We start from the raw sequence: 144179 nt of genomic DNA on the forward strand, positions 1-144179 counted from the left end.
TTTCAAATTAGACAACTGGCCAAATTTCCGGAACTCTTCCAACACGTTGGGGAGAGCCACTCTTGGGTTTGAGAGATATATTAAGAGATCATCGGCGTAGAGTGCAACCTTCTGTTCATTTTTGGCTATCTGTACCCTTCTGATGCTGGGATTCGCTCTAAGAGCGTTTTCCAATGTCTCCATCACTAAAATATATAGAAAAGGAGACAACGGACAACCCTGCCTTATTCCATTCCCTATTTGTACCTGCTGTGAGAGTCTGCCGTTTACCCGAATTCTCGCCGATGGATTGTTGTATAGTGCCATTATCCATCCCAAGAATCTCGGTCCTAGTCCAATTTGTTTTAACACTGCTTCTAAGAAGCTCCACTCTACTCTGTCGAACGCTTTTTCGGCGTCGACCGACAGCAGGCACAGGGGGTCCCCTGACCTAGTGGCCCCCGAGACCAACGCTATAGATCTTATGGTGTTATCTCCTGCCTCCCTTCCCGGTACAAAGCCCACCTGATCTTCGTGAATCAGAGTTGGGATGTAGTTTTGCAGATGTCCTGCTATTAATTTGGAGAATAGTTTGGTATCGATATTCAGTAGTGAAATCGGTCTATAATTTCCGCAACTCTTTGGGTCTTTGTCAGGTTTAGGAAGGACCGTGATGATCGCTTGTAGCGCCTGTGCCGGGAAGGGACACGTCCTAGAGATTGTGTTAAATGTCTCCAGCATCAGAGGGGCCAGACGATCCATGCAAGTTTTATAAAAACGGGGTGAAAAACCGTCAGGGCCTGGACTTTTCCCTACTTTTAGTGATGTTATTGCTTCCTTCAGCTCCTGTAGAGTGAAGTCCTCGTCTAATACGTGTGCCTCATCTCTTGAGATGTGCGTGGGTGCATGTTCGGTTCCGTATATGTTTCTTTCCATCTCTAAGTTTCCTGTGGGGTCCTCGGGGTGTTTCCTAAGGTTGTATAATTCCTGGTAGTACATATGGAAGCTTTCGAGGATCTCCGTGTTGCTGTGGACTCTTTCCCCGGTTTGTGTACCTCAAAGACATATATTTGGGGTGACCGCGGGTTAAGTGCCCTGGCAAAGCCTTTGCCACTTTTGTCCCCATATTCGTAGTGCCTTTTGTTTTATCTCTTTGGCACAATGATGCCTGGTCTAATATGTGCAAGATGTTAATTCTGGTTGTTGAGATTTCTGCTGCGATGTTGTCCGCGGGTGTATTTTTGTTAGTAGCCTCCAGACTATTTAAAGGGGTTGTCCCGCGAAAGCAAGTGGGGTTCAGCACTTCTGTATGGCCATATTAATGCACTTTGTAATGTACATCGTGCATTAATTATGAGCCATACAGAAGTTATTCACTTACCTGTTCCGTTGCTAGCGTCCCCGTCGCCATGGTGCCGTCTAATTTCAGCGTCTAATCGCCCGATTAGACGCGCTTGCGCAGTCCGGTCTTCTCCCTGGTGAATGGGGCCGCTCGTGCCGGAGAGCTGGTCCTCGTAGCTCCGCCCCGTCACGTGTGCCGATTCCAGCCAATCAGGAGGCTGGAATCGGCAATGGACCGCACAGAGCCCACGGTGCACCATGGGAGAAGACCCGCGGTGCATCGTGGGTGAAGATACCGGCGGCCATCTTAGTAAGGTAAGGAAGAAGTCGCCGCAGCGCGGGGATTCGGGTAAGTACTAAACGTTTGTTTTTTTTAACACATGCATTGGGTTTGTCTCGCGCCAAACGGGGGGCCTATTGAAAAAAAAAAACCCCGTTTCAGCGCGGGACAACCCCTTTAATTGTGCAATTAGTCCCTCTAGCTTGGCCGTCCTCATTTTTTTAAGACGCGTCCCGTGGGAAATGAAAATTCCCCTGAGGATGCATTTCAGAGCTTCCCATTTCAGTGGAGCTGATGTGGTGTCTGATTTATGGACGTCTACGAATGTGTCTATGGCTTGCTGTATATCATGCAGGCACGCCCCATCCTCCAGCAAATTGTCATTAAGTCGCCATGAGGGGTTTGTGTCACCCGTTTGTCTCCTAACCAGTGATCCCCAGACCGGAGCATGGTCAGACCATATGAAGGAGCCCATAGTTGACGTTGGTGTTCTATCTAATAATTTGTGCAAAATGAATAAATAGTCTAACCTGTGATAGCTATTATGGGCCAGGGAATGAAAGCTGAAGTCCTTCTCCCCTGGATGTAAGACCCTCCATAAATCTATCAGTTTGAGGTTGGCTAATTCTGATCTGATTCTGTGTAGTGCTGTGGGGGGGATCCCCGACTTACCCCTGGAGGTGTCCCTCATCGGGTCCATAGCCAAATTAACGTCTCCGCCGAGAATGATGGAAGATCCACCCACAAAAATCGCCAGGGCCCCCAGCACTCGGACTCCAAAACGCTTCTGTTCCTGTTTTGGAAAGTAAACATTTGCCATCGTTAGAATTTCATTATCTACTTGAATTTTTAAAAATATGAATCTTCCTTTTTTATCTATCTCCGTGTCTAGTAGTTTGTGAGGTAGCCGTTTGTGGATCGCTATGGATGTGCCGCCCGCCTTCTTATCTGGGTGTGGGCTGTGGTACCATGTCGTATAGTGTCGATACTTGCAGTTAGGTATTTTCGATTCCTGAAAATGCGTCTCCTGTAGGAAGACGATCATAGTCTGCTTACGATGTAGGTGATCCATAATCTGTCCTCTCTTGGCAGGCCCATTCAGACCCCTAGCGTTAAAGGTACAAAAGGTAATATTAGCCATCATCCTATGTCATATGAAAGGTGGGACTCTGAGGCAGGGAAGTTTAGGGTAGACAGGTCAGTGTGGAAAGGTGAAGGGGGTGCATAGATTGTAGACATGAGAGGGTTATAGCCTTGGGGAGAAAGAAAAGTTCGAAGGTAAGAGCCGTAAAGATGTGCCCTTGCGCAGAGTATAGCTGCTGTGTCTGCAGTCAGGGAGAGCTACTGGTCAGCAAGTACCAGTATTCGCTCACGAAGCAATTGGTCGCCCTGTGTGTGGAACGCGGCGGCATCGGTCAGGACAGACTTGGGCCCCCTACATCCCCCCCACAACACAACCTTTATCGGTTTGATACTGGCCCTTTTCTAGGGCCTTGGGTTAAAGCATTAGAGGCACCAAAAAGTAGAACGTAAACATTAATGAAATAACCATATGAACTAGTCTCTGTCCTTGTAGAAATTGAGGCGATCCCTCGCCCACCCATGTCGCTAAGTATCCGCTCTATGGCAAGCAGGTTGGGCTCCTACAAATTCCTGGGGGCCAAGCAGAAACAACCGTTGGTCAGTCCCTTGTGATGACTCTCCGCATACTTTTTATGCGGTTGCGGGGCTCTAACCAGTTGGTTCCATTTCTATCATCGGGTAGGCATGTGCTTGGTCTTGCGGAGGCAGTAATCTTTTTTGCGGTGGTCTGCGGGGTGCTCAGGTGTTCTTGGGAGATGGTTTCTCTCGTCGGGCTTTGGCGCGTTCGGTCTGCCATTGTTCTTGCGCTGTGGGGGCCAGAACTGTAGGTACCATGGGCCAGTCCGGTATTGCCACCATGGGTAGTTGGAAGGTACCCAGAAAGTTGGGGACGTCGCCTGCGGACCGACACACCGCCGTCTTCCCGTCTTTGTTGGCTGTTAATGAGAAAGGGAATCCCCATCTGTACGGGATCCCTTTAGCTTTCAGGGCTGTCAGCAGGGGTCTGAGGGCTCCTCTCATTCTTAATGTGTGGCGTGCGAGATCCTGTAGTAGGATTATTGGTCTTCCTTCGTATTGTAAGTCCCCTTTCTCTCTGGCCTTACCTAAGATCGCATCTTTGTCTCTATAGAAAGGGACAGATAATGTCCCTTGGCCTGTTTGGGTCAGTGGCCCTGGGGCCAAGCACCCTATGGATTCGGTCAATTTCAATGCGGTCCTCTGCTTTACGATTAAGTAGCTGTTGAAAAAAGGACTGCGCCCATGAGTCAAGGTGTTGCCCCTCCACTTCCTCCAGCAGACCCCTGATCCTCAGATTATTTCGCCTGTTTCTGTTTTCTAAGTCATCTAAATGCATAATGATGCTGGAGATTTGGTCAGCTTGTGCCTGAATTGCCTTCCTATGTGTTTCCAAAATGGCTGCCGTGTTCTCTTGCGTCTCCTCAACTTGTAGTATGCGATGACCTAAATGTTGCATATCCTGGTGGATGCTTTCTAGGGTTTTTTTGTTGGATGCTTCTAGTCTCAGGAAAAATTGATCAAGATCTTTTTTTTGTGGGGATGTCCATGATCCGGCTCTTCCATGTCTCCTCATTTATTTTGTCAATGGGGCCCCTTCCTTCCATATGTACTGGGCTGCTGGCTGTGCTTGATGCTTGTGAGGGGGGCCAGTGGGGACTACTACTCCCATCAGCTGTGGGTGACTGTAGTGTGTGCAGTGGTGAGCTCTGCTGCATGCAGGGGCTGCTGCCAGGGTTACTCACTGTGCCCTCTGGATCTCTGCCTGTCTCCTGCTGGTCGTTCCTTCTCTCTCTGTGGGGCTGTGGGCTTTCTCTCTGTGCTGGAGAGCCTGTGCATGACTTGTTCCGGCCCCCCTGCTTCTCCTCCCGAGCTCCGGGGTAGTTAGCCGGCTCAGTGCTGTCTTGGGACTCACTCCATCTTGTCTCCACCGGCGGTCTCACCCCCGCTGCTCAGAAGTCGCTCCAGGGCGCCTCCGCGTCTCATCGGAGTCCAGGACTGCGAGCGCGGGAGCCTCCTCTTGCCCATGGGGTGTCGGGCGGTCGCCTTTCACTGCTCAGTGGTGCCTCCGAGTGCAGTTTAAGGTGAGGGACGCGGGAGCTCGTCTGAGGAGCGTCTTATCCCGCCATCTGCAAGCCACGCCTCTCCACATCACATCCTATGAACTTGCGATTTTAACATTAGAAAGTCCTATTGGCTTCCGCGCTAAAAGAACGACAGCAAAATTGCGCAATAAAAATTGGCAAGCAGCAATTTTTTGCAAGAAAAAGCAGTGCTGACACTTAAAAATCACTGGTAAGGAACGCAATTGTGCAGCGACAAAATCGCAATTCCCCATGTGGAGCTAGCCTTAATGTCCAATTGAACGAGCACAATTGCCTTATCCGTAATTGTATAACACGTGCTGCACTTTCTGTCTAGGAAATGGCGCGTACATCTTGGGGTTCCTACAATAAGGAACAGTATATTGTTCCACTACTGCGGTAATGCCTCCGTGTGACAGCCACCATTAGTATGGAGTCTTCTCTGCTCATCACTTAGACTGTACAAGTAATAACAGTTCTGTCCTCCTTCTCAGTTCTATACAATTATTCCGATGGACAAGTCTCATTTATAGAACATCATGGATTTATCTGACAGGTTTCTGCATCATCTTATTCTGTCTATGAAGATCCATCCAACCAAAGACTCCAGACCAGAGCTTAATCACTTGGTGGCATCATTGGATTTTCTCCTAGTTGCACCCATAGAGGGCAGTGTTCTGGGAAATGTTTCACTATTTTATTTCAGTCCAACTATGATCAAAATAAACCTGTTTTTAGACAATCTGTATTAGACGGACAACATGTAAAACACTCATTGAGGTGTTAGTATCCCAGTCTGCCTTCTTTGTCAGTATATCCATGGGTGAGCTTCGTTATCTATTTAATTCTAGGGGATGTGGCGGTAGTCGTGGTAGTGGTGGGGGTAAAGGACGGACCAAGTTAGCTCTTCAAGTGGCTCCCGCTACAGTAATGGCTCCACATTCTGCACATGGTGAGGCAAGCCTGACGCCATTTCTTAGGAGTGGTTCTGCCCGTGCGTTAGAATCATAGAGTTAGAAGGGGCTTCCAGGGTCATGGGGTCCAACCCCTTGCTCAGTGCAGGATCACTAAATCATCGCAGACAGAGTCTGTCCAGCCTCTGTTTGAAGACTTCTCGTTTTATCTTCAGCATAAAGAAGAACAAGGAGTCCTGGAAGTGCTGATACAGCGCTGATATCAACATTATACAGTCTGTCTGAAATAAAGAAACAGAAGGATTTGAGCAAGCCAACATCTATAGAAGATCTGTGCTTAGTTCTCCAAGATGTTTGGAACAAACTTCCTGCCGAGCACCTTCAAAAAAGGTGTGCAAGTGTACCTAGAGGAACTGATGCTGTTTTGAAGATAAAGGGTGATCACACCAAATATTAATGCGATGCACCAGCCTAAAACTTTTGCACTGTATATATATATACATTTATGTAAGCATTCTGATAATCCAAAATATCTAATTATCTGGCACCTCAGTTGCCCTGAGAATGCTGGATTATTGGAATGACACCCCTCTCTTCCCCATCTGTCTCTTATCTGTATACTGTATAATTGTAACTTCCATTTGCCGGCCTGCAGCGCTTCTAAATAACACGCTTTATGATTATTTATGCGTTTAAGGTTATATCAGGATTCGCCAGATGAAATCTATAGCTTTTTATTGTTTTCTCATTATAGCTGGGAGAATTCCGGTCACACTAATCATGAAAGATTGCCTTTGCCAGTTGCCTCGATTGGCCGGCTTACACCGCATGTTGATTTCCATTATATCATGTTTGGTGCATAGGTCCGAAAATAATTCCTAGCGCTGAGATCTCCACTTGTCAAGAGGCAGAAATAATACAGCCGCATCTTACAACACGGAGCATTGTGGCAGCGCTAATGCCGCGGAACTTAGCAGTTATTATCTTTACTTTCATCTGCAGTCTACTCTCTTATGATACGGGATTATGGGAAATTACCCAGAACTGCATTTGTGTACATTTATTAGAAGAAATAAATCATCCAAATTTTTCTGCTTAGACTTTTTCTGTTCTTTTTTTTTACCTATTTTTTTAATTAAAAATACAAAAATAGTGAATTTCAAAAAGTTAATAGAATCAAAACACATTGCAGATGCTTTTATGAGCATTCCGAGGCTGAAAGTTTGCAAAGCATTTCCATTGACATTGGGCAAGATGTACTGGAGATTAACCCTTTGACGACACGGCCTATTTCTGGACCTAAGGACTCAATAATTTTTTGTGATTTTCATCTCCACATTTAAAAGCCATATATTTGGTGTGCTGCAATACCAAGCATGGCTTTTTTTAATTATTATTTTTTTAAACAAAAAGAGAAAAGTGCACGAAAAAAGATTATTTTGAACTTTTTTTTACGCCTGCTAGGGGACTTGAACCTGCGATCTTCCTATCGTTGAGATGACACACTGCAGTATTTATAGGCACGCAATGGTTTAGTGGGAGGCACTGTGGTTGGTGCTGTAATGAGATACTTTAGTTGCTTCTGTTATGAAAGGCACTTTGTTATTAGAAAATATGGCAAGAAAAAACATTTAGTGGGGTCCCCTGGTATCCCCCCTGAGCGGAGTAGTGTTGGGGGTTACTAGAAATGCAACACTTTGTTTTAGTTGAAGTGTGTGCCTAGGATCCAGTGGCCAAGTGGAGAAATTACACTTCTGCTGTATTATTTTTATATTTAGTTTCTCTAATTGTTAATTGGTTGCTGGAAGTCTGGGCGTGACATATAAAAACACCTAACTTTTGCCAGAGTCTATTGTGTGTGGGTGGAAGTCCTGTATCTAGCTGCTTCACACAGGTCTGAGCCATCACACAGCTACTGGTGGTGACGTCTTGATGGGTTCCATGATCACATCCGGAAATGCCTTCGAGTCAAGCATCTTCGAGAAAAAGACCTTGTGGAGTCCTCTCAAGTCTAACCTACATGAGCTTCGCTGGCTGGTTAGTAGGCCAACCCCTACTGTAAAAGCAGCCGTAGAGGTGAGGACAAATTAGTAACTACCTTTGATGATGGAAGGAAATAGAGAAAACTAGGAGAAGAAAAAGACCTTGTGGAGTCCTCTCAAGTCTAACCTACATGAGTTTCCCCTGCTCCCCTTCTTGCTAATACAGAGGCTCAGAAAGGCAGTTAATAAAGTTTGCTGCCAATACGGGAGATGGAACAATACCTCTGTAGCGCCACCTATTAGAAGGCAGCATTTCTGCAAGTCAATGCTAGACTCTTTATACAAGCCTTGTAACAATGACTGGGAATTGAAAGCCAATCTTGGAATCTGTTGCCAAGCATGGAAGAAGCCTGGACTGTCACTGTTTTCACTGGTCGATGGCCTCCTATTGGTGAGCTGCTGCACCCTTGCAAAAGGGCCCACTTCACCCAGTTGCTGATGACCCTGGGACTTATGCAGATGGCCATTGGAATCCAGCAGGCCCTCATCAAACGACCTGCTTGAGGTCCCTACACCTCAGGGCCCTCACAAAAATGTACTATGTATTCCGCATATACCTGACCCACCACCAGGCAGCACAGCACAGCACCTATCCGGTTTGGGAAGAGGTGGTAGGTCAATCATATGGTAAGTATATGACCCTCCTCTGCCCCATCACATTCTGTTTTGGTAGAATGCAGCTACTGGTGGTAAGATATAACCTTACAATGCCTCCTGTTCTGTTCCCTGCTGTGGGTGCGCCCGGTGGGCTTTGGGCACGACATTGCACACACTGGCTGCACACTCAATCAGCCGTAGGCGCCACTATGAGTCAGTGGGTGGCACTAGGCCCCCCAAAACCACCTGGGCCCCTGTGCAAACAGTTCTGCCACTGCCTATCCCACGACCTAAGCTCCAAAATGTGGAATGTACTGTATGCAGAACTCTACAAGAGTTGACCCTGCGGTACTGCATTCCTATTACTTCCATAGAAGCTCTTGAGAGTTCCCGCTACTATTGCAGCCTGCTCTACCCTGAATGAGTCCTTGTTTTACACGATTTCCCATTTATCCGGTGATGAAATTGAAGACTGGTTAACACCCATATCTCCTGTTAATGAAGGAAATAATATGCAGTTTATGAAAGTGTCTCCCGCCCACTCACTTATCCAAGCGCCAGGCTAATTTCTGTGTAACAAAGCCTGGTTATTACCACATTGTTCATGCCAATCACTTATTGTTTGCTTGATAAAGTGCCTGTTCTTACTTTGATAGCTTTTTTCACTAACCATCTAACGTACACTTGATAAGGCAAGAGTGTGAATACTAAATACGATGAGAGCAATCCCCAGGCACATTGGTCTCCAAGCAAAATTAAGCTGACAAGAAAGTATGTACTTTAGAGTCTAATTTCTCTCCATCAGTTTGGCAGGCGCCGCTTACTGTAGCAATGTGACTCGCGGAAAAAAAAAACTTGCCTGTCTCTTACAACTCCAGGAAAATACAGATGCTTAGTGCGTCTGTCTAAATATTGGAGAGCACCGTATGTACCATTTCTGAACATCAAATATGCAGATGTTAAACAGCCTCACAGGGGAATAGTCTGACATCAACTCTTAAAGAAAATTAAAGGGGTAGTCTGGGCTTTTTTCACTGATTACCTGGAAAGGCCATCAGTAGTTAATAGATGGCGGTCCACCACTTTGGACTCATCATATAAAAAGGGTGCTTGATTTTTTGTTCTGTAGTTACAGTGTTTATATATCTATATATATATGTTCCTGTCTCTTGCGTGAGGCTTAGGGAGTGGCTGGCTCTGGCGGGATACCACGGACCGATACCAGAAGTAGGCAGAGTGAGCTGGAACTCAGTAAGATAGGGTGTGTGCGGAGGATCTCCACTGAAGAGAAGAGTAGTGAGAGTCCTTTTTCCTACAGGTGTTGGTGAGGCACCTAATGGCACTAAGTGCCCTTTGGGCTGATAAAGATTGTCCTCCTCGCTCCCTGTTCTGTCTGCTGTTGGAAGACCACTTCTCGTGGTAGGTCTGGTAGGCCTAGAGTATGCTAACACAGAACCCAGGCGGCTATCAGAACATTCACACTTCATAAGAACTTAAAGGACTACTTATTTTGACTGTAGAGGATCCCCAGTACATGGGAAATTAGTTTTTGAACATGCTGTGTAAAAGAAATGAATCTTGGGCTATAGATCCTGTTGCTCAATTCCATGCACACTCCTATTTGTTGTTCTACAGTTATTCTGCATTAAAGTTTATTCACCATCGCAATGTTTTATTACTTTCCTGAGGAGACTACAGTGCTCTTCAGAACCCAGGAGTTTTTACTATGAGAGCTAGTCCAAGCCGAACATCGATCTGCAGTGACAAGGACCCTCACATGAGGGCCTTTGATGTCAATGTCAACATAAGGCCTCCAAGACTCCCATAATATGGCTCAGATAGAGGTAAGTCTCCTACTCCCAGACAAGACTGTCTCCCCAGCCTTCTCTGGAGGAGAAGTGGACACCCCAACCTGTACCATTCGATATCCCTACAATCATGACCACTCCTGTAGCAGGCATAACAATGTTATGGGGCCAAGAAGCTCATGGGGCCAGCCACTACTGTAAAAGCAGCCTTAGAGGTGAGGACAAATTAGTAACTACCTTTGATGATGGAAGGAAATAGAGAAAACTAGGAGAAGGAAAGGAGAGGCAGTAATATGTTTAGAGGCCATAAAAAAAGAGGAAAATACATAAGTGACAGTCAAAAGGCCATAGTAATCAAACACTCTCCAAAAAGAAATTTTTGAACTCAATGCTGGTCAAGGTAGGGTGGGATCCCTAGTATACATATTATGTTACTAGTGGCAACCTACATGGTTCTCTGCCATTGTGGGAATTGTAATGTATATTATGCGTGTAGTATGACCTGGGGCGATATAGTAGTTTATTAAAGTAGTAGTAGTTGACATATAGATGGTAGTGGCTGGTAATGAAGAGAGAGACCCCTTCATCATTGTGACTGGAGAGCTGAGATTACGCTAGTAGCCCAGTCATGCTTTGGGTGCAATAGACAAGTATGTGTTAATGAGGCATTGTGAAAGACTCCTGAGACGGAGAGGAATCCTTGGGAGCGAATCTGGGAGAAACTTAGGTCAGTGAATGGAGGGCAAAGACTCCCCATAAGAAATAAGGGATTTCTATATATAGAAATACATATGTTTGTGCCTTAAGGGATTTGTTTGAGGACTATTCGTTATGACTCTGTAACATGGAGTATTCCCCCTCTTGTTAAATGCTTTATCTGCTATATATTTTACGCTGGTTTATATATTGGTTTAGGTATTGTTGCTTTAAGAGTTGGAGAGATCCTTGGGTTATCGGAAGCAGAAACGGCAACAGCGCCATTTTGGAGTGGCACCGTCAGAATGAAGCAGTGGTGTACAGCAGCTGTATTCGCAGGTTGCACCTTGTTGTGTCGAAGAAGTCTGAGCCTGACGCCTCTTGAGCTGCAAAGCGACCATGGAGTATTGGTCCATCAAAGTGAATTGGAGAGGTGTACCCAGGTATGATGAAGCTGCCAAGGCTCTTGTACTTCAGGTAGCTAACTTCTGCTATTGACCCTGCTCAGGTACTGGGAAGAAGGGTCCCGAGCACCAAGCTGCATATTTACAGAGATGTTCCCATTCTGTTTTATAAGAGCAGCACACTAACATAGATTGTTCCTGTTCTGTTAAATAAAACATGTTTCTTGTTGAGCATCATGTTGAGCCGATGTACATTCCTAGCCACCTCAACCCAGGCCAAGCACATCCGGTGTGAAAGGTGGTTCTTAGATAGTCTGCCAGCTGCTGACTGGACCAGGGCCCATGTAAAGTGGAGATGTGCTGCTCTCGTTCCAAAATCAGAGGTAAGACCACAGCCTGTAGAGCCCCAGTGGCTTATGCCCCAAGAGGGAAGGGTAAGTGACCTGCTATAACTAGCTCCTACCGGACTAAAAAGGGGAAATTATCACCATTGCTACAGTGTATGTTAAAGCCTTGTTCAAGGTTCATCATACCACCCTCACTCAGATGAAAATTCTTAAATTAGCGCATATTCAGGTGTAGTTGAAAAGACTGGTCCAGTGCTATAGGAGGTGTAAAACCCAATTGCAAAGTTGAAGAGTATCATGTGAGAAGTAGAAATCCACTTACCCCATTTCTCCAAGTGCTGTAGGACCACTGCTATGACTGAAGTAAGAAAAGGTAAATTCTGGTAGTACGGCCTATGCGAAAGGAGACCCAATGTGGATCAGTACCTGCATGTCTTGCAAATAACTTTGGATGACTTCCTGGGTGACCTACTTCTATTGTAGCCGGAGGAGTCAATTTTGAGTGTGCTTTCCTTACTTCAGCCATAGCAGCGGTCCAACGGCACTTAAAAAGACTCAGAAAGCTACTCATGCTAGTCTTCAACTTCGCAATTGCATTTTACTGTCTCTCTTTTGCAGGGGCCACAACACAAAAATTGCAATCCATGTTCTGGGGCCCATGCACCATACCAACATATAGCACATCCATGCCTTCCTAGTCAAATATTCAACCTACAGTATACCCACACCAAATATTAGCACTACCCAAATTGAAGAATGTGTAAGTTACCAATATTCAACTAATCGGCTCTTTTTTTCCTGAGGCTACATAAAATGGACTGTCTGCGGCGGCGAACAGGCAAAAAGGATTTATTCTCAGTTCCTTCGAACAAATTACTCCTGGTCCCTAATGAAGGTGTCTTGTATCCTGCACAGAATAATATTTCCAAATTGACAGATTTTAACCTAATTTCGAAGCTACTAAAATAAAGTTCTCTGTTAAAAAAATAATTATTTAAATGTCTTCTAGCAAAAATATATGGAGACAGAGAGAAGTATAATGATTCTGCTAAATTACTTCCAACTTGCATAGAAGATCTGGATAGATATCCCCTTTAGCTAAACAGCTCCTAATATGTCACATAAGAGAGTTGTCACATAATGTGAACTTCAGGCAAACAGCCTAATAGGAAGAAAGAAAAGTCGCACTAATTTCACACAGATGAGTGCGCTTTTGGGCCTTGAAACTCGGCCCAATATTGCGCTCATGTGATTCCCCCATGGAGGTGAGACGTCTGTGTCAAAAACGCCTTGTATCACTTCAGGGAAGTAGCGATCCTAATGGAAACCTGACAAAGCATTCCGAGGTAACGCCAAAAAATAGGACATTCCGTGATTTTTTTGGCTGTGTGAAACCGGGCTATATTCCTATAAGGGGAATTTGATGACTGCTCACTGGAGGACACATTAATTCTTTGAAGACCCAAAATTTTGTTTTTGATTTTTCATCCACACTTTCCGAGAACCATAAACTTTTTAATATTTTCATTGACATATCTGTGATTGGATCGAGCGCCAGCCAATCACAGCTGGCGCTCGATCCAATCACAGCACTTACTTACACAGCGCTGATGGTGGGGGATTTGAAAGCCGAGCAGGGAGATGACAGCGGGGAAAATTCTAAAGCACCCGGCGCTCGATTGTTCACTGATTGGCTATGAATGATCGAGCGTCGGGTGCAACTAATCAAGGGCTTTATTATTTACACCAGGTGTGCTGGAGATTAAACACATCAAATATATGGACTGATTTGGGCTTCATTGACTGTCATGTTTGATTGCATGTTAGAAATATGGCTGTAATAAGTCAATAGAGTGGCCGACTGTTGAAACACATTGGTATTATACCAGACAGGATCTATTAATCATCTACTCCATCCCTAATAATAAAACTTCTTCAATAGGTCGCCTTGGAGGTTTTTTTTGCCTCATCCTGATCCTTCAGGTTACTTGGTTGTCGCATCTCATATTCTATTTAATCCACCAGGAGATAATATATGACATCCTGCTTCCAATCATGAAGCTTTATCTCCTGCTAGTCACTGCTGCCTGTACAGTAGCGACACATTGTTACACTAACTGACAGTAAATTAAAATAGACTTTACCCTCCAGGAAAGCAGTTCTGCACATGATGCAATTTCCTCCGTAAGAGTGGGCACAATTTTTTTTTTTTTTTGCTGCTAATTTGTCACAACGAACTGTACGGGAAATTTTGATCATCTTATTTGTTGCATTTGACTTAAGCCCAGAGGTTAGAAGCACCTGCGAGGCGCAGAACTGGTGCGCCTGATAATTTTATCTACCTGTCACAATACAGCTCTTCTCTGCTAATTAGTTACACCTGCCAATACTAATTGCTTCAAGAACAGGAAAGGACATTTTTAGCATTTTCGTAAAATTAGCGGAAGGCGATAATTCTCTGCGGCTGCACACACAAACGCACAAACACGTGTTTGTTATAAGGGTTTACAAGCAACAGAAGGCTTTTATGGAAATATCAAAATAGCAGACGCCTAAAAGTATCACAGCAAGGCCCCCTTCACACGGACATATTTGCGCACACAAAGAACAGAGCCCTTTGATTTCAATGGGCTCATGCACATGCTTGTATTTTTCCTTCGGTCACGGAAAAAAAAAACAAGCAACATGCTCCATTTTCCTCCAAAGTCCCCATAGAAGTCAATAGGGATGCGCAGAATACTCTAAGAGATACGTGATACGCTGCATAGTTGCACATGAAAAAACATCTGGAACTCAGAATAATTAGACGTTTCAAATGTGCAGTAACATACGCCAATGCCTAGTGGCAAATACAGCCCTGGACCTAGACTTATTTCTACTACCCCGCCAGATGTTGTATCTGCTGGATTGTCTGACGTTCTCACCAGCTATCTTTGCAAGAATTTTTTGGCTTGTCAAGAACACTATGCCTCCAGCCTCTGAAATGAAGACCCAACTGACTAAGCTGTTAGTACTTTCCATTCCAGTTGGTTGATTCTGAGATGGCAAGTTTATGAAAACAAATTAAGATGTGTTTGTGACTTTTTCAATTGATGAACTATCCTCAGGACTGCTCAATTATAGTTGATTGTCAGGATGTGAAGGAGTGGATTTCCAGCACTGCTGTCAGTTTTGGACAGCACTAGAAGCAGATGGCGCTGTCCGTATTGCAGTGGTCCGGTTTGGTACTGCAGGCACACTTCCCATTTAGTTCAATGGCAGCTGTACCGTAGCACCAAAGTGGGTTGCTGCGAAGCTGACAGCACTATCTGCTTCCAGTGTTGTCCACGCTGGCAGTAGGCACGGGAATCAGCTGGTTGGTGGGGACCATTGACAAGTACTGGTATGCATTATGTATGACATCATAGCATAAACCTTCATTAACAGCTGGCACAGCTTTAGAATTGCCAAAAAGAGAAAACAGGGGACTTTTTTTTTAATTCTTTATTCTTACAGTTTTATTAGCAAAGAGAAAGTTGTACAAACAAATCACCAAAACAATGAGATTTGATGCAGATTTGTGTAATGTGTAAATAAATGTCCTTAAAATTGTACTTTAGGTATATTAGAATAAGTCATTAAAAATATTCTGCTATAAAGAATATACTTTGCTAGGATTCTTTACATCTGAACACGTAAGACATCAATGGTGAATGTTTATTGTATAGCCTCAGTAGGCACCTCTCCGCTTTCGGTTTACTTTTTACAACTTTTTTACTGTGTTCTGCACTCTCTTGCCTTGTCTAGGTCTTCTCCATCCGTGGGGATACGTTTTCTATCGATCTCCACCTGTACGAACAAGGAAAACAAAGTAAACAACAATCTCTGTGACACAATCTAATTTTATCATAAGGCCCAATGAGAAGATCAAGGATTATCCAGTGTCCTCCAATCAAAGGGAGACGGAACAATTTGAAAATCTACTCAAAGATCAAAAATAAATACAAATCAACACAGGCTTGGCCCAGTGCCCAGGATTATGTAGGCACAGCGCCAATTGCAAAAAAGTTGGGACACTGTAGAATCCAAATAAATGTTAAGGGAAAAAATACAATGGCTTTCTAAGGCCGCCTGCACACGGGCGGGTCGGATCCGGCAGCGAGAATTCTCGCCGCGGGACCCGACCCGAGAGCCTGCAGAGACGAGCGCGTACTCTCCCGCGCCTGGCGGCCCCAGCTCTTTCATGTGCCCGCAGCCGGCGCCTATGCGCAGACCGGAGCCGGCGGCCGGGTGAGTGCGTGCCCCGCACAAAAATAGGACATGTCGCGGTTTGTTTGCCGCGCGAGATTTCTCGTGGCCAAACTGCGGCCGTCTGCATAGGAGTGCGTATTGTAATGCACTCCTATGCAAACTTTCAGTGGCGGAAATCCCGCGGGAAATCCCGCCGTGGGATTTCCGCCCGTGTGCAGGCGGCCTAAGTCTCATAAAACCATATTTTATTCATAATAGAGCATCGAACACATATCAGAAGGTGAAAAGGGAGACATTTTTTCCCATTTAATTTTAAAAAATGAACTCCTTTAGAAATTCATGGCAGCAACATACATCAAAAAAGTCGTGAGAGGGGTAACGAAAGGCTGAAAAATAGAGATGAGCGAGTATACTTGATAAGGCACATTACTCGAGCGAGTATCTCCCCGCTCGTCTCTAAAGATTCGGGGGCCGCTGCGGGTGACAGGTGAGTTGCCGGGGGGGGGGGGGGGGGGAGGGAGAGAGAGATCTCCCCTCCGTTCCTCCCCGCCGCCGGACCCCGAATCTTTAGAGATGAGCGGGGAGATACTCGGCTAAGGCACTACTCACTTGAGTAATGTGCCTTAGCGAGTATACTCGCTCATCTCTACTGAAAAAGTAAAAGGTACTAATAAAAAATAGCTGGAGTGTCAATTTTCTACAAAGTCAATTGACTACTTAAAAAGAACATGTTAGAGAGGCAGAGTCTCTCAGAAGCAAAGATGTGAGAGATTCACCAATCTGTGAAAAACCATGACTAAAAATTGAGGAACAATTTCAAAAAAATGTTCAACGTAAAATTGCAAAGACCTTGAATTTCCCACCATCTACAGTACGTCATATCAAAAGATTCAGAGAATCTGGAGATATGCATGTGCATAAGGGACAAGGCAGACAGTCACTATTGAATGCTCAAGATCTACGGGTCATCAGGCATTACTGCATTAAAAACAGGCGTGATTCTGTAATGCAAATTACTACATGGGCTCTGGAATACTTCCCGAAATCATTGACTGTGAACACACTTCCATGTACAATCCACAAATGGAGGTTAAAGCTGTATCATGCAAAGAAGCAGCCATATATCAGCACAATCTGGAAACGCTGGTATCTTCTTTGGGCCAAAGCCAATTTTAAAATGGATTGAGGCAAACTGGAAAACTGTTCTGTGGTAAGATGAATCAAAATTTGAAATTCCTTTTGGAAATCATGGACCCCATGTCCTGCGGACTCAAGAGGAGAGGGACCATCCAGCTTATCAGCGCACAGTTCAAAAGCCAGCATCTCTAGTATGGGTTGCATTAGTGCCTATGGCATGTGCAGCTTACAGATCTTGAAAGGCACCATCAATGCTGAATAGTATATAGAGGTTTTAGAACAACATATGCTCCCATGCAGACATCTCTTTCAGGGAAGGCCATACATCTATCAACAAGACAATGCTAAACCACATACTTCATTCATCAAGGCAGCATGACTTCACAGAAGAGGAGTCCGGGTGCTGAACTGGCAATCTGCAGTCCAGACCTTTTACCAATAAAAAAACACTTGGCGCATTGTGAAACAAAAAATCAGGCAATGGAGACCTGGAACTGTTGAGCAGCTAGAACCCTACATCAGACAAGAATGGGACAACATTCATCTCCCAAAACTCCAACAATTGGTCTCTTCTAGAGATGAGCGAACGTACTCTTTTCGGGTGTTTTTGCACTCGAGCACCGCTTTTTCCGAGTAACTGACTACTTGGCCGAAAAGATTTGGGGGGCGCCGGGGGTGAGCGGGGGGTTGCAGAGGGGAGTGTGGGGAGGGGGGGGGGGGGAAGAGAGAGAGCTATTGTTCACATCAATATTCAGAGCCTCCGTAGCAGATTTCCGCAAAAATTCCAAATAAAATCCCAAAGGGGACTTGAACTAGGGATTATTTTATAGCTTGCACAATATACTACAATACATCAATATTGCAGTATATTGAATTTTGACAGGTATTCTATTAAGCCATGCCACAGGCACAGCTTCTTAGGAAAACATTCATGGCGCCCTTAGGGCCCAAATGGCTACCCGCGATATAATTTCAAGTGAGCCATTTGGGACCCTCAAACACTTATTTAAATAGTCAACAGTTGCAATCAGCCTTCTCTTTTCACGGCTGCCGTGGCCAGGTGTCAGCTGTCAAAGACTGTCAACACCTGCTCTGTAGGTAGCATGCTCGGCTCCTGATCCTGCCCCATAGAAGGACAAACAACGTGTGTCATACATGTACAAGTACTTTACTAACAACCATAGCAGTAGCCGCAGGCAGTTTCTTACTGGCAGAGAGCAGCGTATGGCAATGGTGCTTAGTGGGCTTGGACCAACGTTGCATGTTAAAAAAAAATAAAATATGGCAGCATATTCTATTTTGGTTTACAGATCAAAATCATCAATTAAAGTTCATGGGTGCGTTAAGAAAAATGCCAGAAAGCGTTATCCATTTTCACACCCCCAGTTGGGTTGTGATAAAAAGTGACATTAATTGGGCCATTATGTAAGTGGATTGGCACATAAAAACAAAAAATTCTGCAGCCCTTCAAATGGATAAATTGAAACGGTGAAAACTTAAATCACTCTTATGGGCAACATTTCGGCCGTGCTCCACGGGGCCTTCTGGTTGGTCCATTTATTCATCCATAGCACTATGCTACTAGGGTTTCAAGCTCTCTTACAACCTGACTCAGACTGTCCTCTTAATATCCAATGTTCATATATTTCATAGCATGAAGTACATTATTCTTCTATACATGTTCCCGTCTATTGCCAGGCAAATTATAAATGGTGGTTCCCTAAAAATACTGATAAAGCAATGTGCAGATACGACACCTCTACTGTATATTCCATAAAGTAAAGTTAAAAGTTTCCTTAGAGTAAAAAACCTTTTGGGAAGCTACTAAAGGGTTAAGCATTAATATTTCATCCCATTTTAGGTCATCATTAAGCAGCTTAGACTGAATACTCTCAACGCCAGCAGTTTTGCCGAATGATATCATCTTTCAAAAAGTGATGATTCAAGCAAGTTTCTCGTGACTGTTTCATTAGGTGAGCCGTGTTTTCCGTACGCTCCCACTGTTACATTTTGTCAGGCCGGTCGTTCACTTCGCTACCAGCCAGGAGAACTTCTAGTAATGTAATGTTTTACCTTAAATGACTCCTATTACATAACTACTAGTGAGTATTCCCCAGAACAATATAATGAGATCAATAGAGCCTCGTGTGACAAAGAGTGCCAAGGCAGCAGAAATGCAGTCCTAAGCTCTCGCTAACAACCTGAAGGTTGTAGGTTCAATCCCCGCCAGGTTCAGGTAGCAACCAGTCACAGGTGGATGATCCCCAACCACAAATGACGGACTGATATACTCCGTGTCACCGCTATCGGCTGCATGCTCTTCACCAGACTATAGCATAGAACTGGTTTACTCATACTGTAAAGCGCTGCCCAAGACTAGATGACCCTGGCATTTTCCAAATTTTGTTCGGTGCTGATGCCAACCCTGCCAGTAGAAAAAAAAAATGGCTGCAACATGGTAAATCATTTTCTTATATATATTTTTACATTACTGAATTTGGTAAATGAGATGAAAAAAAGGACTATAGACTTTCAGAGCCAGTTAGATCTCTACAAGGGCAAATTTACCTGGTTTAGTGGCAGTGGAACTTCATAAATGTATTGGAAAATCTAAAATAAGGAGCCACTAGTTTTTGTCTGACCATGCCATGTGACACCACCTTACAGATGTGCTAAAAATGGTGAGCTATGGAGTGCGTAATCTTAAAGGGGTTCTTCAGAACTTTTACCCATTGAGGACCTATCCTCAGGGTAGTTCATTAATAGTTTATCAGTGGGAGTCCGCCACTCAGTATGCCTGACGATCAGCTGATTCCTATTGCCACTATCATTATGGACAGCACTGGGAACAGATAGCACTGTCTGTATTGCAGCAACCCACTTTGGTACGGAAGGCAAAACTCCCATTGGATTCAGTAGTACCAAAGCAGGTTGCAGTGTTGACAAAGCAGTCTGCTTTCAGCGCTGTCCATACTGACAGCGGGCCTGGTGATCAGCTGATCAGTGGGGATCCCAAGTGTCAGAGAACAGGTCATCAATAGTAAAAGTACTGAAGAAGCCCTTTAACAGCCTGCCTAAGTGCTAATCAAGGCACTAGAAGAGAACTCACCAAGTATACCCGTGGAGCCCTATGCGACTATATAATAGCACAAATATACATGCACCTTTTTCAGTAAGGTTTATTCCCAAATACTGCCATACTGTGAAAAGTACTACTTCTATACGATGCTCACAATACTGCTGTGAAAGAGTTAAAGATAAAGCTCCTGGTGGTCCAAGAATAGTGAAAGATTACATGCGCTATTCCTACCCTTCTTCTTGGGCCCCTCCCAAGGACACAGGGGTCCTGTGCAATGGCCCAGTTTGCTACACCCTAAAACTATCACCGTCCACTAGTTCACGTTTCTGATAGAATAGTATGTACTGTATATACTCGAGTATAAGCAGAGCTTTTCAGCTCATTTTTTGCACTGAAAAAGCCCCCTCTCAGCCTATACTTGAGTGAGGTAACTAAGCGCTGTGATTGGATCGAGCACCAGCCAATCACAGCCAGCAATCAATCATTCACAGCCAGCGAATGACATCACTGAATGGCTGTGATTGGTTTATCGAGCGCAGCTGTGATTTGCTGGCGCTCGATCCAATCACAGCACTTAGTTACACAGCACTAACGGCAGGGGAATTCAAAACTGAGCCAGGGAAATGACAGCGGGGAGAAGTCTGAAGCAGCTTGCTGCACCACCGGGGAGAGCATCGCACCAGGGACACATTTACGCCAGCTGGGAGGTGAGTATTGCAGATTTTTTTTTTACCTAGTATATACTCGAGTCAATGACTTCTGCCGTTTTTTTGTGGCAAAACTTGTTGTCTCTGCTTATACTCGGGTTGGCTAAAACGCGAGAACCTACAGTAAATACTCTAATTTAAAGGGCCACTCCTGTGAATTGTTTCCCCATTCATTATGAAGCTATCCGCCAGTATTTATAAGTTGACTAGTATTACCTTGGTTAGTTATTCCTATTCTACCTGAAACTGATGGCCTCCTTCTCAAATAATCATGTGATCTCAATTCCGACGAGCTCAGATTTACTTGGATTTATGTATTCTTAAACTAGTCCGTTTTGCAGTCAATATAATCCTTATGATGGACCATACCACAAAAACCTCTTTAGGAGAGGACACAGACACTCCTGTCACAGTTACTGATGATGATCCCACAGGTATATTAGAGGAAATTACAGCTCATCCTCCAGGCTGTAAATTTATGATCTGTAGCTCATTTAAAAGAATGTAGAAGGTAATGATAAACCGTCCTCTCTGCAAAATGGTATAGCCTTTAGCTAATCGTGTAGGGATTATTTACTCTAGAAAAAAGAAGGTTAAGGGGCGACCAAATAACTATGTATAAATACATGAGGGGACAATACAAGGATCTCTCCCATGATCTGTTTATACCCAGGACTACAACGGTAGCAAGAGGGTATCCGCTACGTTTAGAGGAAAGCAGGTTTCATCACCAACATAGAAAAGGGTTTTTTACGGTAAGAGCAGTTAGACTGTGGAACTCTCTGCCTGAGGAAGTAGTGATGGCAAAATCCATAGAGGAGTTTAAAAGGGGACTTGATGTCTTTCTGGAGAGGAAGGATATTATAGGTTATAAATCTTAGGTTAATTGTTAATCCGGGTATACAGGCAGGTAGGAAATATTAGGGGTTGATCCAGGGAACAGTCTGATTGCCATTAGGGAGACAGGAGGGAATTTTTTCCCCAAAAGGGCTAATTAGCTTCTGCTCTTGGGGTTTTTTGCCTTCCTCTGGATCAACAACACAGGAGGCTAGACAGGCTGGACTAGATGGACATTGTCTTCATTCGGCCTTACAAACTATGTTACTATGTGTAATGCTGCATTTATTGCATCATGGAAATGATAGCATAGAATAGTGAAAGCAACATCAATATGGTGCTTGATAAGCATCAGACAGGAGGCTGCACTGCATGGAAGTGACTGCGATATACCACAGAGAGCTATAGCATGTGACAGGCAATTAGGTGGGGGGTGCAGGAATTGAGCTGTGTTTTTGCTGGAGTGGCCCAAGCTAAATATTTTTTTTACAATTACAGAAGCCAGAAAGTTTGTTACATTGTACATTTAAGGCATATTCACACAGGTGTGGGCATTTTGCACCTAACAAGCCGAGACACAACATACACCAAACAGCATATGGACACCCATTCACGTGCTGTCAAATGCACACGGACCATGCGCATTGCAAGCCCTTATCTGCAAAGAAGGACAAGAATAAGGCCAAATTCACGCGACCGGGTCGGGTTCCACATGTGGGATCCCGCAGTAGAGTCCAATCCTGTGCCCGGCCAGGGACCCCTGCGGACCTGTCCAGATCTGTACTGCGGATGTGCCTGACGGCGCATGTGCAGTACAGATAATGTTGCTAGACGATGATGTGGTTTCTACGGCCCGTCCACAGTGTCAATGAAAACCATCCACACGAAATCTGTGCTGAAATAGAACATGCAGCGATTTTCCCTCCGCGAGCGGAAAATTGCTATGGATTTCCGCTTGTAGACATGGAAAGCGATTTTCAATAGCATGTTAGTGCGCGGTATTTGCTGTGAAATCTGGAGGCGGACACTCGCTCCAGATTCCGCAATGCAAATATGTCTGTGTACATTGGGCCAAGACCCTCCCCACCCACCCCCCCACCCCAAAAAAAAAGACTGAGCTTTGTGTGTCGCAGCAATGCAATCTTAAATGGTTACTCATGAGCTGAAAGTTGCGGGTTCAATCCCCGCATGGTTCAGGTAGCAGGCTCAAGGTTGACTCAGTCTTCCATCCTTCCCAGGCCGGTAAAAAGAAAAGAGGACTGCTGGGGGTAAAAAAGATGACTAGCAATGGTAAACCACACCCGAGGAGTTCACCTTTACCTACACACCAAGATAGCGTATGGGAATTGTTCTCACGCAGCAAGTACACGTCGCTACGTACTTGTGTGCAGCAACTAACTCCCGCGTGAGAGAGGCCTTACTGTATTCGCTTACTCAACGACATAAACGCCGCGATAAAACAAATGGCCGCGCTGGATGTTTTGTAAGATTGACTGCCCCAGTTGATGTTAAACAAGGTTTTCGTGACGGAGTAGCAGTCTGGAGAACGGTGGTTCGAGTATTCTTCCATACATTAAAATTATGAGCGCATTACAGATGACAGCCTTGTGAGGCTTGTACGCATTTGCTGAACTATAGGTTTTCCTCTTGTTTTGAGCTCGAAAACAGCTGACACAGCCGTTCCGTGGGGATGATAAAATGCATATATTTATGCACGGCATAAAGTAGATGGTTCATGTTTGAGCAGGATATATAGCAATATCTTCTCCGGATACACTCGTTCACATTCTGCTGTCACCGAATCCCAGATTGATCTGAAAGCCCTACAAGCAATCAAGTCCTTCCTGTCCGAATCTAATCAGAATGTATAAAACGTTCCATCAGGTCTTCTTATGTCCTCCAATAACACTTTATATGTAATGTAAACCATTCAAACCAAAATGTGGGAATCAATAATACCTGGATGTTGTAGCAGGCCTTTTGGGTGATGTGTTTATGAGGCTGGAGATCATTTTCGACACCCATTGATTTCACCTCTGCCCCAGAGACGCATGTAAACGGCATAATAAACTGCACATTCGCCATCGGATTCCAGTTGTGCGGTATCTCCTGGTCGGAGCCCAGCTCAAGCTTACAGGATAAACTGTGCGGCTGATCGGGACCTTAAAAAAAGAGCGATGGAGAGAACGTTAGAACATAATGGCCATCGGGGGGGTGGAGGGGAGATCTGGAACGGGTCCTTGGTGCACAGGCTTCAGTTGGAGCGTGCCCACTAAGACCTGAAGAAGAAATTAAATCTTGTCTCTACGATGCACGGTGTAATCTTCACATTCATAAATACATAGATGCATATGTAATTATTAACGACCTTGTGGATGGGATTGAAAGTAGAGGCAATTTTTGCTGAGGATACAAGAAAAACTTCGTTGGATACTTAAAATTCAGTTTGAATGTAAACTATTACAGAAAGATCCGGATAAACTGCCAGCATGGGCAGAACATGGCAGATGAATTTTAATGTTGATGAATAGAATATAATGCACCGCAATAGTTGTATTACTGCACGTCGGTGGAATGGAAAGTAACGGGAGAGACAGAAGAAGAGAAGGACTTAGGTATTATAAACAGCAGTAGTTTTCCCTTGGAGCCACATAGGGTTGCCACCTTCGTTGTCAAAAAATAATGGCCGACGGAAAAGGAAAAGTGATTTTTGGGGCGTGGCTTATCACGGATTACGTTTTTAACTCTATTATTATAGAAGTCTTAACTAGGATTTGTGACACTTCTAGTGATCCAAAAAATAACAGCACCACCAGTAGCAACCCCAATAGTAAGTATCCCCTTTAGTGGCCCCGGTCCGAACAGGCCACCCCTCAGCGGCCCCCGGTCCGAACAGGCCACCCCTCAGCGGCCCCCGGTCCGAACAGGCCACCCCTCAGCGGCCCCCGGTCCGAACAGGCCACCCCTCAGCGGCCCCCGGTCCGAACAGGCCACCCCTCAGCGGCCCCCGGTCCGAACAGGCCACCCCTCAGCGGCCCCCGGTCCGAACAGGCCACCCCTCAGCGGCCCCCGGTTCGAACAGGCCACCCCTCAGCGGCCCCCGGTTCGAACAGGCCACCCCTCAGCGGCCCCCGGTTCGAACAGGCCACCCCTCAGCGGCCCCCGGTTCGAACAGGCCACCCCTCAGCGGCCCCCGGTTCGAACAGGCCACCCCTCAGCGGCCCCCGGTTCGAACAGGCCACCCCTCAGCGGCCCCCGGTTTGAACAGGCCACCCCTCAGCGGCCCCCGGTTTGAACAGGCCACCCCTCAGCGGCCCCGGTTTGAACAGGCCACCCCTCAGCGGCCCCGGTTTGAACAGGCCACCCCTCAGCGGCCCCGGTTTGAACAGGCCACCCCTCAGCGGCCCCGGTAGTAATAGTGCACCAGTTATCAACCCAGTAATAATAATGACACCATTAGGGGCCCTAGTAGTAATAGTGACCCCCACAGTAGCCTCCCCTTAGATGTTGTTTGTCCTTCTGTGCCCCCTCCAAATATGCATGCAGAATTTGCGTGCGTAATATGCAGTGAATAGAACCCAATGATTTCAATGGGTCCAATTGCACATGTGCTTTTTTTGATGCATGGATTTAGTTGCGGAGAAAAAAAAAAAACAACATGTTATTTTTGCCCGTTTGTGTACACTGTAAAAACAAAAACAAAAAAAACAACCCTCCCAGTGATGGCCATTTATTTATTTTCATTTCACCACACTTAAAAAAAAAAAAAAAAAAGTTACAAAAACTTCTCCAGTACTTTAAGAATAGTACCATTAAAAATACAAAACAAAAAACAAAGCCCTCAGACATCCACATTAACAGAAAAAAGTTAGAATTTTTTGAAAGTGGGGAGGAAAAAAAAACAAAAATGGCGGCAGGGGTGGGGGGAAGCAGCGTCATTAAGTGAGTATATAATGTTAAGCAGCAGCTGCAAAAGCAAACAGTGGGGGGGAAAATACAGAACCTGCGACCCCAACGTAATACTACCTCTCTAGAGGTCCCTTGGAAGAACACGTAAGGTTCAGGATTCAGTTTTGGGCTCATATTTCAAGGGCCCGTTCACACTACATACCTTCATCCGCGAAACATACTTTTTTCTTTTTGTCCAAAAAAACGAACGAAACTGTAGAGTTTCATGAATCCATATGATATAATGTGTTAAACTACGCATACTATGACTACGTTTAGCCTGGCATACATTTCCATACGTTTTTTCAGTGGGATTGAAAATATACAATTTTTGTGATCCGGGGGGGAAAAAAACAAAACGGGCTGAACTTCAAAACTTTTTGAAAAAAAAAATAAGTTTACTGTGAAAAAAGTATATAGGTTTTTCATATAAAAAAAACAAACAGATCAAAACGTATACCACGTATCGGATTTTACAAATGTGTAAAAATGCCTGCCTAGGCCAACAATGAGAGACTGGATCATAAAGGGGGATCTCATTTAGGCTGCATTTACACAGGCAAGTGGGATATTGGCCTGATAAATTGACCGTTATCATGCTTGCAAGCATGCGCGTTTGCCTACGAATACAATGCGTTTTGCGAGAAAGATACATTGCAGAACATGTGATTTTCATGTGCGTGAAAATCCCGTTATTTCTATGGGAGGGGGAAATGCATTTGCATTAACCTTTTCCAATCCACTGTCTGACGTCTAAAGACATTCTGATTGAAGGCTGTACAGCTCCGATGTCAGAAGACGTCTGGCAGGGTATTATTACTGTATATTACTGGCCGCTCTGTTGTAGGGGGCCTCTCCAGCATGTCACATACTGCAGTACTGGCTCTAGCCAGCAGATGGCGCTATTGTATAATGACAGAAAGAGAAAGCCCCCTAGGAAACCCTGAATCCAAAATTGGATTGCAAAGGGTTAAATATCACACGTGCATGCAATGTGATTTTTTTTTTATTCGTATAGGAAATTATCGGCGATATCCCAAAAAATAAATAGAAAACACACCCACTCCTGTATATAGACCCATTTTATAGAACGTTTTCTATTCTCATGCAATGCACAAAAACTTCTGCGGTAAAGTTAGCCATGTAAATACAGCCTTACGTGTATAGTGTGTGGTCAGTACAAAGACAGGCACAGGATTCCGTTCCAAGGAACACCCAGGGACATTCATTACATGTGGAGGAAAAGCTATTTAGACCTCAATATACAAAAGCGGTTTTTGCAGTTAAAGCTCATTCACACGGGCGCATTGCTCATCTGTGCGCTGCCCGTGGATTTCACAGACAGCATCCAGACCATTTACAGCAGATTAGACTAAACAGAAAAACTGCAGCATGTCTTATTCTAGTCCAAGTGGCCAAAATCTGATATGTGAGAGCCATGTATGGCTTTACATGGGTGACTGTAGTGATGAGCCAGAAGTGCAATAGGAGATATCATTTGCGCGGATTTCAAATATAGCCATCTACTATATTTCCAGCTGTGACCATCAGTGGCAGTGTCCAGCCCTACTGGGCTGCATAGTTGATCGCTAGGGTCCTACGACTTGGGATCCCCAGCGATCAGCTGATCATCCGACCTACTGTCAATGCATCGGGGCTGAGCGTGGTCATCGAGGTCAGAAGCAGAAGCGTCCGAAGACTTCACTCCCATTGAAATCAGTGGGAGGACTGACTTCTAAAACACTTCCGTGTCCAATCCAGTGTCAGGGCCAGAAGTGTCAAAAGTATAGTAGAAGGCTTCAGCTGCCATTGATTTCAGTAGGAGGGAAGCCCTCTATAATGCTTCTGCATCTGACCCAGCTGCTATTAATTGACATGGAGAAGGGTTCTCTACAGCCTACACAGCTAAAGATCTGGTTATACAAGTGTAGTGGCCCAGTACATCATCCTGGTCCCCTCCATAAATGTCATACATGTTTGTCTTATGTGGCGGCACTGTGCAGGCCTGTCTTGTCATTTCCAGTATGTGTGTTGCACAGCTGCAGCGCTGGAAGGGTTAAGTGTTCAATAAAATCCAAAGTGTGCATGTAAATGAGTCAATTTTGTCATGTCATGTGGTATGAGAGAAGGTATAAATAGGAGTGATAGAAAAACTGGCTCCTTTCCTGTTCTCAATCTTCTAGGGTAGCAAGAGTTCCATTTCGTCTACCTCCCGAGTTCCACCTAACACAGAGCCACACGGAGGCATCTTTAGTCTCCTTGTGGTGAAGATGGAAGCGGAGGAGAGATTTCCAGTGCTGCCTGTGTTCTGATTGTGAGTGAAGTGAGCTTACCCCCTAAAAAAAGGTTAGAGAGCACTTGTAAGTAACTAGTTCTTCTTAAGACCAGTGCAGAGGTACTATCTGATTGTTTAAGTTTGCTATGTGGCCATCCAGAGCCAGGATCACCGCATAGAGGTACACCCTTTAATTGGCACACCCATCGTCTTCAAGTTGGGGTGGAGGTATTGAGCGAAAACTAGTCTTTGGTCACACATGGCTCCCATAGACTCGAAGATGCATGTGTGGAGGTACTAGGTTGTGAAATCATTTGCCTGCACTGTAATGTCTTTAACTGAACTGCCTTGTAATTTTCAATTTTATCAAGTAAAATTTGCCAGGCTCTAACTGTTCCTAGGGACCTGTGGTACTAAGAATGTCTAAGACTGCATATATTCTTCGCCGAGGGTCATACCAGTGTGTGAAGGAATAGTGGCGTCACCCCTGACAACTACAACCCCCATTATTCTGTGTGATTGGTATTCCCTATCCTAGGAAGGTCTTTGGTGGCCTGCAGTTACACTCTGGCCTTGGCTGCATGTCATCCCTCAGGGAAAGGAGTCTGGTAAGTATCGCCGTGACAAGTCCTCACTTAACCCTCCGAACTCCCCAGGTATGTCAGGTGTCCGGGGTTTTCCAATGGGACGTTGCGCAAGAGTGCTTCCAGCACTGGTACAGCTGCACTAACTTGGGGAATTATCAGTATGCTCCCCAAGGCAGATGCACTTGCGTGTAGGCATGTCTTTGGAGGACTTCATAGTCTACATTTAGTCATGTAGGGGACCACGCTCTGCCTTGTTGATTTTTAGGGACCACTAGTCTTTTGGTCGTAGTTCATCACTAAAGAATTATAGATTACCCACTTCATTTTTCAGTATTATATAGCTAAAAACAGCATATTACAAGAGGAGCCCCTCAAGAATCAGTCAACCCCACTATATACCATACATTCAACAAATGTAAAAATATATTTACCAGAGTTTTTATCGGGTAGTCGATCAATCTTCCACACAACCGCTTTATATGCATTCTCATATTTTGCTGTCCCGATTGTTACTTGTATTACCGGCTCAGATTCGATTTCATATCCAGTACTAAGACAAGCTCTTCTATTCATCTTAGTCTTCAAAGACCTCTGCCTCTGTAGACTAACAGTCCAAAGTGCTTTGACCCATTGTGCAGGCACCGGGAAGTGGATGGTAATATTTTCACAATATTTCACCTGTGAAGGTCCCACCATACTATTGGACATGTTTAAGAAAGCTTGGAGTTCCACGTAGGCTCCTTGTATCACGGCCAAGCTCCTTAGTGAAAACGGAAGTTCTTTCACATCACAAGGAACCTTAAAGCGCATAAGCTCAAATCGGCATGCATCCACCGGTGTAAATTTAACTATCCGGGACTTTTCAAATTCATGTTGCTTAACGCATTTGTGAAAATGATATTCGGAAATATCGATGAAGTTTTTCTCACTACTCTTCTCAAAATAGTTCAGCTTTTGTAGTTCAACGTCATTTAAGGTTAAAAAACACTCAATGCCACTATTAATGAAACTAAGACAATGTAACTGGCAGACCACCAACTGGTCTTTTAGCTTCCCTTCCCTAGAGACTTGGCCCCAAAAATTGTCTACCATCTCCACCAACATTTCAGGCTCTTCATAAGTTTTCTTCTGCTTCGAAACCGGGGAGAGCATCAAGAGCTCTTCCTCCGTGGTCGTAATAAAATCCATTAGATCAGAATACTCAGTGGTTCCCAATTTTAACATCTGCTCAACTTCTGCCTCATGCACCACTTCAGGTTTTGGATGGTATTTCCTTTTCTCTATATAAGTTACATTTTCTATCTTAACAGTGTGTATTTTATCTGAAACTCCTAAGTTTTCGAGCTTGGGTTCTGAAAGTCTGCAGAATTGATGAAGCTGAAATTCTTTGAACGGTTTTTCAAGGCCCTTTTCATAATACATTTGCAGAATTCCACCAGATACAATTTTCAGGTAAATAGGTCCCCACTGCCTGGAAGACATCATGTTCTTTTTTTCCGGTATCCTCAACATGAAAGGCCACCCATCTTTCCTCTGACTTCTAAAGAGACTTTGTGGAATAAATGATGGGCTTTTACTTTCAGCACAGACAGGCTGATGCTTCAAATTGTCAGGCGGGTCAATCTTTAAATGCTGGAGCCTTTCGCACACATAACTGAAGGAGCACTGGTTAAGACTTTTCTGGTTATGAGAGGTTTCCTTTTCCGATATGTTATATTCCTGGTTTGCAGGTTTTTTTTCTTTCATATGAGATTCGGCTGTAGTGCACAGATCCTTTGAAGAACTTGCGGCATCATTGTTCCAAAATGGGCTTGAGAAGGCACAATCATTTTGAAAGTGATCTAAACAGAGAACTGAAAAATGTCCGAAACTATTATCACTTGTGTACGGTGAAGGATTCGGACTTGTGCAATTTGTATCCGTAGGTGATGAGATAGTTGGTGTTAGACTTGTTGTCAACTGAGTTGAGCCTTCAGACAAGGTATAATGGTGGTTCTGAGGACTTTCAGTTATGGGGTACAAGTTAAAAGCCCCTTGTTTAGGAGTGCACGGTGTGGGCGGGCTGTCTTTAATAGGGGTACAAAGAGGGGAATTGCTCGGAGGGCCAGGACTAATGAAGAAATCAAATATTGGAGATGTGTGAGGGGTAGTTGAGTTGGAGGAAGAAGCGTTTGTCATCCGTTCATGTGACAAGCTTAATTGAAGTTCACTTGGTTTAGGGCCGTGTGCACTGTCATGAGGGTATCTTAAGGATTTTTGAGGAGATTGAAATGGATTTTCATCATCAAAAGTTACCCACTTATCAGGATTTGCTGAACACATTCTTCTCGATTTGGAGTGGTCTGAAAAATAAAGAAAATAGAATTGGTTTAGTCTACAGTATTACTTATCCTTATCAGTGATCAGCAAAAGCTTTTAAGAGTTGATTTGAGTTTAGAAGATGAGAGAAAGGAGGAGGAGAAAATGAGGAGGAGAGGGAGGTGGGGAGAGGAAGAGGAAGGAGGAGGACAGGGAGGGGGGGAGAGGAAGGAGAGAGGAAATTTTAGCAGGTTTGATCAAAACAAACCACGCTGAGACTTGGTTTTTTCACCAAACCAAACTTTTTGCCAAAAGGCCAACCTAAAACAGGATTAAACTGTTTCAGTTCACTCAACATTAATCCTCATAACTTGTTAACCTACAGAATAATTAAACATTATTACAAAAACCTTTAAATTAATGCTTTGATTTAGGTGTTCTTATAAATAGAAAGACAATCTGACATCACTCTCTGGCAGAGCTATATTTACCACATAGACGAAGGAGGCACATATAAAATTAACCCCTTCCCACCATGTGCCGAAATAGCACAGCTCTATAACTTGGTACACACCCCCACGCCAGTCAGCGTTGTACATTTACTGCACCGCGATCATACAGGCACAACTGCTGTGTGAATGACATTACTACCCCACAACAATGGTCAGTAGAAAGGAGGTGATCCCTTTGCCCCAGCCATAGAGATCATGGCAGTTGACAATTTTTAGGCATAATCCTGGGCTTAAAGAAATTCATTTTATTTTGATATTCAATATTTTAATAACTGATATTTTCTCAGAATAGTCTTGAAGATGACACCCAAGAAGGTCAACAATAAGATCCTTGTCCACTAGGTAACTTTAGGAGCTTATTGCGTACTGATTTACGACACGGTGCAAGTGCAGCTATACAAATCAGTCTGTTATATAAGCATCACACTTTGAGCAAACCTGTGTTTACAGTATGTCAAAGCCAATGTGATAACTAGCAAAAGCGTAAATCCCTTTATTTACCTAAAATAAGGTTTTCGTGCCGAAAAAAAATCACTCAATACTGGCCAATAGACACCAAGACAGATAAAAGGAAAAAGGTATGGGGGGCAGGGTGGTCCTTGGCTTGCTGCGATCTCTATGGAGAGGAGTAAGCTGCTGTTGCAGGTGGAGGTACGATGCTGGTTGAGGATGGCGGAGCAGCTGACAGACTTATATGTAGTGCAATTTAAAAAAAACACGCTACTAAACTACATTGTATTTGGTTACTCCATGCAAGGGTAATTGTACTTTAAATGTTTCTTAAGTCGATGGAACACCCCCCCCTCAACGAATGGGTACGCCGTGTTTGAACACTGGCCGCAGTAAACTGCCTATACACTGATAAAGACCGTTGCCCTCTATCGACTCGATTTCATGCAACACAGAAGCCTTACCACCCCGCCTCCGCACTGCGATGACAGACGTTGTAAATGTCACAATCTACAAATGTAACTAAAAAGGGTCTGTTCTGTTCCGACTGCTTTGTTTTCTCGCGCTAGGTGGCAGGCTGCACCATTACTCAATATTCACATATTATGCACAACTGAACATAGCCAACACCATCTCAACAATGCAGTCTTTGAGAAATCCTTGAGCCCAACGCAGACAGTTCGTATGTTACGTAAACTCTACACTCCTACAGACTTCCATGGGCTTTCAAACTGTTGCTCCTTTAATCCCAACTAATAAGAGTCCCAGGCAGAGGCGCAACTTGAAGCTCCTGGGCCCCAATGCAAAACCTGGAACGGGGACCCCAACTATGCTTTATGCATAGTACTGGGCTCCCTATATGGAGAAGAGAGGCCTTATGGGCCCCCCAAAGCTCCTGGGCCCGGGTGCAACGCATCCCCTGCATCCTCTAAGGTTACGTCCCTGGTCCCAGGTCTTCACTTGATTCTAGATTCTGTTCCCAACTAAAAAAACACACGCATTATTGACTGCTACTCTCGCTGTGATCTCTCTCCTTTGGAGCTGTGATGTAGCGCCTTTTCTATCTATCCCCAAGATGGCCACCACTGGCCGCCTCATCAGTCAGGGAAAGGGCTCAGACAGGGCCTCAGCCTTATTATACATTTCTCTAGCAGTGGGCAGTCTGAGCGGAAACCTGCTGCTCGCATCATTGCCGGCACAGGGGAGGGAATGGAACCCAACTTAGTCTCCTAGAAGGCTACTACAGAATAGCACTTGCTACGCCTATCACAACTGTTTATTCTCTCCTCTCTTCGGCCATGACTCGGGCCGGTGGAGGGGACCTCTGGCAAACAGCATTGACATGTTTGGTGCCTCAGCACGCCTACCCATCACCAGTGCTTGGTCAATCCTTTATCTCCCCCAGTCCTGGCCAGGCATTAGACCATAGCAGACAGAGCTTCACATGCGGCTCCCATGTCCAGGGCAGAGCAGCTGTATGCTACCTCCTTACACTGATGCAGAGGGAGATGAAGTAGAGAAACACACAGATGCTGCTGCAACTAGTACTAAATGAGTTACTATTTAACAGCTAGTAGAATCACATCTACACTGCTCAGTACTGCTGTATTCACACAACACTGTTCACAGTGCAGTGGCCCGGTCTGAATTAAATGGGTGCTGTGTCTGTAGCACCAGTCCACTGCAATGTTGACAGCAAGTCCAGCGATCAGCTGATCAATAGGCGTTCCAAGCAGAGGACCCCTGCAGATCAACTAATCGATGGCTCATCTTGTGAGGATAGGTCATCAATAATAACGTTTAAGCTCCATATGAAGAAAAACAGAAGTGGAGAGGAGCGGCTACCGTTAAAAAAATGTCATTCTTTATTAAACAAAAAAGCATACAGCTCACAGGTCCGCGTTGAACGCGTTTCGGCTACAATAGCCTTTGTCAACGCCCTTTAAGCTCCCTCTAGTGGTGGCTGCAAGAAACCAAAAAGTAATCATTTTAAAAGGGTTATCTGGGACTTTAATATTCATGAACTATCCTTGGGTTAGGCAATCAATATTACTGTAGATTGGTGGGCCTGACTATCGGCACCCCTGCAATTCAGCTATTTGTAGGCGCTGCTGCTGATCTGATAAGGAAGTTGCAACAGCAGCCATATTGGTTACCACCAAGTTTTCCCAAAAACAGAGTTAATGAAGAAATAGCCTAATAATATTTTTAACAGCTCAGCAAAAGGTGACACCTCAGACTTATGTTTACCGGTGATGTATTTATTTTGGGAGAAATTCTCTTTAACGCTGCATTTTTCCAATCTTCCATTACTTGCAGCCCTGAATTCTACCGCCGCAGGCCGTTTCTTCAGTCTGTCTTATTACAAGCTTGCTGCTCAGGCAAAATGACTAGAGCTGCTAATTTCATGCCATACAATTTAGGGCAAAGTAAATCTTTGATTTTTATTGTTAATGAACAATACATTCGTACAGGAAGCCAACACAAATTCTATATATAGAGAGAACCGGCGTATACGGGAAAACTTTGCCGATGAGGAGCCCACATCGAATTCTCATAAATTATACGCGGTGCCTATCGTATTTAAAGGGATATCATATTTTCTCACCAAGATTGCTATGTAGAAAACCAAATCTATTTCAGATACTGAAATCCAAGCGAACAAATTTCTAGCCCTGCTGGAGAGCGTATTTATGTGTAAACAGGAAAATGAAAGTGAGGGGGGTGGGGGGAGGGGAATCCATTTACAAAAACCCGTTTATCAGTTCTTTATAATGGAAAAGGAATAGACACGATAATGAAATGCCCCAGACATAGCAATATCAGAAACAGCCATATGCATAAATATTAACGCAGCTAATGCCGCACCATTAATAGCCTGAAAGCTGATTTTCCTCACAGCCATAATATATAATACCAAAGGGCGTCATTACTTTCACATACATAAAGTCATGATGCATGAGCAGAAAAGCCAGACTGGGTGATAGATTTTTTACTGTCGCAAAGTACAGCTTTCTTCTTAGGATTCCTGCATCCACTTTTATATATGAACCGTCAATTATTTAGATGGAAGAGTTTAGTAAATTAAAACGGTGACAGCAGAAGTGAAGAGATGGCGTCGGGTCCTGCCGCTCGGGAAAACTTAGTTAGAAAGTGTAAAAAGTTAGGGGGAAAAAGTTGGTTTCCTTTCTTCTACTGGAATACATTCATTATTATGGCTATTTTTCCCAATACATACAGTATTATAGTACTGTGAATGGGAACTTAATTAGAGACACCCACCCTGGTGTCCTGAAAATAAGCCCTACCCTGATTTTTCAGGATTTTTGGTGTTGCTTAAATTAAAAGCCCAAAAGTAAGCCCTAGCTTCATTACATAAAAAAAAAAGGAATACATTACCTAGCAGGCTCAGTCCAGGTCCCTCCCGCAGCTCTCCGAAGCTCCAACGCGCTTCTAGCAGTCCTCAGTGGCCAATCAATGCTGTGGCTTGGACGATTAATACATCCCGCCTCCACATTGCAATGGCTGTTATTGGTACTTTGACCGCTGCTTCGCCAATCAATGCAGAGCTCGATGAACCAATCACTGCCATCATATTGGTTCTTGAGGACTGGGCAGCCAATCAATGCAGCGCTCGATGAACCAATCACAGCCATCACATTGGCTGCGCAGTCCTCAAGAACCAATCAATGCAGCGCTCGATGAACCAATCACTGCCATCACATTGGCTGAGCAGTCCTCAAGAACCAATCAATGCAGCGCTCGATGAACCAATCACAGCCATTGCATTGGTTCATCCAGTGCTGCATTGATTGGCTGCGTAGTGCTCAAGAACCAATCAGAGCCATCGCTTCCTGGAGAGGGGGGGGGAATTAAGAATCCCGTAACCAGGAAGTGATCTTCTGGGACTGCAAGAAGCATGTCAAAGCTCTGGAGAGTAGTGGAAGGGACCTGGACCAAGCCTGCTCGGTAAGTATAAGACATCCAAAGAAAATTTGACTTAGCGCCTCTTTTGGGGCAAAAATTAATATAAGACAGGGTCTTATATCTAGTAGCATGTTAGACTCCCTTTGGCTTTCAGAACTGCAGCAATTCATCATGGCGTCCATATCCAGGTATTGGAGGACCCAGAGTGCGCCAAGAAAACATTCCTCACACCGCTAAGGGAGAGCAAAGATAAAAATGAGCTAAAAACAATAATGACATTTCGTAGGGCGTTTTTTCATTATAGAAACCTCAATGACTCTCATAATACACTTTAGTTGGGGACAAAATAGGGAGGGGGCGTCACGCACATACAAATCCCTTACAAATGGATGAGGCGTAATTGTTGTTAATGACGGCACGATACTAGAATGTAGAAATCAGATACATTTATGGCTCGGAATGTTCTACATCAACCACCACATCCTGAAAACACACAAGTGCCAATCAGCCATCCTGAGGACAGTATACAGCCTTATCCATTAAGATCCAGATAAAAGGCGAGGCGTATCCTTCAACCTGGATGTCATCTGCATGACAAGAGGAGAAAGGAGCCGAGGTGCGGATGATGGATGATGGACGCCGTGAATGAAGAATGCTGCACTGCGCTCTATACTGGTATTACAGCTCCATGTGAATATACGTGACACCTTCATTCAAAGTATAGAGCGTGCTAAGGAAACGACGGGTTACCCCGGCAACAGCCATATGAAGTACAGAAGCCGAAATCTCCTTGCTACATTATAGAGCGTTACATTAAGCGCTACACATGCTACAATCAAATGCATTGTTAGTCCAACAGCAAGGAGATACAGAACAGATCATCAGACCCCAAAACACAAAGTTATACCGTGTATGGCTAGAATGTCAAGTCAATACATTGTCTGAGCTGCAGGGGAGATATAGGCCTTATGTCCACGGCAAAATAACATTTAAAATCCAGAGCGTATCTCCCGCACGCGGATCCGCGCCCCATAGGGATGCATTGGACACCCGCAGGTAGTTAAATACCTGCGGATGTCATTTTTCCCTGAGGCACGGATTGAGTGTGCAGGAAAACACCCGCAGCATGCTCCATTTTAGTGCGGGACTACCACAGGCTTCTATTGGAGCCTATGGAAGCTGTCCGGATCCGCGGCACACCCGCAGCTGAATTCCTTCTCTCCGACGCGGGAGAGCAGGAGTTAAAAAAAAAAAAAAAATAGAGTACACGGAGCATGCGCGCGGCACACTGCCGGTGTGCCGAGCACATCTGCCGGGCCGAAGAAAGAAGATCTGGCCGTGACGGAGGGCAGATCCGCAGCGTCCAGACAGGTGAGTAATTCCTCTTTTTAGGCCTCATGTCTGTGGGAAAGGAGGGACCCGCTGCGGGATTCTGCATGGAGAATCTGCGGTGGGCCTGATTTTCCCTGTGGACATGAGGCCATACACTCATTGTCACAAACCAATCCCTCCCCTGGAAGGAGCCGCTGGAACGGAATGAAACTTTCTTAGTGTGATTGTAACGTGGATAAAAGTGATTACAATATCAGAGCAAAAGGATAGCTTATTGCAGAAAACTGACCCCTTAAAGGGAGGCTCTAGTACCCTGTTGTACCACCTCTGGCTTGTATACTAGATGCGATACGGGTGGGCATGGAGGCTCTAGTACCCTGTTGTACCGCCTCTAGCTTGGATACAAGATATGATACAGGCAGGCATGGAGGCTCTAGTACCCTGTTGGTCCGCCTATAGCTTGGATACAAGATGTTATACCAGGGGCATGGAGGCTCTAGTACCCTGTTGTGCTGCCTCTAGCTTGGATACAAGATGTGATACGGGCGGGCATGGAGGCTCTAGTAACCCATTGTACCGCCTCTAGCTTCTATACAAGATGTGATACAGGCAGGTATGGAGGCTTTAGTACCCTGTTGGGTGCGTCTGGCTTGCATACAAGAAGTGATACAGGTGGCATGGAGGCTCTAGTACCCTGTTGTACTGCCTCTAGCTTGGATACAAGATGTGATACAGGCGGGCATGGAGGCTCTAGTACCCTGTTGTACCACCTCTAGCTTGGATACAAGATGTGATACAGATGGCATGGAGGCTCTAGTACCCTGTTGTACCGCCTCTAGCTTGGACACAAGATGTGATAGGGGCAGGCATGGAGGCTCTAGTAGCCTGTTGTACCGCCTCTAGCTTGGACACAAGACGTGATAAGGCAGGCATGGAGGCTCTAGTACCCTGTTGTACCGCCTCTAGCTTGGATACAAGATGTGATATGGGCAGGCATGGAGGCTCTAGTACCCTGTTGTACCGCCTCTAGCTTGGACACAAGATGTGATACAGGCAGGCATGGAGGCTCTAGTACCCTGTTGTACCACCTCTAGCTTGGATACAAGATGTGATACAGCTGGGCATGGAGGCTCTAGTACCCTGTTGTACCACCTCTAGCTTGGATACAAGATGCGATACGGGCGGGCATGGAGGCTCTAGTACCCTGTTGTACCGCCTCTAGCTTGGATACAAGATGTGATACGGGCAGGTATGGAGGCTCTAGTACCCTGTTGTACTGCCTCTAGCTTGGACACAAGATGTGATACAGGCAGGCATGGAGGCTCTAGTACCCTGTTGTACCGCCTCTAGCTTGGATACAAGATGCGATACGGGCGGGCATGGAGGCTCTAGTACCCTGTTGTACCGCCTCTAGCTTAGATACAAGATGTGATACGGGCAGGCATGGAGGCTCTAGTACCCTGTTGTACCGCCTCTAGCTTGGATACAAGATATAATATGAGCAGGCATGGAGGCTCTAGTACCTGCTGTACCGCCTCTAGCTTGGCTACCAGATGTGATACAGGCGGGCATGGAGGCTCTAGTACCCTGTTGTACCACCTCTAGCTTGTATACAGGATGTGATACGGGTGGTCATGGAGCTGTAGTACCTTGTTGGGTCTCCTCTAGCTCTGATACAAGATGTGATACAGGCAGGCATGGAGGCTCTAGTACCCTGTTGGGCCACCTCTAGCTTGGATGCAAGATGTAATACGGCGAACATGGACGCATACAGGCTCCGTATGGTATCCTGCAGCATATCGGTCCAAATTTGCTGTAACTGAGCCTACAGATCCATGGTGGCGAAGAGGGCATGAAGAGCCCTCTCTGTTGGCATGTGCTCTGATAGCTGCTCACCACGACCATGATTACCAGCCAGGGTGCCGGCATTGACCCTGGGTGCACACACCGACGGCAGTTCCTTGATTCTGCAGGAGAGGAGAAGGGAGGAGGAGTAAGGCTGGGTTCACACAGGGCAGATTTGCCGCGGCAAATCCGCCCGGAATGTCGCCGCGGCAAATATGCCTGGAATTTCGCCGCGGCAAATACGCCTGCAGCTGCTATTCCCGGGATTAGCCAGCCATGTGAATGAGATTTCTCAGAAATCTCGACCACACGGGACGGAGAATCCATCATGGCAAAGCCGGCGCAGATTCGCCGGCCACAGCATGTCCTTTTTTTCTTTTCCGTTGCTGCTGCGCTCTCCTCTATGGGTGCGGATTTTCACTGCAAATCAGCTGAGTATCAGCAGCTGATTTCCTACTATGCGCCGCTCCCGTCACATCCTCTGAAAGCTTCCTGCTGTCAGCACTCCCCGACTTACGGTTCCCAGCAGCCTGGTCAGGTGCGGTGTCGCTGGTCAGGTGAGGCAACTACAGCCTGCTGGAAACTGGAAGCCGGGGAGCGCTGATAGCAGGAATCCTACGGAGGAGGGGAGCACCGCATAGTATAAAAAAAAAGGCTGCGGCTACGCGGCTGATTTCCAGCCAAAATCTGCACCAAATAGGGCGTTCCTAGCTGTCCATTTTGAAATGGCCCTGTACTTTTTACTACAACAGAGGTACAGTCATTTGTTATGATAAGCCTCCGCCCCCTGTTGGCACTTGGCGATAAATAAGTGGGTTTTGGGTTGCAGTTTGGGCACTCAGTCTCTAAAAGGTTTGCCATCACTGCTTTAGATAATTCAAACTCTTAGGCTGTCGAAGTTGCAAGCCTTTGAATGGCTATATTTTTCTTCTCCCAAAGGTTCCCTTAGTACTGTATCTGCGACATTGCAGTAGATCAGGAGAGACTCCTGCTTTAACCTCCATCCTGCACCAAGCACCTCTCCTGAAAGCAGACCACCACACATACGGATCTAGACATTTCCTATGGAATACACTATGGCTCTGTGGATAAGAGATAACTCAATTTTGTGGGACAGAGGTATAGGTCGAGAGGATTTCCTGACTCATACCTCTGACGTATGCTGCGGTATAGACATATAGTGACAGCATACATTTCCTATAGGCTTCCATATACCACCCTGTTGCATGCCAACAAAAAACACACTACTTTGACCTACTTTGGGTGAAGGGTGGCATACGAATATATGTTTAACACAGATCCAGAGCATACTTTACCCCTTTAATTATACTCTTGTACAAAACCCCCCAAAAAAGAACAAAAAAAAAAAAAAAAAAAACACAGAAGTATTAGAAGTATAATCTGAGCCAAGCCTGATGAAGAGCCCTTAAGTAGCCTTAAATGGTTTTTTTGGCAAGCCAATAACAGCATCCTCTCCAAAATACTTTGTCTTTTTCTAAAAGGATTTTACACTACAAAAATATGTGAAAGAAGCCCAATTAAAAACTAATGTGTGGGGTGGGAAAAAAAAATAACGAATTCTAGATACAAAGTAATAACCAACCCCCCCCCCCCCCCAGAAAAAAAACAACGATATTTCATTGTAAAGGCCCCATTGTTTTACACATCTCTGTACACAGTGTTCCGGTTTTCACCACTAGAACGCCCTTCACAAAGTTGTCCGTTTCGTCCGCGATCCATTATTTTCCATGCAGTGAGATGTTCTGAAAGAATGAACTCTGCTATAACAAATAACACCGCTTTTCTCACAAAGCGCATTAGTATGCACGATCTGCCGGGTTTTAATTGTAAGCCATCAGTGCAGTATAAGAATAAAGTAATAATAAGAAGAATAATTAAATCTAAATATAAAGACCTAAAATGCGCAGCAGCTGTTGTGACTTTGAAAACTTTGCATAGACCAACTAAAATTACAGCTCAGTGATCTTAAAGCAACAACACACGGGTAGGCTGTACTGTACGCCGGGTCTCATGGAGAAAGACACTTCTGTACAGTACAAAGAGTGAAAGAATGCAGCAGCAGAGCACACAAACCATCCCTGCATAGCGGGAGGACAGGAGAAACAAGTTGTGTCTCTCCTACCTTTCTCTTTATGAACATCTAACCAACAGTAATTTATAATATTATACACTATCCTACCAAAAGTATTTGAACTCTCCCACCAGAATGGATCATGTCTCATTAGTATTGCATGTGTTCTAAACCCTGCTACATAAGCTCAGTGGCATAGCTATAGGGTTGCAGGGGGTCGCAGTTGCGACCGGGCCCATAAGGTAGGACGGTCCATAAGTTCCGCTCATCACACTGAATAGGTTTCACTGTGCTGTGGGAACCAGTGCCCTCTTTCAGGCTCTGGACAAACTGTTGGTTCCATTGGCGGCTCAGTGAAGAAGGACCGCAGCAGCGGTGGAAAGGAGGAGCCTGCTGGCAATAGCAGTGAATAGATTGTGTTAGGCATCATTAAAGGTGCAACATAAAACTGTGTCTGTGTGTAAAATGTTTCTAGTGTGGTTAGCCCCATTGACATACATATAAAGGCACAACATATATAGAGTATGCACACACATCTGCACCATCTGTTTAACGTATGGAGTTCACAAGTATATCCTGGCCTGATCACAGGTCTCTAGTCCCAAACTTGGAGCATAGTATGCAGCTTCTCAGTCTTCAGCAATTCAAGGATTGCTTTTTGATGAATATGGCACAACTATGAGAACAGCATGCAAATCCCAAGAAACACACTTTCCCCAACACTTTGGAAGCATCAATGCATTTAGTTTATTTGTGTACTGAATCTTTGTAGTAAGCTTGGTTCTGGCCCTATATGTAGTGTGTTTGGTTCTGGTATGGTATCTATGCAGTAAGCTTGGTTCCGTTACATGTCTATGTAGTACGTTTGGTTCTGTTCTTACATCTATGTAGCAAGCTCAATTTTGTTACCAGATCAACACAATAAGATTGGTTTCTGGTACCATAACTATGCAGTAAGCTTAGTTTTGGTACTGTATCATATAGCAAGCTTGGTCTGGTACCGAATCCAAATAGTAAGTTTGATTCTGGTACAATTTTTATATATTAACTAATGGAATACTCACAATCTTCTTACAGCCCAGGATGCATGGTAGACTTAATCCACCTGCACAGCCACTTCTCCAACATGATTAAGAGGGAAGCATGTGGACAGTGGTCACCATCTTTCTCTCCCTAGAAGCAGGCATGGAAGTGATGGTCGTGTGGATACTCTTTAGGTATCTTGTGAACCCCCATTGGGTTTACAGGCTACAGCTACCATCCAGCACATTCAGGTTCTTTGTCATATGTGCCAATAATGGAAGAACGTTCTATGGAGTAATGACTCACCCAACGCAATCTTCAAATCAGATGTCGCGGCTTGTCAGTCGTGACAACATTGTGGCATGGTGGCCTCACCACAGATAAAGACCTGCTGCCTTGTTAAGCAGGTCAAGGGTTAATGCACCATGTGCCGAGTCTGCTGGTGCCGTCTCCCTTTGCTGCATGGACGCATGCTGGATTAGTCATGCCTGGGAGTAGGGCGGAGGTGTGGTTTTCTATTCACCCTGCCAGTTTTCTGGTGCAGAGTGGCTACATATTCTTACCCCTACTTCTACTCAGGGCTGCTTATTCTGTTCCATGATGGAGTACTTGGAGTTTGGAGCTCGGAGCTCTTCTGTGTTGGGTGTTTTGCGACTCGCAGATAAGTTGCTGCGAGTTCCTTTTCAGTTGTTTTCCTGCTGTTCATTTCTATTTTGCTTTACTGTTCGGTTCATCCCTCCAGAGGCTCCTACAGGGACAGTCAGGGCCCAGGATGAAGACCGTGGAGCAGTCTCTATAGAGACGAATTTTCCGCTTCTAGGCAGGGACCCTTCACCTTCCTACTAGGTTACGGTCAGGCTTCCTTCTCACTGCAGTGGTGCTGCCGGTTCAGCATAGCGGGGTGTGCGGCTTTTTCAAAAAGTGTGTACATGCCCTATCGCCGTGCTGAGTTATATACGCAGGTGACGCACAGGCTTTACATCTGGGTTACGTAGGTCAGTTGTGGTGCGCACAGTTCTGCAGTGCAAAAAACTATCGACTACTATAGTTGTGAACATCACCCTGCGTCCGTGCTGAGCGTGGTGCTTGTGAGCCGCACAGACGTGACATCAGATGGTTGTATCTGGGTGTGAAGGACGCACAGGAACGCCTTTTACCTGAGTGTGTTGTGCGAACAGTTAAGTACTGTGGAAGTTCCGTTAAGGTCTGGGGAGGATTTACGTGGCATGGTCTCAGTCCATTGGTTGTAGTGACAACAACCATGAACACAGAGGTGTACCCTAACATTCTAGACAATAATGTGCTGCCGACAATGTAGTAATACTCTGGGAATGGTCGGCCATACTTCCAACAAGACAACGCACCTTGCCACAAATCCAACACTGTTTTACATTGGTTTGAGAATATGGATGTTCCATGATTGGACTGGCGGCATAGAGTCCGCCCTAAACCATACTGAACATCTTTGGGACGAACTGGAACATTGGGTCAGGAAATATGAACAGCGTCCACCTTCAAGGCACCAGATATTTGCAGGATGAATGGAGGGAAATACCGTCTGAAGTTAGTAGAAAATATGCCTCGGAGAGTATCCAATGTCATTAGTGCCAAATGACAGCCCCACTAAGTAGTAACATATGGAAATAAATACTACTTTTGATTCTTGCTCAAGTGTCCAATTACTTTTGGTAGGATAGTGTACAGTGCAGTACACAAATATTTCCATATCTCTGCACTCCAGCAACTTATTTACTTTGCAGGAAAATGGGATTTTTTTTCCTTTATATAAAATCATATTTAAAAGGGAAGCTTGTGGGCTGAAAGCAGGTGACCTGTGAAGTCTGGGAATGCAAGTGTAAGGGCACATGTACATAATGGATATTATCACACAAGCTTTGTACGATACGCACAAAACCCGCACAAATATGAACTCCATTCTTTTAAATGTATTCCTTGCAGCATCACTGTAAGGAAAATAACTCACAGTATGTCCCATCTTTGGGCCTTACCTTGAAACGCCTCACACAGGGGCGCAACTATAGAGGATGCAGGGGATGCGGTTGCACCCGGGCCCAGGAGCCTTAGGCCTCATGTCCACGGGGAAAATCAGGCCCGCTACGGATTCTCCATGGAGAATCCGTAGCGGGTCCCTCCTGCCCCGCGGACATGAGCGCTGAAAATAAGAATAAACTTACCTGCAGCAGACCGTGCGTGTCTTCTCTTCTTCACGGCCGGATCTTCTTTCTTCGGCCAACGGATGTGCTCGGCACACCAATTGAGTGCCGCGCACATGCGCCGGGCACCTCCGCCGGGCCGAAGGTAGAAGATCCTGCCGCGAAGGAAGGAAGATCTGCATCGCCCGGAGCAGGTGAGTTTATTCTGATTTTAGGTCTCCCGCGGATCCAGACGGCTTCCATAGGCTTCAATAGAAGCCTGCGGGAGACCCGCATGAAAATGGAGCATGTCCATTTTTTTCATGCTCCATTTTTTTTAAAATCCCTTTTATTGACCATCCGCGGGTATTTATCTACCCGCGGGTGGTCACTGCATCCCTATGGGGTGCGGATCCGCATGCGGGTGATCCACTGCGGACTTAAAATCTTCTTTTCCCCGTGGACATGAGGCCTTAGGGGGCCCATAAGTCATCTTTTCTCCATATAGGGAACCCAGTACTATGAGTAAAACATTATAGTTGTTACAAGCTTTGCATCGGGGCTCGGGAGCTTCAAGTTACGCCTCTGGCCTCACCCATTGTTTTCAATGGGACCTTGCAAGAAACCACATGGCACTCGCATTCCGAGCAGCGTGGATGCGAGTGCAATGTGATATTTCCCATTGAAGTCAACAGGATTCCCTGCACCCCCGCAGTGACGCAAGGCTGTTTTCACAATACGTGCGATGTCCCTGAGGATGCGAGGTGTTGGTGTTAAAAACAGAAATCAGCATGTAAGTAGCGTCTTTTAGCTGCAGCCGAGGATCACAGAGTGTTTCCAATTGTTTTCAATGGGTAAACCTTGCACGCTATTTGATGCTGTGCCGGCCCCACTGAGAATAGGCGAGGCTTTCCGAGGGAATGCCCAAAGAGAAGAAAAAAAAAACTTGCTCGCGAGTATGACCCCATTCATAGTCCTGCATCTTGCAACGCACAAATCTCGTGCGATTTTCTCGGCCATGTTAAGGTGCTTTTAGACTTAACGATCATCGTTCAAATGCACAGAAGTGAACGATAATGGTTCAGTCTAAAACGTGAACCAGCAACTGGAAGACGAATGACAATAGTTTGCTTTTCGGTCAACGATGATTTTTACGCAGGCATAAAAATCATTGTTGGATCATTCATACATCATTCCGTTTGAACAGCACTCGTTCAGTACTTCTCATTCACTTATACAGGGACTGAACGATTCTCATTTGAATGAGCCAGCACTTGTTTGTCTGTTCATGCCGTACGAGTGCGAACATGTTCGCGGTGACATCACTCAATCATTCGCTTGATCAAACGAGAATCGGCTCATCTAAAAGGACCCTTACATCCCCGGACTCAGTGGGTCTCCTACCATCAGCCCATAAGTTTAGCTTGTAGGGCTAAGAGTAGGTGACGGAGGAGTCTCTTTAAACGATTTTACCAAAAGAAAATGTAAATTCTACTTGAATTTCGCACAGCAGCTACATCCCCAAGTAAGCACGTCCTCATCCTGAAAGCAGAGCCACACCCTCACTAATCCGAAATTCGGGCTATCTTCAAAATACAGTCGCGCTTTTAAATTCATTTAATACCGCTGTTACTTTTGTTACATTTTCCATTTTTGCTCGTTTCTTTTTTTTTGAAGATTTGTTTTTATCTAAGTGAATTAAATGCAGCACTCTACTGCCAGCTAGTGGCCAGAGGAGGAACAATGGTGGTTTTGACAGTTCAGAAACAGAAGCCGGTCTGAAGCAGCTGATATGTAAGATTAAAACAGAAAGGGAAAAAAATGAGACTCTACCTGAATTTAAAGAAGACTAAAATTATGACAACTGCAAAAAATGGCCAAACTCAAATCAAAAATCGGCAATGAGGCTGTAGAATGCGTGCGAGACTTCATCTTCCTTGCTTCGAAAATTGACCGGGCTGGAGAATCTATGCCAGAGATAAAACGTAGGATAGCACTGGGGCGAAGCACGATGCTGAACATGGACAAAATCTGGAGAAGTAGGGATATCGGTATTGCAACTAAACGCAGGATAGTGCAAACCATCGTTTTGCCCATAGCCATGTATGGACTGCAATAAAAGCGGATAGGATTGGGATTGATGCATTGGAGCTGTGGTGTGGGTGAAAGCTGCAGTGAATACCCTGGATGGCGAGAGTAACAAACACATAAGCACTGAATTGCTTAAGACCCGATATATCACTGGAGGACAAGCTGACCTGGCTCATGGATCACGGATTTTGGCCATGTAATGCAAGCAGAGTCGCTACAAAAACCTATAATGCTTGGACAGATCAGTGGCAAAAGAAGACCTGGCGCCAAAGAAGACGATGGCCGATACTGTCAGAGCTGATACTGGCATGGGTATCACACAACTGGAAGAAGCAGGGCAAAACCGAAAAACATGGAAAATGCTCGCCGTTAGGGTCGCCGAGGGTTGTTAACGACTAAACAGCTAACAACACCACCACTTCTGTGTAATGATGAAGAGATTCCGCTGTCCGGCACAGTCTTACCATGTTACCATCTATAGAACTACAAGTTTATGGAAACCAAGAATTTCCACGACTCTTCTGCAGCGTTTGCCTTTTACGCGAATCACCATGCGTTATAGACGACACGTGCTTCTTATTGTACAACGCAGTAGGAGTACGCTTGTGGCGGCCGGTACCCGGCTTGATTCTGTCAGGTACTAAGTAGCACTAGCACTCTTCTCAATGAGGGGGTGAATAGTGTACAGACAAACACGATAAAACCCACAAAACCGAATGCTGCGGGTTTGCAGGCAGGCTTTTCGTGGCTGATCTGCTGTAGAATGTCCACTACGGACATTCCGCTGGAAATCTGCCCCATATGGACCCACCCAGCCGTAGGGTGCTTTTAGGCTGGACGTCATCACCAGCTTGTCCGCTCTCATGCAGTCTGTTTAGACCAGCAGATACATCGTTGACTTGTTCAAGGTTTTAAAAAAGTCACAGAACACCCTAAAACTAGTCATTTTAATAAACAAACACAGTTAAAACTGGGGTTTGGAACCAAAAAGAAAACAAAAATATATAGTTTTAGGGTCTTCTTTCACTTTATAATGGTCCACTCCCTTTACCTTCAGTGATTTCGTTCAAGGTTTCACATTTGCTATGTGAAACACTGAATGAGCCAACAACCATTTTTACGCCTACATAAAATGGACAAGCAAATGAATCGCGTTTGGTCGTACAACGGTTTCCGAAGGTGCTCTTAGACAGAACGATGATCGTTAAAAATGTTCGAAATGTGAGCAAAGTGCTCAACAGAAAGTCAAAGTTGTTAATAACACTGTTATAGGGGGATATTTTTCTGTATAATAAATCAGTGTTCTTCCCTATATTCAGGGTGCTGAATCCAAATATGGCAACCAAATGGTCTGTCAGGGTAAATAATCAAATTATAGACATCATAAGAAAGTAGGATATTCAATATCGCACCAATCCGTTACAGTATATGGAACACACACACACAGGTAAGGTCACTGTCTGTAAACCAGTTCCCAAAAGTCAAAATCTGAGCACAAATTTAGAGTAGCGCCCAAAACTCTGTAGGAGGCACAAAAAATTGTGTCCAGAAGAAAAACAAAAAAACAAAAACACATTCAAGTTTGCACAGCAAGAATGTCTGACTACTATTCTTACACAGAGCATCCTTGCAGCCTCCTATAATGTTCCGTGCACAGATTGGGACATTAGCCCCAACATCCTAGGACGCAAGCGGCTGGTGGTCACAGAGGATCCCCCTGGTGGATAGGGGAGTCACCCTGGTCAGCAACACTCTCTTCAAATGTTCTCCCTTAGTACATTTATGGGACCCGCTGCGCTCCCTTAGTACATTTATGGGACCCGCTGCGCTCCCTTAGTACATTTATGGGACCCGCTGCGCTCCCTTAGTACATTTATGAGACCCCCTCTATTCCCTCAGCAGTTAATAAGGCCCCAATGTGACCTGGCAATAAAATAAACTCAATCACTTCCATCGCATTCCCACAGCATCCTTCACCCTCTGCCTTGACTTCCTCCAGACAGGATTGTGAGGAAAGACACAGCCGGCACATTGACATTATTATGCTACCTGCATAACCAAGGCGGCGCCAGGTGGCAGAACAAGATGTACAGTGCTACTGTCAGTTGATTGTCTCTGCACCTTAGGGACTACTGATTTCATATAATGAGGACCGAATTGATCCCACTCCTCAGCAGGCACAAGCACCTGCACAGATTTGCCGGGTGCTGACGCCAATCCAGCTAAAGGGGTTGTAAAACGAATCAACAGCCTATATGTAGGATAAGTCATCAGTAGTAGATTGGCGGGGTTCATTGCCAGGATCCCCTGCTGATTAGCTGTTTGCTGGGCCAATGCACTCATTTGCTGAACTGAATTCTGCAGGAAGCAGACAGCTCTGTTTTTACTCAAGTGGCCAGGCTTGGTATTGCAGGCAAAGTTCCCATTCAAGTGAATGAGAACTTGGCCTGTAATACTAAGCCTGGCCACTACAGCAAGAATGGAGCCATCTGCTTTCAACAGGAATCCGTGCACAAGCATGCCAGCCTGGCAAACAGCTGAACAGCAGGAGGTCCCAAACAACGGATCCCCGCCAATCTACTATTGATGACTTCTGCTAAAATTAGACCATTAATAGTTTACAAGCAGACAAGCCCTTAAATGGTCTATTGAGGACAGGTCATCAATATTAAGTCTCAAAAGACCCTCTTATTTAGTTTCCGTCAGACAGAATACAGAATATTCAGTTGCATAGCATAAGATTTAATTCTGCCCTTGTTAATGGCCCCGTTTTATTAAAATTGAGGTTGTGCAGAGGATTTCAATTAAGACTTTCTCTGCAGATTGGTAAACTTAATGTGACCCGTTGCCAGCGACATCATTTTTATTATACATATTCATTAGTCTTTATGATTAATTTTCTCTGTATGCGCAGCTTCTAGACATTTCGATCAGTTATAATACTTGAAAGGTTTCTGAATCATCTAATTTTTATTCCCAGGTAAATGCGTTTATATAAAAAAAAAAAAAAAAAAGGAAAAAACAAAAAACAGCCGATGTACGTACAGTTCATTAAACGGACATTTCTGGGAGATTTACATCTGAGGGTCCAGACTTTGAGCCTGAATCCTCTCCATGTTCCCGTTTAACCATCTAATCACAAACATGTGTGGTATTTGGTTGAGAAATGTGACAGGAAATACCATTTACACAGCCTGAAAAAAGATTCCAAAAGGCAAAATATGCAGAAAAGAATGTTTTCCCAGAATATATCAGACTCTATTTATAGGAGTATAAACATGGAGAAAGTTTGAGATTTCATGGGTTTTTGCAAGGTTTTTGTAAGTGGTATTGTGCGGTTTTTGCCGTGGAAAATCTGTGGCATTTCCTCTATGTGTGAACATATCCTTAAAGGGATTCTCCACTTTGGACACTCCCTAGAGGTTAGAAGGGTCCCGTCGCATTCTTGTATCTTGACGCCACCGGAAGCTAGGGGTTTGACAGGAGGAACGCCCATGTCAGACTCCATAGCTCCCGATTGGCTGAAGAGGTGAAGGTCCTGGAAGGAGGTAGACTAGCTCAGTGTGTGTTAGCCAGTGCTTTGCTGCAGCGCTGTTACAGCAGCTAACCGCCTTCCCACGGTCTCCCAGCTGTCCTCCTTCCTCTGCTGTCTGTGGCCCGGCACCTATAACTGTGAGTCCCCCATCGCTGTAGACTCCCTGCTCTCCTAATGTCAGAAAGTGTAGGGCGCCGCTGCCGGCTTCCTGCTGTTGTGCTGCTGTGGGTGAGCAGCGTGTGTGAGTTCGTAGACCCCCACCACTGTGTACTCCCTGCTGCCGACCGCAAACACAGCTGGGGAGGGGGAAGTGCCTTCGGAAGCACCGTCGGCAAAGCTGCTTCACGGCCCTGTGGCCTCCCTAATGGCGACCCTGCTCTGCGCTTCAACAGAGCGGAGTGCCGGCTTCTGGATGGCCATCAGGGAAGGGGTTTCAGCTGGTCCAATGCGCACCGGGAGGCAACGGAGGTGCAGGCCGGCGGGGAAGGGGTTTCAGCTGTTCCAATGTGCGCCTGGAGTGGGGACCGGGAAGCAACGGAGGTGCAGGCCGCCTTGGGGCCGGGAGGCAACAGAAGTGCAGCCCGTCGCGAAACGGGTTTCAGCTGGCCCAATGCGCGCCTTGAGGAGGGGGAGGGGGGGGGGTCAGGAGACAACTGGAGGTGCAGGACGCCTTGCATTGCAGCTGCAGCATGACCTTACTGGTCTGCCAGGACCTGCAGCCAAGCCATATGTCCAGCCAATAAGGTACAGGGGGCATCACCCCCCTGTCAATCTCGACTCCACCAGTTTCTCCTGGTGGCGTCATAATGCAATAATACCGGGTCTCTTGCTGATCAAAGTGTCCTTTTCCAGATCACAATTGATCCTGATGGTCGCAGCAAAGTGTTCAGTTTCCCTGCAGTGCCACCACAGGAGAAATTAATAATTACACCGTGCCTATTAACATGTGTTGTTGTCTCTGTAACACAGGACAGGTCTGGTCCTCCAGAGAGATGGACACTCTTTGTAACTACACTCTACTTTGTTCAAAAGAGGGGGATCCTAAAAAAACAACTCAGAATCACCGAATAGGGTATTTGATTGCGTTTTCTAAACTACACAACCCCCCTTATACTCCATTCTACTTAATCTAATTTCTCTAAAGCCAAAAAAGTATCACATTAAGCTGTAGTTTACTCTACAGATGTGTTTACTCAGGCAGCTGGGGGTATAAAAGAATTAGTTAGTTTTTATATATATCACTGTACTAAATATAAAAAGACAAAAATTATATTGCCAGGCACAGCTCAAAAACGTGTACTTTCCACAATTAAAGGCCGTAAAGAAGCCAAATACAACATTACAAATCATCCCAGACTGAGAACTAAATCAGCTGTCCGTAGTTTAGAAAACTAATATACTAAGTGATTCATATGGTCCCTGCCTGCAGTGTAAAAGCAATAGTGTCATGTATTCCAGTAAATGGGATGATCTACAGTATCAGAAACTGCCTCTTGTATGAGCAAACCATGAAGGCTTGCCTTTGTTCGATGACCATTGCGCTCATTGGTTGGGGTCCTGGCAGTCAGATCCCCCGCCAGTCAAGTATTGATAGCCTATCTTAAGGATTAGCCATTAGAAGGGTTGGCCCACTTTACACTACTGATCACCTATTCTCAGAATAGGTCTTCAAAATAGATGAGAAAAGGTCAGCCACTTGGGGCCCTCTAGCGGTCAAATGTTTGCCAGGCCACAGCGCCACTGAATGAAGTGGCTGTGTCACAGCAAATATACAGCTCTGATCCTACTGAAGCGGGCCAGGTTTATATTACAGGCAAAGCTTTGTGATTCCAGGGACAGAGGCTCAGTGCTGTAGCGCACCGGCCTAAAGATGAACCAATTGCTGGGAGTACCGGGCAGCGGACCACCGCCTACATACAACTGATGGCCTATACTAGAGATAGGTCATCAATACGATAAAGCTGGAAACCCCTTTAAAAAAGGGTTGTGCTGCCACCCAAAGGGATTTTTTTTCCATTAATGCCCTGTAGAGTAAAAGCATCATACACTTCAGCGTTACCCATTAAAATCGATATTCTGCTGACCTTTTTATTCCTTATCTTCTCCTAGTAAAGCTGACCTGAAGAATATTTTAAAGATGGCGCTGCCCGGGTAGTTTCCATGATGCAGTACTCGCCCTCTCTCTCCTCAGCGTGCGCGCTTCCGATGACGCCGGTCACATGACTGGAAGACCAGCGTCATTATGGGAGACGCACGCTGTGATGGGGAGAGCGATATCGGGCTTTGAGTGACGGCCCGATATAGCTCTCTCTGTCCATACGAGTCCCTTCACTGCTTTCAATGGAATCGGCGGCCGCGCTGACCTATTCAAAGCAATGGGAGAGCAGTGCGATCTCCTGCTACTGCTCTGACAGCTGTAGCAGGAGATTCCTTCATCTCCCTGGCATGTCCCCTCATTACTAGACACTAGCCCATCATTGTCACATCATTGTCCCAATGTCCAGTGATGAGGGGACATGCCAGGGAGATGAAGGAATCTCCTGCTACAGCTGTCAGAGCAGAAGCAGAAGATCCCGATCTCTATCATTTCTTTTAATGTCAGTGACAGAACCCCACCCCTCCCCTGCGACAAGTCTATGTGACAGCACCCTCACCCCCGGCGACAAGTTTAAGTGACAGCACCCCACAGTGACAAGCCTATGTGACCGAACATCCCCCCTAGCGACACGTCTATGTGACAGCACCACCCCTAGCGACACGTGTATGTGACAGCACCCCACAGTGACAAGTGTATGTGACAGAGGATCCCCCCACTACCCCCACCACAAAGTGTAAATGTGTCACAGAACCCCGCCAACTGTTATGGGACCAGACTCCCCCCCCCCCCCCCCCTTCCAAGTATAATATGACAGAGCACACACACACACACACACACACACACACACACACACCAGGACCAGCGACAGCCTGACACCAATCCCTCTCCAGCGGCAGGACCAGTGACAGCCGGCCCCCCCACCACGAAGCAGCAGCAGGACCAAGAAAAATGTCTCCAAGAAAAGGGTTTAATAAACTGTAAATTAAAAAAGTTGTACACATACTCCAAAAAAATAGTACCAATAGAAATGATAGGTCATTTTGTAAATAACGAGCAGTCACATAGCTATATTGATGGAAAAATTTTAAAAATATATATATCTTTTTTAAAGATATTTTATCTTGTAAAAGTAGCACAGCAAAAGAAAAACCAAAAAACACAAAATAAATTTGGCAGTGCCATCATACTGCCCCACAGAATAAAGTCATCATACCATTTTTGCTCCATTGTGTATGCCACAAAAACAAGTGGCGCTCACCTCTCCTGAGATGGTCAAACTGCTCCTCTTAAAATTTGTAAGGGGTTTTCTGTACATTAAATAATTCCATTGAAAAAAATTGGACCAGCAAAAAAACAAGCCCTCAGACAGCTAGATTGACAAGTAAAAGCTCTCATTTTTTGTTTCCACCTCTCCACTTTCAAGAAATCCTAAGAAAAATGGCCACAACATTAAAAGGTTAAAGGGTATTTGCCCACAATTCTGTTTATGACTGCAGTAGGCGAACTCCTATTGATGACAACAATAGGAAAGGTTTTAGTCCCCTTGACAATGCATGAGAAGGGTCTCACCGCAATTCAGATAAAGCATAGTAACAAAACTCACTTTGTGAATAATCTCCCTCCACAGATGCACTTTCAGCCTGCTTGCCCATTGCAAATGGATTGGAACCCAATGGGGTGGAGTGGGGTTCCTACTGCTTGAACCTCCACAAATCAATCCTTTATGACCCATGAGCTTTGGTTGGGGCAGAGTGCTAAGGCAGCAGAAATGAAGTCCTAAGATCTCCCTCACAACGTGAAGATTGTGAGTTCAGGTAGCCGGCTCAGGGTTGACTCAGCCTTCCATCCTTCCGAGGTCGGTAAAACGAGTACCCAGCTTGGTTGGGGGTTAGTTTGGTTTATGCTAGCTGGCAGCTCAAAGTCTCACCAACGTTGAACAGAGCCAGGCTTGTGGTTGGTAGAATAGAATCCCTTTACAGGTGGAGCTAGTGTGACAGTATAAATATGTGTGGGAGTGGCTAAGTCAGTCTAGTCCAGAGAAGAGAGACCATGGAGAAAGACAAAGCCTCTGCCAAGTCATCGCAGAGCAGCCAGTGTGGTGGGAAGGAGAAACATTTAAAGTGTGAGTACTCAAGAGCTTAAACTGGTTAGTTGAGAGCATCAGAGGGAAAAGGAAAGAAGGAGATCTAAATAACAAGAGGAGAAGCTAAGAAGCGGAAGGAAACTAAGTCATAGGCACCGCCAGGGAGAAAAGCTGGACGGAAAAGCTCAGTTTCTTGTATCAATTCCCTGAGGAAAATACAGTAGTGATTAATGCCAGCAAATATAACGGTTTCTTTCAAAGCCATCTCATGTGGAATAAATTTGTTTTTGGTTTACTTTACAACCCGACTCCTCAAGTACCTTTCCACCAATTAACACCTGCACTGAGGTACCAAACTACGTAACTCCAGGGCAATAGAGGTTCTACCTTCATTATATTTATTTCTTCACTTTTTGAATTATTTTGTTCGGAACAGGTCCCTACCCATACACGGACTGGTGTCACGATAAAACATTATCTTCCCCTACCCAACTCCGCAGTAGCACCTTAAATAAGGACTGCCAATTACCACTGTGCATCGCCGAACCAGGCTGCAGTTTTCCACTGGAGAGGAGCAGCTGTGCCACCATGACTACCACCATTTTGCTGCCCCTTCCCTAGTCTGACCCACTGCACTCTGAATACAGAATAGCTGCATTGACGGACGAGAGAGATGCTCCCCGTTCTCACCCCCAGGTAAAGCCACAGCTCTACTATATAATAAAACATCAGATACACAATAAAACAATTCGATGCAAACCGCTCAGGTCACACAGTGCTAGTTAGTGTGAAGAGAGCTGCAGAGAGATAAATATCACCGGCTTTACTAATCCATTTAGGTTCCATTTATTTTACTAGAACAACGTCCAATTATTTTACCATTGTTGCGTTGCAGCATTTCTCAAAATGGTGCCATGTTAATTGGCTATAAAATGACTTAAGCTCTGCTAGGACATTCTGTGGAATCAGTAGGAGTGAAACAAAGAAAGTTTCCTCGGCGTTTTGCAGGGTAATTAATGTATGACTGCCTTTGTTTCCCTAGACACAAGTACCAGCAAAGCCGAACATTCATTCAAATCCCACACAGTGCAAACATTTCTAAATCCACTTCTGTATACAAGCTATGCGGCCAATTAGCTGTGTCAGCTCAAGTGGGTAAACTTTAACTGTACATACAATATAATGATCACAATTAGGGGATAAACGCCACAGCGAAAAGTACGTAGAAACCCCTTCTAATCTGCCACTTCAGCCATCGATATTAAGGGCAGAAAATCAAGCATACAGTCATGTAATCTGTATAGACAAATATTAGTATTCGGAGGAGTTATAAGGAAGAGCCCAACGAGCATCAAAGTGGCACGGTCGTTCGATAGCTTCCTTAAAGGGGTTGCAACGGCGTTGACCATTATCCCCGATCCACAGGACAAGGGATAACTTTCTGATCGGTGCAAGATTATCCATTAAGACTCCCAACAATTCCAAGCCAAGAACGGGGGTGCAGATGAATGGAGTTGTGGTCAAGCATGTGCACTGTGACGCCTTTCCTTTCTGTCTGTGTAAGGCTGCCTACACATGGGCGAGCGTGATATTGGGCCGACATTGTGCTCGCCAACATGCGTTTTTACTCGGATGCGAGGCGCTTTTGCCCATTACTTCTGTGAAGTAGCGATCCTCCGGCAAGGCTTTCAACGGGAAACATCTCATCGTGCTTGCACACACATCGAATGGCGTGCTATATTGTCCCATTGAGTGGAAGTGGCTGGCTCAACCGCTGTTGTATTTAGAGAAGGACCTCTGAGACCCCCATTCTTGGGATTAGTAGGGGTTTCAGCAAATGGACCCCAACCGATCAGAAAGTGATCCCCCATCCTGTAGATAGGGGAAGACTTTTTAATGTTGGTGCAACCACTTTAGGGTAATGAAGCATTAAGCAATGTTCTACTCATGGTTGTACCATAATGCCAAGTTTCTTGAGGTGGTTTGCTAATGGAGAAAAGCTACATACAAGCCTGGAGTCACAATGCCAGGTGTCTGCTGGGGTGGTATAGAGCACACCCTCAATGGACACTATACCAATATATTCCATGCCATGTAAACAATATCTGCCTAGATGCATACCTCCAACTGCAAAGTTTGAGGCCGAATTATAGTTCGGGGCCTGTTACGGTCTGGGCTCATTAGTCCCGAAGAAAGAAAGTCATAGCGCTATAGTATAAAACTATATTCTGGAGAATTGCACGCTTGAAACTTTCAACGAACAGTTTAAGGAAAGCCATTTTCAATGTTAACTTCACAGTTCTGCATCCAGAAAGTTTGGTTTGCCAAGCAGAGAATTGACCTCTCAACATTTTAGTGGGAATTGTAAAGTGGACTCCAAGTGAGGTTTTATCACCCATCATTCCTGCCCAGCCTCACCAACGCTCATGTGGCTGAAAGGATGCGAGTTCATTCAATCATGTTCTACCATCTAGTGGAAAGCCTTCGCCAAAGAGTGAAGGACGGTGCAGCAGAGAAGGGGGATTCATTCTAATACCCATAGTTGTAGAATAAGACATTCAACCAGGATTTATGGAGGTGAACGTTATCTGTACACATAAATGTCACCATTTGGCATCGAGGTAAGCCTCATCTCTTTGTGGTTGGAATTTGCAGGATTAGGGCGTTCTAGATTAACCAAGTAGCTAAAAAGTTGCCCAAACTGCTCGCCCGCCGTACACACCCACAAAATAATGTGGTGTGGTGCAACAATGGAAAATAATGGCCACAGCAGCCTCTATATTAAATGTTTTAACATACTACTTTTCCCCTTCTACAGTAGCGCTGAATTACCCAAGTCCCCAGTCACACTTTGCTGGCTTGGGAGTGATATATCTGTCCAACTATTGCCTCTTGGTTCATTTTGAACTTCTTCCCTGGAAATGCTTCAGTGGGAACTGCACCAAAAATCCATATACTAGTTAACTGAAGAGGCGCCCCAAACCACCTCAATCAGTTTCATACGTAACCTCCTCTCTGAAGGCTTCTAGACAGTGAATTCGCATAAGGATAAAAAAAAAACCTCACTCGATTTGCTATAAGGCAGGCAGCCTGTTGGTTTGGTGCCCATGAATGATGACTCCTCCTTTTTTACTCCTGCAAAATACCACTGCGTACTCTTTCCCGATTCCCTCTTAGCTAATCACAGCCAACTACTTCTCACTACGGTTTCCCTCTCCACAGCCCATCCTCTGTATTATTAGTCCCTGAACTACCTACCCTACTCCACACCATGTAATTTCAAGCCTTGGAGTAATTGCTTGCAACCCCTTTCTGAAAACTTCAGTCTTAAACTCCAGTTACTTCAAAGCAGCGTCACCCAACCAGTGGCTCGGGAGCCACATGTTGCTCTCCGGCCCCTCGTATTCAGCTACTCTTTAACCCTTTCCAATCCAATTTTGGATTCAGGGTTACCTAAAAGGCGCTCTCTTTTTGCTGTTATACAACGGTGCCATCTGCTTGCTAAAGCCAGTGTGTGTGCGCCAGATAGGCTCCAACAGTGGAGTGGCTTGCAATAGACGGTAAGAATACCCTGTCGGACGTCTTCTGACGTTGGAGCTGTACAAGCTTCAAATCAGAATGTAGGAAGACGTCAGACAGTGGATTGGAAAGGGTTAATACCCCAAATCCATCAACACATTTGAAAGTGAGCCAGAGATAGTTGGAGACCCCCAAGAGTAGGAATCGACCTCAGCACAAGAGAGATAATCAATTACGTCTGACATATGGGACAGACGATCTCATGAACCCGGTGTTAAACCATAAACATTTTACTTAGGATTATAAAATAAACTGTGAACTTCTATACATTAAGTTTTTTTTTCCAATTCTTTAGACTCCTTTAGAGAAGAAAAAAAAAAAGTTATGTACTCGAGGGAAAAGTTAAGATTATAAGCACATAGCCCATTCCTCATATTGATTACTTTACTCCCTTTTCCCGCTTATTTCCCTATTGAATTACCTTCGGCTAAATTAAAAAATGGAGTTAGAAAACATATTTAAAAATCAATTATTTCGTCCAGGTCAAGTTAATTCAGATGAGAAAATGGGGGGAAAAAAATTGAAGAACAGAGCTGCCGAGGGTTTAAGGTGAAAAAACAGCAATATGGGCAAACATACAGGAACAAATCTGCCTGCATGGGTGTTCAGGCCACTATGAAAATCCATATATCTCACACAAATGTTATTGTCAACCCGAGAGCCATACTTAATGAGCAGAACGCAAATAAACTTTGTAATTACTAATAGGAACATTCAGTCCCCGTTGCACTTATAACCTAGCTTACAAGCAACTACTGTAAATTACACGGTAGAAGAGCCAACAAATTTGTCTACACAGGGTTGATCATACATACAGAAAGACTTTGAAGCATACCTCCAGTGATCCATTTAAGGGCCTCCAAGGGTGCCAGTAGAAATAATGGTAATTTGTTTCCCCGCCAAGAACCACTACAAACTGTATGTACGGGTAGCCTTTGGATATACATATCAGTTTGTAAATCCGTTTCTAGTCTATAATTAAGAGTTCTAAGGGGAAACTTTATGAAACGGCCTAAAAAGAAAAAAAAAATGTAAATAATAGGTCTGTTGCCCATAGTAATCAGTGTAGCTCTCATTTCCTCAGGCGTCTTCACATGTCACATGCGCAGTACAGATTTTTTTTTTTTTCATATTTTTTTTTCTGCGCCGTCGCTGGGTGATGACACGGAATCCGTGACCTTTCTGCAATGTCAATTGCGGAAGGGCTGTGGGTCGGAAAGCTTCCGTGAAAGCCGCCCATGCGGAATCTGCACAAGAATAGAGTATGCTGTGATTTAATTTCCACAAACAGGAATGGCAATGGCTGTCCGCTCATGGGAGCGACGTGCGAATGCTCTATTCTGGTTTATGGATGCGGAATACCGTAGGTCGTCCGCGCGGGAGACGATCGTGCATTCCGCAATTCAACTGCGGTCGTGTGAGGCTGGCCTTAGTGATGAGTAAACCAAACCAATAGAGCTTTGTTTTGGGTTGAACTTCGGTAAAAGTTAAGTATGAACCCAAACCAAGCTTGTAGCAAAGTTCTACCCGAAGCAAAAATTTCCTTTTTGTGAGTGTAGTTAAAGAAAAAAAAAAAAAGAGGAAGGACTGCCTCCATTTTTTTTGCGCATTTGCACTAGTTCCCCATAGAAGCCTAATGAGAGGTAAGCATGCTCAATGCGCAACATGCAGCATAATTGGGGGGGGGGGGGGGGGGATGTGTTGCACAGTATCGACTTGCGCAAAAAAGTACATTACAATGTGTAGACATGCGTGCAATCGACCTAGTTGATAGTGCTGAAGCATGCACATTTGTGTGAAGCCGCCCAAAGAGCCATAAAAGCCATGTATAATACTCAGAGTTGTATTTACATGGCTGGTTGCAAGTCATGCTCGATATTTTCGGGCACAACTTGCATTGCACAGCCCTTCGACACCCCCCGTCCATGTGTTGTTGGGAACACTATGCATGGAGAAGCCCGCAGCAGAATTTGACCCTGTGCGCAGCAAGCATCCGCATGTACCCCGTTTCCCTGAAAATAAGACCTACCCTGAAAGTAAGCCCTAGCATGAATTTAAATAGTGTCCAGGCAGCTATGCATGTAAAAAATAAATATTTCGGAGCAAAAATTAATATAAGACCCTGTGTTATTATCGGGGAAACACGGTACCTGCCTTCTTCTTTTGCTGGCGGTACTGTGGATGGCCCACATGGCGAGCTGTCGGACATGCGCAGTGCAGGTTTTTTTTCGGAAAAATCCAGGCTTTTCCCGCATCGTCGCTAGGCGATGATGTGGGCACCCAAGACCTTTGCGGAAAGGGAAGGTGTCTCTGCGGAATCCGCACAGAAATAGGGCATGCTGCAATTCTTCCTCCGTGAGCTGAAAATCCCAATTGATTTCTGCTACAAGAGAAAAATCCAAACGATGGGCTCCATTTTTGTGCTTCTCGACCATATAAATACAACCTTAGAATTTGTTATACACCAGTTTTAGAGGTTTTGGTGAACTTTTGGTTCGGTTTGAACTAATCCTGACAGAACCTAACTTCAACAAGTATAGTCACATTTTAATTTCTGCACCTTCACATTGTTTAACCCTTTACAATCCAATTTTGGATTCAGGGTTTCTTTCTGCCATTATACAATAGTGCCATCTGCTGGCTAGAGCCAGTACTGTGGTATGGGACATGCTGGAGAGGCCCCCAACAACAGAGCAGCCAGTAATATACAGTAAGAACTCCCTGACAGACGTCTTCCAACATCGGAGCTGTAGATCTTTCAATCAGAATGTCTTTAGACGTCAGGCAGTGGATTGGAAAGGGTTAAGGACCAGGCTGTTTTGTACCTTAAAGGGGTTGTCCCGCGGCAGCAAGTGGGTCTATACACTTCTGTATGGCCATAATAATGCACTTTGTAATATACATTGTGCATTAATTATGAGCCATACAGAAGTTATAAAAAGTTTTTTACTTACCTGCTCCGTTGCTAGCGTCCTCGTTCCCATGGAGCCGACTAATTTTCGCCCTCCGATGGCCAAATTAGCCGCGCTTGCGCAGTCCGGGTCTTCTGCAGTCTTCTATGGAGCCGCTCGTGCAGAATGCAGGCTCCGTGTAGCTCCGCCCCGTCACGTGCCGATTCCAGCCAATCAGGAGGCTGGAATCGGCAATGGACCGCACAGAAGAGCTGCGGTCCACGGAGACAGAGGATCCCGGCGGCCATCTTCAGCGGTAAGTATTGAAGTCACCGGAGCGCGGGGATTAAGGTAAGCGCTCCGGTAAGCTTTCTTTACCTCCCTGCATCGGGGTTGTCTCGCGCCGACCGGGGGGGGGGGTTGAAAAAAAAAAAAACCCGTTTCGGCGCGGGACAACCCCTTTAAGGACCAGACAGTTTTTGGGTATTTTACCCATGTGGTGGTTTTACTGCCCTATTTTTTTTCCTTAAGCTACCGAAAGAATTTTTGCTGCATTTTTTTCCCGTGAATAACTTTTTCACTGACTTTAATTTCAGTTTTTTAGTTTTATTGGGGGTAAAAGGCTAAAAAAAAAAGGATTTAAAAAAACAAAACAAAACATTATACTTTTTTTTTTTTTTAAATTACTATATTTATGCTAAAATAAAGTATGGGAATGGGTTCCTTTATTTGTTTCAGACGTTTTGATATAGAACATGTATGGTTTTGGTTTACAGGGCGCATACGGTGACGGTTTTGGTTGGCGTCAGCTTTGGGTCATTTTCTTTCTTATGTATGTATTGTTGTTTTATTCTGTAATTTTGTTTTACTTATTTACGTAATTAATAGATGAGTGAGCACCCAAATGCTCGGGTCCGCGTTATTCGAGTCGAGTTTTTCGTAAAATTCGAGAGCTCTACTTGAGTAACGAACCCCATTGACTACAATGGGAGATTCAAGCATTTTTGTATGTAGAACGCTGGGCCCCGAGCTTTATTTGTGTTTTTTTTCTTGGTTCGTGTTTCTCTCCCCCTCCCAGCCAGACCAAAAATTTTTAAATGATGCGCGCAGCGTCGCGGCAGGGAGGGGCCAAAACAGGCACGTCACAGCGGGGAAGAGCCAAAAGCTGGGGCGGGGGTCAAACGCTATTTGATGCTCGTTCGAGTAACGCTAATACTCGAACGAGCATCAAGCTCGCCAGAGTATGTTCGCTCAACTCTAGTAATTATGTTTTTTACCATCTATGTCCCCCATGATGTCATATAAGACCTCTGGGGGACATTCACATGTTTGTTTGTTTTTTTTTTAATTTGACACTTTCCCACTGTAGCTGGGGCATCCATAGGAGCCACATCCATAGGAGCCCCAGTTACAGGGAAAAACATCCCCTGTAGTGACATTAGTCACTGGCAGAGCTAGTAAGGGTCTAGTATGACCCTACAGCTCTGCTGTAGTAGGGAATCCCCGGCGGTCACATGACCCCTCGACTCCTGTAGTGGAAGTTACACTTTCACTTATCAGTACACAGTGCTCCTGCCTCTTCCATGGCGTTATCAGCTGTGACTAACAGCTGATAAGCCATCTTGCCTCTGAGGGCAGGCAACTTAAATCCCTGCTGTAATTTTTACTATCGGCAGGGATTTAAGCCCAGGACCAAGCGCCGTATATTTACGGTGCTTGGTCCTTAATGGGTTAAATGCACTCTTGTGTCTGTGCGCCCCATGGCAACACTTCCATGCACTGGGGCACATATAGACAAAAAGGTGCTCTACAGAGCTGTACAACAAAGTGATCAGCTGCTTTTTTGAGCTGGAGGCGACATCACCCGGCAAGCATTCAGGCACATGTAGGTACTTTTCAGCGTCTGTCATAAACTCTGTAAACTCCTTTAAGGGCACAGTATTAATAGCATATTTTGCTCACGTCTGCACATAATTGTTTTTCCTTTAGAAACCGTTAAACGCCACGTGGATCGTGAACCCGGTTATTAAAGCAACCACAACAAATAAGCCGTCAGTCAGCACATTCCTCGTTGTCTGGAAGAGCTGGAAACGTGCTATTGTGGGAATATTCCAACAATTACTTGTTTAATAGATGGCCGGCCTACTCACATGATCTACGAAGAACAAATCCTGACCTTGTTAATCAATGGCCTCACTTATTTAACATAGCTTGTGTCGAGAAAAAGATGCCCGGCAAAACGGCATATGTGCAGGACCGGCGGCAGGACTGCACTCGTAGGAGTTCGGTCTACGTACAGACACACCTTAACGAGAAAAGGCAGGGGAAAGAACTACCTAAAAACTATGGAAACTTTTGTGGGCAAATTGGTTTTCACTTAAATGCATGTATTTCAGGCTGCCAATCATTTTTGCCAGAGGGTTTGATTACATTTTATCTTCTATATATCCATGTAGTCGGACACTGCAGTCTAAAAGGTCCTTTTACACTGGACAACTTTTTGGTCCAGTCTAACTTTTGCTGATCAAAATGCAGCGTCCCAATGGCAACCCAAAGCTGAGGCCCACACTGAGGCGCTGGCGAGGTAGAGTTGGCACTTGTCACGGTGGCTCTACCAGACTCCTCCCTGGAGGAACCTCAGCCCGAGTACCACTAGGCCTCTTCCAGGCAACACTGGGATAGCGGTTACCTATATAAGTGTGGTAGACTTGAGATTGTCACGCGTGACGCCACTGTTACTTCTCACCGTAGCTTGTACCCAGTGGTTAAATGAAGAGAGCCCACACACACGGTTGGACTTGATAACTCAGTCACTGGGAACGGGCAGTGACCAGGGAACTTTACACACCAGTGCTGGCAAGACAGAGGAGATGAGGGCAGGGAGAAGACACAGGATCATGCTGGTCCTACAGGCCAAGTTATCTGAAAGGTACTGCTCCTGGAAGGGGAACTCTCTGGAGGAGGATGGGTGTAGGAACACTCCACAGACACTCGCTCAGTATTTGAAGACAACTCTGCGTGGCAGACTCTCACTCCTTTGTATCTTCAGAGGTGGCTCCTGGCATGGAAGGCCTCAGGATACCTTTCCTCCTCTTCTATCACTTCAGCACATGAGGGTTGCAGGTACCCCCATGTGGCCGGCACTCTCATTCCTTTCACTACTGTTGAAGATAACGGAACTCTTACCACACCCCAATCACTCACATTTATAGGGTAGACATCACGTGACTAGAGAGATATTGATACTTTTCCAGACATATCCCAGCCACTTTCAGACATTAACCTCTTACATGCTGCAGTTGTGCAATACACATAACAGCAGACAAGACACTTTGCTCAGTGCATCCACATTGAAGACATGACGTAGGACATTAATGGAGGGGCCCGAAATGGGTGTTTTGGGCCATTACAAAAACATGTGCGTCAATTGGCACTTCTTTCATTTTCCTTTACAATGGCCAATAATTAACTTCTGGATTGTAATTATGATTGTTCGTCCCCATAGAATGGTTGTGCACCCGCCTGTTCGCATGGGAAGATTTACAACCAAATCAACAAGCATTTTTATGTTCACAGAAACTGAATGATCAACTGCTGAATATGCATTTTCTCATTCATTGTTCTTTTTACACGGGCCAATCGTCTGGTGAACGAGTGTTTGAAATACAATTAAGGCCTGATTGGCCCATGTAAAAGGGCCATTAGTCTCAGTAGAAGTTCTGCCAGTGAGGCTGGACCGATGGCTTGGTTTTCAGCCCTTCTCTCTTCTCCAGCACTTTTTAATCAGCTAATTTTATAACCACAAAGATAAAGTTTGCGGTGGTCATAAAATAGCAGTTAAGAAGGTTCGGGAGAGCAGAGAGCAGAGGGAAACCAAGCCGTCGGTCCAGCCTCACTGACAGATCGCCTACTGAGACTCAGTCTTCATTGTCTACATACAGTGCTTTGTAGAAGCTGCAGACGATGAATGTGGCAACATTATTAATTAAACCCTATTGCAAGAATGATGAGTGCAAAGTACATGCATATCAGTGTAAAACACAAAAAAAGGAAATCTGTCCCACTTCCACCACTAAGGTGTCCATATAATAAAATAATAATAATAATCTTTATTTATATAGCGCCAACATATTCTACAGCGCTTACAATACAGGGGAAATAAAGCAAGACCACGGTTACATGAAGTAATCAATTGATTGAAACAGTAGGGGTGAGGGTCCTGCTCCAACGAGCTTACATACTACAAATAGTGGGGTGATACAGAAGGTAAAGGGGCTGGAGATGTGCACAGTATCGCGAAGTGGAGAATGAGGGATGCTATACACCTAGACAATGGTCAGGCCGCATAGTGGCGGAGTCCGTATGACTGCAGATGCGGTTGATTACAGCTAGCAGGAGCTGCAGTCGGTATACATGCTGTATGAAATAAATGTAGGAAAAAAAAATATGTGGTTGTAGGTGCAATCCCTTTTTCTCAAAGAGGCACAAAATGTGTTTTTAAGCTAAACTCCTCTGTTTTTATTAAGAATTCAGTATAAAATTATAGACGCGTGCTTCAATTCTCAGCAAATCGAACACACCAATGCTGGCTGTTTGTCCTCAGCTATAAACACTGAGGAAGGGGCGCCACAGCCCCAAAACGCGTCTATTATTATATGCTGGATTAACTTTTAATAAAAACAGAGTCGTCGAGCTTAAAAACACATCTCGTGCCTCTTTGATTAAAAAGGGATTGCGTCAGCAGCCACATTTTTTCCTACATTTATTCCCTGTACTTGCACATCCTCCTTGTGACATTTCGTGGATTGGCTGCACCCTCTCAGACTCATAACGAATTGATCAATCACACAGGCGGAAATTCCGCGGCGGGTTTTCCTGCAGAATTTCCACCTGTGCCCGCTGCCATAGGATTGCATTAGATAATGCAATCTTATGCAGATGGCCGTGATTTGTCCGTGTGAAGACACGTGCCGAAAACAAAATCGTGGCATGTCTCATTTCTGTGTGGGTCTCACAGAGGCCCACACAGAAGCGTCACTAGTGATGGGCCGCCTCCGCTCTGCGCATGCGCCGGCTGGCACATAGTGCAGGGAGAAGACGCTGGGAGCGAGTGAGCCACAGGGCTGTGCAGGGGCACAGGTCGGATCCCGCTGCAAGAATTCTCGCAGCGGGATCCGACCCAGCCATCTGTAGGCGGCCATATACAGAATAAAGGGAGGAGAAAAACAAAACCAGAGTCTCAAGCCAAAACGTTGGTATGCAGATTTGCTCCGCTCCGTCTTTTTTCCTCTCCTCTTTCATTAGCATATGCATACTATGACGCCAACACCCCACCAAGCCAGGGGGAGGAGTTAAGTTGCTTACTAAAGAAAGTTCAGGACCACCATCAGCATTGAACTGCCCATCAGACCATTCCAGGGTGACTAACATATGGCACACAGCAGCTTGAACTGAAGATTTTAGGGCTCATGATGTAAGCCGAGGAGTAGGGGAGCTATGTATAGCCAGTCCTCCACGTCAGAGTCCCTGCCGTCTTAAAGGGGTTGTCCCGCGAAAGCAAGTGGGGTTATACACTTCTGTATGGCCATATTAATGCACTTTGTAATGTACATTGTGCATTAATTATGAGCCATACAGAAGTTATTCACTTACCTGTTCCGTTGCTAGCGTCCTCGTCTCCATGGTGCCGTCTAATTTCAGTGTCTAATCGCCCGATTAGACGCGCTTGCGCAGTCCGGTCTTCTCCCTTCCGAATGGGGCCGCTCGTGCCGGAGAGCTGCTCCTTGTAGCTCCGCCCCGTCACGTGTGCCGATTCCAGCCAATCAGGAGGCTGGAATCGGCAATGGAGCGCACAGAGCCCACGGTGCACCATGGGAGAAGATCCGCGGTGCATCGTGGGTGAAGATCCCGGCGGCCATCTTACTAAGGTAAGTAAGAAGTCGCGGGAGCGCGGGGATTCGGGTAAGTACTGGACGGGTTTTTTTTTTTACCCCTGCATCGGGTTTGTCTCGCGCCGAACGGGGGGGGGGGGGGGGGGCTATTGAAAAAAAAAAAAACCCGTTTCGGCGCGGGACAACCCCTTTAAGGGTTTGCTGACAGATGTCCTTTCAGGGTTTCTACCACATATGCAGTTGCCCTGTGTTCACTAATAGTCTCATAAGCAGATGGGTCACTTTCTCCCTCTAGATCAGCACATTCTTATCCCGCTGCTTCCATCATTTATGTACTGACTCATTACAGGTTGTTCTTTACCAGCTTGGCTCAGTCCTTCCCTAACATAAAGCCCTGTTTTCAATAAGGCTCCTGTAAGACGTTGCAAAACGAATCAGCACACTCATATCCTGCTGCCATCATCACTCACAACTTCTTCTGGGTTGACCTTTAACTTCCCACTTTATTAAAATCTTACTGCCACATGGAGCCTTCTCCTCATGAACACATCAATCGACAGTCACTGCCCGCACAAAATCAACACACTCTTTTACTGCTGTAAATAATTCAAGGATACAATGTTTCCCCGAAAATAAAACCTACCCCGATTTTTCTGGGTATTCGGGTAGGCTTGAAATATAAGCCCAGCCCCCAAATAAGCCCTAACTGCGTTTCATTTAAAGAAAAAAAAAAGGATTACACTGCAGGATTGGTCCAGGTTCCTCCCGCTGCTCTCTGGAGCTCTGACACGCTTTTTGCAGTCCTCGTCCGCCCACAGAAGATCACTTCCTGGTTACGGGATTCATAAATGCCACCTCCAGGAAGCGATGGCTCTGATTGGCTGCGTGGTGCTCGAGAACCAATCAATGCGGTGCTTGATGAACCAATGCGATGGATGTGATTGGTTCATTGAGCACTGTATTGATCGTGGGATTCATAAATTGGCCAATCAATGCCATGGCTCAGCCAAATCATGAATCCCACCTCCACAACACCGATGTCTGTGATTGGGTCTTTGATCACTGCTCAGTCAAGCAATGCAACACTCCATAAACCAATCCTCTGTGGATGGCAGAGGACTGCAAAAAAGTGTGTCGGAGCTTCGGAGAGCAGCAGGAGGGACCTGGACCGAGCCTGCTAGGTAAGTATAATAAGACCTAGCGCTCGTTTGGGGCAAAAATTAATATAAGAGAGGGTCTTATTTTCAGAGAAGCCCAGTATTTATAGACTAGTGGATATTCTAATACCAAGTACATTCCAGATGATGAAGATAACACTGTGCTAACCCATATTTCACACTCAACTGATATCAAAAGATATTTTTCAAGAGGGAATGAATGCAATTTTAATTGAATGTCCTCCAGGTTAAGCATACGTATGCTATCTTCCACCATATGTGTGTATTTCATCTCAAAGTCCTCTCACAGCAACACAAAACACCCCATAATATGTTAATACTAAATTAACAAATACTAATTAACAGCCACTAGCTGTACTCTTGTCCTCTCATATCATAAAGGGCACAAATTCTATTGCAACTTTGAGATTTCACTAATTAAACAAATAATCGAACAACTGTTGTGGTAGACATGCCATAACCAGTCATGACATCATCTCTTTACTAATTAGATTACTTTTAATTGCTCTGGGTGTATCATAAGGAAAGTCAGTGGAGAACATGAATCTAAATAAACGGTCTATGTTAAAGTGACCCTTCGGTTTCAGGATTAGAACTTCTGCCCTGGGACTGGAGGAGCTGTTGGTAGATTACCTCCTCTTCTTGTTCTCTGCCGTCTGTCCAATTTTCCGCTTCCAGTTTTTTGCCATCCAAGACAGCTAGATAAAAAAATTGCAGCAGCTAATGTGTACTTTGCACTGCTCTCTGATTAGCTAGCATTGATCACATGAACACCACTGGCCAATCAGAAAGCAGGTAATATACCAACAACTCCTCCAGTCCCGTAGAGCACTAACAATGCACTACGGGAATTAGGTAGTAACCGACGGCAACTAAGAACAGGTAGAGGCAATATAACACCCCTCCCCCCTCCTCTTCCTGACCCAGGACAGAATTGGGTCGCAAAAAAAGGGTCACTTTAAGATAGGTCTACTTACCCATACATGGAGCTATATGAAGAAACCATGTATCATCTCTCCTAGCATCGTTGGCACCCGATATAGATTCCTCGAGTCCATGTACACGCAACCTTATTACAAATGCTAAGGCCAGTGGTTGGCCAATATCATTCACGTGCTTAGATGGGATGTGATCTGCTGCCCTGGTGCAGAGGAGAAGACAGTGGTGAAGAACCAGAGTGCCTGGAACATCAGTAGGACGAGAAGGTATTTTAACAGTCCACGCTTTTAGACTCTACCCTACCCTACTGGACAGCTCTTTCAAGGCTTCTTGTACATTAGAGTATATGGGGGCTGTATGGTAATACATAGAGTCCCTTAGGCTTTACATTGTGTGACCATAGGCACTCTACATGGTGCTCCTTACTGCCGTATATTATGGAGGTTCCTATACTGGGAGCAGTGCTTCTAGAGGAGGAATATACCTGTATATAACAGCATGCAGTGGAGCATACCATGATTTCTTCCAGTTTGGCTCCATATGAAATCGGAGATAAACGGAGGTACAGTACTGCCCCATTCAAGTCTATGGGTGTTGTAATATAACCATGTGTATGAGGTGAAGGCCTATAAAAATGGTATGCAGCATGATATATTAGGGCATGTCCAGTTTTAGGCCTGTTTCACATGACTGGATTTCAATTGCAGAATTCGCGATCATCACTTCCGCAGACGATACGCAGTATTGCACGCCTATTGAAAAAACTAAATAGTCGGATGTCTGCTCAAAATGAGCAGAGCAATTGCGATTTTCACGAGTGGATGTTCTATTTTCATGTGGAATCCACATGGATGACTTTCATTTTAGTCAATGGAAGCAGTCATTGACATTGCAAATAGGCTGTGGGTACCGGCGTCATCGCCTAGCAAAGGCGAGGAAAAAACTATTATTTGGAAAATAATCCCAAAAACCTGTACTGTGCATGACCGACTGTGAGGGTCTGCGATCATCTACAATATAGAAAGAGAAGGTACGTGGGATCGCCTGCAGGGGTCGGAGACAGATTCAGCTGCAGGCTTCCCGCATGTGGAATAAGAATCATTCGTATGCAGCTGACCTTTCATTGTGGATATTAGTTTATAATCAGGATGAGAGGATGTGGACCCGCTCTGTTTGGCTTTGGACTAAATCCAGAGACAGCTGAAGAACCCCAGCCTTTACCTGTTCACCCCATAAGTCGGGGTGTATCGGTACCTTAGTGGCGTCCCTGGGTCGATACACTGGAAATGGTGCCAGTAAGGTGGCAGCTACAGTAGACCAGGATGCTGTACTTGAGCGTGTGAATGGAGGCGCAATCAGAGTTCTGGGTAAAGGCAGGTAGCATAACTTCAATATGTGGAACAAGCCAGAGGTCACGGCACACAAAGCAGGTTAGGCTAACAGGCCAAGAGTCGGCAAAAGGTATCAGACTGGAGGAAGGTCAATACAACAAGCCAAGGTCAGCAGTGGAGAATGCAACAAAGTCGGGAAGAGTCAGAAACAGGAAAGTTTGCACAAACAAAAGGCACATTGAGTTGGACTCAAGAGACAAAAAAGCAAGGCACCTTCTTGAGAGGGGAGGTGCCTGATATAACCAGAGACCCTCTGTGATTGGCAGGAGCTTAAATAGAAAAATGTATGCTGGCCACTTAAGAGTGTGAGCATGCTCTGCGCACAGCAAAGAAACACGGAGGAGGTCAGCAGAGTAGCTGGAGAGAACACGCGCCGTGGCCACTGAAAGTAGAAAGTGCGGCAACATAGCGACTGCGAATCATAACCACATAAAATGTGGTTGACAGAAACGCATGCACATGATACAGAAACAATATCCTTCTAATGTCCAGAACAGTCGCAGGACTTTAAAGCATGTCAATATTAGGGCATATTCAGATGCTGAGGACAGGTCACATTTATTGCAAAATTGCAGCACAGTGCAACCATTTCACAAAACCTGCAAAACTGGGCAAAACGCTGCAATAGATCACAAAAAGATGCCACCTATCAAAGATGAAAACATAACTTATTATTATAGAAGCTTAACAAATAAACACCAATACTATCTCTTCTATGCTCCAATATCAACCCTTGTGAAAAAAAGAGCACCCGCCCTGATAAAAGCAACTCTGCTTACCTTAATTTGTATAGTCTTCTCAAGGGATGGTACAACTTGGTCTTTCGAAGATCACATGCTGCAATAGTCCCACACACAACGTAACACGGGACTATAGCCTTACACCATCGTCCAATAACAAAACCTAAAGCCGTAGCTACAAACATGAAAGTTTGTCCTTCACATAGTCGGTTTATTTTTCTTTACGCTTTTGTGCTACCAAAATTGCTAAACAAAAATGCTATTTTTAAACTAAATTCAGTAACAAAAGACTTTTATAACCACCGATAAAACCGTCAAGGTCAATTTCCTAAACAAACTGGAGTTCCTAAGTGGATTTCAAAGCCATCTGTTTAGCGAGCAGGCTACAAAAAAAAAAAAAAAGTTTTTTCCAAATAATTTACACTACAATTTCCAATCACGATATCCCGTTAACCCCTTCCAGGTGGATTATTCTAGTCGATGCATAACATCTGTGGTGTCAGGCTGATGTAGCAGAGCTAAAATTTCTCGCAGCTTTCCCGGCAGATCTATGGAAAACCACAAACACTGCAAGGGGATTAATCTTGATAAACTCATTGGACAAACTCCGCTCTGCTACATGTGCATAGATTTATGTTTTACGCCTGAAAAGTTGACTAAAACCCTTAACTTTAAGGCATTTAACAATGTGAACATCTGCAATAAAGAAGGCCCTGTTAAAAAAAAAAAAAAAAAGTGCTTTCGAACTTACACAAGCATTTAATTTGCATGCACTCTCTTCCAGTAAAAATGTTCAGCCCTGTGGATACAAGAGTTCGCCAGCTGTGACCATGAATCACATAAACAGCGCAGCTTCGTAAAATGGCAAAAGGAACAGGAGTTTTATCAGCAAGCTAAATCAGGCAGAAAGGCTGTACCAGTGGGAAGGTCATCTTAGGCCTTGGGGCTATAAAGCACTGCCAGGCTTTGTGGTGAGCTTCACATTACCCAGTATGCATGGATTAATACATCCCTCTCGTTTGCAAGCCATCGACGCTCCCAACAGATACACACTTCATTAAATCTCTCAGTTCTCCAATCCTTCATATTTATAGTGTTTTCAATACACACAATGTGATATCCACAAAAATTAGATAACTCCGGAGGTGCTTTCAGGTTCTTCATCGTGGCCTGAATTAATGTAAAAACACTCTTTTTTTCCCCCTCTCTTCCAAATGAAGGCGGTTTTAGAAATTACATTTTTATTCACTTCTAGGCCCATTTCACACGGGCAATAATATGGCGCAGTGCGACAAATCGCATGTATGCGAAGCCCATGTGGGTTCCTTCACATTGGCGATGTTTTGTAGTCGGCGACATTGTAAGAGAATGAAAAATTGTGGTTCCTAGAGATGCTGCAACTTGCGAGGTTTTGTAGCCCATGTTTCCCTATCGAATCTTCCTTCCTGTTGCATCGTACACAAACATGGTTTTCATGCGGTGCAACTTTTACAGTGGGAAATCCTACAGTAAGAGCCCTAAAATAAGCCCTAGCTGCTTCAAAATAAATACATCACCTAATAGCCGCTGTTCAGTCCCTGCCGTATCTTCTCTGCAGGTCCATGGCACTTGCTTGTAGTTTGCTCTCAGCTCTTCCTGGTCAGGGGTTCAAATCCCCACCTCCGGGAAGCGCAGGCTGTGATTGGTTGTCAAGCGCCACGGCACAGCCAATCAGAGCCAACGCTCGATGAACCAATCACAGCAATTCATTGAATCGCTGTGATTAGTTCATCGAGCACCACGATACAGCCAATCAGAGGCAGCGCTTCTTGGAGGCCGGGGATTTCCTGACCAGTAAGAGTTGCCAAAAGACAAGTGCCAGGGAGCTGCAGAGAAGAAGCGGAAGAGTTAACAGCAGCTGTTAGGTAATGTATTTGAGTTTGTTTTTTTTATGCAGCTAGGGCTTATTTTCAGGGTAGTGCTTAGATTTCATGCGCCCCCGAAAATCCCAGCAAAGGAGCGCGACTGTGTAGCGACAGCGCTGTGATTTTCTCGCATCTGTCATCAAGTTTTTACAGTGCAATCCATGAAAAACCCAACGGGATAGCCTGATCACCATTTGGTTTTGTAACTCGTCCCCCAGTACCTTTACAAATCTGCTTTTGAGTTTTTCCTGTGCTGTATTCTAATCAGTTGAAAAAAGGTCAGATTTTTTTCCTTGTTCTTAATTGGCATGCATACCGATTTCCAGTCTTCGTTGCAATCCCGCGCAGGCGCAGTAGCAAACACTGCCGGTTCCTGTGCAACCGCAGCTCTCCTTTACTAGCTGTAACTTCAGGGGCATACTGCGCATGCGCCTTAAGAATAGTTACTCCCACTGCAGCCAAGGTCAAATGACTATGGGAGGAACGATCCTCAAGGCGTATGCCACTCAAGTCTCAGCAAGTAAGGGAGAGTTGAGGTGTGCAGGCACGGTTTGCTGTGGCACGTGCGCGGGATGGTAAGTCAGTATGCATGCCAATCCAGAACAGGGACATGCCTGGCGTGGCGCTAAAGGAAATATGTTAGGCTGCCTGTCCACAGGCATAGCGGGCAGATCTCCACCGCAGGGGAGCAGGAGCCAGCTGACGGATGCTCTGATTTGTCGCCCGTGGGCAGAGAATCGCTATGATTCTCCGCTCGTGGACAGGGGGGCTGCGCTTTCTATAGCAACGCTATGGAAAGCGTTCACTGCGTTCCCTACGGCCAGATTATCACTGCACGGAATGCAATAAAAATGCGCCCGTGGACAGGCAACCTCATGTCCACAGGGACAGATCCACAGCGGGTGTCCCGCACGCGTGATCCGCACCCCACAGGGATGCATTGGACACCCGCAAGTAATTAAATACCTGCGGATGTCATTTTCCCATGAGGCACGGATTGCGTGTGCGGGAAAAGACATTCGCTCTATAAGACGCAGGAACTCCCCCCCCCCCCCCCCCCCCCCCCCCCGCTTTGGAGGTGGAAAAAGTGCGTCTTATAAAGCGAAAAATACGGTAAATGTGTTCAGCCAGAACGATCTTAAAAGATTACATGACCAGAACATATGAAATGGGGGCACAATTTCTCCAGCACAAGAAGGTGACGCATTGGGATTACACTCATTGTCAAAGAAAAACGTGACAATGTTGTGGGGACATTCCTGTGACCCCCATGTGTGTGCGGCTGAGCATTATCCTGACATGAGAGGAACACATGTGGCTGCAGGATGTCCTGAACATATCGCTGAGCTGTCATTGTCCCTTGTACCACTACTAGGGGGGGCAGACTGTCCTATGCGATGGCCCCCCAGACCATCACACCAGCAGGGGGCAGTGTGCCGCTCCAGAGCAAAAGCAAGAACTGACCCATAGGTCTTCAGTCACAAACACGTCCGTCATCAGCACCCAAACTAAATCTGGATTTATTGCTAAAGACAACCCAGTTCCACTTTGTAGCATCCAGTTTCATCATTCATGATTTGACTGCAAACAGAGGCAACGGTGGGTGTCAAAGGCAGTACATGCAGTGGGAGCAGCGAGACCAAATGTCCTTCAGCCAAGTGCTTGGAAATAGTTCCGACAGACACAAAGGCCTGTAACAATGGTGTCTCTAGAGGTCTAGTGGTCAACAAGATCTACGCAAGCGGAAAAAGAGTTCCACCACACAAGTAGCCTCTGAAAGCCTTTTTATAGGCCAAGGGTGGAACCACTTTTAGGACCTCCGGTAGAAAAAAACAGTTCATCTAATCACACCACCACACTTTTAATTTGCATATCTGCCCGAGATGCAACTGGATGCCGAATTTTGCAGCAAAACGACAACTTCTAGGTGCTTTATTTTTTGATAAAGTGTATTTTGCCAAGTTCTAGCAGGGTAAATTATCATCGAGCTACTAACTTCAAGTACTGACCTTTATGATCTGCGCAAATTGTGGACACAGGAAATTGCAAAGCTCCGTTGGTGTTCCAAAAAGTTCTCGCGCAGTTCAGAATATTGGCAGTTTTAGGGAGCGAAATATTTGTGTGAGAAAATATAAAATAATTCTGTGACTTTCATATTTTTCTGTTTAGCAGCTGAAAAGAGAAAAAGGAGAGGCTACTTGTTCGGGGGCAGAGAGTGAGAGAGATCCCTCTCTCTCCCACCCGATCCCCTCTGCAACCCCCCGCGGCCCCCCCGAATCTTCAGGGACGAGCCAGCAGGTACTCGAAAAAGGCGTCTCTCTCTCTCGAGTATATCACCTTACTGAGTATGCTCGCTCATCTCTAGTCTTAACCCTTTCCAATCCAATTTGTATCCTGGTTTTCCTACGGGACTTACTCTTTTTCTGCCGTTATACAATGGCGCTATATGCTGGCTAAAGCCAGTACTGCATGAGATGACACGTTTGATAGGCTCCGACAGCAGAGAGGCTGGCAATATATAGTAAGAGAACCCCGACAGATGTCATCCAACATCAGAGCTGTAGAGCCTTAAATCATAATTAGAGATGAGCAAGCGTACTTGGTAAGGACAGATACTCGAGCGAGTATTGTCCTTACCGAGTATCTGCCTGCTCGCCCGCAAAGATTCGGGTGCCGGCGTGGGTGAGCGTTCTCCCCCGCCGCTCCCTGCTCCCCCGTCAGCAGACGAATCTTTGTGAGCGAGCAGGCAGGTACTCAGTAAGGACGATTCTAGCTCGAGTATCTGTCCTCACCGAGTACGCCCACTCATCTCTAATCATAATGTCTTCAGAGGTCAGACAGTGGATTGGAAAGGGTTAATGGCTGGACCAAGAGTCTAATGCAAGATTGGGAATATGGAGGGAGACAGTGGACAACAGAGATGGGAATGGTTGGTGTGAGATTGAAGAGGTCTTCTACTCAATCCTTTTGACCTTTCCTCTCTTCCTCAGTGCCCATCACCATCATCTGCCTTCACATAAATTGGGGAGAATTTCATACAATGTCCTCCTCTGATTTAGAGCTCAAACAAATTCCGATACCAGTATAGTATGTTAAATAGACATGCGAAGTTCGCAGCTAACAGAAATCCATTTTAACCCCTTAAGGACATGGCCTATTTTGGGCTTAAGGACGCAACGATTTTTGGTGGATTTTCATCTCCAGTTTTCAAAAGCCATAACTTTTTTATTTTTCCGTCGACGCGGCCGTATGAGGGCTTGTTTTTTGCGTGGCGAACTGTAGTTTTTGTTGGTGTCATTTTTGGGTACATAGACTATATTGTAAAACTTTTTTTTTTTATGATGGCACGGAGAGAAAACGCATCAATTCTGCCATAGATTTTTTTTTCAGTGTTAATCATGCAGCATAAATGACTTGATCTATGCAGAGGTCATTTTGCAGGGAAGGGGGGAGTAGATAGTTGGTGATTAGCTGTGACTACGAATGGTGAATTTTGTGTTATCTACATACGCAGTGGTGGCCAAAGGTTTTGAGACTGACACAAATGTTGGTTTTCACAAAGTTTGCCGCTTCAGTTTTTATAGGGGCTATTTGCATTAGCTTTAGATTGTTATAAAGAGTGATTGTGTGGCGCAGAGTGCAGAAATGCAGCAGAAATGCAGTCCTAAGCTCTCGCTCACGACCCAAAAATTTTGAGTTCAATTCCAGCATGGTTTAGGTAGTCAACTTATTTTACAGACCTTGGAAGGCTAGAAGGCTGAGTACCCAGCTTGGTGTTGGGTAATAAATAAATTACTTGGGAGCACTGCAGAATAAGTTGGCGCTATACAAATAAGATTAATTTTTTAATTTAATAAAATTGCAAAGTCATTCTTTGCCATGAAGGCCTTCAAAAGGCAGAGGTTTAGCTGCTGTGAAGGCAGCTTCCGGGCACCCTGGAAAGTCCAGAAAGTGCCATGATGATCTCCTAAAGAGGATTCAGCTACGGGATTGGTTCAACCGTCAACCGTAGTGCAGAGCTTGCTCAGCAGGCAGATGTCAGTGTATCTAAATGCACAGTGAGGCAAAGGATTTTTTGAGGTTGGCCTGGTGTCAAAAAAGCAGCAAAGAAGCCACTACTCTCCAAGAAAACCATCATGGACAGACTGGCATTCTGCAGGAAGTACAGGAATCAAACTGCAGAGGACTTGGGTAAAGTTGTTTCCTCTGAGGAAACCCCCTTCACACTGCTTAGGACATCTGTAAGAATGATGGTTCGGAGAACAAAAGGTGAGCACTACCATGAGTCCTGGGCCATGCCAACAGTAAAGTATCCTGAGACCATTCATGCGTGGGACAGGTCTTCATCTAAGGCTGTGGGCTGACTCAGTTTTAAGAACACTGCCATGATTAAAGAACGGTATCCATACATCCCCCAAGAGCAACTTATCCCCAACCATCCAGGAGCAATCTAGTGATGAACAATGCTTTTTCCACATGATGGCCACCATGTCACAGGGTAAAAGTGATAATTAAGTGGTTCAGTGAACAAAACATTGACATTTTGCATCCATGGCCAAGAAAATCCCCAGATCTCAATCCCACTGAAAACCTGTGATCAATCCTCAAAAAGTGAGTGGACAAACAAAACAGACATTGTGATAAACTCCAAGAACCGATTAGACAAGCATGTATTGTCATCAGTCAGAATTTGGCCGATATCCAGCATGCCAAGGCGAATGGCAGAAGTCTTGAAAAGTCTTTGCCTAAACTTTGTGCATTTGTCAATAAAAGGTTAAAAAGCAAAAAAAATAAAATAATTTATAATTCATACCGGTTTCCAGTTTTACAGCACATTGTATACCATGTTTAAAAGTGCAAGTAAATCATTTATACACACGACCAACTCTGCATTAAATAGGTAATAAGTAAAAATTGCAACTGTGCAACTAAATTCGGTACTGAAGAAGAGCCCTTGAGGTTATTATACAAATAAAATGTACTCTGCAAAAACGGTGTGAGGAGTTCATACATACACTCACTGTTGCATGTGCTTCGCCTTAGTCATCAGCGTTCTCTCCAAGCTTGTAACCAAATAAACCCAGACAGAACTCGGATAAATAAATAGCAAAATGTCCTATTCTGGTGTGATTCTTGGTCCAAAATTGCCCATTCAAGTCAATGGGTGCGTTAAAAAGATGGAATGCATGGCATGTGTGCGCGAGTTCCATTTTTTCACACAGCATTGACTTCAATGTGAGTTTTAAATGACAAATTGGGCAATCCTCTATTTTTACCGTAAGCGTGAAAAATGGATCACATGACCCTCGCGCATTAAAAAGAAACAAACACAAGAAAAATTGAAGTAAAAACTTTTTTTTTTTTTTTTCTAAGAACTAGTTGGGAAAAAAATCATATTGGACAGCAGAAAAGTCTTCTAATAAGGCAAATAGAGTGGAAAATATCCTAAATCAAGGCTATTATCACAAGGGACTTCAATTTCCTCGATATACTGTACGTTGGGAAGCAGAAATCTACAGGTTCAACAAAAAGAGGTTTAGTAAAGGAGCTACAAAAACACTAACGTTCGGGAAGAGCAGTTTTCATGGGCCAAGATAAGACCTTAAAAATGGCATAAAACTAAAAAAAAATGTTGGGAAAAAAAAAATAATAAAAAAGCACACAAACTCAGGCTGCCTGTGCACAGCCGTGACGGAATACCGCTAGCGAAATTCCGCCATGGGGGAGGAGGGGGTAGCACTAAAAGGTCTCTGCGATGAGCCTATATTAATGATAGGCTCACCGCGGAGAATCGCTTCATGCCGTGACTTTAATCACTCAAGCAGAAAATCGCTATGATTTTCCGCTCGGATGTAGTAGGCTGGGCTTTCCATAGTTATCCTATGGAAAGCATGTCAGGAGAGCTCCGCGTGCGATTTATAGCCGCGGATCTCGCAATAACACATCGCCTATGAACAGCCAGCCAGTGCGGATTCAGCACGTGGATTTCCGCAGCAGCAGACCTGCTAGTCAGCGGGGAAATGATTTTGTTGGCGATCGGGAATGCAATCATTTTTCCACGTGGATGTACGCGGATGCAGTGGTTAGGCCGCGCGGAAAAAAATTTAATTCCAAGCCCAAAGTGACTGCCTTCCCCCACCTCCCTGCTTGGTCTCCAAGAAACCAGAGAGGTATCTGCCAACAAATTCGCAATGCCATCACAATTGAATTGCGGACCACTCGCTTTATTAGAGATCAATGAAGCCCATCTGTACGTAATCCGCAGTAAAAACAGAGCATGCTGCAATTTCTTTTCCGCTCACTCGCTGTGGACGCTCCATGCTTTCCTATGGGCGACTAGTACAGCCGATCTCCCGCATGGGTGCCAATCGCGGATTCCGCAAATCAAATCCGCCCGTGTGCATGAGGCCTTAAACTACTAAAGCAGAAGGCAGTGATAAAGAATTATGAAGAGAAACATACAAGGTGTAAAAGATGGAGGCAAAGACTGAGTCGGTGTGTCTCATTGCCAAGCAAAGTAAAAACTCAGAAATATTTTGAACACATAAATAAACTAAAAAATGAAAGTTTTGGTCTTTAACATAAAGTGTAACTGTGGAGGAGGTGAGAAAAAGGCCAATCTATTAATTGGTTTCTTCTCTGGTGCATTTACACAGGAAAAGCCGACAGATGACAAGAGGGATAAAGTAAATTCTTCATTAAATGTCACCTGCTTAACCCAGCGAGAAGTGCAGCGCCGCCTTAAAAACACTAAAATAGACAAATCACCGCAGCCAGATGGCGCAGACGCCCGAACTGTAGAGCTGATAGACATATTACACTTATTCCTAAGGTTTACGTGTTCCATCATTCTAGAGTCTGATCCATCCACAGGACTGGGGGACAGAAAACAAGCCAATGCTAAAAAGAAGTTAAAGAGTGAGCCCAGAAACTGCAGACCCCCCTAAAGGCGATGTACACCCGGGATTACGAAAAGTCTTCATTTCAAACAAACAAACAAAAAAAAAAACCTTACACTTTTTTTTTTTACTTTGTTTTCATTAAAAACTTGTGATTGTATGATTTTTATGCTTGTATTGGTTTTCCATGCTGGAGGACTGAGATCAGAGTAAATTCTAGGCCTTGTGTCCACGGGCGGATCTGATTTGCAAAATCTGCGTGGGTCACCCATGTCGAAGATCCGCAAATTAACCCGCCTATAGGGATACATGGGCCGTCTGCAAATGTATTAAAGCATGCGGATTTGATTTGCGGACTTTTTGGTGCAAAGCATGCTCCATTTCATTGCGGATCACACACGGATGGCTTCAATTGAAGTCAATGGAAGCGGTCCGATCTGCGTCCCGCCCACAGCTGACACTGCCGTGGATCCCGCGGGAAAGCAGAAGTTTAAACACAAAAAAAACCCTCCTACTGCACATGTGCGCCCACACACGTTTACCGTGAGGATGAAAGAAGATATGGTTTTGATGCAGTAGACCCGCAGGGGATCCGCACAGGTAAAATGGTGTCTTCGGCCACGGCCATGGTGGGATTCCGCTGCGGGCTACCACATGTGGAATTCGAACCGCCTGTGGGCATGAGGCCTTAGCCCGCTACCCTGTTGTGAATGACACATTCACCACCCTTGCACTGAACTATTAGGCCTCATGTCCACAGGTAGGTCGGATTCCGCATGCAGGAGCCCGCAGTAGAATCCCACCCTGCCCGCAGTAGAGTACACATAAATACCTGTCCAGATCCGATGCGGGTCTCTTGCGTCCCGTCCGGATCTTCTTTTCTTCTGTGTGTGGAAGGACCAGCCAGTGCGCCACGCGCAGTACTTTTTTTTTTTCTTTTGAACTCCTGCTTTCGCACGGTATTCGCGGCCCATCGGCAGAGTCAGCTGTTGGCAGGCCACAGATCAGACTGCTTCCATTGACAGCTGTATGACAGTGCTGGCAGATTGTGGAGGAGATCAGCAGGACAGAGAAAGCTACTATTACAAAGTGCTGTAATTGACTCCAAGGGGAATTCTCTGCGGTTATCAGCAGTGTAGGGGAATGGACCAGCAGCTACTCAGAGGATAACAGATAGCTGTGTAGTATTGAGTGGGCGAGGTTTTGCCACACAGCCTCCAAAAGAGGAGAAGGGAAGGGGCTGAGCTTGTGAACCTAGACAATCAGTGCTGGGAATGCCCCCTCACCCCACCTCCCAGCCAGAAACTTGAATGTAGGAGGGCCTACAAACTAAATATGAGGCTTTCTGAATGTATGACAAAGAAAACTCAATGCAACTAAAACAGATAAGTGCATCATTTTTTCTGCAGGGACTTTGTGTGTGTATTGATGCACAAAGGTTTTCACCTCTATTTTGGAAAAAATATTTGAAGCTTTTCTGAGAGTTGCTATTCTGAAGTATCTAATTGAAAATAACCTTATAACCAGGGCTGTGGGTCTGTAAGGCAAACTTTTGAATGGGAATGCTGGGACTTGGGGGAAATGCATGTAAACAGATTAACAGGCTCATTATTAATGGTATATGCTCAGATTTGGTCACGATTACCAGTGGTGTTACTACACGGATCCGAATTAGGTTCAATTCTCTTTAAAGGGGTTGTGTCAGTAGAAGAAAAAAAAATACTTACCAATTCCTCCCCAGGCAACCATCTTACCACATCTTCTCCTCACCAATCTTCTCCTCGCTCCTGCAGTCTCCCGGGTCACCTCACCTCCAGCCGAAGAACAGTGAGAAGATGCGGTAAGAAGACTGATAGGCAAGGGATAGGCAAGTATTGATTTTTTTCTTCTAATGACAAATCCCCTTTAATGTGTTTATTAATGACATTGTAAACAGCTTACATAGTGAGATTTCAGTATTTTCAGAGGATACTATACTCTAGGTAATCAAAACAGAGGAGGATCATATACAACAAAAGGAAGATGGAGGCTTGGGCGGAGAAAAGGCAAATTAAGTTTAATGTGGAAAATGTAAGGTCATGCACTTAGGCCGAGGAAAAACAGTCTACAATTACGCATTTAAATAGTAAACCAACGGATAAATCTGCCACTGGAAAAGATTTGGGAATGTTGTGGACAGACAGTAAACTTAACTTTAGCAACCAGTGCCAGGAAGCTGCTGCCAAGGCAAATAAAAACATGGCATTCATCAAAAGATACATAAATGCTCAGCACAAAAACACAGTTTTGCCTATATTTAGACCACTATTCAGACCACACATGGAATATGGTCTACCATTTTTAACACCTGAACTAGACTGAGGGCTTTGGGCCCTCCTCTATGACCCAAAGAGGAAAACTGCTCTGTATGAGTGTTCCCATTATGGCAAACCATGTACTATCCTGGCTTTACAAGACAGACATTCATGTGGATGGCCTCCTTGTAATACTACATGACCCCCGCAGTAGAAAAATGTGTGGCTGGCTGCAACTTTCCCCAGCAAATTCAGCCGCTTGACGATCCCGGACGATCAGCTATTTCCCCTGGGCCTCACATACAGAAAAATAGCTTGTGCAAGTTGGCGACGCGACTTTCAGGTAATGGTGTGGTTTGCAGTCCCAAAACAGGTTACAAAGCTTGGGGTTAATAAGATTTGGAAAAAAAAATAAAAATGGCTTATTGCCCTCCATCTACAATATACATATATATGAATGGACAGTACAGAGATGTTCTAATGATCGCTTACTCCTAGGCCTGCAACCATGACAATGGGGCATCATCTACGTTAAGAGGAAAGAATGTTTTGCCATCATTAGCGGGATTCTTTTCTGTTAGAGCATCAAGACTATGCAAGTCTCTGCCATAGGAGGTTGTCATAGTTGATTCATTGAAAAGGGGCATGAGAGACTTTCTCTGAAGAACATAATATTACAAGTTATAGTCACTAGATTTTTGGAGATGGAATAAATTGCTGGCTCAAAGTCCCAAGTGCTAGATTTGGAGGTGGTAAGTAAATTTTCCCCCTAATGAGAGGCAATTAGCATCCTCCTGTAGGGGTTTTTGTCTTCCTCCAGATCAATACTGCAGTATTATAGGTTGGACTTAAAATTACGACTCTTTTTAACCTAATTATAGATAAACACAGCATACTGCAATATCTAGGTGCTGCGGCTCAGCAGCAGTGATGGAGGATTGGGACTGCAGTGACATCACGACATCAACCCAGCCCACGTGATCCTCCCACCGGCGCAAACTCAGTTTCATTCCAGCAGTGGACGCTGATGGAGCCACTTCTCTGTCAGTGTTTGGATTGATTGGTCAGCCAGGAGGTTTGTATCCAAGCCGGCAAATCAGCCTTAGGCTGGATTCACACGAACGTACATCGGCTGGGTTTTCACGCCGAGCCGATATACGTCGTCTCTCTCTGTGGGGGGGAGGCTGGAAGAGCCAGGAGCAGTGCTCTGAGCTCCCGCCCCCTCTCTGCCTCCTCTCCACCCCTTCTGCACTATTTGCAATGGGGACAGGCGGGACGGGGGCGGGCCAATTCTCGGAACTTAGCCTCATCCCCCAGTCCCGCCTCCTTTCATTGCAAATAGTGCAGAGGGGCGGAGAGGAGGCAGAGAGGGGGAGGGAGCTCAGTTCCTCCCCCTGGCTCTTCCATCTTCCCCTTCCTGCAGAGGAGGACGACGTATAGCGGCTCGGCGTGAAAACCGAGCAGATATACGTTCGTGTGAATCCAGCCTTAGTTTGTACACATTTATTTTGGAGCTACCTCCAAGAGGATGCAGATTATACTTTGTCTGAAGGTGTTCTGGTCAAGTCTGCAGCTTGTGGTCTAGTCCTACATCGAAGTTCAGATAAGTCTGTTTGACTATCAACTTTTTCTGGGTTGTAACACAACTACATGAACCCCTAAATGTACGGTGATAAGATGTAACATCTAACTGTAGGCACATTCCTCATTACCAAGTAGGGAAAGCCAAACTCGCCCCAAGTTCCTGACATAGGGTTGCCCACATCAGGGCGAGTGCTCCGCTTTTAGGTAGGGTCTCTATGTATTTGTAGGTTAGGGTCAGATTCCCCATTCCCCTAGTTTTTGGTTTCCTTATATACTATGTGAAGTTATCCACACTTGTCCCTTGCATGTATATTCATCCTTTAAGTATATAACATTTACATCCAATTCAGACAAGTGCAAGATTCTGCTCAGTACATCTGCATTCACAATAGCAGAGCGAGGGCCAGTATGGATACGTATAGAAGGATTTACAAAAACCTGCAATCCTATCTACTCAACCCTGCATAACGTAATCTCTTTTCTGCATCTTTACTAATATTTCAGTTCCTTTCCATAGTAAATATATTATCCACATGATGTCCATTATGCAGATACTTGTTTGATTGACAACTACTCAGCAACATTTAGTCATGCTAATTGGTTCACTTGTCTGTGTAACATATTCAGCCATGCAAAAAATAGGTCTATTTCATCATTAAATATGAAGAATTGGCTTCCACACAGCAGGTTTGCATATTTCCACATTCATAACTAATCCCCATTGTCTCCTAAAAACGTCTGGGTCCTAAATTCACCTAGAGCATCTTCAAGCTGCGAGTTTTAGTCATTCATGGTTTAAGTGTATGGGAAGCCAAGACTGTTTGCATTCAGTAGCCTGCCAAGGAATGTGTGTTCTTGTGCATCAAATATAGTTCCTTGCAAGATTTGTCAGGTTTGGCCAGCCTCTATATTTGTGAAATACACCCAAATAATGTTTTAAAGAGACACCACTGTTATAGGAGAGCCATGTAATTCTTCTTTTCGATGGCAGTTGGTGTACTACACTTGGGGGATATCTCTGCTCTGGCTAAGACGACAACTCCTATTGCATCTGTAAGGTGCTTCCCCATAATGGTTAATTGGTTATCATGGTGATGGGCAGAGATATGCTCAAATTGTCACAGTATGCCTAGAAGGACCTATAGCGATTGGCTGCTTCCCGGCAAATAGAGAAGGGTCTGCTACCTCTGGAAGAAGGAACAAAGACTGCCGAAAAGCAGTAAGCACAGGGACAATGTGGAATAGCCAGTATCGGAGGGACTTGGGGACCCTATAATGCAGCAAAGTGCAAGGTTATGCCGAGTACTACAAAAGAGAGACAGAATAAGCCTGCAAGGAAGAGTGCAGGCTTCTGGCTGTGGGCTGACTGATGAGACACTGAGGAGTCTGGCTGATGAAGCCCTTTTGGAGAGACTTCTTCCAGGCGAAGCAGTAAATTCTACAGGAATTAGACTATCTGGCACATTGGAAAAACAAGAGGACCGATTATTCCATGGGATCGAAGAACAAAGCAGCATTGGAGGGACATTGTAGAGTTTACTTTTCTTGAGCTGTAAGTGAGGCTGGCCTCATAAAACACCAGACAGTGTGCACACTTACATTTTGTAGAAACTGAGCAGGCCTGCTGTTAGGGTAAAGTGATTCTTCAAGCTGCTACAGTTGGACATTAGTATGAAAGTGTTTGTGAACTTTGTTAAGATTCCACTGTAGAGAAAATTCTGCCATCTATGAACTCTGAGCTTTAAGCTCTGATTTACGACCCTAGTAGACTGTGGTGAAGTTTGGCATTAATCTTGTAATTCCCCGAAATGTGGCGTGAAATATTGTTACTTCTTTCAATGCACATACTTGCAGTTATCGGTTCTAATTAGTAAAAGTCAGAGCACTATCACACGGCCGTAGGCGTTTTTACGTGCGCCTGCCGGTGCCATAAAGACGTGTGAACGGGCGCACAAATCTAACGTTTGTGCGCCCGTTCAGATGGCATGGGCCTCTTCACATACACGCTGAGCCTGCAATGTCGTTGGACCTCCCCTCCCTCCCCGGCTCATTTCCTCTCCTCTCGTCCTGCTGTGTGCAATGGGAGGGGGCGGGACGGAGTTAAGCTTCCTCCCCGCCTCTTGTCTGCAGCCAGCAATGGGAGGGGCGGAGCTTAGCACTGCCCCCTCCCATTGCAAACAGCCGGAGGGAAGGAGAGAAGAGGGAGGGGGTTTAGCAGTCACGCTGCTAAACTCCCTCCCACCTCCCTTCTCCGGACGCTGTCATTGGCTTACATAGGAGCCCATGCAGCGGCCAGCATATTTTGGCCTGAAAGATAGTTCCAGGACTATCTTTGTGTGCTGGCGTTAAAGCGCTCAGTGCTATATTGGCCCGGTCGGGTGCTTTCACGCCATGGGAATATGGCCATGTGATCTGATGCATCGGAATCCATTGCATCAGATCGTAGTGTATATCGGCCGGCCGTGAAAACAGCGGCCGATATATGTTCATGTGAAAGAGGCCTCAGGCTCATATTGTAGTGCAATTGTTTACTAAAACGGTTTCCTAAACTGCATAATACTGTTTTCCTTCAATTCCTTATTTAAAATAAACAAACAGTTGACCATTTTGTAACTTTGTAGTTTACATTGTATTCTACTACCTAATTTACACCCCACCACCCCCAACACATCCTTAGGCTGTCTTCACACAGGTGTGTAAAGATTTGTGTGTTGCAAGACGCACAAATATGAACCCCATTCTTTTGAATGATATCTCTCTCTCTCCCCTCCACCCCCCCCCCCCGCCCCCCCATTTAATACATTGCATTTGAGAATAATTTTATTGGTCCTTCTTTTTAATGAGTGCTGCTATATTGATGTAAAATGTGTTTTTCCAGGAGAATAGATATATTTCTACACAAATATAGTAGACTGTCCCTTATATTTTAACTGAACAAAAAAGATAAGTATGGCAAGCCTGCCCTCAATATAATAATGGGTATCCTTGTAGGTGCCTCACGTCAAGAGATTGTGGTTCTTGGGAAATTGCCACCATCTCCTACATCATCTACATTCATGTTACCTGGAAGCCAGCAGGGGTATCAATGCAGGGGTGTGTAGCTGTTAATTTTAATTGGTACAAAAGGGTATTACTGAAACTAAGACATAAAAGGAAAGGGGGGAATAATTATTTAATGGGACATTAGTAGTAATGCCTATCATGGCCCAATTAGTAGTAAACAGCGCCATGAGGGGCATTACTACTAAGTGGGGAGAATAAATAAGACATTATTACTGATTGGGGGCACATTTACTGCTGGGGGGGGGGGGCACTGAAAGGGGTTTACAGGGAACACAAAATGAGGAATACTATTACTGCCCTGGGCACTATGAATAGGGAGATTGTGTAGAAGTCTGAAAAATGAAGCCAGCTGGCCGGGAAAAAAAAAAATAAAGATCGAGATCTGTGTGTCAAATTCTGTAGAGACAAGTTGTGACCAGGAGAAGACATCATTGTGTTCTGGGCTGGATGGAGATGAAAAGGGAAAGCCACTTGTGATCACTAGATGTAACAGTAAAGTAATGAGTTTACATGGTCTGCAGAGCATTCATGTAGAGCTGGTATCTACTGCTAAATGGTTACTGTATAAAGGGGAATATTGTTTTTTTTCTTTTTATAGGACTGCTTTTCAGTGTTCATTTTGATACAGATCTGCAGTAGACATCACCTCTGCAACTGAAAGGTTGAAATCTGATGCAGATCCATATAACAAAATCCTTTACAGGGAATGATACGTTGTGCGAAGTCCCCCTCCAAGTAGGTTGAACAGCCCCAGGCCTTTGGTCTCCATAATCTGACACAGCGGGCAAACAATTCACCCTATGATATAATATTTACTACTGTCATTTGTAAGGCATAGTAGCAAGAAATACACACAGTAAAATACTTGATCTTGTACAACACCTGCAAAAAAAAAACAAAAAACTGTAGAACATATCACAGCTTGAAAGAGCCATAAAACCAACCGAGATCTTCATGAGGAGCTCCACCGCTCCTTACAACTCCACAAACTGGCAGGAAGTCCCTCATTTTCAAAATCTAAACTATATTTAGGTTTCAAAAAAAAAAAAAGGTTCCAAGAAGATAATGAAGATGATGCGACATTACAATCTAGAGTATTATGCCATCTATCGCTCCTCTACAAAATAGCTGGTAGCTCCTGCCAAGATCATAATGGTGCATTTTCTCATTATTACTCTATGATAAGCTCAATTTCCAGTGACATCAGAGTGGTTCATAATAGACTGGTGCAGAATAGATTCCTAATACCACATGCCAACAAAGCGTACTAGTCACAATGTCCATGACTGCCAGCTGTTATGGGCATATTTATTAGCAGGTATCATGGATATATTTTGTCCTTGTAGATGATAAAAACAGAAATGTGAATTTGCATGCAAAGTTATTTAATCGGATCAAAGTTTGTAATATTTCTTAGAGGGGTTGTTGTGGTTCAAGATATACTAATAGATCATTGACTGAACATAAGCCAACATTGTGATGCAGCAGCCAAAAAGGCAAACACAACTCTGGGATGTATTAAGAGAAGCATAGAGTCTATCACGTGAGGTAATTATACCCCTCTACTCTTCCTTAGTCAGACCTCATCTGGAATACTGTGGCCAGTTCTGGGCACCCCACTTTAAAAAAAGACAGACAAACTGGAGCAAGTTCAGAGAAGAGTTACCAAGATGGTGAGCGGTCTGCAAATCATGTCCTATGAAGAATGGTTAAAGGATCTGGGAATGTTTAGCTTGCAAAAAAGAAGGCTGATAGGAGACTTAGCTGTCTACAAATATCTGAAGAGCTGTCACAGTGCAGAGGGATCAGCCCTATTCTCATTTGCACAAGGATAGACTAGAAACAATGGGATGAAACTGAAATTAGATATTAGACAGTGAGGGTGATCAATGAGTGGAACAGGTTACTGCGAGAGGTGGTGAGTTCTCCTTCAATGGAATGTTCAAACAAAAGCTGGACAAATATCTGTCTTGGATGATTTAGTGAATCCTGCACTGAGCAGGGAGTTGGACCTGATGCCCCTGGAGGTCCCCTCCAACTCTAGTATACCAGGATTCTATGAAGATGGTATTTGATCACCGTAGAGTAGGATCAATCACTCAGGACCATGTCTATGTCCCATAATGCAGAACCACTCAACAAGAGACTCCCATCCTGGAAGAACTTCTACTGTCCTATTACAGGACAGCTCCTGCAGGGGGAATGTGAGGTTGGTCATGGCTTTCCCCAGAAAAAAAATTGCCTTTTCCGGAAGGATGCAAAGAACAGGATTTTGGATGATCAACGTTTCTCCAAGCCCCACATTCTCAAAGGGGTTGAACATCTTGGCACTACCCCTTTCTAAACATGAGCGTGTTTATGTGCGTACATACATGCGCACATAACCATGCGTCTATTAGAACCATTGGGTACCTATGACGTGTTCACATGTCCGTGTTTTACAGGCGTACAAACGCACGTACCTGTAAAAGACAAGACATGTGTGCACCGCATTGGTCCGTGCTGCATGTCAATATTCCCTGCGGGGAGTCCCCTCATCACTGAACACTGTGATAGCATTGTCACAGTGTTCAGTGCCAAGGGGACTCCTTACGGGGAGTAAAGAATCCCCTGCCACAGCTGTGGCAGAGGATCGCAAAGCTCTCCAATTGATTTCAATGGGGCCGCTGGCACCCCGCAGTAATTTTCGGGGAAGGGCTTTAAATATAAGGGCAATGAATTTAATGAATGGCCGAGCACTGCCTGTGATTGGCTTAGCGCTGTGACCAATCACAGGCAGCGCTCAGCTGTCATTCAATGAATGGCTGAGTGCTCAGCCAATCAGTCGCAGCTGTTTCAGCAGGCAGGTATCTTAAATCCCCGCCTGCTGAAAGAACTTCATTACAGTGACGAGACTCAAGCAGCTAGACGCGCCTGTGCCCCGGCATTGGCGGAGAGGTCAGTATACATATTTTTTTTATTTTTTTTAATTTTTTTACATGAGATAGGAATGATTTTCAAGTAAGGGTTTTCAGGTAAGGGCATATATTTAAAGCCCTTCCCTGAAAAATCTCTGCAGGGGTTGCTGGCAGACCATTGCTTTTAATGGGGCTGCCGACAGCAGCCGCAGCCCCATAGAAAGCAATGCTGCACGGACCTGCATTCACACATGTTTGCGCACGCACGTGGAAGCGTCGGTTTTGTGCGCACCTATGTAAGCACCAGCACACGCTCATCTGAATGCACCCTTAGGATATACCATCATGCGCTCAATAGCAGGAGTATACTTCCTGGTAAAGCCACAGGTTTTTGTTTGTCTCATCTGTGGAGGCCATGTGGACACTAGCGGTGCCCTTCAGCACATGGCAATGCACTCTGTGAAGAGTAAACAGCAACTTCAACTACCAGTATTGCCCTGAGGCATCAGTAAATTAAATAGTTCATAGGTAACAGATTTGTGCCAGAATTTCCTGACACAAAATATGGGCAAATCAGTTGGGCCATGGAAGGCCATGCCCCTATGGCAAAAAAAGTGTCACTAAAAAGGCAGGTGTCAAGATTTGTGATTATTAACACATTTTGCACGCCAGAAAACTGGTGCAAGTTCCTCTGTACATTGCCCCCAATGGTTTTAGTTTTTAAGCAAACATTTTTTCACTATTTTTATTATTTACTGCAACTTTTTGCGCACTATGTGTTCCAGTTTTTTTTCTATTTGGCACCACCAAAAAAGACCATGTGTGCAGAAAGTCTTAGTTTCTTTTTCATTGCCAGTACTGGCAAGAAGAGGTAGAACACGTCAAGTGAGAACATACTTTCCCATGAAGGGAGGTTGGAAAAAAATCTTCAGCTGTACAAAAGACTGGAATGAAGCTTGAAAAGACAATACTTGAGTTAAAGAAAAAAAAAAGGGGGGGAAACAAAACAACGACAGATCCAACTTTTAAAGAAAAAGGAGCCTGAATTCACTAAATGTGTTAATTCTGGGCTACTTGGCGAGAATTAAAATTGCAGGACTATATTGTTTAACATAAGAATTGAATCGCCAAACAAGGTGCAGCAAACAGAGCAGACAGCTCAGGGGCCTCAAAAGCTGCGAAGTGGGGGAGGGGGGGAATTCTCAACACATGACAATAGTAAGGCAAATTTCTTAGATCAGTCGCTCCAGGATTCCTTCTTTAGAAGGTACAGAGTATAGAAAAATTAAAATTTATGTAAAAACAAACTCTCTGTGTTGACAGTGAAGTATCTTTTTTTTCTATGATCAAAGTGTAAGGCTGCCTGTCCACGGGCTTTGCGGTATCCCTCGTCGGGAGCCGGTAGATAGATCTCCGCTTTCAGCCTATCTGACAGATAGGCTGACTGCAGAGAGAATTGCGTCCCTGGATAGATTTGGGGAAAATGCCCAAAGAGAGACGTGTGCATGACCCGACTGGCCTCAATCTCGGTGACAGGGTGGCTAGATTTGTTGCATGCATTTCCCCTTCCATGCTGCCCACAACCACGCTCTTATCTATATTGATTATATATTTGGATCCCCTTCCTTATCCCCGAAAATTAGCTCCATAGAATTCCTCCCTAGAGGAGTATCGGATGACTCGCCAATTCGATTAGTCCTGAAAAACCCTGGCCTATGTCAGAGGCTAGCATAGTACTCATTTTGAAGCCTGATAAAGCCCCAGAGGAATGTGGTTCATATAGGCCCATCTCTTCATTAAAAACACCGATTATAAGATCTTCACTAAGATATTGGCCTCCCACCTAAATCAAACAAAAAAAGAAAAATCCGGACCAAGCCAGGTTTATTCCTGGAATGTCTACCTCGGACAATATTAGAAGGACACAGGTGGTCACACAGGTGGGCTGGAGGTCGGACTGGGCCTTGGCTTCATTAGAAGCGGATAAGGCATTCGACTCTGTCGAATAGCCATACTTCATAGAGTTTCTCCGAAGACTAATTTACTAAGTGGATCTCTATTTTGTACAGATCTCCGGTAGCTATGGTCATGGTGAATAACCTGGCCTCCACCTCCTTTTCACTAAAGAGGCACCCATCAGGACTGCCCACTCTCCCCTCTCCTGTTCCCTATAGCTATAGAGCCTTTGGCTCTAATGGTTTGGCAACATGTCTCATACAGGAGAGGTTGGGATCAGATCTAGAGAGGATAGGATAGGTTTGTACGCAGACGATTTAATACTATACATGTCAGAACCTGGGAACACTTTGCCACTCACTGGCTATCTCTCCGATTGAGGAGTTTGGGAGATTCTCAGGCTTACGCATTAATTGGCAGAAGTCGGTTTTATGCCTCTGAGACTTGAGGGTTGGCAGATGGTAGAGGTATTCCACAATCTACAGGTCATTTCCCAATTTAAATATCTCGGAATTGATATCTCCCAGGATCACGCTCTGAGCTTTGACCTGAATATTGCTCCCTAATTAACATCCCTGCAGTATAAACTTAAGACCTGGAGTGCTCTGGCATTATCTGTGGCTGGCAGAATAAATCTCATTAAAAGGATTGTCTTTCCTAAGTATTTATACTGTCTGGAGCATGCAGACACAATCATACCACAGAAAGTTTTCAATAAGACCAACTCATTGGTAGTATCTTTTGTCTGGGGTAAAGCCAAGCTCCGCGTGGAAACATTACAGCGCCCAAAAGATAGGCTGTAATGTAAGATTTTAAGCTGTATTAATTGGCCGGACAAGTAAGTTATATCTGTCACTGGTTATCGGGCTCTCCCCTCCCAAATTCTGAACACCATCTAATGGTTTTTCTATCCAAAATATCTCTCTGGGTCGTTCTGGAAAAGCCAGAGCTATTGGCCAAGAAGATGCTACCTATCCATAAATTGGCGGTTGGAGTGTGGCAGACATGCAAATCACTTGCCAAGTATGCAACCCATCCCCCTTAGAAACCCCTCTGTGGGATAATAGAGCGCTCCCACACCTTGTGAATTTACCAGATAAGCAGTTCTGGGTGAACCTGAGAATTACCACGTTAGAACATTTATATATTAATGGAGTACTAGAATCCTTTGAGCAGTTACAACAATGCTAGCAGGTCTCAAGGACTTGTTTCTATAGATACTTGCAACTCCGGTATGCCCTCACGACAAAATTTCCAGAACCCAGAAAACCTTTTTCTCTGTACCCTCTGATAGGTATAATGCGCACTCAAGGCCCTCAGGGTCTGATATCAGTGTTATATACCCATCTCCTGCACTCCAAAATCTCCTATATGCCAATGATGGTGTTGGATGGATGGAAGGACCATGGTATCACCTGCTGCAAATAATAAATTAACGCAATTGTATATATTTAATCAGTGCTATTTAACACCTACAAAGAAGATGTGAACAGAGCCTTAGGCTGCCCATACACAGACGTTGATCAGCTTAATCTGCTAGTTTCGGCAAATCGAGTTATTTTATTGATTTATATGGTAGCCTTCCTATACTCTCTGTACAGCAGATGTCTGAGGAGATATGCATCAGGCTGTTTGACATCAACTTTGGGAGATAAACCACTACGAAAGCAATTTTCTCTTCTCTCTGCATTCAGAAGCCAAGCATGAATATGCATGGGGTGGTTGGCCAACAACCATCTGATATATATAGGTAGCCTTAATCAATTGCAGTGTTAAAAAGTTCAGCAAGGCTATATTCAAAAACTAGCCAGGGTTGGAACACTAGCTAAAGAAGTCCAAATGGCCAAGATCTGGAAACAAAGATGATCAGCCGTCTAGATGTGGTGCAAAGAGGGAGGAAGGGGTGTTTGCAAAATAATAGTGCAGTCAAAGAATCCAAGTCCAAGTGCAACATGAAGAAGTGAGAAGGTAATAACAGGGCAAGAGCAAAAAAGGAAGAGAAGAGACCACTATAACTGGCACTAGCAAAAGGAAATCCAGTCTTAAAGGGATTGTTAAATTGTGAATTATAGATGGCCTATGCATAGGATAGCTAAACTGAAAAAAGTGACTTTGAAGCTCAGTCAGGGTCATAAAGGACATAAAGCAAATGCCAAAGGCATATCCATAGGATATGGCACCAATAGTAGATCGCTGGGGTCTGCTTACTGAACCTGCCCTCTGATCAGCTGTTCCATGGGAAGATGTGCTTATGAGCTGTGCCAATTTATGCAGGAAGTAGACAACTCCACTCCCACTACAGTGGTATGACTTGGTATTACAAGCAAAGTTACCCTTCACTTCAATAGGAACTTTGCTTGTAATACCAAGCCTGTCCACCTCAGTGAGAATAGAGCTGTCCGCTTCCAGCAAAAATCAGCTCAGAGCACTAGCACACTGGTCTGTCAAATAGCTAATTAGCGAGGGTCCTGGGCAGCAAACCTATGTTGAAAAACTATTGATAGCCTATCCTGTTAATAGGTCATCAATAGTTTACAACTATACAATCCCTTTAATTATTTTACTTTGTCGTATTATTGGACTGGTGGCTGCACATACTGTGAAAGAATGGCTTGCATCTGTCCAGGGAACGTCTCATGATAGATTTTAATTAAGAAGGTAAATAGAAAAACTACAAAAAGAACTGAATAGAAAATAACATTTTATGTAGAAAAACTTATTAAACTAATTTGTTTAAAATTCCCTTCCCGGCGTCCGCTCTGGGGAGCGCTCAGATTGTTGCTGATCTCATGTCCCAATAAAGGCGCTGAAGAATAATTCAGCGGACAGCGATCTAATGCAACGTCAGGTCAGAGAAAGCCGAGGACCCTTTCTTTATAGGAGTGGTAAAGGCTCGCCATCCAAACCCATCATGTCAGGTCCAGTGCGTTTATTTCATGAGACAAGCAAAAACCATAGACTACAGATCAGCGTGCAGGTGGGCGACCAGACACGGCCGGGGCTACGACGCTGCATAGTTACGGAATAGGAATGTAATGTGTTTATCGAGGCTTAAACACCGAGGACTTAGACTAGGTTCATGTAGCAATTTTTTCCTTTTTGTTTGACACCTAAGCTATAACCATCATTTTGACACTATTCACCCAAGAGCGGCTGGAAGAGTGTCCATTTGGCCTCCGTTGGGCTAACATGCACCGGCATAGCTTTTTATTAATTGCATAGGAAACCACAGAAGACTGCACTTTCCGATTGCAACAAGGTTGGACCAACTATGCTGCTAATGGGCTTGGTGTAGACCCAAGCCAGAGAGAGTCATCTAAGGCTGCATTCAGATTGCCAATGGAGAGTTGCACACAGACACCCCATAGGTGTGCTATGCAAGGTGAAGGATACCGCACATTTTACATCCCATTTTAGGGGGTGGTGGCCTCAAACGATTATATTTGCGGATTATATTGGATTATATTTGCGGATTCCACAATCGCCATTCACATGGAAGATCCACAGTAAAACACAGGCATAGAAAGGCATTTATTTTCAAATTTGCGGGTACGAGTTGCATATTCCGCATGTGGAAGAAAAGTCGCAGTGTGCTCTATCTTAACGCGGATTCCGCATGGACGGCCTCAGAGGGCTATGAATGCGATCAATCCACAGCCCATACGCAATTTCATATGAGCGTCGGAAACGCTCACAACTTGATATAATAGATAGAAAATCTGGAATCTATGCGAAACAAACCTGGAACACCACATCTTTGCAAAGAACTGGAACGAAAAGGACCTTACTGCTCGGGTCCAGAGCAAACGAGACTAGAGATGAGCGAGCATACTCGCTAAGGGCAATTGCTCGAGCGAGCATTGCCCTTAGCGAGTACCTGCCCGCTCGAGAGAAAATGTTCGGGTGCCGGCGTGGGGGAGCGGTGAGTTGCGGCAGGCAGCAGTGGGGAGCGGGGGAGAGAGATCTCCCCTCCGTTCCTCCCCGCTCTCCCCCGCAGCTCCCTGCCCGCAGCTGGCACCCGAACCTTTTCTCTCGAGCGGGCAGGTACTCGCTAAGGGCAATGCTCGTTCGAGCAATTGCCTTTAGCGAGTATGCTCGCTCATCACTAAACGAGACCCTTATAAAACTCATGACACCAGGGCATTGGTGGGTGGCTGGGGTAAATGGTGCTACTGCCTATTAATGGGGTTGGAAGCCTAAAACAGCCCCATAGCAAAGCAACGCCAGTTGGGAAACAGCAGCAGCCACCAGAAGGAGGTCACCAAGTGTTGGAAAAGGCAGGATGGTGTGGTGCGACACCTATACAGTGAGCCACTGCAAAAATATATACTATAAAACAGCAGATTTTTTTGCCCCGGGGCTTCCACCAGTCGAATGGGGGTTCCTTGGGTCTGCCCTCCAAGAACATGTGCACATCCACTTTTCATAAAGGTCTAATAAATTTGTGAACCATCCCTTACAAGACAGATCCTAATCATAAGTGAATTCTAAATAAGGGGCTTTGTTCTATTGGACCTCTGGGGCTCCATTTTAATAGAGCCTTTGGTTCTATGATGGACCAGGCTTATCCTATATGGAGCTCCTGTCGCTATGAGGATTTGTACAGACTGCAAAATCTTTATAAAGAGCGTAGTTCATACATTCGGCTTGTATCGTTCCGCAGACAGGAAATGTGAAGAACATTTAGTTGTTCGGATTGAAGACAGCTGCCTTCCTGTAGCAATGACTTGTCCTGTATTGTAAGTAGGGCTTGTTGAGCGATTGCAAAGAGTAAGTGAAGACATCCTGACAACAGCGCAGCAGTAATAATGGCAATGACTATCAACGCTTTCCTATGAACAAAATTACTTCCCTTCTCTATAAAAAATGTATCATCTATCCCACTGGCACACAAAAAAAAAAAAAAGAACACAGTTACAGTCCTAGATAAGAATGACTCTGAGCCCATAATGTTGCTATTGTGTCCTTCAAAAGACATTTTAGATACAAGATGAGCGCTAAGAGTTTAGGTTAAAGAAAAAGCATTTACGAGGAGTTACAAAAGCACGATGAATGTGGAAGTAGGAGAGGAATTCACAAAAACAACAATACACTGTTTGGAACGGATAATCGCACTTTTTTGTATTGACTCCTTAACCCTTTCCAATCCAATTTTGGATTCAGGGTTTCCTGAAAGGCTTTCTCCTTTTGCTGTTATACAACGGTGCCATCTGCTGGCTAAAGCCAGTGCGTGTGCGCCAGAGAGGCTCCGACAGCGGAGTGGCTGGCAGTAGACGGTAAGAATACCCCGTCGGATGTCTTCTGACATTGGAGCTGTACAAGCTTCAATCAGAATGTAGGAAGACGTCAGACAGTGGATTGGAAAGGGTTAAAGTGCACCTGTCGTAATGCAAATGCATTTTAAACATTTGTTGCACTGGGTACCAAGGGTTCTCATCAACAAGCCAATCTGCTTTGGTATGGGTATATGGATGCAGGGCGCTCGGCAACACATATATATATATAGCATTTAATGATAGCATTTCCAGGGACATCTGAGGAACCCTACTAGATTTTACTTAATTGAAAAACATTGCTTGGTCCCCGCCACTAGTAAATTTGGACTTGGTACTCAGAGCTAGACATTATGTTTTTATTAACATTATTATTACTACTAGTATACTTTAATTTACCTCCCCCTACGTTCCTGTACATTAATTTACCGCTTACTGGTTACTGCCACTGGGCAGTAAATTGATTAATCTACCACCCACCAGTTGGCGTACATCCTGTCGTAATTTACCTACCACCTACTAGCTGTCGATAATTTACCGGTCTGGATAATCAACCTCAAGCTTCTTGAACTGAAGCTGTAACTACTTCTGCTTGTCCGTAGTAGAGTACGATGTTACCCTGTCCCTTTTCGGTGGTGACATCATAAAGATCTTTAGTTGATTGCCATGAATCACATTATATTGTAACACTATATATAAGTATATACACACCATATGCTGATCAGGCAGAACATTAAAGCGAACCTCATACATTACCTAAAGTTCATTGCATCAGCGTTATTCATTTTCCAATGCTGGTTTTGGGCAGTCAAGAAGGCTACTCCCATTTTCAAATTACACTATGAACTACTTTGTGACTGGCTCCCACCGATCACGTAAGCAGCGCAGGCCAATCAGAGAGCCGGTATAACCTGGTATAGTCCTTACCCTACCAGTACACTATGAACCACTAGGTTATTTAAGAATGGTGGCAGTCCTCTTAGCCACATGAATAATGGGACCTTGAGCCCGGAAAACCAGTTGACAAAGTCAACTAGAGGTAATGAACCCCCTCCGCATTTTATTCCCAAAGCAGAATCTTGCCCAGAAACCAGAGGGTCGCTTTAAGATCACAAACCAAATATTGTGTAGATCCTCCATGTGCCACCAAAACAGCTCTAATCCGTCAAAGCATGGACTTTACAAAACCTCTGAAGGTCTTCTCTGGTATTGGTCACCAAGACACCAGCAGTAGATCATTTAAGTTGTGTAAATTACTAGGGTCTTCATGGATCAGTCTTGCTTTTTAAGCATATCCCACAGATGCTTGATCAGATTGAGATCTGGAGAATTTGGAGGACAAGTCAACAACTTGAACTCTTGGTCATGTTCCTCAAACCATTCCTGAAAAGATTTGCAGTGCATCAGGATGCATTATACTGCTGAAAGAGGCCACTGCCATTAAGCAATACCGCTGCCATCGTTATCTGTACAAAGTTTAGGTAGGTAGTACCTGTCATAGTAACATATACATGAATACCAAGACCAGAGGTCAGCCTGGCCACTCCGAGTAGTCTGGAGCTACACAGCTCCATATGAAGGTGCTGCAATGCCCGATGAGCTCCGACATCTCTCTAGAATAGCCAGCATTAACTTGTTCACCAACTCTTCTTTGGGATCGGACCAGATGGACTAGCCTTCGCTCCTCCAATCCGCTAGTTCGGGATCCTGTTTTCAGCTTCCAAGATAGCAACCCCAATTTCCAGCTACCTAATGCAAATGGTGGCACTGCTTTGTAATTGGCCAGTGTTGATCATGTACTGTCCAATCAGAGAGCAGGTATAGTGTATTAGCAGTCTAACACTACCAATGCACTGTGGGTAGTCTGAAAATAGTCAACCATCTTGGATATCTGGAAATAGGATATGGAAGAAAAAGAAAAAAATCAAAAGGTCATCAACAGGTAATAAAACTGCCCCCCTTCGATCCCAGGACAAAACCGGAGAGTCACTTTAAAGAACTGGCTTTTCACTTGCCGCCTAATATATCCACCCCCACCAATCCAAAAGACTAGAGTTTGGTCTGTCCAGGAATAAATCGAACAAAGGTTGCATTGCCACTCCATCCGTTTCAGTGGGAATGTCAGAGATAGTCGAGTATCCAGATTTGCCATTCAGGACTGTGGAAAAATTAGGGCGCTAATCAAAGTGGGTCCTATAATAGTGGCCACATTGGTTATTACAGATCATCCCCTTCATTTCTAATATCTGATGCACTAAACTCCGTCCTTAAGACCTGATCTAATGATCTTTGCTTGCAGAAAGTTTTCTCCTTTGGTTGCGCTTTCGCCCAGACGGTTTGTCTGTACAGCACGTCCAAACAGATAAAGTGTGTGTGGGGGGCAGCACACATATATATATATATAGCATTCAATGATAGCATTTCCAGGGACATCTGAGTAACCGTACTAGATTGTCCTTGATTGAAAAACATTGCTTGGTCTCCGCCACTAGTGAATTTGGACTTGGTACTCAGAGCTAGATATGTTTTTATTAACATTATTATTACTACTAGTATACTTTAATTTACCTCCCCCTACGTTCCTGTACATTAATTTACCGCTTACTCGTTACTGCCACTGGGCAGTAAATTGATTAATCTACCACCCACCAGTTGAAACTTTTAATATACCGTATTTTCTCCAGGTTACCAAAAAAAAAAAAATAATAATATTTAGGACTAGTCTTATATTGTGCATAAGCATTCTATGTATCATTTATACCATTAGACAATGTAGGAGGAAGTCCTATGTAAAATGGGGATCTCCAAACCAACTTTGATGACAGATGCAGCTCTGCCGCATTTGTCGTTCAGAACTACAGATGTGCGACATCACTTTGTTAAAACATTGTGAGGAGTTAAGATACATTTACCTGCAGTCCTACGTAAACGACACAAGGTCATATAAGGAGGACTTTTACCAGACAACCAACTGACTTCAGATACAGCAATGCTTCAAGTATATCTAACTTTTAAAAAACACCTTTCGACACGTCAGAAGTTTTTAATCAGTGGGGGTTTGCGTGCCGAGACCCCCACCGATCACTGGAAAAAAAAAAAAATGGGCAGAAGCACTCAACATTGAGGGGAGTGGGGGAGTAGGGTGAACTAGACGGATATAAGTCTTTTTTTAGCCTAATACTTTGTCATTCAGAGTGTTACGCCTGTTATCTGTCATTGCGAGCGACGTACGGACTTTCTACGGGTCCTGTGCACTGCGCCAAACAGTGACAGAAGCAGCCAAATGGGCACACTGCTCAAATAAACATTGCGTTTCAGTGATTGGCGCTTGGAACCCCCATTGATCAAAACTTCTGACACGTCCGAAGTCTCTAAAAAGTTTAGTTACCCTTTCATTACTACAGATTCTGCGCACTGAGTAATAGAATACCTGCAGTCCTATGTAAAAGCACTGATGACACATCATGATATCACAAACCGTTGCGCCAAATAACTAGACAGACTCAGCTCTGCTACATGCATGTTGATGATTTACATGGGACTCACTTGGCGGAGGATCTGGATGAGCAGGAAGCGGGCTGGGATGATGATGATGATGATCCGGATGAGGGATGATTAGTCCATCAGTAGCTGTGGGGTGCTGTGAGCCTGGGGATGGGGTGATGCTGCTGCCTGTGCGGTGGAGGGGGGAGGCTGCATCTGACAGAGGAAGTTCAATTCTGCAAAAAACAAGAGAAAGGAAAAAAAAAAAACTTTGCAGTCTGGAGAAGTCTGTGCAGGAAGCGGAGACTTTCCAGGAGCCTTGTGATGTCAGCTCTTGTGTGTCTGCTGCTCCAGGCCTGGCCTCATGCTCTCGCTAAGCTGTGTGCTCTGGGAAGGAAGGAGTTAATAGGACATCTAATGAGGACTCCTCCCTGACTACAAGTTCTCACAGTCCGATGGAGCTTTCATATTTAACACTGTCATTTCCAGACTGCAGCGATTCCAGTGGATGCCGAGGACTGGCCAGACTCCGGCTCTGGAATTCCACTTTATTCATTGGAAATTTTAGGATTAAGGGGTTTTCCAGGCAGAAACACTATTGATGGCGCATCCTCAGGACGGATCAGCAATCCCGTAGTTAATCCACATTGAAGAGTTGTGCCTGCAATTACAAGTGCTGGCCACTACACAGGGGTCGGAGCAGCAGCTTCCACTTTGACCCTGATTTATCATGACACTGACAGCGGGCGCAGGAACAACTGGGATTGCAAGTGGTGGACCCTAGCTGATCAACTATTGACGACCTGTCCTGAGGATAGCGGCTAGCTTGCATTTCTGGTACATGTACAATTCTGTGAATTTTATGGACCAGAATATGATAATGGTGTGTATTACGCACCCAAATAGGACATGCTGCGTTTCTTTTAACGTGCGTGATACGCAGGTGTGAATGGCTCAGTGTAAATCAATGGGCTCTTAGCACTGCGCATTACATGTGCAAAAAATGTGCTTGTGTGAAGGAGACCCATACTGGCGATCGCGATATTGCTGCGAGAAAATCACGGCAAAATCACATCTTTTTCGCGTACTTTTTGAGTATCTGCGCTGCTTTTTTTAAAAAAAAATCTTCTCTGCCACTTGCGATTTTCTCGCACGTTTTTTTAGCGTAAAAGTCAATAGGACTTTTTAATGTTAAAAACACATCGCATCGTACGGAAATTGCAAGTTTGCGCTTTGCAATGCGATAAAAGGGAAACATGGGAGATTTAAATACTAAAAAAGCGAAACGCAGAAAGTTAGGATATGGCACGATATTTCAATTTTTTTGGCGCAATATTGCATGAGTGAAAACATCGCAAATCTGCAGAAAACCATTAAAAATCATTGGTTTCATAATTCTAAAAAATAAAAAATCGCGGCGTGCTCTAGCTTTCTGCGATGTGCGATTTTTTTTTTTTTATTTATTTTTTTTAAATCTCCCATGTTTCCCTATGGAGTTTCATTTTTATCGAAATGCGATACAATGCGATTTTAACTTTAAAAAGTCCTATTGACGTTTTTATCGTGCTATTTTATCGCGGGCGTCAGCAATGCAATGCGTTTTTATTCTGAAAAAAAAAAAAGCATTGCTGAAACCCAAAAATCGCAGGATCAAAGACGCGATCGCCCACGTGAAACTAGCCTTAGGGTATATTTCAATCCATAAAAACGGGCAAAAAAAATCATGTGAGGTTTGTGCACAAACCGCGCACAAATATAAACCTAATATACACATTAGCGGTTTCCCTACATAGCACCGCGATGCGATGCTATGCGAGAAACAAATGGCAGCATGTCCTATCTTTTGCGTACTCTCACATCGCAGCACTCATTGCTTTCAAATGGGACCGCCGGCAGCATCCCCTGCCGCGGCCGAAGTGATGCAAGGCTGTTTTGCCATGAAAACACGTCACATCCATGGGTGTCGATCATGATACGGGTGCGGGATTCACGGGCCCCATATCGCGCTCGCCTGTGTAAAGTTAGCCTTAGGCCTTATTCATACAAACGCAATTGTACATAGAATTGAGCACCCAAAATTTGCACGCGCAGCACACAGTGAATGGAACCCATTTATTTCATGGGGTTCGTTCACATGAGCTTTTTTTTTGCGCACGTATGTTGTTTGCACAAAGAACGCAAAGCGCGTTCTATTGTCGTACATATTGCGCAGGAACATATAACATATTAAACTCGTTTAACATCAATGGGAGTGTACATGTGTGTTTTCTTGCGCGCCAATACGCACGACATGCCTGCGCAAAAACTACAGAAAACACGCACGGGTACGCACAAAAATGCAACACCCTTCACGCTAATGTGCTTTTGCCCAAGTGAAGCTAGCCTTAGGTTGCTTTCACGCAGCTGAGAAAATTGCGCGAGATTTATGCGCTGCGAGAATGGAGTCATATCCGCGAGCTCCAATTCAAACTTGAAAATATATTTTTTTCCGGAATGCCACAGCCTTTCAGAATGAACCCTCGACTGGGGCAACAGGCGCCCCGAGTTCATACTGCAGGTGGCTCAGCCAACATGGACCTGGTGACAGAATCCCTCGCCTCAGAAACAAAGATGGCCGCCCCAGCTTCTCTGACTACCTGATACGCACTGTGACTCGTATACATCGTTATTCTACGACCCGCTGCTTGGATTAACCAGTGCCGACCAATCAGACCAGCGTGTCGTGCCTTAGACTACTAATGTACAGTGTGTATCAGGTAGTCAGAGGAGCTGGACGGCCATCTTTGTTTCTCCGGCCGCAGTGAGGCTGCATTTTAAGGCCGGCATATAAAGCTTCTGTCTTAATAAATCGACCCCATTGTGTTTGAACTTAGAGGAAAACCGTGTTCTGTCCCCGTCCGGCATGAAGAGGGTCCCGGGGCCCAGTTAGAGAATAGCTGGGAGGATCCCCAACCCTCATCCCATCTCCTGGATAATGGCGGCTGCTCTGATCAGGTGAGAAGAGCTGACTACTGGAAGCAACTGTTCGTCCATCTGAACAGCCCAATATACTTTAATGGGTCCCATGTGCTGTCCGTCATCAGTCAGTAAGGGCTCCTTCACACCGGCGATCGTGATATCGCAGTGATAAAATCGCGGCAAAATCACAACTTTTTTCCCGCCATTTTTAAGCGTCTATGCTGCTTTTTCTCACTGAAATATCACTGGCGCTCGTGATTTTCTTGCGCGATTTTGCCACGATTTTTTTAGCGCGAAGGTCAATAGGACTTTCTAGTGTTAAAAACGCATCACACTAGAATCGCAAGTTTGTTGTGATGTGATAAAAAGGGAAACAGGGGAGATAAAAGAAATTGCAGATCGCAGCGAGATAGAGCGTGCCGCTATTTTATTTTCTCGCAACATCGCATGACTAAAAGCATCGCAAATGTGAAGGAAACCAAAATCATTGGTTTCATAATTCTACGTTTTTCTCGCTCTCACATTACGTAAAAACCGTGCAATTTTCTCGAAAGTGTAAAAGAGCCCCGAGTAGTTGTCTCAGATGGATATTGGGTAAGTAGCAGAGTTCATTTTTTCTTGCTTTATTGTATACCACTGTGTATTTTATACATTGTCCTCATAGGGGAAGGGAAGAGCACCAGGGGGGCAAGTTCCCGGAGGGATTTGTACGAAAGGGGGTCTGATAAGAATGTGCTGACAGTCGAATCCACCTTCTTGGGAGACCCCTGAAAGCAGCTTGTGTTAGTAAGGCTAGTTTCACACGAGTGGTTGCAATTTTGCATTCTGCTCTGTGATTGGTTGTTAGGGGCAAATAAGACAGATTTGTCATTTAGATAGTGTCATAAATCTGACGCATGGTTGTTCCTCTGGTGCTATTGTGACTTTATGGAGCAACTAAATGACCAATGTAGGCTGCCCTCTAGTGGTAAGTGGAGCTTCAACGCAAAGAATGTCTGCACAAAGGCTGGAGGCGATCAGATGTGATTTTTTTATTTTTACTATGGCCCGCACCGCAGCCTGCTGTTGCACACTGATAACCAGCAAGGCAAATCCTGGGCGTCTCTTCCTTTATTTGTACATGTGCTGCAGACAGTACTGAGTGGCCAAAGATTTACTAAAACTAAGGCCTAATTCCCACGGGCGGATTTCCGCCGCGTATCAGGCAGCGGAAATCCGCGGTGTTGCCTCGCAGCTTTTAGCTTCTATTGAACTTAATAGCACAATGCTCACGGTGCAGAAATCCACCGTGAAATTCCACCCCGTAAAATCACCTGTAATCACCCGCGGCATGTTCTATTTGCCACGGGCGTACGCGCGGGCGGCTTCCATTGCAGTCAGTGTACGCCCTGCAGGGGGAAGGGGTTAAAGGTCCCATTGAAAACAATGGGCCCAAACATAGGACACACAGCGATTTTTTTACCTTGCAGCATCGCTAATGGAATTCATATTTGCACATCTCGCAACATACAAAAATCGAATGAGATGCTCGCTCGTGTGCCTGCAGCCTAACCATGCATTTACACTGGCAATTTTTCCACGTGATTTCTGCGCATTGCGAGATGCAAAGAAATCGCACTCTAAAAGAACCCATCATTTTAAATGGGTCTATTTACATGTACGATATTTCTTTTGCCGCGCGAAAGAGAAACATTGCAGCATGTCCTATTTTTGGGTAACGTCACCTTTGATATTATACTAACCTGAAAAAAAAATAGCATCATACTCACATCTCATGTAATGTGCATATGAGTGTGATGCAATTTTTCCAGTTTTTTTTTACTAAAACACATGAATATAACAAGTGCAGAGATGTAATGCATGTTTTAAGTAAAACGCATCACACGCACATTAAAATATTGCGGGTTTGTAAGTACGAAATCGGTCTGAGTTTCTCAAATAAATATCACACTCACCCATGTAAATGCATCCTAAGTCCAAGTCCATCTGTAGTATATTAACTTTTTTTTTTTTTTTTTTCCGGAAATTTACTTTTTTTGGAAGGTTATGATTAGCAAGCAGTAAGAGCTGTTTCCTGCAAAAAATCAGCTCCGTACAAGAGTGCACAAGCCTGGCAAACTGCTCATTGGCAGGGGACCTGGGCGAAAGACTCTCGTCAATCTATTACTGATGACCTAACTTGAGAGTAGGCTATCAATAGTTTACTACTGGACAGGCCCTTTAATAGTTAATATTAATCGGTAGGACTACAAAAAGTCGCAGTGTAGCCCAGGCCTAAGATGGATAGATCGCTCAAGATGCTTTTCAGTTGAGATTTTTTGGGCCCAGTCAACATTTAGACCAGCAATATCACTATGTATGGGTAGCACTCACACTTGCTGCAAAAACCAGCTCCAGCAACAGAGGACTCATTTTAACAGCCGCCATGTAATACCAAATTTCTCCTGGTTGGCCAATCTTGAGCTTGTCTCGCAAAATAGATGATTGGCAAAGGTTTTAGCTGCTCAACTTCTGACCCCAAAATCATCACTAAGAGAAGGGTTTGTCCTGGTGGGCCAACCTTGAGCTTGTCTTGAAAATAGGTGATGACCAAGGGTTTTAGCTGCTCAACTTGCGACGACCAATTCATCACTAAGAGAGGGGTTTGTCCTCGTGGGCCAACCTTGCGCTTGTCTTGAAAATAGGTGATCACCAAGGGTTTTAGCTGCTCAACTTGCGACCACCAAGTCATTAATAAAAGAAGGGTTTGTTCTGGTGGCCCACCTTGATCTTGTCTTGAAAATAGATGATGTAAGGGGTTTTAGCTGCTCAATTTTCGACCATCAAGTCATCACTTAGAGAAGGGTTTATCCTGGTGGGCCAACCTTGAGCTTGTCATGAAATTAGGTGGTCCCCAAGGGTTTTAGCTGCTCAACTTGCAATGACCAAGTCATCACAAAAAGAAGGGTTCATCCTGGTTGGCCAACTTTGAGTTTGTGTTGAAAATAGGTGGTCCCCAAGGGTTTTAACTGCTCAATTTGTGACCACGAAGTCATCGCTATGAACCAACCCTTTTAAAATACAATCTCACGAGGGATATGGCCTGCCGATGAGCAAGTGAGACTCATCACCGACCAGCAGCAGCGCCAATCATCAACCCCGAAAGAGGGGACCCCGACAGCTACATGGATGGGACGCAAAAAGACCCAGGACAGTCTGAGGAAGGCACTGACAGCCCAGGGAGGAAGCCTCAAGGCACAGGAGAGGCCAGGGAGCACGACGGGCTGGTCAAGATGGCGCCGCCGTCGGCGGAGATAGCCAAACACCTGGGCAGGGAATCCCTTATAGAGGTCCCAGCGGAGGAGTTGGCAGCTAGCATAGAGGCCCCCGGGGTGACTGCTGACAGCTATCAGGTAGGGAGCACGGCACCAGGTAGAGTGCCTCCAGGTTCTCCGGCGTGCCACGGGCCTGCTGTGGGGACAAAGTTGTGCAGGAAGCCCTGGGGAGGCCCTACAGCACCCAGCCAGCATGCCTAAGCCACAGAGCCAGCAGGGCCCCGGCACCACTCATGACAGGGAAGAAGGTGCAAAGGGAGACCTGCCCTCAGATGATACCCCAGTCAAAACAGCTGGGGACAGCAGATCAACTGCTTTGAACTTGGTCAGAATTTGCATCAGCAAATGGCCTGATATCAGGGCCGGGTCCCCTCACTCCCCTGGTCTCCAACCCACAGTTTAAGGCCTCTATCCAAAGGCCCCCTATCCTAGAGATGATGTCCCCCCCCCCATTGCCTCGCGTACAGGATGTGATTATGGGCTTGAGACTGAAGCCTCTGGTGGAGAACATGGGGGGGACGAACCCTGCCCCGGATCATGCTTGCAATACTTTCAATTAAGGGGTTTCATGAGATCCCTGACTCCCCGGGGGAATCTTGCTGGTCCCCTCACACGATTTGGTAAATATGTATGTCCACAATCTCCCAGAGACATATGATATCCAACCTTTCCAAGTTGTTGCTGACTCGGGAGGCGGAGGCCCAGATGCCGCCAGATGTGGAGGCATGGGTGAGGGAGCTCAGCTGGAGCCTCCCGGGGGAGGATTGGGCGAGATCCTGAGTCCTGTGCCACAAAATCTCATCTGCTTGCAAATTACAGGATTTTAAAATCCTATCCCGGTGGTACAGGACGCCAGACCAGCTGCACAAAATCTTTTCCCAGACTTCCCACACCTGTTGGAGATGTGGCATCAATAGGGAGAGCATCGCCCACATTTGGTGGAGCTGTCCCACTGTGGCTCTCCTGTGGAAGGAAGTGATGTAGGCTTACGACTGTATCTGTGTGACACGGGTGAAACTAACTATAGAGATGGCTCTGCTCTGAATCTTCCCAGGACCTATCAAAAAGATTAAAAGGGGTCTTCTGAGATTTTTCATTTTAGCTGCCAGAAGAATTATTCCTAGAGTCTGAAAGTCATCCACGCCTCCTTCGAGAGCAATATGGGTGGAAGAACTTAATGACCTTAGGCGCTTTGAGGAGATGAAGACAGGGAAGAGGGGTTTCCACAGGAGTTCTATGGAACGTGGCAGGTCTGGATCTCTCCAGTCTTCGGAGAGATTCAAGACTTGGGTGGATACAGGACGAATTTGAGGTATGTCCCCGGTGAACACGGATACGGCTCAGCCTGGACATTACTCTCTCAAGGGATCGACCCCGCTACCCCTTCACCCTCTCCCCCTCCCCTCAACATGTCACCTTATGTTACCTTGTCCTTTAACAATGTCTTTTGTCTTTGCAATCTCCCTAGCTGTTATATTATTTTGCAAGTTATTCTTGCTTGGTTTCCTTTTTCTTTTCTGCTTGTAAAGCTGACATAGTTTTCTAGCGAGCGCACAGAGTTTAGGAGCAGTTGCGCTACACTACAACTGAGCTTACATGTACAATGGTATTGAAAAATTTGAATAAAAGCCTTTTGAACCATAAAATACACTGTCACGCTAGGGAATTCCTTGCACAGAATTTCTTTAATATCTAGTATTTAGTAGACTGGTAAACTTATTGCACTACTGTCATTTATGAGGGGAATAAAGTGTAATAGCTAGACCTACTGTAGTCAGAATTTGTATTTCCCCCTTCTATATTACAGCGAGGTATTATATCATTTACTTTGTAGCATAAGGTATTTTGTAAGAACATTGGGCTCCTCTGTGACCCTCCTTTTCTCAGAAAACATTTAATCATTCATGACGGTTCTGCTGTCGGCTGGCAGGATTTCTCACACCGTGCAATGATCTGGACAGGAAGCTGGTCCAAGGCTGATGGCTCGACATGCGTGCAACAGGAAAAATAACACTGATATGGGACTATTTTAAAATGTTTAGGAAAAAAATAGATGTGAGAAGTAATAATTCAAAATGCCGCACCAACCAGTGTTGGAACTGCACTCTAGTCTTCTCATGAGAATGTGGGTCTCCTATCTGCCCCAAGTGCATGGAGCAGGAAAAAGAACACATCTAAAACTAATTAGCCATTGCAATCGGTGTGTTTGTTTGCTGCATGCAAATGAATCTGCGCTGTGGGCAGAAAAAGTACAGTAAAATATACAGATACGCACACAAAAAAGCCTTGTTCATAGCACAAAAATGTGCATGCAATTGCTCTTACACCCATAGGAAGCTGGCCTTAGTGATCTACCCTCAGGATAGGTCATAAATAGTAAATTGGCGAGGTCTGTCACTCAGGATCAGTTGATCGCCCGACCCTCTGTCAGTGTGGACAGTGACTTGGTAATGCAGGCGCAGCTGCTTTTGAATTCAATGGGAGTCATACCTGCAGTACCAAACTGGGCCACTGCAATACAAACAGCTCTATCTGCTTTGAGCAATGTCCGAAATAGTAATCAGCTGATTAATGGGGATTCTGGGTGGCGGACCCTGACAAATCTAGCACAGCCCAGCAAAGAAACACTGATCGGGCTGTAAACCCTTTAAATACTGCTGTCAATTCTGACTTTATATGTCCCCATCATGGGGTCCCAAACATTCCCCCATGATGTGATCACGGAGTGCTGTTCGGTAACCAGGGGGCTTCTGAAGGCTCCCAGGGCTGCCATGAATAGGAGACTCAACAAGAACTCAACAAGACTACAAACAGGATTTATAAATGAGCAAACTACTCCAGAAAGGAGGATGATGCTTTCTAGAGTGCCGTTCCCAGTATTTTACTGATCACATCACATGACAATATAGGTCAGCAGTACATTTTTGAAGTCCCTGTGATTGAGAATAGAAACTACTTCTTGGACACTTTTTTTCGAGTGACAATGCATGTGGCGTCACATCGTCCAGATGGGTTAAAAAAGTGCATCTGCAATTCAGGATAAAGAGATTCTGTGAGAACTCAGTCATGTAAACTGCACGAATAATGAAAAATAGGGAAAGAAAACAAGATTTGTGGTGGAAAGGGGAACATGACTTGTGGAAGTGTGCTAACTCAGCAAGAATACACTCGGCCTGTGTGTAATTGCAGTTTATACAGTAATACCACCACTAAGACTCGTAGAAACTGTTATTTTGGGTGACTTGTATAAATGGCAACAGTATATTAGAGGGAAAAAGTAAAATAAACTCCTAATGCTAAAATAAAGGAGCAAGTCAACCAGAGGCGAAACTTGAAGCTTCTCCGCCCAATGTCAGACCTATAATAGCCTACCGTGTGCCATTTATAGTATGAGTGTCGTCTTGTGAGGCAGCGAGGACTTCGTGCCCCCATAGCATGGGCACAGTGTACCCTTTATAGTTACTCCCCTTATTTCAACCATATGCATGACTGCAGTTCTTACAGGGTCTCTCCAATGTATATAGAACTCCACTTTCCACTTCTACTTCCAACTTTGAATTTTGAGAGTATCGTACACTGGAATGTGCAACAAGAAATTTGACAAGCTGATCACCTAAGGGTGGCTTTACAAGGGATATCCTCTGAATAGTCTCTCGATAAAGTATAAGAATGTTTATTGTCTGAAAAACAATTGCTTTGGGTAAAAGAACACACTTTTTCAATTTAGCGATCACTGAAACAATTGTTGAGCATCTACACAGGGCAAAATATCATTCAGCAACTAGTTAGGGGCATGAGATTCTTTGGCAGGAGTGTGTTTGAAGTTTCAATCCCCTTCCGAATGTATGTACATTGATTGCTGAGTCCCTTGAATGCACGTAAATAGTTGCGAGCGGGTTGTGTGTGAATCCTCCCTGCTACGAGAGAATGCAGTATTGGGTTTCCATCTAAGATCAAACCGTAGCAGTAAGTGTTCTTTCTAAGACTGTTTTGAAGACCAGCAGGGATTGTTCAGTCAAGGATCATTTGCATGTATTTGTGTCTTCAGGAACCAATGAGCATTAAGTGCGAGGACAAAACATTAAAAAAAAAGCGTCAGCCAATCAGCATTCGGTGGGAGGCGCAAGCCGAACAAGCGCACACCTCGCTGAAAAAGTTATTGGCTTGCCGTTGAAGGACAATGATTGCCGGTTTACATCAGACGATAATTATTATTCAACAACTATTTTTAGGTGAGCTGATACGAAACTAGTGAACAAATTCTTACTTGTCACCCAGTTGGTGGCCATTTTTACATGGAACAACTGTCAACTTACATTTACAATATGGAGACAGTAGCTTTCCCGTGTAAAACCACCCTCATCCGCCCTTCATTACCGCCATATATTCAGTTGTTATAACTGTTTCTCACCAGTTTTGGTCTCTTTCCAACTTTCTTGTATGCCTGCAAAACGATGCAGAAGGCCGTACTTAAAACAATACGCATTAGTTGTATTAAGAAGTGATTTACAGTTGCAAATGGGTAAAACAACATAGTAAGGTGGTGGTACGTCTGGGCTGGCTGGAGAACAGTCGGACCATTGCTGTAGGAATGCCATAGTGGCAGAGGCAACCTAAGGAGATGATAGATTCCAGGTCATGCTGTCTGTGTGCTCAAAGTCCTGTCCTTGTATGGTGCAGTGGGTTTAGGTACGAAAAGCAGAGTAGCAGCAAGTAGCACGATGCAGAGAAGTCTGCAAGTGAGTCTGGAGACCTTGTGGAATACTTCACTGAGAAGTCCAGGTCTTGGTAAAGAAAACACCTGGAGAATGAGTGAGCAAGCCACATGGCACCAGATAGCTAAAATGAGAATGTCAACAGCAGATCCAAGTCAACCCGAGCTGAAAGTGCCAACGCAGCAGCCAACAAAGTGCCTTTTTGTGACATTTTGGTGCAGTTGCCCAATGAAAAGAATGTTTAGTATGGAGTCCAAGTGGTCTTTCTTCTTGAGTGTGACAACCTACGCAGTGGCTAGGCATCTGCCCAATCCCATTACATGCTCCTACGGGAAGGCCTTTTCTCCTTCAGTATTGGTATTTTTATTCTATAGGTTTGTTGGGTGCTGAATTTGTTCATCTGACTGCCCTATGTGTACGCTACTGTATATATCAACGCGCTTCTATTTTACATGTGCAATACCCTGTATTGACCATGACTTGCTAGTCCAACAAGGCACTTATCTACTGTACATTTTTCATATTTGACCGTAACATAATCCCTGGTCAACTTCATGCACCTACCGAAGAATTATGCGTATTATGGATGATTGCACCTTGGTTGCAGAACACTGATTGAATAATGAAAATGCCCTCTTTCTCTATGCCCCAATACTGGACGTCATAAGGATCATTCAGGACATCATTCTGAGTTGTAGTGGAGAGGGGTATTTGTCAGTCAAGTCTTTTGAGAGGATTGTATCTTGGGACACAACCCCTTTCACAATACTGTGCCTTGGGCGAATAGCTGATTTTGCTTGGGGGAAGTAACAACAAGCCAAACATTTCCCCTGCAGTGACTACTGAAGGGGAAATGTAATTAATTAATGCATTAATTAAAGGTGGCCATTCAGAAGTCTTGCAGAGTGTTCCGGCTTATAGATGATAGGACCCCGCTCTATGGCATTCATATGTCCCTTTCGGACACCTGAGCAAACAGGGATTGTAATCTAGGCACAAGCCCTTTAAGAGAATACATCAACGATCTCAGCAGTAAAAGGAATTGTACCAAGAAAATAAACGGAGGACAAAGAAAATGAACGTTCATCAACTCCTTCTTCAGCACAAATCATCTTCGCTGCTCTCAATCAAGCACATTACTTCCCTGACCTGCGTAAAGACAATGACAAGCGGGAGCTTAGTGGGGATATGTGATTCATAATGATCGTTCTGTTATCTCTGCGGACATCTATCATAAGCATGAAACAGTGTTGGGTTGCAGAGTCTCATGAGTGTTATCAAGGAGAGCCAGAGTCGTCAGTGATCAGCAGGTGAATTCCGTCTTATTTATTAGATGACTGGAGGAACATTGAAATAAAAACTCGCTTACCTGATAAAGGATATTGTGCCAGGAGGAACACCAGAAAATCCCCATGTTACATGGAAGCCCAACGTAACGCTTAAAACTAAATTCTTTGGAGACTCAAAAAAACTGTTGCATAAGCGCTCATGTGAGCCAGCAACATACATACCATAATAGGCTGGTCATAGACGTCTATGTAGCTCTACTGCTCCTTCGTATATCTTTGATTTCATATGGATACTGACATTTTCTATCAAATTTGTACAGAATTCCTGACTTGCTACATATGTTACAGAGAATATCTCCATAATATAGTACAGCATAGTAGTATTCAGTAGTCAATAGCTATAGAGAGTACATGTCTCGTCTACCAGCCTCCATGTATATAGTATAAAGCTATAGGGACTTCAAGAGCCATCTACCAAGCTCCACGTAAATAGTATAAAGCTGTAGGGACTTCATGAGTCGTCTGCCAGGCTCCATGTGTATAGTATAGAGCTATAGGGACTTCATGTGCCGTCTACAAGGCTCTATATATATAGTATAAAGCTATAGGGACTTCATGTGCCGTCTACAAGGCTCTATATATATAGTATAAAGCTATAGGGACTTCATGTGCTGTCTACCACCCTCCATGTATATAGTATAAAGCTATAGGGACTTCATGTGTCATCTACGAGCCTCCATGTATGTATTAGAGAGCTATAGGGACTTCAAGAGCCATCTACCAGGCTCCACATATATAGTATAGAGCTATAGGTACTTCAAGAGCCATCTACCAGGCTCCACATATATAGTATAAAGCTATAGGGACTTCATGTGCTGTCTACCAGGCTCCATATATATAGTATAGTGCTATAGGGACTTCATGTGCTGTCTACCACCCTCTATGTATACAGTATGAAGCTATAAGGACTTCATGTGCCATCTACCAGCCTCCATGTATATAGTATAGAGCTATAGGGACTTCATGTGCCATCTACCAGGCTCCATGTATATAGTATAAAGCGATAGAAACTTCATGTGCCGTCTACCAGCATCCTGTATATAGTATAAAGCTATAGGGACTTCATGTGTCATCTACCAGCCTCCATGTATATAGTACAAAGCTAAAGGGACTTTATGTGTCATCTACCAGCCTCCATGTATGTAGTAGAGAGCTATAGGGACTTCAAGAGCCATCTACCAAGCTCCACGTATATAGTATAAAGCTATAGGGACTTCATGTGCCGTCTACCAGGCTCCATATATATAGTATAGGGCTATAGGTACTTCATGTGCCATCTACCAGGCTCCACATATATAGTATAAAGCTATAGGGACTTCATGTACCATCTACCAGGCTCCATGTATATAGTATAGAGCTATAAGGACTTCATGTGCCATCTACCAGGCTCCACATATATAGTATAGAGCTATAGGGACTTCATGTGCCCTCTACCAGGCTCCATATATATAGTATAGAGCTATAGGGACTTCATGTGCCATCTACCAGGCTCCACATATATAGTATAGAGCTATAGGGACTTCATGTGCCATCTACCAGGCTCCATATATATAGTATAGAGCTATAGGGACTTCATGCGCTATCTACCAGGCTCCACATATATAGTATAGAGCTATAGGGACTTCATGTGCCATCTACCAGGCTCCACATATATAGTATAAAGCTATAGGGACTTCATGTGCCATCTACCAGGCTCCACATATATAGTATAGAGCTATAGGGACTTCATGTGCCATCTACCAGGCTCCACATATATAGTATAGAGCTATAGGGACTTCATGTGCCCTCTACCAGGCTCCATATATATAGTATAGAGCTATAGGGACTTCATGCGCCATCTACTAGGCTCCACATATATAGTATAGAGCTATAGGGACTTCATGTGCCATCTACCAGGCTCCACATATATAGTATAAAGCTATAAGGACTTTATGTGCCGTCTACCAACCTCCATGTGATAGGGGTCAATCATTAATAATCAATAACCTAACATAAGAAAGATAAGGAAACAGTGTAATAAATGTGACATTAGTTATTTGGTTATATAATGTTATGTATTATATGTAAAACATTCCGGAAGTTGCTAGTAGAATTTGGATATAGAATCATATGTAAAAAGGTATATTCAAGCGTTTATTTGAATATTGATTTTAGAATACTAAATGTATGATTAATTAGATTTTATTCAGCTATCTTACTGAATACCAACTTACCAACTTTGTGCTGACTCCCAGTAGGTGGCTGGACCAGTTTTGTCTATGTGAAAACTAGAAACAATGTCCCCTCTTTTGATGTGCAAATTGTTGATGGACTTTGAAGATTACATTTCTAGTCAAACGAGAAATGTAATTAACAAAAGTACTCATCCAGTAGACAGCCAGGAATCAATCTTTATTATCACACTGTAACTGTTTCTATGTCTACTTCAAACAGTTTTGTTGATACCTTTTGTTTAGAAAAGCTTGTTGATTTACAGTCGCCAAAAGTCATCAGGTAACATATTGGAAACGCCTTCTTTACAACTTGCATATAAACTAGCAATGTACAACAATAAACAGAATTCATTCTGATTTACTAAGTCTGTGTATAGTGGGTCATTATGGTTCTCAACTATGAGTACTCTATATAATATTTCCTCTTAATTTGGATACAGGCAACATTCGCATTACGGTCTGCGTTCCAGACCCCCCACAGTTTATTTGGCGCCCGACAAGTGGGGCAGAAGCTAACTCCTTACCTGCAGCCGATACCTGACGACACTACCTGCCGACCAGCCAGACGAGAGGCCACGGGACCCCAGATCTACAAAACACCGGTATACGGTAAGCTCTTGACTTACCACTCAAGCTCTGGGCTCTCCTGACTTCAAGTCTCGTGTCGACAGGGGGTGAGTTGCTGTATGTTATATAGGACGCTTCTGCCTGTTATTTACGGTGTTCTTAGTGACCGTGCTAGACGGAAGAACCCTTGTGTGTATATTGCCATGTTGCCTGTAGTAATTGTTGAAATCTGTACGTTGATAGTCTGTGTCATGTTAGCCATAATTTGCTTTTACTAAGTCTGTTATAATATCACCAGAAGTTCCCTTAAAAATAGAGGTCTGGGTGACAAATAGAGGTCTGGGTGACAAATAGAAGTCTGGGTGACAAATAGAGGTCTGGGTGACAAATAGAGGTCTGGGTGACAAATAGAGGTCTGGGTGACAAATAGAGGTCTGGGTGACAAATAGAAGTCTGGGTGACAAATAGAAGTCTGGGTGACAAATAGAGGTCTGGGTGACAAATAGAGGTCTGGGTGACAAATAGAGGTCTGGGTGACAAATAGGGATATAAAATATAGAAAGATAGGACTTAGAAAGCAGGAACCTTTAACTATGAGTTCTGGTAACAGTACGGAAAAAAAGCATATGAAAGATATCAGAGACGCCGGTTTAGATAAAGGAACAGACAATATGGGAAACGTACAGGGCAAGTAGTATGCCTATATGGAAATCAGCTAGAGAAATAGTAAAAGACAAAGAAGGCACGTTAGCTGTGGGAAGAAGAATGTAGTAAGGTGTTTAGAATTTTGGGAGTCTTAGACCAGCACGTTTGGGGAAAAGATTCAGAGATAGTCAAAAGGTTGTATAAAAATATGTTAGACAGATGGATTAAGGCAAGTATAGATACGGCAGTAAGGGGTTATCAGAGAAAGGGAATCCTCTTATAGTTTGTGTCCCTCTGGGACATAAAGTAAGTTCATGCAAAATCTGTGGACAATTATGTGACAAATAACCACTATTGTTTGTCTTGTAAGTCTTGTTGTTATGTAAACTAATCTTTGTTGTACGTCTTAGTGTTCTTGTAATGTCTAATTTCTAAGTGTAAGAAAGTTATACCCCACTCACATCTGTGGGGGTTCAAAAGAACAATGAAGTATATATATACTGGGTGGTTTTTTGTTTTTTTTTCCTGAGTGTAAAGAAGGTATGAGCTATGGGGGGTTGTATTGTCTCTGTAGTAAGGAATGGTGTAAGCAGACTGTGCAGGTTAATAGGGAACAAAGAAAGTGTAGTATAACTTGTTAAAAGAAAGAAAAAAAAAAAGCAAGTCAATGAGTTAAGGAAAGGTAGAAGGTTTAACAATGCACGGTAATAATAGTTGCTATCTGGAGTGGTGAATATAAGTATGTGGGTGGAAATGGGCATAAGTTGTATTATGTTTGTCATTGGGTAGCCTATTCTGAGCGAATTGTGTAAAAACCGCGGTACTAAGCGTTTTTCTTATCTATACATAATTCGCTCATTATTGGAAGTCTGGTGTACAGTAAATACAATCCCAATTTCTACTTCACATATTATCAGTCCGTATAGGAATGAAAAAAAACAACAAAAAAAAAAAAAACCCCTTAGTGAGTGTGAATTTGCAGTTTTGTAAGGTGGGGGCAAGTGTATTACATTCTGGGTTAATCTTAAATAGTCAGCCCAGGTTATTTACACACAATAGAAGATGGTCACAGGCAGTGGAACCTGTTATACAGCTTTGCTATCTGTCTGGAGAAGTTTCTCTGTAGACTAGAGGGCCTACTTGTCTTTGCAAAGAAATGTGAATTGAGAATTGGTTATATTTGGCTGCACAGGAAATAGCCCCTATGTTGTATTATATTAAATATATATATACTTTGTTCAATATGGGAAGTTCTATGTACAGTAAATACAATCCCAGTTTCTACTTCACATGAGATACTTATCAGTCTGTGTATGAGTGAATTAAAAACCCCAGTGAGTGTGAATTCGTGTATTACTTATCAGTCTGTGTATGAGTGAATTAAAAACCCCAGTGAGTGTGAATTCGTGTATTAATGAAGGGCCCGTATGAGAGTTAGATTGTGTTATATGGTGTGTATACTGTCCGGTGGCTAGAAATGAAATGAGGCAAGAAAGACCAAACGCTGAGCCAGACCACAGGGGGTGGAGCTAGGTGATGTAAGGAGATGGAAGGGAAGAACAATAGGAAGAGGTCTTCCACCCTCCACACAGACCAGCCTAGGAGAGAAGTATACGTCTTGTAATTACTAATAATTAATGCTGTTTAAAGTCTGAATGTTTTAGTTGCTTATTAATATCTTAGCTATTGTTCTGTTTCATAGAGATAAAATTCAGTGTCATAGAAAGGAAGACAGACGCTGATGAAATAAGAAACTTGTAATGAATTATGTGAATTACACGGTCTTAAAAATAGAGAACATATAGGGATTTTTAAGATATATTTTAGTTTTTTTTGCTTTTTGTGTAAATGTCAGTTCTGTAATTGGTTGGACGTCTATATCACTGCTAAATGCTGTTAGTACTGCACTGTCTCTGAGAGAATGTTCTGTAGGAGAGACATGCAGATGACCAGCATCGAAGGGGTGGAGCTAGATAATGTAAAAGTAGGTAATGTTTCATCCTTCTTTTGTCTACAAAGGAGGGGGTGAGGAGCTTGGGCAGTTAGGAAGTTTTTTTTTCCCTTCTCAAATTTGATGAGACATTGCAGGCAGGATCAGATTAATAATGAATTTGCTTAAAGAATATCATATTCCAATATGAATACATGTTTGTGGATTATTCTGCCTTGTTGTAATTCATGTCTGTTATTTGTACTAATATCTTACAAGCCTTATCTGCATCCATCAAATTTTCACTGGATGGATCGGTACGGGTTGAGACCTCAAGTGACAGTTCAGAGGAGGTTTGTAAACTAACTGCTCTCTTGGTAGATCCGGCTCATGTATTTGTCTTGATAGCTACTGCAGAAACTCAGCTTTCCGCAGGTCCTGACAAATAGTAAGCCACCTCCAAGACAAACTCCAATTCCTGAGTCATTGCTTAGCCCAAGGAACTGGACATCTGACATAGGTGATCCAGGTATTGCAGGTCAGCAATTTCTAAATTTTTAATTTTTTTTTGCTACAAGATTCTGATCTATTTTAAATAGAATACCAGCCTGATTGTCTAGCAGTAATTGGTGCAAGGGGTTTCAGGAATGCCAATTCAGCTGGCAGAAACTGAACCGCTAGAGGTAATGTTTAAAGGGTCACGATGCCTCATGCGCTTCCTTGTGCTGGAAAGTCCTGAAAGCATATTGGGAACCGAAATGATGGGATCCTTGGGATCTTGTATCGAATTTCACCCGTCCGGTGAGGCTCGTATACACCCCAGGTCTGAAAGTCACCCGACCTTCTGTCGGATGGCAGCAGACCTAGCGACACCTCTACCTGTCTTCACTTTTACGCACGCAGAGAAACAAGTTCTTAGTGTCGTTCCTTTGAGCCTTTGGGCTACCAGTCAGACGGACCTCGACAGACTGTCTGTATTTGTTTGTATTTAATTTCAGAGGAAAGCAGTACTGTTGGATAGTGCTGCCACAAGGGGCACAGTATAGCCCAATACCAGTTCACCAGATGCATGAAGCTGGTATTAGACGCCTGTCCAATTCCCGAGGGCACCGCCCTCTTGTAATATGTTGATGATTTGTTTTTATTTTCTTTTATGTACGGCTGACACAAATAGTTACCTCAATGCATCACTAAGCCTTTTGTGTTTCCTCCATCAGAGTAGAATGGCTGCAAAGCCAGCAAAGAGAAACTTCTTAGATCACACCATGGTGATCTACACCCCACATGACATACATGGTATCCTGACACAGGTAAGCCGTAGACATCTGTCTCTTGCTAGACGGATCAAAATGGAACTTGCATTTACACTCTTCATCCAATGTCTCATTTCAACGTTGCACCACTTTGAATCCGGCCACCTTATTGCCATTAGGTGACACTGATTCAAATGGGGGAGTAAGTACAGAGGACCAGCTCTTTGCAAATTCTCTGACTGATGATGAAGAGGAGGCTTTTGACGCAGAACACCAGCATGATTGAGACAGCTGGGTTCGCACATGTCACTGACAAACCCCTCCTAAACCCCCACCTTGAAATGTTTGTGGATGGATCTAGATACCTGAATGACGAAGGAAGGTTTGTAACAGGTTTTGAAGTAGTCACACTGAATGAGATACTTGTACAAAAGCCACTGCCGCCACACATGTCAGCGCAGGAACTGAGGCCTGTACGATTGAAAAATATACCACTACTAATATCTACACTGATTCCAGGTACGCCTTTGGTACTGCACACGATTATGGACCCATCTGGCGGTCCAGGAGCTTTCTCACGGCACAAGGCAAGCCCATTAAGCTATCATGTTGCCAGGACAGGTGGCCATAATAAAGGTTCACACACGCAGGGGCAGTCACCAGAGAACAAGGGGATAGGGCAGCCAAGGCTGCAGCCCTCCTGGACAGTACGCAAGACCCCTTGTGCTGTAAGTTGGATCTTGGTCCCACCACTCTTGTTGATTTGGGATTTGGCGTCCTACGGGACGTAGATGATGTACCAGCGGCTGCCTACCCCCACCTCGCCGTCCTAGCTCACGGGAAAGTGCATGCCTCTCGGAATGCCATGGTTTCTGTTATGGACAAGGTATGGTATGCTCCAGGGTTGGACAGGTTGGCGAAGGCATATGTGAAGGCATGTGAAGTGACCACTGTATCCTATTCAGAGATTACAAATCGATTACATCCAGCTTCCCAAATCAAGGCAGGTATGAGTACGTCCTTGTGTGCGTGGACCTGTTCAAAGCCACCGCACAATGTACAGTGGCTAAACTTGTGTCAGAACTTGTATGTAGATTTGGGGTACTAGAGACAATTGAGAGTGACAGAGGTACACAATTTACAGGTTAAGTGATGCGAGAGGTGATGTCAGCCTGGGAGTGGAACAAGCGTTTTACACTCCATACCACCCGCAGAGTTTAACAAAGTTGAAAGAACTAAAATTATATGCTTAAGTTAAAAGAAGTGTTGTTTGGCTCTATGCCAAGATTAGGCCTGTACCATCCACAGGCCCTACAGCAGGGGTGTGATAAGGTTATTGAATATGTACAAGAACTATGTCGTAAACTGAAAATAACACCCGATCTAGTGTTTTCCCCAATTCCAGACCCTGACAACCTAGAGGGGACTCATTTCTTGCCACCTGGAGATTGGGTGGTCGCAAAAAGACACGTAGTAAAGGCCTTGGACCCAAGGTTTGACGACCATACCAAGTTCTGTTGTCAACGCCTACTTCTGTGAAAGTGGATACATGCCTCCCACTGCAAGAAAGTTCCCGAGCCAGAGGAAAAGTGATGGGTGGGATCCCGGCGTTGTTTGGGTGGGGGAGGTAATGGACATTTTGACTTTGACATCTACATTTTGTCTTATTGGACTGTCTTCTTATTGGGAAACACCACTACGAACGATCCACATGGAGAAGCGATGGACTGGATGGGCAAATATTTCCCACACATGTATGCCCAACCTCAGGAGTGGAGAGGACATTTTGCGGACTTTTCTATTATCTGTCCCCACTCCTGTAGAGACTCTTCGAGACATACGCTCAATAGTTCACAATGATAGTGATGTAGTAGATGACAATGTTGTTCAGGAAAACACCTTCCTTAATTTATTTGAATATTGTTCCCATTGCGATACCATTGAATATATACATTGGACGAATATAACTCGGTTTTAGGTGAGAAATGTTGCTTGGCTGAAGAATGTTGTAATTTTACTTGTGACTCTAATGAAATCAGGAAATGCCAACGAATTAAGGCAACAGAAGTAACAGCTACTCTGCAATCGTCCGACTAGTATAATCTTATGTGTATATATATATATATATATTGCAATTAAGGTAATAATTTTATGAATAGCTAAATGTACTGAATGCCGATTTTCTACACCCCTTTAAGTGTCTAATATGACGATGACGATATTGATGTTGATAAATCTAAGATTACTGTATTGTAAACTTGATTGACTTGCAATATTTGATATTATGTCTTCATATCTTGATGGACATAGAGTGCACCATTCCTACCTGGGAACCCGGCACCTATGGGTGACAGAACCAGGAGATAATGGTGGCTCTGATGTCCAAATGGGGGAATGATAGGGGTCAATCATTATTAATCAATAACCTAACATAAGAAAGATAAGGAAACAGTGTAATAAATGTGACATTAGTTATTTGGTTATATAATGTTATGTATTCTATGTAAAACATTCCGGAAGTTGCTAGTAGAATTTGGATATAGAATCATATGTAAAAAGGTATATTCAAGCGTTTATTTGAATATTGATTTTAGAATACTAAATGTATGATTAATTAGATTTTATTCAGCTATCTTACTGAATACCAACTTACCAACTTTGTGCTGACTCCCAGTAGGTGGCTGGACCAGTTTTGTCTATGTGAAAACTAGAAACAATGTCCCCTCTTTTGATGTGCAAATTGTTGATGGACTTTGAAGATTACATTTCTAGTCAAACGAGAAATGTAATTAACAAAAGTACTCATCCAGTAGACAGCCAGGAATCAATCTTTATTATCACACTGTAACTGTTTCTATGTCTACTTCAAACAGTTTTGTTGATACCTTTTGTTTAGAAAAGCTTGTTGATTTACAGTCGCCAAAAGTCATCAGGTAACATATTGGAAACGCCTTCTTTACAACTTGCATATAAACTAGCAATGTACAACAATAAACAGAATTCATTCTGATTTACTAAGTCTGTGTATAGTGGGTCATTATGGTTCTCAACTATGAGTACTCTATATAATATTTCCTCTTAATTTGGATACAGGCAACATTCGCATTACGGTCTGCGTTCCAGACCCCCCCCACATGTATCCATAGTAATATTATAAATGTAAAAGTAACTGTCCATTTGTTACCTTTTCACGGGTAAACCACTGAAGCGATTGTGATGAGATTTGGCAGGGAGATGGCTTACATCCTGAGGAAGGACATAGGCTGTGTTTTATCTCAAAAATTTATAGAGTTATCTAGAGAGTGCGACAAGACAGATTTATTTGGTGGTACACAGGCGCATCTCCGTTCCGCCGCCGGCGCTGTGCGGGGGTGCACATCATAAGCAAGCCTACACAAACGGGTGGACACATGAGGGCAGATGTTGCTGCCGCATGTAAGCGATTAGGAAGTGCGGCGGAATGGAGGGGAAGGGGGTCCACATCATAAGCTAGGCCTCCCCAAACGGGCAGATACATGAGGCTAGATGTCGTTGCCGCACGTATGCAATTATTAGGCGAGCAGGGATACCCGGCATTGCCTGGGATTAAAACTTAAACAAAAAACACATTAACATGGATTGAGATTTTAAAGAAAATCTGTGTTGGCCATAGCAACCAATCAGAATGCAGCTTTAGTTTTTCCTCAGCAGTGTAAGAAAGGGTTTCCTAGCAAAAGATGACAAAACCAAAAATGTAGTGTACAGAACTGTGCTGACCCAGCATATTCCAGTTACATTCCTTTAGTTGATTCCTGGGTATCCTGGTGGCTCTGGTGATCTGGTCATCAATTGAGGTGGGATGGTAGCCCGGATTTAAAAATGTCCTTTTAAGATGGTATAGATGTTCCTCTCTGTCTGTTGGGTTGGAGCAGATCCGGTTGTATCTGATGGCCTTACTGTAAACAATTGACTTTTTGATGTGTTTAGGGTAGATGCTGTCCCATCTGAGGTATGTGGGCCAATCAATCGGTTTCCAGTATAGGGATGTCTGTATTGAGTTGTTTGAAATTTTCATGGTGGTGTCCAAAAAGTTGATTTCGGTATATGAGCAGCTTAAAGGGGTTGTCCCGCGAAACAAAGTTGGGGTATACACTTCTGTATGGCCATATTAATGCACTTTGTAATGTACATTGTGCATTAAATATGAGCCATACAGAAGTTATTCACTTACCTGTTCCGTTGCTAGCGTCCTCGTCTCCATGGTGCCGTCTAATTTTCAGCGTCTAATCGCCCGATTAGACGCGCTTGCGCAGTCCGGTCTTCTCCGTGTTGAATGGGGCTGCTCGTGCTGGAGAGCTGCTCCTTGTAGCTCCGCCCCGTCACGTGTGCCGATTCCAGCCAATCAGGAGGCTGGAATCGGCAATGGACCGCACAGAAGACCTGCGGTCCACCGAGGGTGAAGATCCCGGCGGCCATCTTCACAAGGTAAGTAAGAAGTCACCGGAGCGCGGGGATTCGGGTAAGTACCATCCGGGGTTTTTTTTCAACACATGCATCGGGTTTGTCTCGCGCCGAACGGGGGGGCTATTGAAAATTTAAAAAAAACAGTTTCGGCGCGGGACAACCCCTTTAATGTCAGGTATATGGTGGAGTGGAATACATTGAATCTCTCATGGAATTTTATTTCCGTATATTCTCAAGTATAAGCCGAGTCAATACGTTTTACCACAAAAAACTGGGAAAACGTATTGACTCGAGTATAAGCCAAGCTATACTCGAGTATATACTGGGTAAAAAAAAAAAACCATACTCACCTCCCAAACGGCGTCTGTGTGTGTGCAGCAAGCTGCTTGAATTCTCCCTGCTGTCATCCCCCGCTGTCCTCTCTGCTCGGCTCTGCCATCTCTATCAGCGCTGTGTAAGTAAGCGCTGTGATTGGATCAAGCGCCAGCCAATCACAGCCGATGCTCGATCATTCACAGCCAATCACACCCTGACGGCCTGGGATGACAGATCCCAGCAGAGGTGACAGCGGGGTGAATTCAAGCAGCTTGCTGCACCGCTGCCGGGAACACAGGAATTCAAGCAGCTTGTCGCACCGCCGTCGGGGACACAGACGCCGGCTGGGAGGTGAGTATGGATTGTTTTTTTCTTTTTTTTTCAACCCTTTCCTGACTCGAGTATAAGCCGATGGGTGCTTTTTCAGCACAAAAAAATGTACTGAAAAACTCAGCTTATAGTTGAGTATATACAGTAGTTCTTGTTAGGTGTTGGTCTACATGATTATGATGTCATCAATGTAGCGTAAGTAAACCAGTGTTTTGCTGGAGCAGGAGGCCAGAAAGTCCCTCTCCAGTTTTGTCATGAAAAGTTTGGCATATTGCGATGCCATTTTACTGCCCATGGCGGTTCCAGTGAGTTGCAGGAATATCTCTTTGCCAAAGGAGAAATAATTGTGTGTGAGAATGAATCTTGTGAGTTGTAACATGGATTCAGAGGCAACCCCAATGGCCTCAAGGTGTGCCTGGCAGGAGATCAGTCAATCTTCATGTGGGATGTTGAAATGTAAGGATTCCACATCCACTATGGCCAGGATGGCGCCATCGGGAGGGTACCTATGGTTGATACTTTGTTCAGTAGGTCCGTGGTGTCTTGCAAATAGCTGGTTGTGTTTCTCACCAGTGGTTTGAGGACACCTTCTACCCATCTTGAGATTCCTTCAGTTAGGGTTCCCACACCTGAGATAATTGGCCTCCCTGGGTTGCCAGCTTTATGTAGTTTTGGAAAGTTTCAACCCTGCAGGTTTCTGCTTGTCCAGTATAGTAGATTGTACCACATGCCTAAAGGAGTCTATATATTTGTCCAAAGTGGAATTGCGGTCATGAGGGGGTGTCCAATCAGACTTCTTTTTGGCCCCAAGTTCCTTCTGTGTTTGGGTGCTTGAAAATCCTGTGTCTTCTTTGTCACGGAAGAACTCTTTCAGTCTTAGTCTTCTGAAATATTCCTCCATGTCGCTACAGAGTTCTGTTTTGTCAAGCGTTTTAGTGGGACAGAATGAAAGTCCCCTGGAGAGGACACTGAGCTCCACATTACTAGGGTTGTGAGATGACAGATTGATAACACAGCTGGTTCTACCTGTGTCCATGTCCTGATGGGGGTTCTATTCCATACTGCCGGACTCTGGGTGTTCCTGATCAGTATTTGGGTACAGGCCTGCTCTGGACTCAAGGTGTTCCTGATCGATAACACACAAATTACATTAAAAAATGCAAAATCCATGCGAACAAAGTCGCGGGTAACAAGCTAGTATAGTATAAAGCTATAGGGACTTCATGTACCATCTACCAGCCTCCATGTATTTGGTATAAAGCTCTAGAGAATTCATGTGTTGAGGAGTACTACCTCTACGCATTGTGCTACTTTAAGCCACTATGAAGCATTAGTAGAGTAGGTTCCCCACCTTGTGGCTAAATGTTATTTTAGTAACACTTGGTAACAACTTAACATCTATTGTAAGTTATTTGCCGGCCGATTGGTGGGGCAAGATCACGTGATTACAGGGGGTGGCCACGATTTGTGTATCCCTCCTACAGAGCGCAGTGCAGTTCCTATAGCAAAGGTGATAAGACATGTCTGCCGAGTGCTAGCGAAGAGTCCCTGAAGACCGTAAAGGCGGAAAGTGAGTAGAGCTGCAGAAAGAGGTGTGCGAGACTGGTGACCTGTCTCTCAGGAGAGCGAGATATCCAATCTGGTTGTCCCAGGTAGAGAGGCCTTCACTGTTGTTTCAGGAGTCTGCCCCGCCATTACCTGAAACGAAAGTTGAGCCAGTGTCCTGTTACCTTTTTAATAAAGTTTCTTCATTCAAGCATCATTCCTGGCCTTTGAGGTATGAATGAGCTTCCACCATCCAAACCCTGAAATGTGGTTTACTGCTACCCTCGTGGGCTCTACATACAAACCTGTTGGACATGTGCTGTCTACCCAGCTCCATATGTGTAGTATAAAGCTACATGGATCGGATCCTTGAGGATAACGGCAATCATGTAAAATAAAGTAAAAAAGTTTAAAAGAAAGTTCTAAAAGTCAAAGTTTCATCTCCCCTCACGGATGGTAAGTCGCAAGGGGTTAAAGACAGATAGCATCCGCCATGTTTGCAATCCTGCTCTATACAAACCCTGCACACCCAGGAGCTATATGTCCTGGGGTGGGAAGCTGATAAAGACCAGAATAATCCCTTTAAAGGGGTTTACTGGTGAAAACCTGAGGTTAGGTCTTCAATGGTTAATTGCAAAGGACCCACCGCTCTGGATCCCTGGCGATCATAGTGAGTATAAGGCTTCCTAAATGTGTTTTGTATCGAAAAGCGCACTAAACCCTCGAAACTGTACACTAACATGGTGCATGAAGAGAATTCATAAAACAGACGGGACTTTGTACTAGGTGTGATTCCTAGATTGTATAATGGTATATATTGTATTGCTTGATACTAAAGCAATGCAGCAGGGATATATATAACCTTATCTTCCCACCATCCATTCTTAGCTATACCGGAGACTCTTCACACCCATTGGGAATGGCTCATTGTTGACTCAGCTGGCTGTGGCTGACTTTGAACTCCCCTACTTGGCCTCTGTAGCAAAATACTCTTTATCCGAGCTGTGTGCCTTGAATTTTTGTTTTCTGCTGCTAAGGAACTGGTGGCGGCTGCGGCCATGTACAGAATAGACAAATCCGCTGTCTTATCAAGCATAAACAACTCGCGATGTACAGTACATTAAGTTATCACAACAAGCCTTCTTATGTTTATGACAAGAGTAAAAGACAGCGGACGTGCCAAGAATATTTTTGTAGAAATATTCAACTGATAAAGAAGAAAAAAAAAATAAAGGCGAAAAATGAATTTCTTGAAGTATTTTCAAGCAAAATAGCATTGCATAGGAATGTATAACAATGTGCTAGAGAAAAGGTCAAGGAGCGCCTGAAAGGTCCAGTATCAGTTTAGGAAATGTTTCATTCCTGTAGTTCCTCTTTGTATGGTTTATTGGCTTTTCATATACTTTGCCTAGTTTAACCCCTTAAGGTAATAGGGAGACCAGTCTAAGGAACCAAGGTCAAGCTATTAAATGGGAGGTAACCCAACTGTGGTTTACCTTCAGTCTTTGCCACATGTGACGCCACCGTTCCGTCCTCTGTGGTGAATCCGGAAGATGTCCATAAAGAGTTAACTTTTTAAGGCTGAGCCGGGGATGGTCGGTAAAGCCTGTTTACTTGAAGAATAAACTTGAAAAACAGTCTAAAACAATTTACATCCACCGTCAGGACACTGGTGCAGGAGGATTTGTGCTGTGACAGGGAGGAATCACGCGATGACAGCTGAATTTGCACGCCCAGATATGTGCGGGGTTCTGTTCCAAGCCAAGCTCCTTCTCTCTCGCCAACTCTCTATCGGTACACACTCACTCTCTAGGATAGGCACACAGCTCTGTGCGGTGGGGTTCTCACATACTTGCGGTTCTTCCAATCTTCAGCATAGAGGTCTGGGTAGATTGGGCCCAGGACACACACGTAGCAATCGCTCTGTTTCTTCCATCCTCACTACACACATACTGAAGGTGTCTGTGTGCAGGCAGGTTTCTCTCTTGATCAAATCAAGAAGACTCCCAGACAGAACAGATATCTCTCATGCACCTTGCAATCACATATATATGACAAGGTCACATGGAACAAGATACATTTGCCAGCCATAACCCAGACAGTAACCCATACAGTGCTGCAGCTATGCAATACACATCAAATGCACTCACATAGAAGACACTGACAATACATAAGCACAAGACACACATAGATCATTTAGAAACATCTAGAAACTTCTGTACACTATAATAACTTTTATAAATCCATCAACGTAGATGTCTGAGGGCTTGTTTTTTTGCAGAACATGTTGTATTTCTCATTGATACTATTTAATCTACCATATAATATACTGAGCTTTTGCTCATGACCTGAAGGTTGCGGGTTCAATCCCTGCTTGAGTCAGGTAGCCGGCTCAAGGTTGACTCAGTCTTCCATCCCTCCGAGGTCAGTAAAATGAGTACCCAGCTTGCTGGGGGGGGGGGGGGGGTAAAGAGGACTGGAGAAGGCAATGGCAAACCACCCCACAAACTCACAGACTGACAAGAAAATGTCACTATATGACGTCACCCTAGGAGTCCGTCATGACTCGGTGCTTGCACCAGGGGACTTTAGCTTTACCTTACTATTTAATGTACCATATAGTATACTGAAAAACTTTTTAAAATTCTAAGTTAAATGGAATGGAAATAAACACAATTCTGCCGTCTTTCGAGGAAGGAGGAGCTCTTGTTTCCACAGCGTACACACCGTGGAAAAAATAGCATAACTTTATTCTATGATTGCAACAACACCAAATTTATATAGCCTTTTTTTTTGCTTTTCGTTGTTGCTGTACTAATTTTAAGTACTTCATTTTTCTGTCGACATAGTTGTGTGAGGGCTCATTTTTTTGCAGGACATCCTCTAGTTTTTGTTGGTACCATTTTGGAGTACATACAACTTTTTGACTGCTTTCTAGTACATTTTTTTTCTTGGAGACAGGGCGACTAAAAAAAGAGCAATTCTGACATTTTTTTTGCTGACAATGTTCACTCTATGGCCTAAAGATTGTGTTACTTTAATAAATTGGACTGTCACAGATGCAGCAATACCAAATACACTTGTGTTTTTTATTTTTTTCTTATAAATATGGAATAAGGGTTTTCTATCATTTCTATTCCCTTTTTTATACTTAATAAAATATTTATGTTGTTACACATTTTTGCTTTTTTGTTTTTTTAATCCGCATAAGGGGCTTGAACTTGCAATCATTTGAATGCTCCTCTAGTAAAGCATAATACCATTGTAAAGGGCAATCTGCAGTGGTGGTCCTAGGAGCCTTTAGAATGCCATTGGCTGCCATGGCAACTGAGTGGTACCCTGCGATCTCATCATGAGGGGTCATTCAAGTAAACCTCAAGCTCCAATTGGGGAATTTAAATGCTGCTGTCAGAATAGACAGTAGAATCTAAAGGGTTAACAACTGCGATCAGCATAAGCACTGATTTTGGTTATGGCAGGCAGGTGTCGGCTGTCAAAGACTGTTGACACCTGCATTGTATGGAGCAGGATAGGCTCCTGATCCTGCTCCATACAAACCCTGAACCTGCATGATGTAACTGTATATCATGGAGCGTTAAGGGGTTAAAAGGGTTGTCCCACTTCTAGCTGTTTTTTCTGCAGGAGGCAGACAACTCTGTACATTGCACAGTGGCCCGCATTGGTACTGCAGGGCGAGTACTACTGATGTGATTGGAACTCATCTTGCATTATCAACCTCGGCCACTGCGCAAAGTACGTCGCTGTCTGCTTTCTGCAGCGAAACATCTAAGAAGTGGGTCAACCACTTTAAGTTGGAGTGCTGCACAGCAAAAGCTTTGGCTTTTGATACAGCACCCATGTTTTTTAATATGTTTAGAGTCGAAGCAAAACTCAAAAACGCTGAGCCCCCATAGCAAAGTTTTAAATGATCCCCTCCCCCCACCTTCCCTCTAGCATGAAGATTTAGTAGCCTCATGTAAAAGTTCACGTGAAGGAATAATTTTGTGCCAGGTCACACTTGAAGAAAACTAGGCTGCTAAGTGTAACAAACAACGAAGCACGGATATATCACCGCAAGCCCAAAAATAGTATCACATACAATATATAACACAGAAATACTATCACCATTTGTACTAACTATATACTGTTACTAAACAACACTATACGGACTAATCTGAATAACGTTATGTAAGGGACTAGAGATAAGCTTGATACTCGTTCGAGTATTAGCGTGTTTGAGATGCTCGTTACTCGAGACGAGCACCACGCGATGTTCGAGTCACTTTCATTGTCTTCTCTGAGACGTTAGCGCGCTTTTCTGGCCAATAGAAAGACAGGGAAGGCATTACAACTTCCCCCTGCGACATTCCAACCCTATACCACCCCCCTGCAGTGAGTGGCTGGGGAGATCAGGTGACACCGGAGTATTAAAATCTGCCCCGCCTGCGGCTCGCCATAGATGCATGCTGACAGAGATCAGGGAAAGTGCTGTCTTGCTGGAGCTGCTATAGGGAGAGTGTTAGGTGTTATATTCGTCTTCAAGAACCCCAACGGTCCTTCTTAGGGCCACATCTGACCGTGTGCAGTACTGTTGAGGCTGCTTTTAGCAGTGTTGCACAACTTTTTTTGTATATCGGGCGTGCAGACCATAGCATCCTCAGTCTGCAGTCATTCTACAGAGTATAGGGGCAGTACTGGTGAGGCAGGGACAGTGGTACAGGGAAAGAGATATACTGGCTATATAGGCAGTGGGCTTTTTCAAAAAAATTGGGGAAAAATACTATATTTGGGCTGCCTGTGACCGTCTTCAGTGTACTGCGTGTATGCTGGGGGTAGTAGTCCTAATTAATACGCAGCTAAGCGTTACAGCAGGCTTGCGCATAATTGTTTCCTGGCTCTGCTGTGTCCGTTAGATGATCGCTGTCATCCCGCCACAGGGAAACAGTATACATATATACGCTGCATACGGTGTCTGTCTGCTTTTTCACCTCACCATTCTAAAAAATTGAAGCAAAATACTTAAGGCCTACCACTGCCCTGTCTTGAGTGCTACTATTACTGAAATGGAACTAATACTGTGCTCCCCCTATAATGCTGCTAGTGATATGTTACTGGGGCCTGTCCCTAATGCTACCGCTGAAATGTTACTAATTCTGGGCTCTGCCTATACCGCTGCTAATGCTATGCCACTGGGGTGTGGAAACGGAGGCTTCCCAAAGACATGATGGCGGGGAGGCCAGTTCCCACCAACACGGTTACTGTTAAGGTGCATATAACCACGGACACGTCGAGAGGACACGTAGTGCCTCAAAAACATCCCCCTCCTCCTCCAACAATGAAAACATTCTTGGCAAATACCTTTGCATTGGTCCGTCTGGTGGCAGTCCAAGAATTTCACCTTTACCGACACAACAAGAGAGCCCCCCCACCATCCCCCCGCCACGGCCCACTTAATGCTGGCCACATTCCGAAAACCAAATAAATAAAACCACGCTACTAGGTCCGCAGTCGCCACCACATTCCCACCAACGCGGTTACTGTTAAGGTACATATTACCAGTCTGACTGGGGCATGCACTGTGGGCCGAAGCCCACCTGTATTGTATCTGACGTTAGCTCTGCTGAGCAGGGCTCTGCAATGGGATACATTTATGTACCGCCGATGGGTTCCAGGGAGCCACCCATGCTGTGGGTCCACAGGGACTTCACATTAGGGATTTGTACCTGCCAGTGTCTATGTATTAAAAACCCCGGTCAGACTGGGGCATGCAGTGTGGGCCGAAGCCCACCTGTATTTAATCTGACGTTACCTCAGCTGTGCTGGGCAATGCAATGGGATTTATTTATGTACCGCCAGTGGCTTCCTGGGACCCACCCATGCTGTGGGTGCACACGGAGTTGTAACTGCATGTGTCTACTTATAAAGAACCCCAGTCTGACTGGGGCATGTAGTGTGGGCCGAAGCCCACCTGCATTTAATCTGACGCTACCTCAGCTGTGCTGGGCACTGCAATGGGATTTATTTATGTACCGCCGGTGGGTTCCAGGGAGCCACCCATGCTTTGGGTCCACACGGACTTCACATTAGGGAGTTGTACCTGCCTGTGTCAACTTATAAAAAAACCCAGTCTGACTGGGGCATGCAGTGTGGGCCGAAGCCCACCTGTATTTAATCTGACGTTAGCTCTACTATCCAGGGCACTGCATTGGGAAAAACTACAGGAGCAATACAGCGCTAATGAGACGTGCACAGCTACGCTAGCATTGGAGTCCGCTGTAGGCCCGCGATTGCTGAGGGTTTGTGCAGAGGCCTATGTCCTTGGTGCAGTGAAAGTCCGCTTCCAGCCTAGGATTGCTGAAGCTGTGGGCCGAGGCCTATGTCGTGGGCGCGGTGCAAGTCTGCCATGTTTGGCCGGTCAGATCAATTTTTGGTTCATGTCTTGGGTTTCCTAGGACCCACCTATGCTGTTGGTGCAAACTTAGCTCCCATCGTGGTGTTTGACCTGTCTGGCACAAAGACACTGACTGACTTGGGTAGGGGGCAGAGCGCAGACGGCTTTCCCCTTGCAGTGTCGATTGAGCTTTGCGACACCTTGACAGAATGAATAGTGTGTGGCACATGGATTCCCCATTGCTATGCCCACGTGTGCAGCTCCTCATGGAGGTGGCACAGGATTGGATTTCTCATTGCTTCTGTACAGCATTGTGGGCTATCACCCCGCCCCTTTTAAAGAGGGTCGCTGCCTGGCCCTGCCAACCCTCTGCAGTGTGTGCCTCTGGTTCCTCCTCATGGCAGACGCACTTATAAATAGACATGAGGGTGGTGTGGCATGAGGGCAGCTGAAGGCTGCGCAGGGACACTTTGGTGTGCGCTGTGGACACTGGGTCGTGCAGGGGGGGGTTGGGCAGCATGTAACCCAGGAGAAGTGGCAGCGGAGTGTCATGCAGGCAGTGATTGTGCTTTGTTGGAGGTAGTGTGGTGCTTAGCTAAGGTATGCCTTGCTAATGAGGGTTTTTCAGAAGTAAAAATTGTTGGGAGGGGGGCCCACTCTTGCTGCTATTGTGGCTTAATAGTGGGACCTGGGAACTTGAGATGCAGCCCTATCCGTTTCTGTGTCGTTCCCATCACTTGCTTGAATTTCCCAGATTTTCACAAATGAAAACCTTAGCGAGCATCGGCGAAATACAAAAATGCTCGAGTCGCCCATTGACTTCAATGGGGTTCGTTACTCGAAACGAACCCTCGAGCATCGCGGAAAGTTCGACTCGAGTAACGAGCACCCGAGCATTTTGGTGCTCGCTCATCTCTATAAGGGACAAATAATACTGCACCACCATGATCACATATTACCACCACATACCATAGTGACTGAAAATTACCATACTACTACTGAAAAAAAACATACTATGCAAGATATTTCCACCATAACATGGCAGATAGTAGCTCTACACAAGCACTCTGCAGACTGTATAAGTAACTTACAGTACTGTTACAGTGACTCTCAGGTGAAATCTCCTCTGACTGGCATCAATAATTTTCCCTTTTCTTCTCCATCTGGCACAGACCACCATGATGTCTTTTCCCAGCCTCTGTGTCTGCAGAATTTGACATACAGACATTTTTGGCTCCTTGCTTTTCCAGCACCCTCCTGACTTTTTACACACCTCTGCACAATCTCCCCATCCACAGTGTCCCAGATAATAATGAGGTCCCACACAGTAAGGGCCATGTTTACTACCTTCCACAGAGTCAGTGTCCCCTTTTATGCCCCCCACACAGTAATAATGCCCTCTTATATCTCTACTCAGTAATAACGCCCTCATCTATGCAGATATCCTACTCAATACTAATTTCATGGATCAGTATTTTTGAGACAGTGGGAGAAAACTAATACCACTTGGATGCAAGAAAACTTTACAAAGCAGTGTGAAAATACACCAATTACACCAATACTTTCAAAACTTGGATTCAGAAGAATGCTGGTGTTCCCTGGGAGATAGTAATACTGAAAACTGTTTTACAGCAACGATGGAGTAGTTGGAGAAACTCCTCAGGAGAACAAAGGTTGGGATTGATATCTGTGGCTTTCCGCATCCTACATAATGATAGAAAACCGTATGAGCTTATAAGGTGTTAACGTGGTGGTAAATCCGAAGCTCTTGATCTCCAGATATATCTTGTACAAACACTACTTCTGCGCTCTCAAGCTATTCTGTACACCGACGGCAATTGAGGAACATTTCAGCAAATTGATATAGAAACCTTTTGTTCCTGTGGTCAATGGAGTATGCAGTATGTTTTTATAGACAATAGACATTTCATCATGAATTGGTTAAAACGTACCTATAATTATAACTTGTTTTTTGCATAAATCCAAACTATTCTAATATAGGAATCTTCGTCACATATGTAATTACAGGGAAACTGTCATCACCTTTGAGCTCCATAGACTACGTTATGGGGCTCAAAGGCAAGGGAACAGGAAGTCCAGGAGCGATGTTTCATACTCCCTGCCGCCCCGCGAAGTTGACGCTTTTCAGATGGCTCTATACATATGCTTTCCCTTTCACCTTTATGAAACTCTGGTATGCGCATGCCAACTTCGCGGGGACACAGCACAGGATCGAGGCATCCAGTGAGTATGATACACTGCTCCCCGTTTCCTTGCCTTTGAGCCCTATAACTCAGTTGTAATAGTGACCCCTATATTAGCCACAGTAGTAATAGTTATCCCCACTGTGGCCTCAGTAGTAATAGTACTTCCCCACAGTGGCTTCAGTGGTAATACTATTACCACTAGGCTGATATAGGGGACACTATTATGAATAGTGTCCACTATATTGACTCCAGTAGTAAAAGTGACCCCCCCCCCACAATAGCTCAAGTACTAATAGAGCCCCCCTGATGCTTACCCTCCCCCCCTGGTATTCAGAGCGCCACTGCTCCTCTTCTCAGCGCTGCTGCAAGCAGACGTGTGTGCGCCCGCCATCTCCTCCTACAGAATCAAGGAGAGGATGGGAGGAAGAGCCCCAGATGCACACACTGCAGGCAGCGGCGGCGCAGAGTGATTACCAGCCAGGGAGCCGCTTCACATTGGCTGGTAATCAGTTTAATGGTGACCCCGCGTCCCGAAAGTGGGACAGATATTCTGAAAGCGGAATGGCTGTCCCGCTTGGGACCCTGGAGAAAGTGGGACACAGGTTTCCAAAGTGGGACTGTCCTGCCTAAATCGGGACGTCTGGTCACCTTATGTAAAAGCACCCTAAGACCTGTATACATTGAAACAATAAATACAAGACCAGGAGGGGAGTTACAGGAGGAACTTTTCCTTTGTGTCTGTGAGAAGGAGGTGGATCCTGACTAGTGCAGTAAATGGTGCATGATGTTTAGGACCCAGGTACAGATTTTGAATTGGGGTCCAGGAGCTTCATGTCACACTTCAACTCAGAGGGGATCATGATTTTTATTTGCTCACAGTACTTATGCTTTAACAATACATAATGATAGTAGAAAATTACAGACCAAGTTGAGTGCAATGCAACCTAGTGAAACTATCATCCAAATTTCTGAGACTAAATGAAATATGAAGTTAGGAGTGAAATAACAAGGACCATACTTAGCAAGAAGGTGCAGAGCCGACAATGCAGCCCGGGAAACCGAGCAGATGTTGCTGCGTAGACGGGGAGATATTTTATGTTCTGCTTCTTGGTAGCCTGCAGCTCTGTCTCTCGACGTGTCATTGATGGGAAACATAAGGATTGACAGTCTGTTCCTATTTTTCTGAATTAATTTTTATTATTCTTCCTTTGTCAGGAGTATTTATGTTCATATACATTGTCCTTATGGAATGGGGAAGCTAAACATGTGAGCGGTGGGATCTGGACCTTCGGTGGAGAATGACTAGTCATTTAAAGATACAAACTTATGTTTTACATGGGATTAAAGTGCAGCTCCACAGACAGCTAAAATATAACGAATAGCTTAATTGGCTTCGTATGACATTGGCACTAATATCTGTGACTCTCTGCTCCACTAAGGGCGGAGACTGGTTACTCACATCACCCAATCGCAGATGCTTCTTCCTCTGCCGTTTCGGCTCCAGTCCTCTGTTCCACTCCTGGCTCTTACTCTCCTGACTACACCCCATCTCATCCTCTGACCTCTCGCATCCTGTGGCAACCCTTGGCTCCATTCTTGACTACACTATAGAGGATCCTACTATGCCAGTAAAATATACCTTCATTGGCTTATGAATATTTTTGGTTGGTTGGTCATTTCGCTCAACCAATAAGAAGATGAGGCTGAAACTCTCAAGCACTGGTGGAAAATCTGAATGAGCAACTACTGATGTGTTCATGAATAGTTGGGAACAGTGCATGGAAAGGGACACAAAAATAAAAACACAAAAAAATTCTAGTAACACCCATCATTATATTTTCCTTGATTCTGTTCCATCTTATCATACTGTACAGAAGGTTGCTCAGTGGTTAGCACTGTTGCCTTGCTGCATTTGGGTTCTAGGTTCAAATACGATTAAGTACAATATTTGCATGGAGTTTGTATGTTCCCATGTTCGCATGGGTTTACTACTGGTACTCTGTTTTATGTTCACATATAGAAAACATACAGATGGGTGAATATACATTGTGAGGACAGAACCCAATACCAGGTGCCGAGAAGTGCTACTTAATATGCAGGTGCTAAATAAAGGTGATTAATTTCATATACATATAATATATATGGATCTTATAACTATATATACTGTATTTTCTGGCATATAAGAAGACTGGGCATATAAGACGACCCCCAACTTTTCCAGTTAAAATATAAAGTTTGGGATACCTGTAGTCTTATACGCCGGACTAACTACCTGTAGAAAAAAAAAATCAATACTCCCTTCCCGCGGCTTTCTGCGATGATCTGCGGCGCCGCTGCAGGCTGTAGCTCCTTCCTCAACGCCGACAGAGCATTGCTTTCTGTATGCAGGGCTTAAATGCCCCGCCTCGAGAAAGCTGATGCTCTGATTGGTTAACCCAGTGCCGTCTTTCATTGGCCGTCGTCGCGCTGAGTTAGCCAATAACAGCCATTCAATGATGTCATTGAATGGCTGTGGTTGGTTAATCCAGTGTCGGCTTTCATTATATACATACACACACACATATATATATATATATATATTATAGTTGGGACATAGTATATGCATTACACAATGATTAATCCCATTCAGAAGCAGTAAACTCTTCCCTGTCTCAACCATTTTCTTTTTTCTTCTTAGAGAAATGTATGTGGACACATCCAGGCAACCCTTGCAATTGTTTAAAAACATACTGAATCAAATTTCCCAAAAGGTAATTCCAAAAAGTTTCTGAAATAACATGAAAATTTTTTAAAAATATTAGTTTTTTTAAATAACGCACACAACTTCCATAAGAGAAGCACACTCTTATTTACAACAATAATTTCTATAGAATCAAAACATAATGTGAACGAACGAACATTAAACATTATTCTTTCCTAAGAGAGGATTTAGTAGAATTTTGGTATTTTTTATGGTCTCCGGCAACGATCTGTAACACAAATTGTTTCTCAGCTTCATCTTCTGTGAGAATGTTATTGTAATCTTGAATGAGTGACGCCTCTTTCTGCAACGTCATTCACAACAACCGTCTTCTCAAGTTTTTCATTCCACTTTGGTAACCAGGATCGTCCTTCCATCAAGTGCAGTGATAAAGCCCGATAACGTTCCCTATGTATAACACAAACCAAAGTTGCACAGCGTTATATACAGGGAACCATGTAAAACGTCCTGCATGCAATGTTATTGTGCAATGTGCAAATCGCATAACATAATTGCATGTGAAATCAATTGTAGTGCCAGCTTAATTTAGCAATAGCAATGCTAATTGGATTAATGAAAACTCGCATTAACCCTTTCCAATCCAATTTTGGATTCAGGGTTTCCTAAAAGGCTTTCTCTTTTTGCTGTTATGCAACGGTGCCATCTGCTGGCTAAAGCCAGTGTGTGTGCGCCAGAGAGGCTCCAACAGTGGAGTGTCTGGCAATAGATGGTAACAAAACCCTGTTGGACGTCTTCTGACATTGGAGCTGTGTAAAGCTTCAATCAGAATGTAGGAAGATGTCAGATAGTGGATTGGAAAGGGTTAATTTCCAATCCTAGTGCTAACAAGTGATTATAAATAAAATAACTTAGAAAACATTTTTAACTGAAAAAATGAATTTCTGGGCAAAAATTTCAAAATTCATGGTGGTTGGGAGCCGCCTCGCAGTTGTTCGATTAAGCTAAAATTTTGTAGGTGGGAGCTAAATTTTTAGAAAGTTAAAAAATAAGGGACACACTAATATATATATATATATATATATATATATATATATATATATATATATATATATATATATATATATATATATATATATATATTGTGAGGGATTAGCGTTTAGGATCGGCAGCAACCTGGGCATAAGCAGTCAGAGACAGTGACACTTGCGATAAAGTCTTTAGTCCAGGCTTTGCCTGGGTTTATTTCCAAGCAAACAAAGGAAAATACAGGCCTTAACATCAGGCAAACATAACGTAAATCCTGCTCGTCTGAGCACTTACTAAACAGGTAGCGTCCCTGTCTACACTCTGGTAACACAAATGGCTCCTGCACACAGCCAGCCAGGACTCTCAGACCTGCAAAGGTCTCAGCTCTCCTCCTGGCCCTGTAGGTCCAGGCTTTATATGGCCTGGTACCAGCCCCACCTGGTACGTGGGAGTGACCATCCCACCCTTCGCTTTGGTCACTCCAGGAAAAGCCGGCCCGGATTATGCGGCTTGGAGCCACTTACTTACTACACCGTGTCAGTAACTTAATGTTACTGACACCATACTGCCGGCTTCCTCCACCGAGCCCAGGCTGCTTGGTGGCACGTATAGGAGAGCATCCTAGGCGACACATACCTGCCCTCCAGCACCTTGCCGGTCACCGTCTCACAATATATAGCGCCCAGTTTGTCTTTTCCTACTCCAACCTTTTTCAGAGCTGGTACATGTGATCCAGTAAACAACAAATTGTTGCAGGTAAGAAAAACAAGTTCTCCGCTGAACCAGCGAGGGACCAAAGTAGTGAGTGTAACTCAAAAACTGCTCGCACTCATTGGCTGTGGAGTCCAGTAAACACACAGTGTTTTTACTGGATTCCCCAACCAATGAGTGCGTGTTGGGGAAGAGTCTAAATTTCAAATACACGCCCATTAAAAAGCCTTATGCCCCCCAACTAATCATTAAACAATATTTCGACTCGTGTAAACATTCCCAACAATTCATTCAGCGATTACAAAATTGAATAAGTGAACCACCATTTCTCTGCATAGAAGCACACAGTTATTGGTACACTTTAGCAACGATAGTTGTCCTTTGTAGAGCCACCCTTGGGGCGCTTTCACACAACAGTTTTTGTGTTCAGTTTTTTGTGAGCCCAAACAGGAGTGGGTCCAAAATATGGAAGAACTGCAAATCTTTCCATTTATACTTTCTCTCCACTAGTGGTTTTGGCTCACGAAAAACTGAACACAAAAGCGGTCGTGTAAAAGTGCTCTTAGGCTACTTTCACACGAATGTCATTTTGACGTAGAGTAGGTGTGTCAAAAAGTTGCATCTAAAAGAAGCTATGGGTTCTTTCAGATGAACTTTACACACAATGAAAACTGCGTGATTACCATTTGCCCAAGCAAATGAGCCGATGACATCATCACCAGCTCGTTCCTGTTTGTGGAGCCTGTTTAGACAGGCAGATCATCGTTGAGAATCATGAACTTCCTGTTCAGCGTTTCACATTCCTATGAACGATTAGTGTTTTTAAATGCAATGAGAAGTGTACAAGCCGGCGATGATTCTTATGCTGTCTGAAACTGAATGACGAACAAGAAGCAAACAGTTCTCATTCGTCGTTGGCTCACCTTTAGACTGAACGATAATGGTTCCATCTAAACTCACCTTAATAAGAAGAGTAGGACAGCGCCTTGAGATAAACCACATAAATAAGATGATTAGGAAGTCCGAACCCAAAACCAAACTGAGTGTAATCCAATCAATGGAGAGCTGCAACCTTAGGAAAAAAATGAAACCTCCATCAACAAGCAATGGAGGTAAAGAAATCACAAAAATAGTCAACTATTTTTGTAAACTCACCTTAAGTTACTATATCATTGCGTTATCTGAAATGGACACCAGAAAGATGTAAGCCCCCCTCTTCTGTAGATCCGCAGAAGAACTGGTAAGAAACAAAACAAAATGGACTCTAATAAATTTCTATAAACTTTATTTCAGGAGTTTTCGGAAAGTCTTATAAACTGCTAAATGTGTTTTTTTATTATTTTTTTCTTCATTCACTTCTAGATTTAGTGTCCCTTTGCCTTTATAAATGGGGCCGTTAAACCTGACATTGAAAGTTGTCCATTAGTTTATACATATTTTTTTTCTAAAAGTTGTTGTTCTTTTCTGTCACAGTCATTTATATTCAGGACAGTGATTTGTTAACCTATTTTCCCGGGTGGCACTGATATTCCTTTTATTAGTTAGCTAAGATACAAACATGGTTTCTGCTGCTCTGCAAATCTCTCACAGCTACCGGGAAAATACAAAATGCAAGAAGCTTCCTAACTGAATGAAAAGGTGATGAAAGTCTCTAGATCCCCAGAGGGGAATCTATTTTATTTGTTTCTTGGTATTTATATAGCACTGGCATAGACCACAGCACAGTGTACAGACTATCCTTCCTCACATCAAACCCTGCATGAACGGGCAAGGAGGCCGCAAGCAAGGTAGACACATTTTATAGTAAGCCAAATATGTTTTTTGAGATTGTGATGCATTGGTTGAATTCAACTCTAGTTCTTAACTGCTACACAGTATATTATAGTGATATATAGTAATATATATAGTATTGTGTTTTCCCGAAAATAAGACAGTGTCTTATATTAATTTTTGTTCAAAAAGGTTTAACTTTTTTACATGTATAGCTGCCTGGACACTATTTAAATTGACTTTTTTAATTAACTGTTAGCAGGGCTTAATTTTGGAGTAGGGCTTATATTTCAAGCATCCTCAAAAAGCCTGAAAAATCATTTTGCATCCTCAAAAATTCTGGAAAATCATGCTATGTCTTATTTTCAGGGGATGTCTTATTTTTAGGGAAACAGGGTATTATAGAGCCTTGTGTGGCGCAGAGTGTTAAGACAGCAGAAATGGAGTCCTAAGCTCTTGCTCACGACCTGAAGGTTGCAGGTTCAATCTTCGCTTGGTTCAAGTAGCCAGCTCAAGGTTGACTCAGCCCCCCCACCCTCCCAAGGTCAGCAAAATGAGTACCCCGCTTGCTGGGGGGGGGGGGTAAAAAGATTACTGGGGAAGGCAATGGCAAACTACACCGCAATAAAGAAAAAACAGTCTGCCAAGAAAACAACATAATGTGACATCACCCTAGGAGTCAGTCATGACTCGGTGCTTGCTTACCTTTTATATATAGTATTAAAGGGGTAATCTAGAGACTGGACATTTTTGCAAGTTTTAGCCATACACTGGATGAGGGAAAACTGATAGGTGAGGATCTGACCGCTGGGACCCCCACCGATTCTGAGAATAGCGCTCCCGTTTTCCCCGTCCTCCTTGCTGCAGCACCCCGCAGTGATAAGACTGAATGCAGTGGCGGTTTTACATGTGCAGTGCCACTCCCTTCATTTTCAATGGGACTAATGAAGATAGCACTTTCTACTTGGCTATTACCGTCAGCCCATTGAGAGGAATGGAGCAGCAGCTGGACATACACAGTCAGTACTCTGTTCAGTTACATCATTGCGGATGGGAAGGGCTATCTGGAAGTGAAGAGGGATGAGAAAACGGGACCCCCGATTCTCGGGATCAGTCTAGGTCCAAGTGGTCAGACCACCACCATCCAGCAAATTTGTTAAAACTTGAAAAAAATGCCTCGTCCCCACAATACACTTTTAATTATGCACAATAAAACTGAAAGGGACCCGTATATAACTGCAGTAGCATTTGTCCCATACCTAGGTTGGTGATTTGTGTCTGACGTGATATTGATCTCTAAATCCCCCTCTATAGTCATAGTATTAAATGGTAAAATTCTAGCTGCATGCAGCTACCACTAGGGGGAGCTTACTGCATACTGTGTTATTATTAAGTAAACAGAGAGGAAACCGTTTTCAGTAAGCTCTTGAAATCTCCTAGTGGTGGCTGCAGGTAGTGTTATAAATGCTTTAAGAAAAGAACGTGAATGATTTGCTGGACTTAAAATTAACAATGCTAAAAGAATTTATGACTAGTCACAGCTCTGTCAAGTTCTAATCACAGTAGATGCAGTAATTATCATAACTGTAAAAAGTTATGTGAGAAAAAAATAGCATTTTCTACCCAGTGACTTGAAGTTTCTTAGATCTCGAGGGAGCAGGAAAAGTTCTATGAAGGTAAATTGGCTTTGCGTGAATTTGTGAATACATTAAGTAATCCAAGTTATAGTCTTGTAACAATTAACATTCTGCTTTACAATTTATGTATTTGTTACTGTATTGCCAGACGTGCGCTGGATTCTAATTACACAGCTTCCCATAGATGTACTGATGGGCTGTAAATGCTTTGTTTTCCTAGAAGATGTAATTAGCATTTTGTAGGTGGTGGAGTTCTGGAAAACATAACATCTCAGATGTGCAAAGTATGAGGGCTCCATTAAAGTGGCGCTCCACCATTAAAGAATTGCATATAATTTCACTATAGGAAATGTCCCTTTGGTCATTAGAATGACACTCCATGACAGTTGGCAGCCGCAGATACTGTTGCATACAGATGACACCAGGGTAGCCTTAACCTTGCTCGAAGAACAAGGAGCCAAAACCATGTCACTGGCAGCTAAAGGGTTTGCACCAAAATCGACTTTTATTGCCTATCCAAAGGATAGGTGATAAAAGTGTTATTGGTCGGGGTTTCACTGCTAAGACCCCAAACTATCCTGAGAATGAGGGTCCTGTGTGCCCCTTTCCTCCTCACTGCACTTACCACAGTGAAGAGGTGATAGAATGGAGCGCCGGTCGCACATGTGCGGTGCCAATCCATTAATTCCCAATGGGACTCTGAGAGGTAACCGAGCGATGGACTCAGCTTCTTTCATCAGCCCCATTAAAATGAATGGAGCAGCACCAGGCATACTTGACCGCCACTCCATTCAGTAGTCTCTTCACTGTGGATAGGTGATAGAAGTCGATAAGACCCATGCCATACAGTCATATCTATGATAGGATTTTTTTGCTCTTCAGAACTCTACTGAAGGGATTTAAAAGGAAATTTTTGGTAACTTAATGTATTTTAACTCGTCTCTCCCTCACACATATGGTTCAAAAAGTCACAAAGTGCTCTGCCTGATCATTGAGAGAACTCTGTTCATTGGGGTTTGTATGTCCTCACTGTCTTTGCTCTCTTCCTCTAGAGGCGGCGAAAGAAGGCAGATAAAACATGGTGGCTCAGTGGTTAGTACTGTTGTCTTGTGGTGCTAAAGGCCTTGGTTGAAATATGACCAAGTATATATCCTTAGTCAGATTTCAGTATAGGAGGCTAGCACCCCAACATTGCAGTTCTAATGCAGACGGGCCACGGATCGGACAGCGTCCATTGACTTAAATGGAAGCCATCCATGCGGGAATGGCAGTGAAACGGAGGATGTTGCGATTTTTTTTCTAGACAAAAAGGTCCGTAAATTAAGGCACATGTTTTATTTTACTTGCCGATGCCTGTGTATCCCAGTGGTTGGCTTGATTTGCAGATCTGCGTGAATGACCTGCGCGGATTTCGCAGATCAGATCTGCCCGTAGACATTGGGCCTAACAGTGGATGCTGCACCAGGGCAATAGAGGACTGCAGAGATGTGGCGGCAGTCATATGAGAGCACAGTACAGCAGACCACATTGGTGGATTATGCCAGAATAAGTAAATTTGATTAGAAAACTGTTGTGTTAAAATGGACAATATAGTATGTACAGTTAGGTTATGTTATGCAACATTTTAAATACCAGCGCCGGCGCCACATGCTGCCTCCGCCTACATCTGTCACCACCGCGCCATAATATTACCACTATCCTCTGTATTATGGCTACCAACATTCATTTGGTGTCATTTACAGCCATGTGAAGTGGGGCCGGGAATACTGAATTTACAGTTGTCATTTTTTTGTCAGTGCTCAGAGAAGAGGGGGAGACCAGAGGCAATAAAGAAGATCTGTGATTTCCTCTACATCTCCCTGTCCCAGGGCAGGGGTGTTGAACTTTTGTTCATGTTATCACCCCCACATCAATCAGAGAGCATATTTGCTCTATAATTGTCACATATGTGGTTTTTCTTAGAAAATGAGTAAAGTGATGAGGACTTGCTCATCTAATCACTCCTCTATACCGTTTAACCTCACATATGCTGCAGTCATTGCTGACCATGGCATCTAAATGTTTTTACGTTTAAAAAAAAAACTACACATAATTGGTATTGCCACACTTATAATAAGTTATACTATAAACTATTACATTATTTATCAAGCTTGGAAAATCCATTAAAGAAAAAAAAATGTAAAAAAAAAATCCAAAACAGCAATTTTCTGATCCTCTCGCTGCCTCTAAACACAAATAAAGAATAATTTTGAAAATCAAGTACACTTCAAAATGGTACAAATACTATAAGTTGTCCCACAAAAAACAAGCCTGATACGGCTCTGTCGACTAAAAAATAAAAATGTTCTGGTCCCGAGATGTGACGCCA

The 144179-nt window shown here is 44.3% G+C and overlaps 1 protein-coding gene across 1 annotated transcript; it reads right to left on the reverse strand.

The window, feature by feature from the left end:
* Positions 1-15087: 15087 nt before the first annotated feature.
* Positions 15088-100269, reverse strand: STON1 (stonin 1). Its single transcript, XM_066595522.1, has 4 exons — positions 99855-100269; positions 28822-30732; positions 23540-23742; positions 15088-15418 (listed from the first exon to the last, which is right to left on the reverse strand). Exons 2-4 carry the CDS (start codon positions 30710-30712, stop codon positions 15344-15346), a joined length of 2169 nt encoding a protein of 722 aa, XP_066451619.1. The 5' UTR covers positions 30713-30732; positions 99855-100269; the 3' UTR covers positions 15088-15343.
* Between the last annotated feature and the right edge of the window lie 43910 nt (positions 100270-144179).

The sequence above is a fragment of the Eleutherodactylus coqui genome, chromosome 3 (genome assembly GCF_035609145.1).
Source record: "Eleutherodactylus coqui strain aEleCoq1 chromosome 3, aEleCoq1.hap1, whole genome shotgun sequence".
Lineage (NCBI taxonomy): Eukaryota > Metazoa > Chordata > Amphibia > Anura > Eleutherodactylidae > Eleutherodactylus > Eleutherodactylus coqui.

Bases quoted from the DNA above. Each gene is read 5' to 3' on its own strand.
- STON1 (XM_066595522.1), bottom strand. From the start codon at position 30,712: ATGTGTTCAGCAAATCCTGATAAGTGGGTAACTTTTGATGATGAAAAT. The intron at 23,743-28,821 runs GTAAATATATTT...TCTTTTTTTAAG, and splicing joins ACTACCCGATAAAAACTCTG to GTCCCGATCAGCCGCACAGT. The intron at 15,419-23,539 runs GTATTATTGATT...TTGTTCGTACAG, and splicing joins AGGCCTGCTACAACATCCAG to GTGGAGATCGATAGAAAACG.